Source organism: Dipodomys spectabilis, unplaced genomic scaffold (genome assembly GCF_019054845.1).
Source record: "Dipodomys spectabilis isolate Male_0828 unplaced genomic scaffold, ASM1905484v1 ptg000054l, whole genome shotgun sequence".
Taxonomy (NCBI): domain Eukaryota; kingdom Metazoa; phylum Chordata; class Mammalia; order Rodentia; family Heteromyidae; genus Dipodomys; species Dipodomys spectabilis.
In genome coordinates, this window is record NW_024870731.1 from 44,807,825 (window position 1) to 44,945,584 (window position 137,760).

Sequence of the window (137,760 nt, forward strand, 5' to 3'; positions counted from 1 at the left end):
CCTTTGGGTTATCTTCTTCACCTCTTTCCTCAAGTAGCTCAATAATTTACATGTTTTTAAAAGAACAAAGTGGCCGAGTGTTGTTCAAGAAGATGGCTGAGTGTTGTCTTGCTACTCTCAAGAATGCTTCCCTTGGGGTTCTGGGTGCTGTGGCAGCCTCTGGCTCTGAAGGACCTGTCCCCGGGCAGTCCTGTGAGCCTGTCCGCTCAGCTGCCCTGCCTCGAGCTGAAGCTGCCTTTTAGGCTGAAGCTCAGCCTCTTCTCTTAGACCAGGAGCTGCCAGAAACCTCCAACATGCACACTCGTGGCTCCATGGCTACTTCTCACCTCGTGGCCTTCTAGGCCCCGCCTCTGGGTCCTTAGATACCTGCAGACAGACTCATTTTTATTTCAGTTTAACTCCTCTCTTCCCTCAGGGAGAGTGTGGGTCTGCCTCATTGTGGCTGGAAGAAGGTTCTTGACGGTTTGCAAGGTATGGTTGGACTTGGCCAGGCAGAAGAAGCCATCTCAGACAGAGCAGATTGAGCCAAACACTGTTAGTAGCAGTAAGGGTGAATCAGAAGGACCCCCAAGCTTTTCTTGAGATTCTCAAGCTTTACCAAAGCCTGTCCAAATGGAGGCGGGCCAAGCCGAGAGCTTGCTGTGGTGAGGCAGGCTGGCAGTTTGAGACTCTAGTTTTGGAAGAAAAGTGCTGTTGAGATAGAAGTGAATATCTAAACTGTGTGTGTGTGCACCCCCTGGCCTCTGCCTCCCTGCAGCCCAGCAGGCGGCAGTGCTCCGGTTTTCTGAAGGAGGAGATGAAGACCCCAGGGAACAGCCTGCATCTATTGTATCACATCCATTTTTTATGACAGCCTTCAGTCCTCCTCCCGCGGGATTCATTCAGAGCCTGTCTTGGCTTCTCATTGTCAGGAAGCTTGTACAGTCTTCCCTGGCCCCACAAAGAGCCGGCCCTCAAAGAGGTTAGAACAATCGAGTTGAAGGAAAAGGTTATTAACTGTTTCCTGAAACTGAGTCATTGTGCTCCAAGGACTTTGATGCAGAGAGCTGTGATTAACAGAGCCCGGGCTGACTGGGAGCATGCAGGAGCTGAGCTGCCACAGTGTCTCCTGCACTCAGAAAGCTGTGCAAGCTGGGGGGTCGGGGGGGGGGAGGGAACGGCGTAAGGGAGTGCAGGGCAGGCGTAAGGGAGTAAATAGACCGTACCTCAGTGCACATCTGTTTAGTTAGCTGAAGACTGATGACCTATTAAAACAATAGTCATTCATTTGAACTCCAAATAAAATGGCATTCTAAACAGTCTTTAATCCAGATAACATTCAACACAGTCTGAATTCCAAAGATGTTACTTCCCTGTTTAGGTAACCTTAGATAACCTCCATAAAAGAAGCCACAGTGGTTTAGAAGGATCAGTCTGTTCTTTTAGAAGTTAACAAATCAAAGCCCACTTAATAAATTCGTTAACAAATCAAAGTTTAGTTAACAAGTTTGTTTGTTTGTTTGTTTTAAGTTACCAAAGGTGTCCAGGAGTAGGGGTGCCTTGCTGGATACTTGTGTAGACCTGTCTTCTTGCTACATGAAGCTTCTAGGCAGAGGCCGGGCTGTCCCTAAAGGCAGGTGTGGAAGCCTAGGAGGGTAGTTGACCTCTCAGATTCAGATTTCCTGGTCAGTGAAATGAGAGCAAGTGCAGTGCTCACTTCTGCTGGTTCTTAGGAAGAGCAGAGGCGGTGACCCGCGTTCCTCTTCAAAACACACGTCCAGAGTGGCAGGTCTGTGTGTCTGCACTCATTCTTCCCGCTTTGCTGCGGCCCTTATCTTACAAACATACAGCTCTGGGATTAAGCTGCTTGCTGGCGAGCTGGCTGGCTGACTTCCTCAATACTGTGTGTGCTTTCCTCCAGTGCCACTGTTGGCAGAGTAATGCCTCTGTTGTGTAGGGGAGAGGAAAATGCATGGAGAAAGTGGATCCAGAGTGTAGGTGGGCAGGCGGCTAGCCCCTTGCCTGAGTGGGCTTCCTACTCCTCAGCAGATGTGGAGGTGGGGCCCAGCTTTCTTGCATTCCCCTGAGCACAGCCTCTGCTGTGCTCCCCGGCACGGCACTGTATCAGCTAGTATCAGCCACCAGGACTGACATGCAACTAAGAACCATTTGCCACCCCGGGGCCAGATAAAATCTCCTGATAAAGAGTTTTCAGTTTTGAGATTTTGAGCTGGGCTTCTGATTTAAGAACAGACGCTATTGTAGAGTGTTTTCTCTGTGTATCCTGTTTTAGAATGTTCTCCCTCTTTGTTCCTACCAGGTGATGTCACTTAAATATCCAGCCTGAGCTTATTTTCTGCTTCCTGTCTGTCTTACCTAGTGCTGCATTCCCCTAGCTACCTGGTTAAGATTGTAGCCGTGATAGATGTGCACCGGGCGGCTGCCATGGTGAAGTCAGGGGTGAGGTTGACAGGCAGTTGGCTCTGTAGCCTGCAGCAGGGATCGCAGCCGCGCTGCCCATGGTGCGGCCAGGGCACATGACAGACCTCTGAGACACACTCCTGAAAGCTGCTGCAAAGGCATCAGGAGGCTTGCTAGGCCTCTAGGAAAGTGTCTGACTCATTATATAGAATAAGTACTCGGGCAGTGTTTGGTCTATCATCTGGAAGCATTTTAGTGAGAGATTGGAGTTCAGAAGCAAAGGACAGCGAGCCCAAGGCACTGACTGAATCTGGAGCTAAGGAGAGGAGGAAACCAGAGCCCAAAGGCACCCCTGTGGCTGTGCCCCAGAGGGACCCTTACTGTGTGTGAGCGGGCAGCCTCCGGCCGCGTCTGAGTGGGGAGGTAGGCCAGGGATAGCGCCGGTCCACTCTGGAATGCCAGGCAGCTGCTAAAGAGAGTGTGCTTGTGTGTGCACATGGAAAGCCCCTGCCTCACAGAGAACAGTTTAAAAAGGACCAAAGGAGACTGAAGCCCTAATAACATGCTTATTTTTTTTTTAAGGCAAGAACAAAGACTCTATGGTCATTATAGCTTATGTAACTAAAACTGAATAAGGCTATTAAAAATATCCCAAGGAAAGGTGATTTAGGCCAGGCGGAGGCATCAGGAATGACTGTGTTCCTGGCTATGTTTAGTACATGAGTGTGTGTGGTAGGAAGAGTGAATGGGCATACGTGAGTGTAAGAGGCTTGGCTTGTAGTGACTGGTGGCCGCCTTGGGGTGTCCTAGTGTCTTCATGAGCTCCTGTGGGAGTGAGGAGGTGGTGAAGTGAGTTGGAAGGAGTTAAGAGAAGCATTTTGCTGCCAGGTGTATCAAAATCCTCCATCAGGAATAAGATTGTAGCCTCACTGGAGCAGATGAAATTTGGAGTTGGCCCGTGATAGTCTATTGTTTCTTGCCATCATCAGTAGTGAAATGCTTACTTGGCCCTGGGCTATGAAGACACATGGTGGAGACTTGGAGGCTCCAGAGGGAGACTAGGTGGGTAAGGTTGGAGGCAGATATACATTGGGCAGCCTAAAAGGAGAAAGCTGACAGATCCTTTGGAAAGGAGACAGAGGGATGGCAGCAAGGCCAGACCTAGAGCCAAGACAACTCGTTAGGTCTAGCAAAGACCGTCCTGATATGTAGTGAGTGGTGATAACTACATGAAGCACCTAGCCTTCTCAACAGATGTTTAAGGAAAAAGCCACAGTGTTATATCTGTAGTCAGAGTGTGGGGTAGCTAGCCCTCTTCCCATCTGTTCATAGGCAACACAAAGCTGGCATTTTGTCTCTGCCTCCCCTGGCTGGCAGGCTGCCTGCCACCATGTCTCCAGGGAAGAGTTGCCTAGTCGTTTGCTCCTGGATGATATATGGAACCCTATCCACCAGAGACTCATTCCTGTACCGCCCCCCCTCAGTCCCTGGGCCCAGTACTCACAAAGATTGGAGTATATTTGCTTTATAATTTTAATCCTCATCATTCTCCTTAAAGGTGAGATTGAGTGATGATGCTCTATATAATGTATATATAATGGTTCAAGTGCAGACATTCTTTCCAGACACTGACTTGGTGGCAGACAGGATGTGTAGCTGGAGAGGTGAGGCATGGTTCTTCTCTCTGGGGAACAGAACCATCGGGCTGCTCTGCCTTCCATGTCCTCACCTCCCAGACAGCTGGAGTTTGGCGAGGGGCGGGTCCAAGGGCCGGGGCAGGTGGAGCAGACAGCCTTGTCTCCCTCAGATGCACCCTAGTGCCTCTCTGTGCTGTCCTGCCTGCACACATGGGTCCTACCAGGCAGGAGCTATGTCTTATTCATTCTTGTAGTCCGAGGCCCAGTATTTCAGCACTTTGTGGATATAGAAGCATGTATAATAAATGTGAGAGCCCAGCAGGACATGTGGAAACTGAGGCAGCAAGCACTGAGCTGGGCCTGAGCTGTGAGGCTGTGGGATGGGCCCAGCCTCACCATCTGTGTGAAGAGGAGCAGATGGCCGAGCACTTGGAGTCAGTGGAACAGGACTGTAGTAGTAGGCTTTCCTTGTGGGCTCACTGGGGAGGTGGGCTGAGGGCTGGCGGAGGAACAGCAGAGTGATCGAGATGAGGTTGCCCCAGATGAGAAGGGCCTTCACTGCATACGGAAGTGTTCTAGAGCTCATCCTGTAGGCAGTAGGGAGTCGTAAAAAAGCTTTTTAAGTAAGGATTGGTATGATCAGACTTGTGCTTTAGAAGGATAACTGGCAGCATTTGTGAGAATGAAGCAGTGATGGCGTTGAGAGTGGAGAAGTGGCTCCTTCAGCCTGCCAGCCAGGTGACAAGCCATCAGCAGACACGTCCCCAGTGCCTCCCATACACAGTGCTCTCAGGGCTCAGCCGTGGGCAGGACCCACACCTCCTGCTCTCAGGGTGATGATTTGCAGTGAAACAAGATGATTATGCAAAGTGCTATGAGAAAACAAAATAGGGTAGCGTGGCGAAGGGTGGCAGGGGTCTTTAAGATGAGAGCATCGAGGCTGCGCCTGACACTCAAACCCACCTGAGCAACAAGAGCGGGGCAGATGCCCCTGCGAGAGAGCAGAGGTTCTCTCACAAGTTCAGTCCCTGAGCTGGGTCTTGTGGGAAGTGGCACCCTCCGGGAAGCAGGGCCTCCTGACCAAGGCCCTGGGGCTGAGCTGAGCGAGCATGTCAGGAGGGCATTTCCCCTGTTCTCACCACTGCTGTGGGCCCTGCAAGCCCAGCCAGTGCTGTTGGGTTGCAGGGCCTGGCCTGCACAGCACTCATTCCCATATAGCTGACGCCCCACCGGCTGAGAAGCTCAGGGGAGCATTTGCCTGCTGGGCGGCCAGCCTCAGCGTGTGCTTTCTTGGTACTCAGAGATCCATGACTCAAAAAACTGGGCTTAGAGACAACAGTTGGTTAATCCCCTGCCCTGAACAAAGACAGAAATGGCATTTCATCCCTGCTCTATTAATGGGCGCACTTGGGGAATAAAGCCACTGTTCCCAGAGGCAGTGGCCGGGGCTCTTTTTCTTTGTGCCACTTCTGTTTTCTTTTGAGTGTTACATTTAGATTAGCTTCTGGGGATTAAATGTTATTACAGCTGAATCTTTCTCTCTCTTTTTTAATCAGTAGAGAAGTAACTGCTTAGCACTGTTGCTATTAGGTTTATTTTCCCAACTCCTGTCACCTCTCCTGTGCCGATTCCTAAGGGGAGGTTTTGTAGGGTTTTGTCCGTTTATTGTACCATGGGTCCAACACTGTGGTCAGAGGCAGGGCTTTCTGTCTAGCCAGACAGTGCTGAATTTCCTGCAGTCCTGGTTATAGTGGACCACACTACTCGGGGCAAGCTTGAGGCCCTGCTGAATTCCTCAAGGGCCCACCATCAGGGCCTGCCATAGTGGTAGCAGCCGGCCCCAGCCTCCTGGTTCTGGTGTCCACTTCTCCCAGGACCAGGTGACGGTCCTGTCACCCACAGGTTCTGCAGACCTCTGACTGTGCAGGCCCCCAGAGCCATGGCATCAGTTCCACCACGCTGAGGGGCTTGTTGCCAGGAACTCACCCGGGGGGAGTCCTCACCCCTCCTGTTTCAGACCCGCACGCTGTCTAATGCGGACAGCGTGCACGCTTGGTTTTCTTAGTCAAGACCGTTGCTCTGCCACTTGAGTCATAACTCCAGTTCCATGAAGGTCTCTCTTACATGTCCTCCACACCTTCTTTTTCCTTCGGCTTTATCTTTCCCTAAACCTTCCGGTAAGGGACACACCTGGCCTGAAGGCTCCTTCTCCTCTCCCTGTTAGAAATGGACGAGGCCCCCGGAGGCCAGGCAGAGTGCAGAGCTGGCATCGCCCCCTTGTCTGGAAGCTGTGCTCTGTCGGCAGCAGTGTGTCCAGGAGCTCACAGCTCTGTGTGAGCTGTACTGTACGCTGTCTAAGCCTTAGCAGGACCCCACTAACCACAGAAAGCTTTCTGTAACCTCATCTCCACTCACAGGCAGGCACAATGCAGGCACAATGCACTATGTAGGCCTTCATCCAAAGCCTACATATGCTCCTCATTCATTTTATTCAGCCTGTAGACTGTTCAGAGGTGCAGGTTCTGTTGGCCCTACCATCTCCCACTATGCCTTCCAAAAAACCTGTTGAAGAGTCCACTCTGCCCTTCAGCTGAGACACTCAGCAAACTTAAGCTGTACCAGACTATGTCTCTAAGTTGACCTCAGGCACATGGGCCAAAATTTAACTAACGGCTAGACAGCCATTGTGTGCCTTACTCTCCTTGTCAGGATCCCTGGTAAAAAGGAAGAGGATTAGTCATCTCCCCCTTTCCAAGAACTGCATACCGTGCGCTCTCCCTACGTTGGATGTAATGTCCCCTTTCAAATACCGTGCATGGAGATGCAGCTGTTTCTCACCAAGGAGTCCGCAGCAATGACAGTGGTTTAGCCTTCTAGCCTGTGTGTTCCTTCTCCTGCTGCTCTTCAGCACAGTTCAGTGTGTGGAGGAGCTGGCGGTCACGGAAAGTAGCTTGGTCCTGCCCATGAAGACCTTCCAGACTTCCTTGCTAGCATTTCTAGGAGGAGGCCAGATATAAATGGAAGCCCATGGGCTTTGAAGCAGAAAACTCTCACTTGTTGTGTGAAGCCTGGCTGGTAACTGCCTCTCAAAACCTATTTCCTCCTCTGTAGCCAGTGACTATTGGTAGCTCACAGAGCTGCTGTGATGGCTGAGTAAGGATATGTCCACCCTTAACCATGCCCATTCCACCTGTGCAGTACAAACTTCCATTACTTTAGGAAACAAGAGAAAAAGTGGTGTCTCAGTTAAGCCCACCTACAGCCTCTCTCTTCCCACCTGGTCCTTCTGTTTCCCAAGTCTCACGGCTTGGAGTATCTAGAATGAGGGCTCCCTGTCTCACTGTATCTCCTGCTATCCAGGCAGCCTTCTCTGCCTAGACTGGCTGCCTTGTTGAGAAGCGCCAGGGTGGTGGGCTGCATTCCTGCTGCCGGGGGCCGAGGATTTGACTTCTGCAGCCCCACCTGCTTCTCACCGCACAATTCCTCACTTGCCCTTCCAACACATCAGGGTCCTTTATGAGGTCACCTTGCATCTCCCAGTGGCCAGAAAGAAATGTCCTTTCCCTGTAAGCTGCTTTAGTTGGGACTCTGTGCATTAAAAAAGTAGAACTTGCTGGGCGTCAGTGGCTCACGCCTGTAATCCTAGCTACTCAGAAGGCTGAGATCTGAGGATCTCAAAGCCAGCCCGGGCAGAGAAGTCCAATAAAACACCAGAAAACTGCAAGCAGCGCTGTGGCTCAAGCAATAGAGCGCTTGCCTTGAGCTGAAGAGTTGTAGGGACAGCGTCCAAGCCCAGAGATCAAGCCCCACAACCGACAAAAAAAATATATAAATAACAAATAAAAAAAGTAGAAGTCTGGGTGTGCCTTTCACATCCATGTTGGGCCCAGCACACAGATACTTAGAACGCGCGTGTTAAGCGGGCCTAGCTCTGGAGAGCTGAGCCTGGTTGTGAGTCAGTACCGTGTCATGGTTTAGGCTGCTAGGCTGGCGTGTGGAGGCCTCCTTGCTCCTGTGACTCTGTTGAAGGACTGGCCACAAGATTCATGTTCCTCTGGCCCTCACCCTGGGCCCTGTGACAGATCTGGGACTTAGAAGCTAGTGAACTTTGTCCTCAGACTCCTGCTTCTAGTAGCATCTCAGTCTGTCCACCCTCCATCATTTCACATTAGGCGGCCTGATACTCTTTAGCGCCCTTTGACACATCCACACACAACCCCAAGTGCTATTAGAGCTCTCCAAGCCTCATTGATAGTATTGTGCTCTAAGCTGATTGCCAGGAGAAAAAGCTCTATGTCAGCTAATACACTAAAATACCAGCTTTGGGGCCCTGGTGTGATCTGCACTTGAGAAGAGAATCTAGGACAGACCACCCACAAAAAGGAGGTACAGCAGCTCAATCCTGTAATCCTAGCTACTTGAGAATCTGAGACCAGGAGGATTATGATTTGAGGCCAACCCAGGCAAAATTTTGAAACTTCAACTGGGCATCAGTGGCTCATACCTATAATCCTAGCTACTCAGAAGGCTGAGATCCGAGGGTCTCAGTTTGGAGCCAGCCCAGGAGCAGGAAAGTCTGTGAGACTCTTGTCTCTAACCAACCACCAAAAAGCAGAAATGGAGCTGTGGCTTAAGTAGTAGAATGCTGGCCATAAGCAGAAAAGCTAAGAGACACTTCCCAGGCCCCAGTATATATTCTCTGTCTCTCTCTCTCTCTCTCTCTCTCTCTCTCTCTCTCTCTCTCTCTCTCTCTCTCTCTCTCTCTCACACACACACACACACACACACACACACACACACACACACACACACACACACACACACACACACTCTGTGAGAGTTCATCTCAGCTAGTAAAAAGGCTTGGCATGGTGATGGCATAAAATAAGAGGGTCACGGTCCAGGTCCATCCTGGAGGAAAAAAGGCAAGAAACTATTAGAAAATACAAAAGCTGGGCTGGGAATGTGGCTCAGTGGTAGAGTGCTTGCATGAAGCCCTGGGTTCGATTCCTTAGTACCACATAAACAGAAAAGGCCAGAAGTAGCACTGTGGCTCAAGTGGTAGAGTGCTGGCCTTGAGCAAACGGACAGTGCCCAGGCACTGAGTTCAAGCCCCAGGCTGAAGGAAGGAAGGGAGGGAGGGAGGGAGGGAGGGAGGGAAGGAAGGAAGGAAGGAAGGAAGGAAGGAAGGGAAGAAGGGAAGCCAGGCCAAAGAAAAGGGCCGGGGGCATGGATCCTGTGCTTCCCCCTCCCTCCAGAACAATCTCACTACACCTGCCTGAGGCTGTAATACTCATGCCCCAATTTCATGATGAAATAGAATTTGCCAGCTATACGAACCCTCCGGGAGTTCTGGAAGGGGAGAGGCACGGTTCTGGGTTCCATCCTGCAGCCACCTCAAGTTAAGGATGACTTTGGTAGCTGTGTATGATGAGAGGCGTCTTGGGGGAGAGCGTTGCTGTGCCCGCTTTCTGGAGAGCCTCTCCTCTCCCCATAGTGGAAACAGCATGCTGCCGCGTCACAGAGCTGCCTGTGGCTGCCATTGGGGATGCCAGTGTGCCACATCAGGTTTGTTGCAGCCCATGGACAGCTTTCCTCAGAAATGTGGTGTGCAGAGTGCAGGGCCCCACCTGAAGCAGGGGGCCTCAGAACCTCCATTGTAAACAAGCTCCCAAGTGATTGCTATGATCAGCTGCCAAAGTGAATGTGTTCTGGCCAACAAATTAATCACTTCCCCAGAAAATCCCCCTAGGGAAAGCCACTAAATCTAGCCTGACTTGTGAATTGCCTCAAAGACCCTAGAGATTGAAGGGATCTGCTGCTTTTTTCTGCAGGGAGGCATTCTTTCCCCAGCCTGGCTCCTCCCCATAGCCAAGGCACCGAGAAAGTCATCCCGGGCCTTGAGTCTGGAGAGCCGGAGCCCGTCCATGGGGAAAATCACTGTCCTGCAACACATGTGCCCAGTGGCTAGTCTGGAGCCACAAGTGGGTGTTCTGGCAGTGTGAATGCAGGAAAGCCTTTGCAAAGCCTTTTGCCCATTCGCAGACAAGCCTCAGACAGGCAAGGAATCATGCCAGCTGTGTCGTGAGCATTGATGTAATGGCATCGTTGCCCTGGATTTCTGAGGAGTTATGTCTCACCCCTCCTGAAAGGAGCACAGGCCTTGTTTGCTGGGGCAGGCCCTCAGCTGACCCCCTCAGTCTGTGGAATGTGAGGAGAGCCTGGTGCTATCCACACCATTAGCATATGCACCAACAACCCTGAAACCTCACCTCCCGCTCTGGGCCTTGGGTCTCCATCTGTCATGATATGGTTGGACCATGAAGTCCCCAAGGCCCTAGGAGGAGGTAAACCCTGGCTCCCCAAGCCACCTGTCCCCTCCACACGGAGCCTCAGGGGCCACATGGGCCTGGATCTGTCCAGCGGGCTTTCCAAGGGTGGCTTGTGTCCCAGCCCCAGAAGCTTCCATCTCCATCAGCCAGTTGAAAACTCAGGAAGGTCTGGGCAGTGGAGGAAGTGGTACCCTCGTGGTAAGCGTGTTAAGAAAAGTTCATTCTCCAAGGTCCAACATTCATGGGAGAAGGTTTCTTTTTCCTAAATCCTAACCATTACTTTAGCCCATCACTAAAATATCTCCCAACAATAGCCATACTTATTCACAGTCTATGTTGTTTTAAATTTGTGTAATGAATGCATATAATCATCCTTAAAATCTTCACTATTTTGATATCTATGAACAGAAAGTCTAACTAAGTTTGATAGCATCATCAAAATACCCCCTTCTTATAAGCACTCGTGCACAGCCTTTCTCCCGCTCCCCCAGGAGTTTGCACATATAGCCCATCCCCCGCCGCTCCCTCCTCTGGTGGGATTGGACAGTTTTCCAAGGCTCACCTCCTAGGGGAAGGCATGGAATAGGGCCCTGTCGGTGCAGACTCGTACTTACTTGCTGCTAAAGCAGACCTACCAAGTGCTAAAGGCAGGAAGTCTCTACTAGTAGATTCCTCAAGAAATATGATGTTCACTTTTTGTTGTCAAAGATGACTAGCTGCCCAAATTCTTTCCTTGAATTTCACAGCGATAGATAAATTGCCTTCCAAACAACAGTTGCCAGGAGTGCCTGGGAGTTTTACTTAAGCTAACAAGTGATTACCCTTCCCCATTAGCTCTGCAAACAGGCCCCTAATTAGTGAGTTGGCTAATGACAGCTGCCCTGGGTCATTAGTCCTGACAGACAGTGCTGGGTGGTCGGCACTGTGTCACTGTCATAAAGCATGTTGTCATGCTCCACCAGAAGTCGGAGCTGGGGACCACTTGGATTTTCCCTCTCCTTTTCCCTTTTACATTAGCTCGTAGGACCGGTAAATTAGCCCCTACCTCAAAGAGAATGACTTTCTATCTATGGATTAGAAACTGACTGAGGAAATGGGATCATTGATTCTAGATCAGAAGACAGTTTCTCAGACCGCAGTTGTACGATCTGTGGAGGGAGCATGTCTCTTGCTCTCCATCCCTGGCTGTAGGAGAAGCTCCGCAGTACCTTTGGGGGTGGTTTCACCCTGAGCTCTGGGTTTGTAGGAAGCAGAGGGGTCAGCATGTCTCAGAAATGGGGTTCTCCTCTGGGCTGCACCTCTTTTGAGAGCCTCCTGCCCTTTGTAGCAGAAGACTTCAAGATCTAGCACACGGATTGCCCATTGGTGACCTTGAATTCTGCACAGTCCTGAGACATGCAGCCTGCAAAGACCAAACAAAATTTCACAATTTTAACGAGTTGAAGTCCCAGGCTTACCACATGGTAGACTAAGCCCCAGGCCTCAGGACAGAATTGCAGGGCAGCATACACACACACACACACACACACACACAGCGCGCGCGTGCGCGCGCACGTGCATACATGCACACCCCTAACAATTGTGACAAAAATGCTTTGCATTGAGGTTTTTACAGATTTTTGCTGCATCAGCTCAAAACCAAATACCTGGTAGTCGAAATGCCTATTTAAGCAAAGGTCAAAAGGCTGTTTTGAGGACACAAAGGGGGAGATAGGGTGTTTATTATAATACAAAGCATGTGAAGCTAGTCATGCATGTAAAAATCTATGACAACGCCCATATGATAAAAATGAATAATGAAACTGCATTTGTTTATTCAAACATAGCAGAAATACATCTTGAAGTACTAAGAAAAGCTACGAAAAGGTGATTTTACAGCAGAGCAAAACCTCTAATATGAATTACACTGAATTGCCTGGGAGATAGCATACCAGCATTAACATGGTATTGAAAGAACAATGATGGGTTGAGGTAGGAAACATTGCCATCTGCTTTTGCTTGGGATGATGTAGCAGGAAATACCCCAGGATATCCACAGAGGGAGGGCACTGGCTGCCCCCACAGTGTGCTTGTATGCACCTGATCTATGTGAAGTAGATACACAGCATACGCATGCTGGCCTCTAGGCACCTGGCTATTCTGCATGACTCCCAGACCCTGTATCAGCCTCTCCTCTCTGGGAACACAGCATTGTTTAGAAGAACCTGTGAACCAGGTGACCTCCTTGTGAACATCCTTCTTTGGTGATTGCCCAAGCTGGATCCAGGGACATACAGTCCAGCTGCTCTAAGTCTGTGTCCTCACCGGTATAGAGGAATGATAGCACTGTCCCTGTGGTTGAGGTAGGCTAGTATGAAGTTGTTGGTGCTAGCCCATGGCATTATTGGAACATATTGGAGATTTTAGTAGGTGGGGCCTATGGAAGAAACTTCAGTGTCACCTGGGACATGACCTTGAAGGAAATAGTGGGAGACAAGCCCCTTCATGTCTACCCCATGGTATGGAGAAGCCTCTTCCACCACGTACTCCCCACGGGGGTATGCTGTGCTGCCGTAGGGCCGGGTGACCTTGGACAGAAGCCTCTGAAACCATGAGCCACAGTGACTTTCCTCCCGTCACGCGAATACATGTTGTGTTCATAGAAAATCAGAGAAAACAGAGCTTTGTTCTAACAGTGTTAGTCCTGGGCCATTCAGATGCATTCACACTTGCCACACTTGGTGATCGACATGTGCTTCATCTTCATTGAGATGTTCTATAAATGCAGAATACACACTGGTTTGCAAAGTCTTAATACTAAAAAACTGCGTGATGTCTTACAAGTTTTTTATATTGCTTCCATATTGAAATGCTAATATTCCATTTTATTAAAAGAAATACATTATTAAAATAAACTTCCTGTTTTGCTTTTTTATATAGTTAGTAGAACACTCAAAATCCCACACATGGCTTACATCCTATATCTGCTGGGACTACTGTTAAGCCTTACTCCCTTCCTTTTAGCATTAACACCTCCCCCTCCCCCCATGCATGCTGCATGGAAGAGTTTGCAGCCACCCCACTGCCTCCAGGGAAGCATCTGCTCCAGGTCTTGTGGGTGATGAGCTGGGGAAAGGTAGGGTTCTTGCAGAACGCCCCTTTCTTCTTCCCTCTGAACACAAGGAAGCCTTCAGTGGCATTCAGGGCCTTTGCCAAGGCCAGAATCCAGTCTGTAGTCAAGTAGGAACCAGAACCAAAGTGCCTGGCTCTGGTCCACTGTGACTTTGACCAACCATACCATTCAGCCGCTGGGTTTTTTTTTTGGCTGGAGTACAGCAGGATCTAAGCTGGTGTTGAATATAACTGCGACACAAAATCAGAGGCTGAGCTTACAAGGACAAGACAGAAAAGCATTTGAACAGCAAACGGTAGCACCTATTTGGATAAGAGATGGAGACTGTTTACTGAGAACTAGCCAGGTGTTGTAAGGTAAGTAGTGAGGAGGGCTAGCCTTGGGGGATCATGGAGGAGGTGATGCTGTAGAGTTGTCTAGTTCTACTCTTGTAAGTTACCCGGGCCTTGGAATCTGACCGTAATCCAGGGCAAAGCACTATCTGCTTTGAATTTGGGGTCTTGTGGGCGGTCCTGTGAGAGTTAACCGTGCACGAGCTCAGGCATGCTCATGAACTCCCACCCTCACCCTGAAGGGGCAGAGTCACTGCACAGATTGGTTTGTACATCAGAGCTCCTGGTCCAGCGACTCACAGAGCTCTGTAGGTGTTGCATTCGCAGACTGACAACAGCAGGCATCTTTGGAAAGAATTTGAGCAAGTGTGAAAGGATTGCAAGTGTGCACGGGGATGTGACATTGCAGGGTTCATTCTGTCCCTGCTGGAGTTAGTAATTTCCCAGGTGACGGTCCTGTGGTCTAGAGTACTACGGGTTTCTTAGCCATGTGACAAAAATATGAAGACTTCCCACACTTAGCATGGGAGATGGGCTGAGAATTGTCTTGAGCGCTGGATCCTGAGACACAGCCCTTGTCTAGGTCTCTGAACTTCTGATTTGTGAAAAGCCAGACTAGAGTCCATTTCCATGAGGAGAGTCGGCAAGGGTCCATTAGCATGCAGCTTGTAGCGTGCGATTGTTGGCCTGGGGGTGAGGAAGTAAGAAGGGAGAAGATAGGCAGCAAAATTGCTACATCTTCTGGGCTGCCATGGTCCACACGCCAACCTGAGAGTGTCATTCTGAGCTCCAGTACCAGACCCAGTGTGTGCTAGTTCTGTGACTTGGTGAGTCCCGGCTATGACGTGTGGATAAGAGAACAGGAATGCAGAAAACACAAACATGTAGGTGCCTGCCACTGGATAAGCTCATACGTTTTCACTATTTTGTAAGTGGTAGCTGTTCTTACTTAGTATTGCTATTGACCATGAGAATCCAACAACCAGCCTGGACTGCTCGCTTTGCGATGTCTTGGCCAGAGGCAACGTCTCAGTCTCTGAGGCTCCCCCCGGGGCCGTGCCAGGAGTCACACAGGCCTGCTCATCAGGTTCCTGGGTCCCTCTCTCAGTAATGACTCGTGTACCCAGAGATCTCTCTGGAAGTCTGCCTCTGTGTCACCAGGGCACAGGAGGCCTCTGCCATCAAGCACTTGTCCCTGTGTCCCACGTCCACGTTCTCTCTGAACATCCCATCTGCCAGGCATGTTCTTGCTCGGGACTTGAAGTACTTGCTTCCTCTGCTGTTTGGCATTCTGGTCAATACTCCTGTGTCCAGGAGGGTGCTTATGTTCAGCAGGCCCTTCTTGTGGTCCTTGCAAAACACCAGGACTTTCAATGTGTTTTCTCATTTGTTCCCCCGTAGTGCAGGCAGTGAGATTGGGAGTTGGCCCAATAGTTGGGCTTCTCAAGGCCATATAGCTGAGCCAGAGCATCAGCTCTAGTCCAAGGGAGCCTTCACAGCCAGAACAGGACATGCAGTGGACTCCAAGGGAGCCTGCACAGCCAGACAGGGCATGCAGTGGGCTCCTGAGGGGCAGGTATTAGGCTTGATTTTTGTTTTCGTTTGGTTTTTGTGCTCATCCTAGAGTTTGAACTCAGGGCCAAGAGTCTCATAGACTTTCCTGCCCAGGCTGGCTTTGAGCCAGAATCTTCAGATCTCAGCTTCCTGAGTAGCTAGGATTATAGATGTGAGCCACCAGTGCCCAGCTTGGGCTTGATTTTGATGCCTTGGGAAGCTGAGAGTATCTGAGCTTTGAAATGACATGATCAGATGTGTTTTAGGAAGATAATTCCAGAAGTGATATGTTGTCTTTCAAGCTATAACTCTTCTATCCTATCTTTGTGAAACTGATTATTTTTAAGCCCAAGTTCAGGAAATTACATTTGTCTCTGCTTAATTTTATGTGTATTTCAGGCTATTGTTCCAACCTGTCTCCTTCAGTCAGGGTATGCACTCTGTGTGTGTGTGTGTGTGTGTGTGTGTAAATAGGGGGTATACTATGACAGAAGGAAATAAGAATGCCCTGACTGTGTGTGTGTGTGTGTGTGTGTGTGTGTGTAAATAGGGGGCCTACTATGACAGAAGGAAATAAGAATGCCCTGACTCTGTGTGTGTGTGTGTGTGTGTGTGTGTGTGTGTGGAAATAGGGGGGGTATACTATGACAGAAGGAAATAAGAATGCCCTGACTGTGTGTGTGTGTGTGTGTGTGTGTGTGTGTGTGTGTGTGTGTAAATAGGGGGCCTACTATGACAGAAGGAAATAAGAATGCCCTGACTGTGTGTGTGTGTGTGTGTGTGTGTGTGGAAATAGGGGGTCTACTATGACAGAAGGAAATAAGAATGCCCTGACTGTGTGTGTGTGTGTGTGTGTAAATAGGGGGCCTACTATGACAGAAGGAAATAAGAATGTCCTGAGATGGCTTCCTGCCATGAAGCCATTGGTTGTTGAAAACTGTGTCTTGTGACAAGGTAGAAAGCAGGAATTTTATCTCTCACATTCCTGAGTAGTGATGGAACCAGATGGGAGGGCCAAAGTAACATGACAGATCTTTTAGTAATATTCTAGAATTCACACTTACTCCACCAGCCCCATCTGAGTAAATTGATGTAGGACTTCAAGTCTGAATGTCAGAGACAAGTACATCCTTGCCCCTTATTGAGTTTCCTACTTATTGTCTGCAATTATGCTTTTGCCCTACATTTTGCGGTTACCTGTCGTCTATGATTAGCAGAAGATGAAATGGGCACATATATGTACAGAGTAACTGTGAGAAATGGATCTTACATTCAGTCAGGCACTATGCCTAGTACTTTATAACACATAGTCTTTTTGGTGTCTACATGTGATTTGATTGGCCATTAATAGCATCTTAAAACCATAGGTGATACAAAATGCACAAATGTACATATGTATCTTCAATGTTTTTCAAAATGAAAAATATTTTTTTCTTTTGACTAAAAATTATATATATATACATCATAGAAAACACATAAAGGAAGTTTTTGGAGGTTTTTTGGGGGGGGAGTGTCTGGTCGTGAGGCCTGAACTCTGGGCCTGGGCGCTGTCCCTCAGCTCTTCAGCTCAAGGCTAGTGCTCTACCACTTGAGCTACAGCGCCTCTTCTGGCTTTTTTCTTTTTGCTTATGTGGTGCTGGGGAATTAAACCCAGGGCCTCAGGCATGCAAGGCAAGCGCTCTACCACTGAGCCACCTTCCCAGCCCACATAAAGAAAGTTTTAAAACTAAAATCTCTCCCTGCTCCTGTGTGGTGGTATCACTCAGTTCACAGAGCAGAGCACACACCTAAAGGTGTGCCACTTGGCACACAGGTGTGCATGTGCTGCCTTCCCTTATCTACACGGGGTGGACAGGTTTCTACTAGAGTAGAAGTAAGTTTACAGCTGTATTTATCATTGCCTTATTACATTTCCATATACTTATACAAGAACTTTTGTAAGGAATCCCTTATTGATAGATCCTCATGTGTTTTCCAACTTTTTACCAATAGAAAAAACTGCTATAGTCTTACTTGTGTTTTTGTACTTACTTGCTTAAATTCGTATAGACAAAGTTGTCGTGTCAAAAGATACACCAAAAAGCTATATGCATATATATGTATATACTTATATTTTACAATTGAACCCCAGAAAGGAAAAGTGCCAGTTCCCACTTGGACATCTGTTTCCCTAAGACTTCGTAAGTATAAGGCTGGGGGAAGGGGGAAATGTGGACATGCCAGAAATGAACCCCTCTATGATGAATTGATGCTATTAAAGGGTACAAGGTACAAAACCGAACCCTTGGTTTCAAAATAAAAGATTATAGCAGTGTTTTGTAGAAGAAAAATCTGTGCCAATCTCAAAGGAGGAAGATAACCCTCACTTTTAAAAATCTCATTTCTATAGGTATTAAGTGAAATTAAAAAACTGTCTCTTATATTATTAGCCTTTTTTTCTTCTTTTATGAATTGCTTACATGTAATCTTTGTTCTGTCTTTCCTGTGACTCATTTCTAAAAGGCACTTGTATATAGTGTTGTTATTTATCTTTTTATCATGTCAGTTCTAGTTAATATTTTGTTTTTTTTTTGTTTTTGCTCTATGAAAATTGATGTGGAGGTAGGGATCAAGCATTCTTTGCTCATTTTTCTGTGTATGGTTTATGTTATGTTACAAAGACCTTTCCTCTCCTAGTAATATAATTTTGTACACCCAGATTTTTAGGACTGGGACTTCTATGATTTTATTTCATGCCGTGAAGTTGTTGCTCCAGATAAGCCCTTGGGATTTTCGTGAAAGTAAGATGTGAAGTACAGGTACGCTTTTGTTTTTTCCCAAAGAGAAAGTCCTTTGTCCCATTAGCACTGGTATAAAATTCTACCCAATCATATGCTAAATTCCTACTTCTACACTTAGGTCTATTTCTAGACTCTTTTCCGTGCAAGACCAATCCTGCGTGTTTTTAATTATGTCTAAAGCGTATTATGAAGCTACAGTTGTTTAAAATATTAAAAATCTGGCAGAACAAGTTTTTCTACCTTGACTATCTTTTTCCAACTTGTTTTTTGCGATGAATTTAGAATCACGTTGTCAAACTTCCCCAACCTCACTCCCAGCCGGAAAAAGAAAAGAAAATCTGGTAGGCTCTTTTTTGGGATCCATGCATTCTTTTGAATACATTCAGTCCTATCAGATTGCCATTCTTACTGGCTCTCTGCTTATGTGAAACACTTTCAGCCCTTGGTGAGGTTGCAAGGACGGTACAAAGACCTGCGCTCCCTGACAAGGTCTCTAATCTGCTGCTTGTTACTGTCTGTTTAATCATTCCTCCCAAGAAAAGCATTGTGTTTTCCTGACCCTAACTGTGTCTGTCTACTGTGTCCTTCCTAACATATCTTCCACGACTAACCACACAGCCTGTCAGTTAGAAAATCACTAACTCAACGTGACTACTAGTCCCAGACCACCAGCAGCCTCCTTCCCTCCTTTGTGACCCAAAATGATGTCTAAGACTTCGTTCTACCCTTAGCTGTCATGTGTCAGTTCTTTTATAGGGAGCTGTGTCTTAATCTTGCTTGTTGCTCCTGACTTTCTTAATGTTATTTTGTTGTTGTTTTGTTGGTTGTGGGGCTTGAACTCTGTCTGGATTCTGTCCCTGAGCCCTTTTGCTCAAAGCTAGTCCTCTACCACTTTGAGCCACAGCTCCACTTCCCATTTTCAAGTGGTTAATTGGAGATAAGAGTCTCATGGACTTGCCTGCCTGGGCTGGCTATGAACCAGGTCTACTTAGGTCTCCGCCAACTGAGCAGCTAGGATGACAGGCATGAGCCACTGGCGGCTGGCCTGACTTTTACAGTTTTAAAGCAAGTACTGAGCTTTCGTTCTGTGTGGCGACCCAGTCTGGTTTCGCCTTTTATCTCCTCACGGCCAAGAAGGTCCAAACACATACTATGCTCTTTGCAGGAGGCCCAGAAGGCCCCCATCCCACCCCCAGTTGTGTCGACCTAGGTAGGCCTGGTCACACCGACATCTCCCTGCTGGCTTCCCTGTGAAAGCCTCATGTCCTTGGAGATGGATTGGTATTTTGTGGGAAGATATTCTAGCCAGTATCCTGGTGTGCTACAAACCTATACATAGCCTTTGCCTCTGTCGTCAGCCACCACAATAACGGGTGCCAAATGGTGATGACTACTTCTTAAAAAGCAAACAACAAACAAAACAAAACAAAAACATCCTGTATTGAAGAGTTGATATTCTGTCAGTTGAGGGATTTTACCATCTTCCCTACTCGGTTATACATTCGTTTATTCGTTACATTAGTGAGGACTCAAGGAGTCACATTTGTGCGTTGAATTTGAATACACATTCTCATTTATTTTGCTAGTCAAATACTCTAGATTTCAGATGCCCCTCAAAAATTCCTGTTATGCATGTGGGAGGGGCTCAGGGGTGAGCTCAGGGCCTGGGCTCTGTCCCTGAGCTTTTTTGCTCAAGGCTAGTGCTCCGTCACATGAGCCACAGCTCCACCTCTGGCTTTTGGCTGGTTAATTAGGGAGAACAGTGTCAAAGACTTTCCTGTCCAGGCTGGCTTTGAACTGCAGTCCTCAGATCTCAGTCTTCTGAATAGCAAGGACTACAGTATGATCCACCAGCACTCAGTTCTTTTATATCCTTTTAACATGTGTTTTTATTTCCTGAGCATTTCTTCCCCTTCTGACACAGTAGTTCCATAGAGATGTTCTTAGTCCCAGAAGGCCTGGAACCAGCCATTTCTCTAAGGAGCACTGTTCCTTTTGTTGGAAAATGGTACTTGAAACCAAGGTCTGGGCACTGGGTATGCTTTTGTCTGGATGTGTCAGTACTTGTAGGTACTGTCAGTGGATAGAGCCATGATACACATGCATGCACGGAACACATGCATATGTGAAAATATTTTTATCTCTATATTTTTAAGCCTCACGTTTACCTTGATACTTCCAATTCCAGTACCTGAGCGTTCTTTGTGGTCTTCCCTTTCCGTGGTTGGAAATCCCTTCCAGAGAGGAAGGAAGGAACCCAGCTTTTGTCCTTTGCTTTAGAAAACTACCTGAGGTCCTTGAGTGACTAGGAACTGAAGACTGCGCCCACTTCCCCTCGGCATGGCTGCAAGTGTGAGCACAGGACGAGGCTCCTCACTGCGGGTCAGTTTGTGTCAGGGCGCTGCTGGATTGCAGCAGCCAGTGTCTGACGCCTTGATGATACTGAGGGAGATCCGTTCTGGCTCTAAGTCAGCATATCACAGTGGAGGCTGGTTTTCAGGTGCTTTCTACACCGGGAGCCCCTTTTGTCCTGGTGAAGGAGCACCTGGCATCTGAGGTGAAGAATAGGAGGCGGTCCTGCATGATGGGGGGCGGTGCTGTACCCCGCTAGAGCCAGGTGGGGAAACAGGCCCAGGGTCCGTGAGTCCTCTTGCAGAATGTGCTGGCTTCCCTGGGCTGTTCTTGCCATCTTGGTTTGCGAGTGATCAGGACAAATGGAAGGGAGAGGGGAAGAACCCATAGATGAGGAATGTAAGCAGTCCCAACCTGTTTAGATTTCTCCAACTTAGAGAACAGTGAGATTCGCTAAAATCAACTTAGAATGGATTACAGACCTAAATGTAGTGCATTAAATCATAAGACTCCTAGAAGATGAACAAGAAAATAGGCTGGGAAGGTGGCTCAGTGGTAGAGTGCTTACCTTGTATGCATGAGGACCTGGGTTCGATTCCTCAGCACCACATAAGCAGAAAAAGGGGGAAGTGGAACTGTGGCTCAAGTGGTAGAGTGCTAGCCTTGAGCTGAAGAGCTGAGGGACAGTGCCCAGGCCCAGAGTTTAGGCCCCACGAGCAACAACAACAAATTAGAAATGTTTAGCCATTACATTTTAGGTATGATACTAAAGACACGATTCATGAAAGAATTGATGTTGAACTTCATAGTGAGGAAGTGTGAAGGAAATAAGAGTCACCACTAACCCTGGGTCTGGAGGGGTCTGGTGGAGTCTGATCTAGTAGAGACAGAGTGAACAGAACTTTGAGAACAGTCGTGGTAGAAAACGTGCAGATCGATCAGAAGAAGTACCTCGGTGGGCCCAGGAGAGAAGGTGTGTGGGAGCAAGGCTGGAGAAGACTCTAGGAGTGCCCCTGAGGCCTGGGCTTATTGTCTGGCATGGAGGGGACTGACAGAGAGCCCAGGAGCAGTTGTGGAATGTAGAGGGTAAGGTACTCAGGAGATAGGCTTGTTTCACTTCACAGCAAGGCTGCAGGAGGTCAGACTTGGGAAAGACCCGCCGATGCTCTGGGGGGCACTGGCACGGAAGCCCCAGGGGAGCAGCAGGTGCAGCCATGGTTTGGACTCATGTCTAGCTATAAATCAACAGCAACTGCTCCTGTCTAGGAGCACCAAGCAGAGTCTAGTTCTTACCTCCCTCCCCTGACTCACCCAGTAGCAGACAACAGGGAACACCTGCTGCAGTGGAGGTTTCCTGAAAGCTCAGACCCTGCGGGGAGCAATGTAAGACTCCGACCTTGACAGGCTTCTGGAAGTACAGGGAAGGAAGAATGACTCACTCAGAGTTGGGGAGAGAGGGGCCAGGAGGGAGGCTAGCAACAGGAATCTAGTAGATGAGGAACAGCAGGGATGGGACAGTAGAAAATCAGCCCACCTCAGCAAAGCTCAGGTTGGCCAGTCTGATGCATAGCGAGGGCCAGGCTTGCCAGTGTTGGGGCCCAAGTCAGTCTATGTGAACATGGAGTGTGTCTGTTGGATATGTTCTCTGCTAGAAGCTGTAAGAAAGTAGTATCTCAGTGACTTAATTATTGATGCCCTGCCTGCCTCCGTATATTTATGGACACTCTGCCTCCTGTTCAGTATTCCGTGTGGACTTGTAGAAACCAAGGTCGTGCCTTCTGGGCACACCTGTCCAACAAGGAGCCAGATCCCATGTGGCCAGTGCAGTGTGTGTGCTGCCCTGATGGGGTGGTCAGTGTCAGGGTCCTTAGAGGCCAGCAGGCCACACAGAACTGCAGAGCAGAAGTGTCGTGAGTGGACGAAAGCAGAAGCAGAAGGCTTGTCTGCATACTCACCTGGGGCCACCGTGAAGGCGTGTGGCACCCGAGGGGCAGTAGGAAGGAGCCGCTCTGCCAGGACCTCTGTGGGTGCGAGTGCAGCTCGATTGCAGTGCTGTGAAGGGGGTGGGGAGGCCGGGGCAGTGTGGGGCGTGTTTAGAAGATGTCCCCTGTGCTTTCCACTGCCACTGGTTTATTTAGCACCTTCTGTATGCAACACTGGCAGGTCCTTGGAGTAAGCGAGCAACCATAAGAGTTTCAAGCCAGAGAAAGAAGGCTATGTGTATTATGGATAGCACAAGGCCAGCATGGAGGCTGGGCACTGTGTGGGCACGTAGTAGGACCTCTGTGGTATCTGCAGAACAACTGTTCCTAGCACAGTGGCACCTCAGTCTGCCTGAGGGGCTGGTCTGCAGAAGAGGGGATGGCTTGAGTGTGAAGACGGGTCTGCCAGGCTCCCGCTGGCCATGGCATGCAGGTAGACAGAGCAGCCTGAACATGGACCTGGAGGCACCCTGAGGGAGGGCACACTGGAGGCGGCGGCAGCTCCTGTTTGAGAGCAGAGACACGTGGTGGGGGTGGTGCCAGGAACCCATGCAGAGACAGATTGTGAAGGCCTTTGAATACCATATAAAGGCTCTCCATCTCACAGGCTCCACAAACCACTGAAGACTTCTAAACTGAGGACTGACTTGCAGTCCAATTATTTTTCAGTCATGCTGGTTAGCAGAGTGGTGGGTGGACCAGAGGGAATAGGAAAGCAGGGTAGAGTCTTGGGAGAAATGTGAGGGCCTGAATTTGTGCAGTGAGAATAGAGAAGAGGTTACTGAGCGATTTAAGAGCCAAAGAAAACACCCCTTCGCCCTCGGTTTTATGGGTCTCAGGACTCTGCCTGCAGCCCCATTGGTCACCTTGCCTGGGCGGCCCAGGGCCCCGTGCTGTCCGAGGTAAATGCTTTCCTCCAGTGCGCCATCTTAGTTCCCAGACTGTGTAGCTGCTTGAGTTACATCTTTCTACTCCTTTTGAAAGTCTCTCTGAAGGCAGGGACAGGGCCTGGTTTTTGCTTACCGCTGACACCCCACTACCCCACATGGCTTCTGCTCCCTGGAACCATTCACAGGTGAGTGTCTGGGTGGGTGAGTGGCAAAAATCACACAAGGGTCTGAACTTGGATGCAGATCACCCCAGGAAAGAGAATAGCCCGGAGAGCTGCTGGGTGAGGAGGGCCACGCGGGCTTGGGGAAGGGGTTTGCGGCACTTGGAGTGGAGTTGGGTGCCACTCCATGGATTCTGAGCATAAAGGTTTACTGCAAGACTCAAAGCTCAGACCTTTGAGCATAGGTGCCGGATGGGAGGGCAGGGAGCCCTGGGACCCGGAAGGCCTAACTGAGCCTCCGGTGACCAAAGCCAATGGTTCTCAAAGCCATGGGAGGAGGCTGCCAGAGTGCCCACAACTCTGAGATGCTCTCACACGGTCACATTCACTAGCCAGACAGGTGGCTTTCAGACCCTAAGGACTGCTGGGGGTCTGTCTTCAGGAAGTTGTACTCTAGGACCATACCCCTACACAGTAGGGGTCTCCTCCTCCCACTCCCCCAATTCTCTCAGGACTCCCACTAGCTAGCAGTGGCTTGGCTCAGAATTGGAGATGGCCCTGTGACCGCTGCCTGTTACCAGTTAGAGTGGCCCTTGTCGTTCCTTCCATCACACTGGGGGAGGGGGCTAGGGGAGGTGTGTCTTCATTTTGACAAGGCAGCTAAGACTTGAGTAGGACACCCAGCCAGCAGACTGTCCCTGTCCAGGGTGCTGTGAACTGGGTGTTCACACCACCTCTTTCAGTGGCTGTGTCCGCCTGCCCCTCCCAAGAACTCTTACCAACCAGTCTCGGAAGCAGAAGCATCTCCTTACAGCCCTGGCTGGCTGCACAGTATGGTCTGCACTGAGGACATAGGGGCCGCCCTGCATTGTTGTCCCAGTGCCTCTGCACAGTAGCTACCACAAGCTACTCTTGCTGGGAAGGTGAGCCCACCCCTCCAGTGCCATGTCCAGCCCAGAAACCTGTCCCTCAGGCAGCCCCCAGGCTCCTAACAAGCCAGGTCGGCCAGGTCTGAGCATCCTTGTTGAGAGAAATGTCCCCCCATGGCAGATACGTCCTCATCGCTCAGCAGTCAGGAGTGCTGCAGTATGTCCAGGAAGTAGCTGCCCAGATAGGCTAGTCTCAAGACTGCAGTATGGCAGGAGCTGGAGGCCGCACTGAGAAGCCAGGCCCTGCCTCTGGCCTCACGGGCACAGGCCGAACCCTCAGGCCATCCTGAGGCTTGGTCTTCTCCTTGTCTGCCCTCCTGGGCCCTCAGCAGGTGCTCTCTGCTGTGAGTTTGTACATGGGCCTACAATGTGGAGTTTCTTCCTGGAGAAGGTTGTGGCAGGAGGCCAGGTAGCAGGAGGCCAGGTAGCAGGCGGCCAAGCAGGACCCAGCCGCTCTGAGAAGCGTCACTGTGAGGTTGAATTGGGCCGAGCTGGCGGGACTTCTTGTTAGGATGCAGGTACTGAGGCAGAGCTGAAGGTAGCCCTCATCCTCCAGGAGTGCTTGTGTGGCCTCCTCTCTGGTTAGTGTCAACCAGGAGCTGGGTTTGTGGACTAGATCGAAAGGGAGAGATGGCAAGAGCTCGTGTGGGGATGGGGGGCACATGAGAGTGCCAGAGATCCAGTCAGTGTCCTGCAGGACAGCCTCCTGCTTTCTTAAGGACACAAGACTGCACCTGAGACCCTCCAGCAGCCAGATAGCCTCAGATCTTATCGCCACAAGGATGACAGGGATGAGTTTCTCCATGGCAGAAGCAGCACCACAAGGTTCTTCACCCACAGAGGGCTCAGGATAGCGAATTCCAAATGCTGGATCATGCTGCTGCTGCTGTTTACTTCCTCCTCCCCGACACCCAAAAGCATGAGGACCAGAGTCCACACAGCTAGAGAATGGGGGAGTCCCGGGGAGTGTGCGCACAGATGGGAAAGAAAAAGCCCTTTCCCAGAGAGTGTGTGTGTGTGTGTGTGTGTGTGTGTACACACACACGTGCATGCACACGCGTGGACAGAGGGCAGGAGATTGGGGGATAATAAGACTAGAACAAGGGAGGGCTGCGTGTGTGTGTGTAGTGTGTGTGTGTGTGTGTGTGTGTGTGTGTGTGTGTGTGTGTGTGTGTGTGGACAGAGGGCAGGAGGTTGGGGGATAATAAGACTAGAACAAGGGAGGGCTGCATGTGTGTGTATGCGCACATGTGCATGCATGTGCATGGACAGAGGGCAGGAGATTGGAGGATAATAAGACTAGAACAAGGGAGGGCTGCAGAGACTGCTGTTGCAGACATCTTGTCTCACTGAGAGACATCCAGGATGCATTTGTGTCCCCTGTCCTCTTGGGAGTAGCTTACCCTGGGCCCTCTGGCCAGGCTGGAGCTTTCCAATATGTCTTCTCCTGCCTGAGGGTAGAGCAGCAGGGAGCCCTGTCTGAGTGGCTGGCAGTGATCCCAAGTGGCATGTTGATCAATGGCAAGATCTCTGGGTTCCACTCTCCCACGCTGAAACGACACATTGTCGATAGCAGCCAGTTAACCAAGTCCTTAGTCACCAGTAGTCTCATCAGAGCCTTCGCCCTGGCCACAGGTTAAAGCAAAAACCTCTTCTGAACAGCTAGATTGGCCCTGACAAAGATGAATGTCTAATTCACTTGGAATCTCCTTACTGCTGCCTGTAATAAAAAGCTTGCTCTGCAGCATCTCCCCCTGCCGATGTTTCTCTGAAATTAAATATCAGGAGGACACATAGTAGCCCAATTCCATGCCAGGCCAATATTATCAGATTGATGTCAGTAGTGATAGCGGAAGAAGGATACGTTGATGAGATTCCATTTATTAAAGTGAAGATGCACCAAAGGTTTGGGGCACAAGGTGAGCGGGGGTGGGGTGTGCCTCAGGGTGAGTTGACTGGAGGCAGGAAGGTACCCAGCTCTGCTAGGGAACCCTCTCCCTGCCCACCAAGAGACTGGTGTAACTGTGGCAATGCTGGAAGGTGCCATTCCTGCTGTGACCCAGGCCACTGATTCCTCACTTTCCTTTCCACGTCTGTCCTTTGTTTGCTTCATGCATCCACAAATCAGGCATCTTCCTCTCTCCTGTTTCTCCCTAGGCTCCTGCCTGGGAGCCCTCCCTCCCCTCTCCTCACTTGGAGGCAGCAGCTTCTAGCAGGCTCCATGGAGGGGCCTCAAACTGCATGGTCTGCCTGTTTTGCTGCTTGCTTGTCTTCCAAAGTGAGAGACCCACATTAAGCTCAGCTCTCTTGTGGTGCAGCCTTGCATGCTCTACTTTTTCTCTATCTTTTCTCTAAAGGTAGAGGAGCTGGGGGGGGGGGGGGGGACACTGTAGGGACAAGGGCCGTGGAACCAAACACACCAGGCGTTTCTCCTGAATCCACCTTACTATGTGACCTTTGTTAAAGCACGTGAGAGTGGGGTGGTGATGCCTAGCTCACAAGGTTGTCATGGATATTCAGAGAGCATGGTGGTCTGTGGCAGGACCACAGACCTGCCATCCATCCCAGAGAACCTGAATTTCCACTGCTTACTAGGATAGAAGTGTATTTTCTCCCTTCTTATAGCCTGGTCCTCACCCCGACGTCTTCCGGCAGGCAAAGCTTCCTGCAGAGTCAAGGAAGGTACTGTGCAGACCTACTCAGGAGTCACAGCTTCTCCCCTGAGCAGGGGGCTGGGGCACTTGGTGCACATCTGAATGCAGATGGTGCCTCACCAGGTCGGAGCAGAATGTGGCACGGACCTTCGTGACAGAGCTCACTGCAGTACTACTGGTGCAAGGGCCCTGGGCACCCAGCACCAGACCTCCGAGTGTGGTCCTGAATGTGCTGGCTCCCATAGCTGCTGTCCACAGCCCTGCCAGTGTGGCCTCTGGAGGGCAGGCCAGGGCACCTTCTATATGGGGCGCTGTAACATGGCACTACCAGTTGGTGCCTCCAGATGACAGAAGTCCAGAGGCCAAGGGGTGGCAGCAGGGCGGGACCCTCGGAGAGATCCGGCATCCCTTGGCTGCTTACAGCACGACACTGTCCCCACCTCTGTCTCCCTGTGCAACTGTCCTCATCCTTCCTTTACTTTATACAAGGAGAGAAATTAGTTTTCCATTGTACTAGGAGCCCATGCTACCTTACTGTGACCTCATCTTCACCAGTCTCACCTCTAATGACCCTACTTCCAAATAAGGTCATGTTCTGAGTCCAGGAAGGATGTGGGCTCTGTAGAGAATCCATGGCTCCTGCACATGGACGCCTCTCCCCGAGCCGTGCCCTGCTCATAGCAGCTGTGGTTGTGACATAAGCCAGAGCAGAGCATGCAAGCCTGTGCCACAGGAGAGCTGGGAGTAGAACCGCGGGGAGTGGGGTCTGTCTCCTTCCGGGTTATGCACTGTGGCTGCCGGGAGCCCAGTTTCATGACCTCCCTGCAGGATTATGGTTTCCGCCCTGTACCTTTCCAGGATGGCCCCACCTGGGTCACGTGGCCCAAGCCTTACTCCCAGCCAGGTCTGAGCGGGTCTTGAGTGCTCTGAGAGCCTGGGTGGGAAGAACAGTGTGGCAGTGTCCTACGCTGTAGGCTACATGTAGGGCTGCACCTCCCCAGTGCTGCCAGACACCCACCCCCCTTCCCGCAGGCACCACCGCCCCTCCCACCGCTGCCCTGACGGCCTTTGTTCCCAACACCTGCAGCTCAGTTGCTAACAAGAGCTGCACTTCTCAACACTCACACACTTTTCAGGTCACAGCTTTGGGGCAGGTGTGTCACCATCCTTCTGTACAAAGGTGAGAGATGAGAGCTTGCCCTTGCCTTGGGGCGAGACAGGGCACCTACGCACTGCCTAGGGTGGTGGGAGCTCCCCGGTGTCACCAGATGTACACAAGGCACTAAGCTAGAGGTCCAGGAGTTACTCTGTCCCTGGAAAATTCGTGGCATGCTGTGAACACCTGAGTCTGAGCACTTGAAGAGCCACCACTCAAAGAACTCCTGTTGCAAACAGGAGTTGTTGGCATGCATTGTAAAATAAGGTGGCCCCAACCCAGACCTGAGGGGGCTGGCCTGGTTAGAGTGCATTGTACCTCCTTTCACGAACAGCTTCACCCCAGCCTTAGCCCTGCCTGCTGCAGAGAATGTATTCACTTCAGGAGTCGAGGTCTGCCTATCTTGTCCCATTTGGAGCTTTTTGTGAACAAATGGGTAGAATTTCTTCCTGTTGACATTTGCCCACCATTCTGTGTGCTCATACTGTCCCGCTGCATCCCGGAGAAGAGGCCTCTGTGGTCCCAGAGGTGCTATTGGTGTGAAAGGGATAGATTTCACCATGGCCCAGTTTCTCCTGAGCTGGGAGCCCATGGGGGCTCTCTGAGGTTTCCCCTTGACATGCCCAGGGCCCCTCACCGGACACCCGAAGACCGGTGCGGGAGGAGCGAGTGAAGCTCATGGGGAAAGGGACAAGGAATCATGCTAGCCTCTGTTCTTCTGTAATCCTGAAGAATAGGTGTCATGTCTCAGTGGTCCCTCTGTAGAGGACGAGGCTCAGAATCAGAGTTCTGGCTCTAAGATGACTCAGACTGGGCCTGGACACCTCCACTGGACCCTAACAGAGAACATTTTTCCTCCCTGGTTGGTTAGCCTCACTCCTAGTCCCAGAGCAGAACAGCATTACCTGCATTTGAGCCTGGCGCTTCCCCTAAGTGTCTGCTCAACCTTGCATCACATGATGGTGGGGGACAAGGGTCCTAAGTCATACGTTGGAGGGAGAAGAGGGCACTGCTTCAACATAGATGCTGTGTCTTTAGGGACACGGACTCTAGAGGGGCAGCATGTAAGAAAGCAGGGATGAGATCAGTGGGCTGAGCAGCAGTGCAGAGGGCAGGCAAGCGCACAGGGACATGGGGGGGGGGGGGAGGGCGGAGATGCTCAGAGCTGTGCGCAGAGAAGACATGTGCCAGTAACAACACTTCCTCCAAGGACACACCGTTTTAAAGGACCATGCTAACACCCATTGTGCCAACGATGATAAAGTCCAAAACCACAACCATTCTACAGGCACATGGGGGAGTGATAGGTGGCTTCCTGACGGTGGGCCTGGCCCTAGGTGGAAGCCCGTGGGGGAGGCCCATGGGCCATGGGGTCCCGTGCTCCCTGATGGGTTGGGAAGTGGATGTAGACACACACAAACTTCCTCTGTCAGAGCACGGCTCTTCAAGACTGGGTCTATGCAGCAAGATCCAGTATGGGCTGGAGAGGGTCATGCCAGGGGGCCAGGTGGGCAGCAAAATTCATGCCAGGGTGACCTCCCCAGCCCCACCTGGCTGCTGGGGATAGGTGTGCTCTGCTCCGCCCTCTTACCTACGTGGTGTGTCAGCCCTCCCCTCAGGAATGCTAGAATGGGGCCCTAGAGAGCCTGCCTCTCCCTGCTCAGTCCCACTCTGTTGTGATTGGGTCTGAGCAGGAAGACCGTGTTCAGGGTTGGTACAGGAAAGCAAGCAGGACCACGGGCAGTGTTGTGGGGCTGGACTGCAATGCCCAGAGTACCCCGTCTCCAGACTGCTAGAGCGAGCTGGTGAAATGCCACCTGACTCGTTAGCCTTGGAGGGTTCTGCTGCTCTCTGTTCTTTGTAGAGGAGTCTGGTTTGATTAGGTTATCGTAAACAGTAGTGGTGCTGCTCTTCTCCAGTGGCTGCTGTCAGTAGAGACCTGGCAGGAGAGCTGCAGGCCTGCAGGCCCTGTCTGCATCTGAGAGCGGTGTGTGCATAGTGCTGGGCCTGCCTTTCGCTAAGAAAGCTGAGGAAAGGCCCCGCCTCCCTCCCTCCCCCCCCCCCCCCCCGCCCTTGCCATGAGTGTACCGAACTGTGGGACACTGGCCAGGGTTACTGCGGGGCCACAGCGCCGTGACAGCACCCCCTGGGCACACCTGGTCCACACTCAGCAGCTGGGTAGAGCTGGTGTGGCCAAGCCCATGTAAATACACATGGCTGTGCTCACACTGCCTGCCCTGTGGCCTGAGCAGGAGTGTGCAGGAGGGGCGGTGAGTGGTGGCATACAGCCGCCTCCCAGCCTAGGGCCACTGGGGGGAGCGTGCGTGGGTGTGTCCCCGCTGTAGTGTGAGCCGCTAGGTGGACACGTGGTGAGTGTGGGAGTCGGGTGTGAGCGTGCCGGGCCATGAGAAGCCAGAGGGGAAGGCTGCAGGGGTGGGAAGAGGAGCCAGAAGTGGATGGCGGCCTGCGTGAGGCTGAGGCAGGGAGACTCCCGCTCCAGTATTCTCGCGCGCGTGTGTGTGCGCGTGCACGCGCGTGGGCACGTTCTTCACAATTTTGAAAAGTGAGTATATTCATTTGTTGTGGGCGCTACAACTACTCCAATGAAGGAAGGAAGAAGAAATAGTAAAGCATCTTAAGATGTTACCATGGCTATCTGTAAGAAATTTGAAACGCTTCGTTTCATTTTTGGACATTCTTAGTTCTCTAGGTTTCCTGACTTCACGCGTATTTATTTTAAAATCATAGGAAAGATTTTGCATGAGGGAATAGTGTGTATCTGGTTATAGTCCCAGGTGAACCCTGGCACAGAGAAGTCCTTGGGAGGAGGCCTAGCGAGGCTGGGCTGGGAGGGTCAGCTAGAGGTCAGGGCCTCCAGCTGAGGTCACTGCCCCCCAGCCCTTTCCTGCACCCGAGCCGCTCTTGGCTCCAGGCTGAGAGGTGGCCCAGCATGGAGCCCAGAGCCTCCACCCCCAGGGTGTGATGTTTTTGCCACCCTCAGCCCTATAGTGGATTAGATGGCTACCAGTGGCTTCTAGCCTCGTGTCTGGCCCATGGGTGTTTGTAAATGGTGTCATTTCCCTCCCAGGCCCCGCCGAGTGGAGCCCGTGTGCTCAGGGCTCCAGTACCAGATCCTCCGCTGCTATCGAGACCACCTGCACGAGGTGCTGCTCTGCTCAGACCTGGTCAAGGCATACCAGCACTGTGTCAGCTCTGCCCACAAGGTAAGGCCAGCCTGCCTCCTCCCCCCCCCCCCCCCCCCCGGGGCATCGAACCAGCCACCTGCCTCTCCTCTGGAGTCAGAATTGGGCTCTGTGCTTGCCAAGGGATGAGCTCCCCCACTACCTCTGCGTGACCTCTCTGCTTGGCTGCTCCCACGAATACCATGGAGGGTGCGGTCAGCCCTGCCTTCCAGCGGTGTATGTTTCTACCGACATATCTCACCAAGGCAGAAATACGATGATGAAGGCAGACAAATGGATGGCAGTATGTTCCAGCATGTCTCTGTCACTCCAGCGTGCCTAGAGAGGCTCTGGGACACAGCCAGACCCAGCCCCCACCCCTAGCACTACTAGAGAGTGAATTGGAGATGAGCAATTGGCCATAGCAAAAGCTAGCCTGGCCCTCCCAGCCTGTTTGGAGCATGCTCTTGTGCTCTGGACCAGTGTGTCCAGGCTCCCAGCACTCAAGAACACACATGTGGCCTCAGATAGGACAGGAGTTAGAGAAAACCTCGCCATCCCCTCTAGCCTTTGCCTCATAAGGCTCCTGGCAGCTAGGGTCCCCCAAAGGGACCCAGGTGTCAGAAAAAAGGGCCCACCTGGTGGGGAGCCTCAAGCAGCAGGCCTGAGCCCCTGGGATGGCGCAGACACCTATGGGACACCTCCAGGTGGGGAGCCTGATGCCACGTGCGGCTAAGGACTGTGAGCCCGATTAAACAGCCGTGTACTCGCTCTCCCAGGGGCTGGGAAGGTGGCTCAGTGGTAGAGCGCTTGCCTTGCATGCATGAGGCCCTGGGTTCAATTCCTCAGCACCACATAAGCAAAAAGAAAAAAGCCGGAAGTGGTGTTGTGGCTCAAGTGGTAGAGTGCTAGCCTTGAGCTGAAGAGCTGAGGGACAGCGCCCAGGCCCAGAGTTCAGGCCCCACGACCGACCAAAAAAAAAAGAAAGAAAGAAATTCTTGACTGTTAAGTTAGAGACCAAAGGGGCACCCCAGTAAGGCCGAGCAAAAGTGTGACGAGGCTTCTGTGCACCTACACTAAGCCCTAAGGTCAGGGCTCCTGCTGAGGTCACTGCCAAGTCAGCCCTTCTCTGTGTGTGGGAGGCTCAGGTCAGTCCGCTCCTGAGCCAGCTTGAGGGGTGTGGTGCGGGTGGGGTGGGGGTGGGGGGAGAGAGGGTCTGTGTCCTTCTGGACACTATTACAGAGACTCTGTCTCCAGGCACAGCAGCCATCCAGCAAGTGGTCCTGCTCCAGGGAAGTGGCCCTGTCCTGGGTGGCCGGCACGGAGCCCTGAGCAAAAGGCCTCTGGATCTGTAGTCACACAGTCATCCCCAGAGAGCCATGACTAAACTCTGACTGTTGTCTTTGCAGGGGTAAGGAGCAGCTGTCATTCCTGCCCTGCCAGTGAGCTGGAGCCCTGAAGGGGGACCGACGACTGGACCACAGACCCCAGGCCATGGCCACAGTGCTCTGCTGGCCACTCTGCGCTTGCAGCTGCTACGTGATTAGGAAAGTGTGTGCTACTGTCTGAGAACAAATAAAGCAGATGCCACTGTTTTCACCCATCCGCTCACTGGCCAACTATCACTGCTGCCCTCTCCGTGCCCAGCCCCTCCTGGACAGCGATGACAGTGCTGGGTGAGGCTCCTCAGGAGCACCCAGGAACGTGCCGTTACCTGATGGTGGCAAGTCTGCTGCCAAAGCAGGTGCTACAGAGCAACAGGAAGCCATTCTGTAGGGGAACTGTGAGGAAAGCCAGCTTCCAAAAGTAGGCTCTTCCTGTCCTCAGACACCGAAGCTGAAGGACAGAGAGGGGCAGGGCTGCAGAGTTAGCAGGGCTGGGGAGCTAAGCCTTGAGCAGAGAGCAGAGCTGTCCTTGAACCCTGTGGCTCCCCTGTTGGGGGCGGGGGTGGTTCCTAGAGTGACGCAGTGCAATAAGGCCCTGTACACCAGACCTTGGATGTCAGACCAGACCAGGGCGAAGCTGACAGGCTCTGAACCTGAGCGACCAGAGGCCCTCCAGTGGGTACTGGGACCTCCCATAGGGGACAAGATGACAGATAGGGTGCGGCTTTGTTCTCTGTGGTTGAAGTTCAGACCCTCCTTCTCCTCAGTCCCTGGGCCAAGGCGCCGTGACCCTGGTGAGGCCTGTGCTTTGTCAGAGCAGTGAGTTTGGGGAGAGCTTGGGGCCTTCCAGCCACTCTGTTGGTGACCTTGGGCTGACCAGTAGACGTTCTCTATAAACCCTCTGGAGAGGAGGCTGTCGTCTGGGAGAGTCCCAGATACCTAGGCAGGCTTGTCCAGCCTCACTACAGGAGGTCTGGGGGGAGAAGTCCTGGGAGAGCAGCATCTGGCAGCACAGCTCAGCAAGCATGCAGGGACAAGCAACCAGGTAGGCCAAAGAATTCTCTGGCCTGAGTGCTCAGGGAGGAGGGTTCCCAGGTCCCCTGGCTCACTACGTCAGAGCCATCCTTGAGCCAGACACAGCAGCCCCCTCTGACACTCCTGAGACTCCGGCAAGGGAGGCCACGGGGGGGGGGGGGGGGCGAGCGGGGGGACTTCCATCTCCTCGTCTGCAGGGCTTTGTCCAGTATCAGCGACACAGGAGCAACTTCAAAATGTCTGTGTTCATCTCTCCGGGTATCAGTTGGGGGCCTAGGAAAGGAAACAGTACCAGGAGAGCACGCGTCAGCTGGACACTGCGCATGCTGTGCCCGCCTGCCTGCTGGATCACCTGCTTCCCAGATCCCCTTCCAGAGACCTCCTGTGGACCGCCTTCCTCACCCGGCAGGGAGCGCGGAGGCCACACTCCCTCTGGGGCACGCTGCTCCCAGCATCCTGGAGGACTGGGCTATGTCCAGCAAGCCGGCAGGTGGCTTTTGTCTTTTCAGGTTGGGGTAGGGAGAAGCTGCCCAGGGACACAATGTATGTGTTCTTTTCCCAGGACTTCTACATCTGTGTGGGGCCCGCGTGCTGATGAGTGCATCTGCTATGTGTGCGTATGTGTGCCTGTGTGGGTCTGGGTGCCGCGTCCACTTCTGAAGGCACTTACAGTTACCTGTGTGTGCACATGGGGTCTTTATACATAAATGTCCTTGTCTGTGTGCATGTGTTCGTGTGTGACTGGGGTGTGTGTGCTTCTGTGTGTGCATGTACATACGGGTGCACATTTGTCCTTGTGTGTGTGGTCTGTGTGTACCTGTCCATCTGTGCATGTGGACTTGACTTTATACACAAGTGGCCAGCCATGCTCAGCACCTGCTTTCTGGACTTGGCCCCTCTCCTGTACACACCACTGGGGGTGGGGGGAGGGTAGGAAGACATATGTATGGGCACTTGTGCATGGTGTGCCCTTGTGTCTCTACACCTTTGTACCTGCATGTGACCACACATGACAGAAGATCAAGTCAGGGAGACACTGCATGGGATGGGCTATGTAGCGGGTATGTCCAGCGCTGACAGTGAGCATGCGCAGGAGCCCGCTTACTGAGGGCAGAGGAGACACTGCATGGGATGGGGTGTGTAACAGGTATGTCCAGCGCTGACAGTGAGCATGCGCAGGGGCCCCGCTTACTGAGGGCAGAGGAGACGCTGCATGGGATGGGGTGTGTAACAGGTATGTGCAGCGCTGACAGTGAGCGTGCGCAGGAGCCCGCTTACTGAGGGCAGAGGGAGGGGGTTTGCCGTGGGGCGGCTGAGGTGGTGAGGTAGCGCAGCCTGGGCTGTGGTGGGAAGGGAGTGCTCATCCCACTGGGGCTGGAGGGACGAAAGGAAGAGGCACTGGGGGCCCTGCTCAGGGGAGAGAAGGAAGAGCTGCTGCCCATGGTGGAGAAAGGAGCCAGCCTCCAGCTTCTGAGTCCTGCCCACCAGCCTCCATCAGTGTGTCTCCCTGCCCGAGGCCAGGGATGCCCGAGTGCTGCCCACTGCCCCACCCCTGCTGGAAAGGAGGGGTCTGAGAAGCCAGGCGCAGGCCTGACTGTGGCTGTCGGGATAGAGGGAGGTGTGTGTGCACAGTGTATATGCAGACATGCATGTGCATGCTCAAGAGTGAGCTTGTGTGAGCCTGTGCTGGCTGTGCACGTGGCCTGTATGTTCTGTACCTTGTCTCGCCAGATCATGGGCAGCTTGCAGAGAATAGTACTAATAATCAAGCTTAGCATTATTGGATTTTCACCACATGCCTGGTGCATTGCCTTTATCAGTGTGCACTTGTTTAATGTCTCACACAGCCTTACAGGGGTAATTACTGCCACTGCAGTCCTCAGATGGGAAGACTGGCAGCGAGAGTGTGGGTAACTTGCCCAAGGTCACACAGCATAGTAGCTGGGGTTGGCTTCCAAGTCTGAACCCCATCCAATACTTGCCAATCCTGGCTGGGTGCCAGGCAGAACTTGGGCACCTGGACAGCCAGGGCCTTCCTCTGCTCTGCCGAGGGGATCCACAGCGTTTCCCCCTCGCTGCCTCCCCAGAAGGTAAGCCCTAGCATCCGTGTCTACAGCGTATCCTCTCCACACCACTGATGCCAGAAGCGGTCCGGCAGCAGCAGACAGGCCCGAGCCAGGCTTCATGGGTGGGGCCATGAGCCCGGGATGGGCCAGACGGGACAGACCGGTCGTGCCCCCGCCACTTGGCCACCCCAGCTGCAAGTGTGGCCGTGGGCACTCAGAGCCAGCACGGACACCAGGGCACAGGGCACCCAGAGGAGGCAGGGGGGTCAGGACACCCACTGCGGCAGCAGGCATGTCACCAGGAGCGACCTCCCGGGGGGCACACTGGGGGAAACACGGAAAGCCTTTAGTGTGTAGACTCCGTGTGGTCCCACTGTGTGCTGCTTCCAGAAGGCCTACAGTGCTTGAAGCCAGTTGGCCGAATAAAGGCAGCAACTGCTGCCACATGCATAGCGGGCGTGCGCGTGAGGATGCGGGGTCTCACCCAGCTACCAGGTCCAGGGTGTGCACCCAGGACCCACTCAAACTGGACACGAGCCCTGCGGGCCACCGCAGCCAGAACCTCTGAGCCTTTCCTCAAGGGACAGCCAGAGGCCATGGCCTCGGGTTGTGGCAGTGGTTGTGGTCATGTGTGTGCCCCGGTCTCTGGTTTCCGGAGAACCTGCTGCTGGGGTGTTACTGACAGCCTACCCCCCATACCCGAGTCCTCCCTCCAGGAAGGGCCTGGCCTGCCAAGAGCCCCCAGCAAAACCAGGCCCTGTGGCTGGCACTGGGTGGGCATACAGGCTGTTTGCAGTCCCCAGCCTGGAGGGAATTGGGGGGGGGGTGGCTGGCTCACTCCGGGATCTGGAGCCTGACACTGCCACAACCCAGCTTTGCCCTCTCCCTCCCTGTCCTCCTTGAGCGGAGTTGGCAATCCCAGGGCCCTGACCAGGGTCACACAGCCTCCTCCCAGCCCCGGTGCAGGAGCCAGTGTGCTGCCGTTGTCACTGTGTCCTAGGCTATCAGGGCAAGGGTGGTACCATGTCCACCTTCTCTTGGCTTGGAGTCCAGCAGGAGAGAGGTTCTGGAGGTCTGTTTTGATGTGCCTAGGGGAGAGGGGTTGTCAGGAGCGCAGAGCCTTGGTGACACTCAGCATGGGTTGGAGGGCCTAGCCAGGCCCGCCAGGTGAGAGGGTGGCGTAGCTGGAGGACATGAATGCCAAGAGTGGACGAGCCGTCGGGACGGGGCAAGCCGAGGCATGGGTGCCAGGGGTGTCAGCGTGCGCTCTGCCTAAGGAAGGAGGCGTGAACCCCTTCTTTGGATTAAAAAATAAACTGTGAGAAAAGCCAGTCCACACTGTGCTTTTCTCCGGCAACGGGGATGGATATGTTTAGAACCAACTCTTTTTCATTGGGCCAAACTAAGCAGAACAAAGAGAAAACACACAAAACCCCGAATGGCTCTTCAATGTGAAGGGAGCTCCTGGTTTTCTCCAGCCACAGGTCAGAGCGTGGAGGGCCAGGCTTCTCCCTTTAACCCTTCTGGGCCCTGAAGTCTCTGCCACCTGACCCCTCACAGAGCCTCAGTCTCCTAAATCCAGGTGTTCACCCTGTCTGCTAAGCAGGTGAGACACGGTCGGCAGGGGCAAGGAGTGCCAGCAGCTGCTCACAGCCACTGGCATCAGAGCAGCTGGGGCCTCCCTCCTTCATGGGGCGTGCGCCCTCAGAGCCCGGAGACCATGTACTGTCACCGCCTTCCACGTGCTCTCTGGAGAAGAGCAGAAGCAGCCCTGGGAAAGCCGTGTCCTTGAGAAACCCCGACACCAAGGAAGACAGGTCAGACACCAAGAAGCGGAGGAGCAGACGGGGCACCCCAAGGAAGGGCTGCATTCTCATCTCCCTCAGGGCTACTACACCTGACATAGGCAAGCCCTGGCATCTCCCCAGGTCTGGGACCAGGGAGACCAGGTTGCTCTTAAAGAAAAGCATTCCTACCTTATACATGCTAACCTGCCTCATTAAATTTAATCGGCTGGTTATTCTTGTTAAATAAACATCAACTAATTATGAAAAACATATTTGCCAAAGTTTGACTATGGAACGGATGAGCCAATTACATGGTTACTCAGCCTCTGAACGCTCTCGGCAATGAAGCAGGGGGTGGGCCAGTCCAGGAGGGATGGGGCCTAGGACTCAGCTCCCCGGCGCCTCCTTTCCCATTTCCTTTCCCAAGCTTGGTGGCTCTCCAGAGGGCCAGTGTTGGGGAGAGTCGTGGTGTGAGCACACTCAGGGCCTAGGTCAGTCAGATCCCCAGTTGACTCAGAAGCAACAACAAAAGGGGCTGGGAAGGTGGCTCAGTGGTAGAGCACTCACCTTGCATGCGTGAGGCCCTGGGTTCGATGCTTCAGCGCCACATAAGCAGAAAAGACCAAAAGTGGTGCTGTGGCTCAAGTGGTAGAGCGCTAGCCTTGAGCTGAAGAGCTCAGAGACAGCCTCCAGGCCCAGAGTTTAGGCCCCACAATGGACAAAAAAAAAAAAAGAATTGGCTTGTTTGGTCACCCAGTTGAGAAGCTGTGCTTCTGGCACTATTGGATCTAGGAGCTGAGACACAATCACTAGGAACTGCTCTCCTGACTCTCAGCTCTGCTTTCCTCTGCATCACCATTACCGTTGGACTCCATGAGGTGTCTGTCATTCTCACATTTTAAAGACAGTTTCTGTCTCCCTACACATCCAGTTAGGGATTTAAGGACAGATGGGAGGCAGGGCGGCGGGCAGGAGGTCAGAAAACTCAAGGGAATCCAGCATGAACTGGGGGTGTAGCTCAGTGGCAGAGAGCTTGCCCACTGTGTGCAAGCTCTGGGTTCCATCCACGGTACAGCAAGAAAGATGTGAGCCATTACACAAACCACTCAGCCCTCCTGCACACGTCCGGTGGCTGGACAGGAAAGGATGGGAAGCCAGGTGCTGGCAAGACTGAGGGGAGCGGCCTGGACTGCCACACTGCCATGTGAGTTGGTGCAAGCCCCTCGGGAAGATGGTTTGCACCAATCCAGTCGCATCTGGATTGACACCCAGGAGGCTGGTCTTCATGTTAGCCAGACGCTCGGCGCACATAGAGTTCATGGCCCTGGTTTGTATACAGCAGAGCCCAGGACCCTCCACGTGGGAGGAAGTCACAGGTCCCTCGCATGGCTGTGTCTGCTTCCTATGTCTTCCTGACCAAGGACCACAGACCCGGCAGCTTGCAACTCGGTTTGGAGTCTGTACCCTGGCACAGCCCAGCTTGGTCCCCTCGGTATCACGGGCCGCACTGCGGTGGGGCTGCGTCTCCTGAAGCCTGGGTGCTCTGCCAGGCTCACCTGGCTGTTTCTGCTCAGCTTAGGCAGAAGGTGTCATTCGGACTCCGCTCAGCTCCTGGTGGCCACCAGCTGTCCTCTGCCTCAGGACGAGGCTTTCCAGGAGAGCTCACAGCTTCCAAGCCAGCCGGGGCATCTCGCGTGCGACAGGAGGCCATCAGAGAGGAGCGGCCTCCCCTCCCCCTCTGTTGCTTGGAAGCAAGTCACACACACACACTTAGGAGGCCAGGCGTGACTCACGCAGTGGCCTGTGACTGCATCACCAGGTGAGTCCGCCTTGGTAGCAAGGACTCCATTGGTAGATGATCAAAGACCCAAGACGCAAGAGCTCATCCACGGGGCAGGTGGGGGGGGGATGGGCAGGGCGGTGGGGGGGGGGATGGGCAGGGCTCCCGTCTGCAGCAGTTACCAAGTCTGTGTGTGACTGTCATAGATTGTGAAACTTATATATGAGGGAGGAAGAGGAGATGGAGGAGAAAGATTCAGGTAGCTCAATTACCCCCTAAATCTGCTCTCTTTTTTTGTTGTTGGTCATGGGGCTTGAACTCTGGGCCTGGGCGCTGTCCCTCAGCTCTTCAGCTCAACGCTAGTGTTCTACCACTTGAGCCACAGCGCCACTTCCAGTTTTCTGAGTGGTTTACTGGAGATAAGAGTCTCATGGACTTTCCTGCCACAGCTGGCTTTGAACCCGTGATCCTCAGATCTTAGCCTCCTGAGTAACTAGGATTACAGGTGTGAGGTACCTTGCCCAGCTCCAAATCTGCTCTTAAAAGGAAAAGATGAGGCCAGGCTTTGGTGGCTCATGCCTGTAATCCTAGCTGCTCAGGAGGCTGAGATCTGAGGATCAAGGTTGGAAGTCAGCTTGGGCAGGAAAGTCCGTGAGGCTCTTATCTCCAATTAACCTCCAGAAAACCAGGAGTGGTGCTGTGGCTCAGAATGATAGAGCACTAGCAAAGGAAGGTCAAGGGCAGTCCCCAGGCCCTGAGTTCAAGCCCTAGGACTAGCACAAAAAGGAAAAGAAGCCAGCATACTCAGCCAACATTGTCACTGGTTCCTGCGTTGGTGACCTAGGGGTTACCTCATTGAACATCCTTTTAGAAATGACTTGGATTTTTTTTGGGGGGGGGTCCGGTCGTGGGGCTTGAACTCGGCCTGGGGGCTGTCCCTCAGCTCTTCAGCTCAAGGCTAGCGCTCTACCACTTGAGCCACAGTGCCACTTCCGGCTTTTTTCTTTTTGCTTATGTGGTGCTGAGGAATCGAACTCAGGGCCTCATGCATGCAAGGCAAGCGCTCTACCACTGAGCCACCTTCCTAGCCCCTTATTTTTTCTTTAACGAAAAGTGTGCATCTATTATTTATAAAGATGATGAAGAGGGGTTACAGTTACGTAAGTCAGGTAATGAGTGAGCATCTCAATCATTAAAATCCCTTTTGAACTTGAGGGAAAGGGTGCCGTGTCCCCACGTGGCCCCACGCGGCCCCAGTGCACTTTAGGTTAGGGAAGGTCTTGAGTTTTCCTCCTGGCGGCTGTGGAGAAGTGTCATTCGTGACAACAAAAATGCCAGGACCTGCCAAAGGTCCCCCTGGCCAACAGATAGCAAGACCACATCTGAAAACCGCAGGGAGGAAGGTCAAGTTGAGAAGCAGAGGCCTGGTGACATTCTCGGAGCCCCTGGATGCAGACCTGCCTGAAGCCTGATGCTGTTGGGGCCTCGGGCTGGGAGGAAGCAGAACGAGGCTCAGCAGCCACACCTGTGCTGCCCTGCCCACTGTTGATGTCTCGTGCCCACTGATTGGCTCTTACGTGTTTTGAATGGCATTTTAATGTTTGTCCCTTGAGCCAAAAACGCTTTTCCAGCCGGGGCGAGGCTTTGGGCAACGGGCCCCGCGGCTCTGTTCAGGTCTGTCCCTCTTGTGGCCGGCCCTGTTGCTCCTTCCTTCCCAAAGGCTTGTGCCCGAGGGCCTGGCACCTAGCCTAGCACACGTCTGGGAAGGGTGCTGTGACCATGTCTGGCATGCCTTCCCTCCTTCTGTGTCCCCCGGCTCCACTCAGGCAGCACAAGGTGCATCCTGATGCCTCTGCTCCTGAGGCTCTGGAGTGGGGGTGGGGCCCAGGGCAGTCCTAGAAGGAGAAGAACTTGCATCAGGGCCGAAGCTGAGATCAGCAGGGTGACCTCGGGGAAGGAAGTGTCCAGACACCCTGTGCAAAGCCTGGCTGTGTCAGAGAAAGCAGCGAGGCACGGCGCTTGGGTAAGCGCGGGCCGCTGGGAGAGCGCCAGGCGCTGGGAGAGCCCCGCGTCGGCCCTGTGTCAGCCTGGCGTGGAGAGCTCCTGCCTGCCGACCCAAGGTCTGTCTCTGTGGTGGCTCCTTGTCTGAGGACTATGCTTGCCAGGCGGGGTGGTGTAGAGGGGGACCTGGGTAGTGGAAAACCCAAGGTCTCCCTTCCTCCCTACACCCACCCTGGTGCCTGGGGCAGAGCACAGGCGGCCTCGGCCAGGGAGAGGCTCTGGAGCTCCGCGGGCGGGCCTGTGCCTGCCTACCCCGGGCAGACGTGCTTTCCAGGGTCTGCCCCACCAAGGCAGGGCAGGCGGAGGGGCAGTGCTTGGTGCCCTCCCAGCACTGCGGCACAGCACCTCCCAACCTCCTGCCTTGCCCTCCTCCCCTGGCCTGCAGGAGATGGGAGCTGGCTGGCCCGAGGGCCAGCTGCCCTGAAAGCGCCGTGCTGTGGGATCCTGTGTGGAGGCCACAGAGACACAGACACAGCGTGCGCAAGGGCCCCAAGGGGCTTCCTGGGCAGACAGCCCGTGCGGTGAGCGCCGCCTTCACAGGCCCCACCAGCCGCAAAGACAGCCCGTGCGGTGAGCGCCGCCTTCACAGGCCCCGCCAGCCGCAAAGACAGCCCGTGCGGTGAGCGCCGCCTTCACAGGCCCCGCCAGCCGCAAAGACAGCCCGTGCGGTGAGCGCCGCCTTCACAGGCCCCACCAGCCGCAATCTAGGGCAACCCGGCACGTGTCCACAGGTAGCAGGTGCACCCGCAAACCCTCAGCGCTCTTCGTGTCACAAGCTGTGCCCCTGATAACAGAGATGAGGTCCTTGGCTTTGGGGAGCTTCCCTTCTGGGTGCTGAGAAAATCGCAGCTAAACAGGTAAGATGAAGATGCAGAGAATGCGCACAGTAGCGGACTCAAGTGAGGCCTGGGAGGGGCACCTCACACCAAGGATGAGGCCTCTGTGGGGAGGGGGGAGGGCGGGGGGGGGCTGGCCTGTGGGGAGCTCAGGAGAGCTCCAAGGAGAGCAGCCAAGTTGGGCTCTGTGAGTGCACAGGCATGTTGTGTTATTTTGAAATAGTTATAATTGTTCATTCACAGGAAGTAGGAGAGAGTCGAGAGAGCTCAAGGCCACCAATAGTTACAACCTATAAAACGTGAGAAACAGCACTGGTACTGGTGTGTGTGGGTGACTGTGCCTGATCTCCCATGTGCAGACTTCGGGTGCCACCATCAACAGCATGTCCCCTCTCACATCGGTCCTCTCATGCCTCGCCCCCAACCCCCCACTGCTCCCCAACTGCCCACTGCCACAGACTAGTTGAGTTATAAAGAAAAGTGGCCTAGCCAAGCACTGGTGGCTCCCAACTCCAGAAATCCTAGCTACCCAGGAGGCTGAGATCTGGAGGATTGGCAGACAAGTCTGAGAAACTCCATCTTCAAAATACCCAAGTCAGGCTGGAGCTGTGGCTGAGTGAGCAAGCCTGAAGCTCTGAGTTCGAACCCTAGTACCACCATAAAGAACAGAAAAGAGTTTTGGACCGTGTGGTGATGGTAGCTGGCTGGGGCGGCATAGAAACTCCCGGCAGGAGGCAGGGGTGTGTGTGTGTGCCCCTGCTCTCAGTCCTCCTTCTGATGGAGCGGAGTGGATTCAGCCCTGGGCTCCTCCCTGAAGACCTGCCCCACTCCCTCTCACCTCCCAGAGGCCCAGACTCCCAGTGCCAGCATGCTTCCACGAGAGGATTGTCAGCAGGCAAGCCTCCGGGGTCCACCCAGCCATAACTGAACTGCAAGACCCCTGACGTCTGTCTGTCGTCTGTCTGTCGTCTGTCTGTCACACACACACACACACACACACACACACACACACACATCTGTATCTGTAGGCTATATTGGGGCTTGAATTTGGGGCTTCATACCTGGTAAGCACTCTTGAGCCACACCTCCAGCCTTCTTGCTCTGGTTCTTGGTTCTTTTTGAGATAGTCCAGGTTAGCCTCAAACCTTAATCCTCTTGATCTCTTCCCCCCAGACAGCTGGGATGGACAGGTCTGTGCTTCTGAGCCCAGCCTCCAACTCTATAACTTTATCTTTTAAAAAATATTACGTAGGCTGGGAAGGTGGCTCAGTGGTAGAGTGCTTGCCTTGCATGCATGAGGTCCTGGGTTCGATTCCTCAGCACCACATAAGCGAAAAGAAAAAAGCCGGAAGTGGCGCTGTGGCTCAAGTGGTAGAGTGCTAGCCTTGAGCTGAAGAGCGAGGGACAGCGCCCAGGCCCAGAGTTCAGGCCCCATGACCGGACCCAAAAAAAAAAAAAATCTATTATGTAGCCGGACGCTGGTGGCTCACGCCTGTAATCCTAGCTACTCAGGAGGCTGAGATCTGAGGATCGCGTTTCAAAGCCAGCCCGGGCAGGAGAGACTGTGAGACTCCTATCTCGGACAAACCACCAGAAAACCGGAAGTGGTGCTGTAGCTCATGTGGTAGAGCGCTGGCCTTGAGCTGAAGAGCTGAGGGACAGCGCCCAGGCCCAGAGTTCAAGCCCCACGACTGACCCAAAAAAAAAAAAAATTATGTAAGTGACTGGGAAGGTGGCTCAGTGGTAGAGCGCTTGCCTTGCATGCATGAGGCCCTGGGTTCGATTTCTCAGCACCTCATAAGCAGAAAAAGCTGGAAGTGGTGCTGTGGCTTAAGTGGTAGAGCACTAGCCTGGAGCTGAAGAGCTGAGGGACAGCGCCCAGGCCCAGAGTTCAGGCCCCACGACCAACAACAACAACAACAACAAAGTTATATAAGTAGAATCATATATGACATGTTTTCTGAAATCACTGATATGTTGATCTGGTTCAAGTCCACCATTTTATCTTTTGCTTTGTTTCTGATTTACTGACTTTTCCTCTGTTTTCTTTTTACCCACCTCTCTGTGGTTACTTGAACATATTTTTATCATTCCATTTTTGTTTACACACAGTGTTTCATTCTGTCTGTGTAGATATCCAGTGCTTATTGGGAGGTGTGAGTGTGTGTGTGTGTGTGCGTGTGTGTGGGCGCGCGCGGGTGTGTGCGTGCGTGTGTGTGTGCGTGTGCGTGTGTGCGCGTGTGTGCGTGTGTGTGTGTGTGCGTGCGTGTGCGCGCGTGTGTGCGTGCGCGTGTCTGTGCGCGCGTGTGTGTGTGCGCGTGTGTGTGCGCGCGCGTGTGTGCGCATGTGTGTGCGCGCGTGTGTGCGCATGTGTGTGCGCGCGTGTGTGTGTGCGTGTGTGTGTGTGAGCGTGTGTGTGTGCGCGCGTGTGTGCGTGTGCGTGTGTGAGTGCGCGCGCGTGTGTGTGCGTGTGTGCGCGCGTGCGCGCGCGCGTGTGTGCATGTGTGTGTGTGCGTGTGTGTGCGTGCGTGTGTGCGCGTGTGTGTGCGTGTGTGTGTGTGCGTGTGTGTGCGTGTGTGCGTGCATGTGCATGTGTGCGTGTGTACGCGCGCGTGCGTGTGTGCGTGCATGTGCGTGTGTGCACGTGTGTGTGCGTGTGCGCGCGCGTGTGCATGTGTGTGTGCGTGCGTGTGTGTGCGTGTGTGCGTGTGCGTGTGTGCGTGTGTGTGTGATAAACTGCTCAACTTCACAGTCTCCTCCATTCAGTCTATCTCGAGTTTGACCAGTTAGAGTGGCACGTGGAAGTCTTCACAATGTGTTCACCGTGTCTATCTCTTCTACAAACGTCGGGTCAGTGGACAATATTAAATGTTTTGCTTCAGCTATCAAATGTAACTTAGAAAACTTCAGAGAAGATGCCCACTGTTTGCCTTGCCGGATCCTTTCCCCTGTGCTTCCTGCTCCCAGGTTTGCTCTTGTTTTTGCTTCCTTTGGTGCTGGCAGTGGGCTTGAACTTCTTGAGCTCTTACATGGCTCTTTCGCTCACAACGGATACTCCTACCACTTGTGCCAGGCCTCCTCGTCTGGCTTTTTGCTGCTTCACTGGGGATAGGAGTCTCTTGGATGTGTCTGCCTGGGCTGGTTTCCGACCACAGTCCTCAGATCCCAGCCCCTTGCGTCACTAGGGTTAAGGGCATGTCACCCCACTTTGCACAAGGCACAGGAGGAGACCTTTGCTTCTCCTTTCCCCGGCTTTGCCCTCCTTCCTGGGGACGGTTTCACTCGGTTACATCTTCAGAGCAGTTATGCGTGTAGTGATTCATGCCCAGAATCCAGGCCCTGGAAGTCTACAGCGGGAGGAATGAGCATTTGGACCAATCAGGACCCCAGAGCAAGACTGCCTCCCCAAAGTTGTGTTGGGGTGTTGAGCGCTGAGACTCTGGCTCCCATTTCAGCCTTGTGTTTCCCAGGGGCCCGCCGTGTCCGTCAGCTTCCCACCAACGCCCCTGCGTGTTTTCAGTCAGCTTCCAGCCAACCATGGCTTTCCTGCTGGCCGACTCCGGAGAGGGGCAGAGCGGCCCAGGGTGACTAGGGGCTCCTGTCCTTGGGGACAGAGTGGCCTAAGGTGGCCGGCTCCACTCTGGGGGCAGCGCATGTCTGTGGGGGTGGACAGAGCCAGGCATTCCTTGCTCACACATGGCTTCGAGGTACCGTGCAGGTACCCTCGGCTCTGTGTGGCCCGGCACTCACAGCTCCTTCCTTCCGTCGGTCTCGCTGTGCGGCTGTCAGCCCCAGGATGAGGCCCTGCGAGCCCTTCCCATGGCACTGGGGGAGGGGCAGACCCCGTGGGGAAGCAGCTGTGTTGCTGCCTTCGGTGCTGTGCACTGTTGGGAGTGGCCAGCAGCAGTGTTACAGTCCGGGCCCACCCGGGCAGACCCTGAACAGAGGCAGGAAAGCTACTAGGGTTGGATCAGGTGCTGCAATCAGGGTTTCCTGGAAAATGGAATTGGAGCTGGGAGACTCCGCTTGGAGGCTCTGAATGGGGAAGCCTGGGGTGTGATGTCTTTGGAATGAGCTGGTGCGGCCGGGCACAGGGTGTGGTGGGACGGAAGCAATGAGGGATGGAGCAAGTGCAGTCTGCTGGCATCATTGGGTCCTGAGGGCAGGTGGCTGATCCGCAGTGTGACAGAGGCTGGAGCAGCACGGGAACCGCGGAACTGCGTCTGCTCTAGAAAACAGACCAGACATGGCAGGCCTGGGGAAGTCCCCCCGCCCCCAGGGCATGTTCACGTGATGGCCGGGCCGTCACGGGCCTTCCCCACAGGGAAGTTCACAGGCAGTCTCCCACCTCCCGCTTCCTGCTCCTGCTGGACACCGGGAGGGAGGACAGCAGGGCGGAGGTGCAGGGCCTTCAGCGCGTGAGGGTGTGGCCCTGCATCCAGGCACAGTCTGCTTCTTTGATGTTTGTGTTGGTGGTGCTGGGGTTTGAACTCAGGACTTTGCACTTGATGGTCAGACACGTTACCATTTGAGCCACACCCTAGCCGTTTTTGAACGTGCCCTTGGCTTTGGCCTGGACTGCAATCCTGTTTACACTTCCTGTGTAGCCAGCATGCCTGGCATGAGCCACAGAACCCAGCTTTTCATCAGTTGAGATCACCTCTCAGTTTATTTCCCCATGCTGGCCTCCAACCTCAGTGCTCTTACTCTCAGCCTCCCATGACAGCTGTGAGCCACCACTCCTGGCTGGGCCTGTGTCTTGCTAAATGCCCTGGGTTTCTGTGGGGAAAACTCGGCCAGCTCAGCCGGGGAGAGTGGAAGCCCTGGCACTCTGTGCTGTGCAGAGATCCTGCAGGTCTGGACCACTGCTCACCTGAGCCAGGGAATGCCCTTGGAGTGGGGAAGCAGCTGAGTTAGTTTCTGCCACCTGCAGCCAACAGCGCCTGACGACATGGTGAGGGCAGAAGCCTCAGCCAGGAGGGCACTTTTGCAGTGCCAGCCCTGGGCTAGCAGAGGGCCGGGCAAAGCCCTGGGGTGTCAGGATGCTATTTGTGAGCACCTGCCTCAGGCCCCCAGCACAGAGGACCCGTCTGTGCTGCCCACCCCCGTCCCCTTTCTGCCCAGAGTGGCCCGGTGGGGTGCAGGAGTGGGTGCACCCAGCGTCCATGCCCGCCATCAGCGGCTTCTGTGGGCTGAGGAGCACAGCACAACCCCTCGGAGCCACAAGACAGTGAGACAAGATGAGAACAGAGCTCCACATGGAGAGCTCCATAGCAGGCATGTCCCCCAGACACCAGGGAGCTCCAGGGGCTGTGCCATGCCACAGGCTGCAGGCCCTGGCCCTAAAAGCAGGGAGCGTGGGGGAGCCCAGTGGTCCATCTGGCCTGGGGGGCGGGAGGGGCAAGGCTGGTGACTGCTAGGGCAGAATGGCCATAGGTATGTGGTGTGCATATGCACACAAGGGTGTTTATGTGAATGACTGTGGCCATGCATGTTTGAGTGTGTACATACGTGTGCTTTATGTGCATGTTATTTGTGCGTGTGAGTGTACACGCATGTGAACGTGTACATGTGCCCTTGCACGGCGGTATCAGAGGAAGCCCTGGAGCATCTGCTGGGGGAGGACCCCCTTTCCTTCTCACATCTTTCTGGGTCACAGGTGGAGAGTTGAGTGGCAGGCAGAGGTGGCAGCTGGTGGCCAGGAGGACCTGCACTCACCAGTCACAGGTGGAGGTGGCGAGCGAGGGACAAGGTGGCTGTGCTGGGTTCTGATGGTCCTGGTCCTGGGGAAAGGCAGGAGTTGGGGAATCAGGGTGGCCTCCAGCCATTGAGTCAGGCACCAGGGTGGGTGGGTCATGTTCCTGGGGGCTAAGGACCGGCCTGGACCCCCTGGTGGCGCTGCCTAAGGAGGGAGGAAGGCCCCCCCAACCCCACCTCTGCAGGAAGTGCTGAGTCATACAAATGTAGAAATGGCCCTGAAGCTGCTCCAGTGGCCAGGGATGGGAAAGGATGGAGAACATCCTCCTTGGCAGGAAGCCCAAGCAGAATCGGTTCCCGGTCCAGGCCTCCACCCTCTGAACTGGGCAGGGCAGGCAGAAGTGAGCCCATGGGGGAGACCCAGGGGGAAGAGCCCGCAAGCCAAGCAGCTGAGCTGACTCACTTCCCTTCCCTGTGGTGTGAGGAGAGCCGCAGCCTTGGACCCGGCTCCATCCAGCCCTGCTGAGAGGTCGCATCAGGAAAGGCAATTTCAGGGTCTAGTGCGCTCACACGAGGATGCCTGGACAAACCAGAAGGAAGTGCTGCTGGGGTCAGACTCTGGGTCCAGGAACTGGAGATGCCTCAGGCCCCGGGTCTCTCTTCTCTCTGTAGTGGGTGGTAGCCTTTTCCTGTTGACCCCTTGGAATCCTTTATATATTCTAGATACAGATCAATTGTACGTCTTGCAGGAGATCTTTCCCTAGCTTGAAGTGGTCATGAAAGCCTACTCCATTGTCTCCTACAAGTATTTCCCTTCCCTTTATTATGTGCAGACCCGTGGTCCCCTGGACATGAGGGTTCTCCAGCACTGACATGGCCCTCCGTGTCTGCGGGGTGTGTGATGAGCGGTAGGGTCCTGGGGAGGTGGGCGAGGGTTATGTAATCACGACCTCGTTCTGAAGGCTCCTGTTGCTGCCATCTACCGAGTGGAGGGACCAAGCAGGAGCAGGGAGAGCAGGCCAGGTGGGAGGACCAGACTGGGGAAGGAAGGACATTCTGGAGTTTTCTAGAAGGACCCACAAGGCTGGGTGCAGAGGGTGTCGGGAGAGGAGAGGAGCTCTCCTAGGAGTCCACAGCTTGTGAGTGGGCAACTGTGCGGAGACGGATGGAGGCTGCGGGTCAGCTGAGTCTGACGCCCCAGACGGGAGAGAAGGGGGGTGGGCGGACGGGGTCCAGCGCGGCCCAGGCGCCGAGGTGCGATCCGGTCAGCAAGTGTGCCGGCCCCTCCGCGCCGAGCGAGCTCAGGGGCGTCAGGGGTGGGCGAGGCGGCGGGCGAGCGCCCCACGCCCCGCGCCCGGCCCGCAGGGGGCAGAGCCCGGCCCGCCCGCGCCTGCGCCCTCCCGGCCGAAAGCCGCACAGCCCGGGGCCGCAGGGGCGGCCGGGCCGGGCCAGCGCGGCCTTCCTCCCACGGCGGCGCCCGGGCCTCGCTCGCGGGCAGCCGGGGAAGGGCGGAGGGCCGCACGCGGAGGGCGGCGCCGCGCCCCGCATCGGGCGCACGTGCGTGACCCCGTTTCCATCACGGCCGGAACCGAGCCGCACAAAGGCTCGCGCGGTGCGGGGCGCGTGGTGCGGGGCGGGCGGACGCCAGCCCCGGAACGCCGGGAAGGAGCCGCCTAAGGAGGCGGCGGCGGCCGGGCGCGGGGCCCGGGGCGTCTCGGGCGCGGCTCTGCGCCCCGCTGCCCGCGGAGGGAAGCGCAGCCCGGGTCCGTCACGCGCCTCCGGCTGCTCGCCCCGCAGCCCCGCACCCCGGGGCCCCAGCGGGCCGCGGCCCGCGCACCCCGGCACCCGCACCCCGGGGCCCCAGCGGGCCGCGGCCCGCGCACCCCGGCACCCGCACCCCGGGGCCCCGCGGCCCGCGCCGCCCGGCCCGCAGACGTAACCAGGAGCGCGGCCCGGCAGCACCGGGCGGCGGCCTCGTCCCGCGCAGGCCTCCCATCGGCCTCCCAGCCCCGGGTGCGGAGGCCGCCGCCCGCCTTGGGGGTCGCAGTGCCCGGCGCCCTAACCGGGCGGCGGCGTCGCCCTTTGAAGGCGCGCGGTGGACCCCGGCGCGCGCGCGGCGCGGGGCCGAGCGCCCCCTGGAGGCCGCCGCGGGCCCCGCCCCCGCCCCGCCCCCGCCCCGCCCCCCGGCCTCGGGCGGCGCATGCGCGCGGCGCGGCGCTCCGCGGGCGGCGAGAGCGAGGCCGGTCTGCAGCCGCGCGGCGCTCGGCGCCCCATTCATGCTGGGCAGCGGCAGCGCGACGGCGCAGCGGAGCCCGGGCGCGGCGGCGGCGGCGGCGGCGGCGGCGGCGGCGGCCTGCGCGGCTTCGGCGGGCCTGCGGCGGGCGGGCGGCGCGGCGGGCGGCGGGGCGCGGCGATGGCCGGCGGCGGGGCGCGCCCCGGGGCGGCGGGTGAGTCGGGGCGCAACTTTCCCCGCGGCGTCGCGCGGGTGCGGGGGGCCGGGGTCCCCGGGAGGCCGGGCCGCGCGGCCGCGAGGGGTCGGGGCGCGGACGCGGGTCCGGGGCGGGCGCGCGGGCGGGGCGGGCGGCTCGGGGCGCCGGGCGCGCGGGGGGCGTGCGCGGGGGACTGCGGCGCGCGCGTCCGCGGCCCGCGTGTCCCTGCGGCGCCGGCCGGGCGCCCGCCCGCGTCCGGGCGCGGCCGCCGCGTCCCCGCGGCCAGGTCGGACCGCGGCCCCAGGCCCGGACGCGGGCGGCCCGGCCTCCCCCTCCGCCCGGCCCGCCGCGGGGCATCGCTGCCGGGCGGCGCGACGGGGGCGGCGCTGCCCCCGCCCCGAGGCGAGAGAGAAAGTTTGCGGGGCCCCGCGGGGCGGGTCCTGCGGTGCGCGGGCCGGGCCGGGCCGCCGGGCCGCGCGGGCTCGGACCGCGGCAGCGGGCGATCGCCGCGCCGGGCAGGCCCGGGCAGGGCCGCGGGCGCCGGGCGGGGGTGGGGGCCGCGCCCCGCCGGCCCGCGGGGCCCGGGTGGAAGTGGGAGGGCTCGGTGGGGCCCGCCGCTCCGGCCCGGCGCGGGAGGGGCGCCCGGGTGGCCGGGCCGCCGCCGGGCGGGGAGGGGGCGGGGCGGTGCCCCCGCGAGGCCGCCTCGGCCTCCCCGCGCCGGGCCTCGCCGGGGTCGTTCCGCTCCCGGAGGCTTCCCTTGGTTTCCCGGACCGTCCCGGGCCTGGCGTGCGGCGGCGGGGCCGGCGGCGGCCCGCACCGCCCGGCAAGGGGGACGGTAGCTCCCGGGAGACCCTCCGCCCTCCGGACCCCAGGGCGGCCCGGGAGGGTGAGGGCCGTGCTGGGCCCGGCCGCGCGCCCGGAGCCGCCTTCGGCTTTTCGGTGGGGTGCTGGGGCCACGCCCCTTGAAAGGAAGGGGCGGCGGGGGGAGGGGGCCTGCCGCTGCCCTCGGCGGGGGTCCGGCCGCGGGGTCCCGGTGCTGACCCCCAGCTCCAGGGTGCGGGTCTCCCGTCCTGCCGGGTGGGGCTCTACCTGTGCCCCCCGCCCCCAGCACCGCCAGGCCCCCTGGCTGCCTGCTGGTTTGGAGTGTGCAGGACCAGACACGCCAAGACTACCTGGCTCTGGGCACACCCAGCCCCGGGCAGGGGTGCAGGGGTTCCTTCAGGGGTAGGCTGCCAGAGGGCAGGAGGGGCCCTGTGGGGCCCAGGAAAGGCATCTCAGACCAGGCGACAGCGCGGGAGGAGGCCTGGGGGGCACCGCAAACGGAGCGTCTGGGAGCCAGCCAGGTGCCTGTGGACAAAGCCGCGGCCCTCGGGCGGCTGCCTGCTTGTTGAAAGCCCCCGGGAAGGCCCCTGCTCAGAGGCCTGAAAGGCACAGAGCAGGCTTGTGTGTTGTTGTTCTGAGAAGCGGGACTCCAATGCCCAAGTACCCAGCACACCAGACTGGTGGCGAGGGGGCCACTTGGGACTTCCTGTGACCTCCGACCTGGGGCAGCCCTTCCCCCAACTGCTGATGGGGATCCTGGGGACAGGTGGCACTGTCATTCCTGTCTCCCTCAAGCCCCACCTGACCCCAGAGCTGGAGGGCTTTGGCAGAGGGCTCCCCCCCAGTGAGGGGGGCTTTGGAGTCTTTGTGTTTCAAAAGGAGCCATGGGGAGAAACCAGTACGCTGCAGTGTACGCTCTACTGATGACCGGTCCCGTCCTGTCCCATCTGGGGGTGGAGCCCCCGAGGCTACGGCCCCTACCTGCTGCCAGCTGGCCCAGCGCCCTGCTGTCCCTGCTGTCCATACGCAGACAGGCGCGACCCTCCTGGGTTGACTCTGACTCTGCATGCTGGGGAGTCAGCCACTATTCTCTGCCCCGTCCGCAGGTCTAGCAGGCTTGCACCCCTGTTCTGTGCTCAGAAGTGGCCCAGCTCGGCCGCTCCCCACGTTCGTTCTCCTCCATTTCAAGTGACAAGGCCCCTGAGGCGGGGGTAGCAGCGCCCGTGGCTGACGAGCGTGGCTCAGGCGGCTCTGCTCACAGCAGTGCCAGCGTGGCCCCCAGCGCCCAGCACCGCAAGGGCACTTCTTCCTGGTCAGATCCCCGGCCCTGGGGGAGCTGAGCCCTCGCTGGTCGCCAGTCTGCTTGGGGTCTCTGAGGAAACTCTGGGTTTGGCCCCTGACCTGTTGGGGCAGCTGTGTGACCTTGAGTCTGCCCGAGCCTGGAATCTGGTTTGCTTAAGGTGGAGAAAGTGGCCTAGGTTTCCGTGCTGGTCTTTGTTTGGTGGGGTGTGAGGATTCCAACTGCGGATCCCCTATCCTGGCCAGCAGCCCTGGGCCCCAGAGCCAGTCCCTTCCTGGCAGCCTCTGTTGAGAGGTAGGGGAGCGCCCAGGGCCAGGCTGGAGTTTAGATGGTGGGTTCTTCAGTCGGGCCCCTCCTGTTTAATATAAAAAGTAGGGCCCGTAATTGCATTAAGACGTGTATAATTATCCCGGAGGAGGGGAGAGCCCAGCCCCTGGTAATTGCAGGCCTGCTTTGAACTGATGAACGGTGAGTGATTCATGTTTTCTTTGGAGTTCACATGCACTGAGCTCTCAGCCAGGGCTGCTGCCTCTGTGTAGAACCTGTTCTGTCTAGTTCCCAGGTCTGGTCGGCCTTGGGCTTGGGTTGAGGGTGGGGGGAGGGGCTCTCCTGGCCGCCTGTGGGGGACCCTGCAGTGTGGGCTGGGCAGTGTGGGTGTCTGCCAACGGCAGCTGGCAGCCTGCTGGGAGGGGTCATGCTCTGCTCTGTAAACCCCACCAGTGCTCCTGGCTTCCCCGAACGTCTAGGAAGGGGGGCCACAAGGCCAGGGAGCAGGTGTTAGGCCACTCTGCCCAGAACCACCGGCCATGCTGCTTACCCATTCATTCATTCATTCATTCACAAGTGTGTTTTGGGCCCTGTGGCTCTGAGGAGCTGGGCCCAAGGGTGCTGCTCTTCTCCTCAGAGTATAGTACATCACCAGCAAATGACCAAAAGCCGTTAGCAGGGCGGACAGTGCTGGCAGCTGTCCCTTCAGTGCGCAGGCCAGAGGAGGCTCTCAGCCCGCACAGGTGAGGGGCCGGGGCACAGTGACTTGGGCTTGGCCTGTGTGGTGCCAGCTGTGAAGCGGGGCTGCCCGGCAGCACAGGGCCCTGTTTGGGAGGACGGGACAAATCGGGCAGTTTGGCCTCTGTGCTCGGCATGCCCGGGCCGGGGCTCAGTGTAGTGGGGTAGGGCCCCACCAGAGCTTTCCAGGCCTTGGCCCACCCACCCACGGGGTGGTTCTCAGGGGCCATACAAGGTTGCCGAGGCCAGGAAAGGGACCTTGAAGGCTACACAGCCACAGAGGGGCGCGCGTCTGGCGGCCCCGGCACCTGCTGCCAGCCGAGGGAGGTGGTGCTTTCCGGCGGGTGGGAGGCAGCGGGGTGTGAGGACGGTGATCCCCGTGCAGGTCAGAAGTAGCCCAAACTGCCTTGTGGAGCTGTGGCCATAGGTGGACGTGGGTCAGAAGTAGCTGAAGCTGCGTGTGGAGCGTGGGCACGGGTTGCGGGTGCCACATCTTGGGTGGAGGGGATTGGGGTGCTGCTGGTATGGGAGTGTGACTGGTGGGAGCGCCGGCCGGCGGAGGCCTGGGTGATGTGGGTGCAGGTGGAGGAGGAGTGTGCAGACCTGCTCAGATAGTGAGGCTGGGCTGTGCCTTGGGAGCATCCTTGATGTGAGGCCAGGCGCAAGGTTTGGAGGGAGGCTGTGAGGGAGCGCTGGGTCTGCTAGGGAGTGGGGGGACCGCGAGGGTACCACACTGCTGGGTGTGAAGACTTGGGTGAGAGCCACGTCTTCCTTTCTAGGAATGCAGGCCTAGAGTTGCTGTGAGATACCGGGCCAGCATGAGCCCGTGAGTGACCAAGGGCCAGTGTCCCTTGCAGCTGTGTGGCGGTGGGGTCCCGTTTGGCAGGGGGACCCCGTGTTGCGGTGGGACCCTGTGTCGCGGTGGGCTGTGGTGGGTTGCTGAGCAGTGCAGAGGGCTTGGTTAAGCCACACTGGGCTAAACTGGTAGTTGGAGTCCAGAGAGGACCCTGTTTCTGTGAGGTGTGCTCTGAGGGGACACGCAGGAGGCTGGAAAGCCGGCCTGAGCGCCAGGCGGAGGTCACTGGGCAGCTCTCGTGAGGGCAGAGTCAGCGGTTGTCGGCGGTGGCGATGGCAGCCTCGGGCAAGGAGGGGTCACCTGCCCCGGAGTGAGGGCTCCCTGGCCAAGGTGCACGAGTCGGCGGTGAAGAGCTCTGCTCGGGGCGAATCTGGGCCCCCAGTCCCCTCCCATCAGCCAGTCCCGCCAGCACCGGCAGGGCGCGGCTCTGGTGCAGCCCTGCCATTGCCACGCAGGTGTCCTGGCCGCTGCTGGTGGCGCGGCTCGGTCTCGGTGACCCTCGGCACTTGGGTCTTTTCACTGGAAGTTGTCCGCGCGGGTGGAGGTGTGCCGTGTGCGTGTGCTCGTGCTCATGCCCTCTGACCTGTTCCCCCTAGGGCTGAGGCTCCCGGCCCCGTGACCGTCGCCCCAGTGGGACCCGAGCACCGAGGGTCAGGGCCCCGGCCCACCATGCCGCTGCCGCCTGTGAGCCCACGGACGCCGCCGATGCTGCTGTTGCTCCTGGGGTGCGTGTGGGCAGCGGGGGGCTCCGCCCAGGCGGGCGGACGGCCACAGCCCGCCTTCCGCACCTTCGTGGCCAGCGACTGGGGCCTCACCCACGTGGTGGTCCACGAGCAGACGGGCGAGGTGTACGTGGGTGGGGTGAACCGCATCTACAAGCTGTCGGGGAACCTGACGCTGCTGCGGGTGCACGTGACGGGCCCCGTGGAGGACAACGAGAAGTGCTACCCGCCCCCCAGCGTGCAGTCCTGCCCGCACGGCCTGGGCAGCACCGACAACGTCAACAAGCTGCTGTTGCTGGACTACGCCGCCAACCGCCTGCTGGCCTGCGGCAGCGCCTCCCAGGGCATCTGCCAGTTCCTGCGGCTGGACGACCTCTTCAAGCTGGGAGAGCCGCATCACCGCAAGGAGCACTACCTGTCCAGCGTGCGAGAGGCCGGCAGCATGGCGGGCGTGCTCATCGCCGCCCCGCCGGGCCAGGGCCAGGCCAAGCTCTTCGTGGGCACCCCCATCGACGGCAAGTCCGAGTATTTCCCCACGCTGTCCAGCCGCCGGCTCATGGCCAACGAGGAGGACGCCGACATGTTCGGCTTCGTGTACCAGGATGAGTTCGTGTCCTCGCAGCTCAAGATCCCGTCCGACACGCTGTCCAAGTTCCCGGCCTTCGACATCTACTATGTGTACAGCTTCCGGAGCGAGCAGTTCGTGTACTACCTCACGCTGCAGCTGGACACACAGCTGACCTCGCCGGACGCCGCCGGCGAGCACTTCTTCACCTCCAAGATCGTGCGGCTCTGTGTGGACGACCCCAAGTTCTACTCCTACGTGGAGTTCCCCATCGGCTGTCAGCAGGCCGGGGTGGAGTACCGCCTGGTGCAGGACGCCTACCTGAGCCGGCCCGGCCGTGCGCTGGCCAGTTACCTGCAGCTCCCGGAGGGGGAGGACGTGCTGTTCACCGTGTTCGCGCAGGGCCAGAAGAACCGCGTGAAGCCGCCCAAGGAGTCCGTGCTGTGCCTGTTCACGCTCAGGGCCATCAAGGAGAAGATCAAGGAGCGTATTCAGTCCTGCTACCGCGGGGAGGGCAAGCTCTCGCTGCCCTGGCTGCTCAACAAGGAGCTGGGCTGCATCAACTCGGTGAGTGCCGTCCACGCGCGTCCCTGGCGGCGGCATGATGCCGGCCCGCGCCTTGGGAGGAAGGGGGCAGCACAGCTGGAGTTGATGCCACACCTGGCGCTGCTGGGACCTGGCAGCTCCGGGTCATGCAGACTGGGGTACAAGGCTCGGAGAGGTAGCTTGATGCCCCCGGGGTCTCACGGCTGGCAAGGCCGAGCTGGGGCCCAGGCGGATCCCTGGGCTGGGCCCGGCCGTCCCCCTGGCCATATCCCCGCCCTCTCCAGCCCAGCTGTGGGAACCTCCAGGATGCACGGACCGGGCTGGCACTCCGTGGCCACGGTACCCCGCCTCACCCAAAGTCTGACCAGGGCCATTCCTGGCCAGCCAGAGTCCAGGGGCCTCTTGCTTGTGCCGTTGGGGATAGAAGCTGTTGGTCCCTCCAGAATGATTTCTGGCGTCTGGGGTCAGGTCATATGAGCAGGCTGCCAGCCTCGGGCCCTGCGTTCCCACTGCCTGGGGCCTGTGTGGCCCAGGGAAGCCCATGCCTCCTCTGGCTGCAGGTCCCCCACTCCTAACTGGAGGCAACGCTGGTTCCTCTACAGGGCCGGTCTCCTCCTCCCAGGGCTGCCCCAAGAGCACACGGGGCAGGGGCAGTTGGCCCAGTCTCCTGTGTGTCCTTGAGAAATGCATTGTATTTACATATACACCTGGCTGAGTGCTGTGCCCTGTGCCCTGTGCCCCGTGCCCTGTGCCCCGTCCCCTGTGCCCCGTCCCCCGTGCCCCGTCCCCCATGCCCCATCCCCTGTGCCCCGTCCCCTGTGCCCCGTCCCCTGTGCCCCGTCCCCTGTCCCCTGTCCCCTGTCCCCCGTCCCCTGTGCCCCGTCCCCTGTGCCCTGTGCCCTGTGCCCCGTCCCGTCCCCTGTCCCCCGTGCCCCGTCCCCCGTGCCCCATCCCCCGTGCCCCGTCCCCCGTGCCCCGTCCCCCGTGCCCCGTCCCCTGTGCCCCGTCCCCTGTGCCCCGTGCCCCGTCCCCCGTGCCCCGTCCCCCGTCCCCTGTGCCCCGTCCCCTGTGCCCCGTCCCCCGTCACCTGTCCCCTGTGCCCCGTCCCCTGTGCCCCGTCCCCTGTGCCCCGTGCCCCGTCCCCCGTGCCCCGTCCCCTGTGCCCCGTCCCCTGTGCCCCGTCCCCTGTGCCCCGTCCCCTGTCCCCTGTCCCCCGTCCCCCGTGCCCCGTCCCCCGTGCCCTGTGCCCCGTCCCCCGTGCCCTGTCCCCCGTCCCCCGTGCCCCGTCCCCCGTGCCCCGTCCCGTCCCCTGTCCCGTCCCCTGTGCCCCGTCCCCTGTGCCCCGTCCCCTGTCCCCCGTCCCCTGTGCCCCGTCCCCCGTCCCCTGTGCCCTGTGCCCCATCCCCCGTCCCCTGTCGCCCGTCCCCTGTGCCCCGTCCCCCGTCCCCTGTCGCCCGTCCCCTGTGCCCCGTCCCCTGTCGCCCGTCCCCTGTGCCCCGTCCCCCGTCCCCTGTCCCCTGTGCCCCGTCCCCCGTCCCCTGTGCCCCGTCCCCCGTCCCCTGTGCCCCGTCCCCTGTGCCCTGTGCCCCATCCCCCGTCCCCTGTCCCCCGTCCCCTGTGCCCCGTCCCCCGTCCCCTGTCCCCTGTGCCCCGTCCCCTGTGCCCCGTCCCCCGTCCCCTGTCCCCTGTGCCCCCTCCCCTGTGCCCTGTGCCCCATCCCCCGTCCCCTGTGCCCTGTGCCCCGTGCCCTGTGCCCCATCCCCTGTCCCCCGTCCCCCGTCCCGTCCCCTGTGCCCCGTCCCCTGTCCCCTGTGCCCTGTCCCCCATCCCCTGTCCCCTGTGCCCCGTCCCCCGTCCCCTGTGCCCCGTCCCCCGTCCCCTGTGCCCTGTGCCCCATCCCCCGTCCCCTGTCCCCCGTCCCCTGTGCCCCGTCCCCCGTCCCCTGTCCCCTGTGCCCCGTCCCCTGTGCCCCGTCCCCTGTCCCCTGTGCCCCGTCCCCTGTGCCCTGTGCCCCATCCCCCGTCCCCTGTCGCCCGTCCCCTGTGCCCCGTCCCCCGTCCCCTGTCGCCCGTCCCCTGTGCCCCGTCCCCTGTCGCCCGTCCCCTGTGCCCCGTCCCCCGTCCCCTGTCCCCTGTGCCCCGTCCCCCGTCCCCTGTGCCCCGTCCCCCGTCCCCTGTGCCCCGTCCCCCGTCCCCTGTGCCCTGTGCCCCATCCCCCGTCCCCTGTCCCCCGTCCCCTGTGCCCCGTCCCCCGTCCCCTGTCCCCTGTGCCCCGTCCCCTGTGCCCCGTCCCCCGTCCCGTCCCCTGTGCCCCCTCCCCTGTGCCCTGTGCCCCATCCCCCGTCCCCTGTGCCCTGTGCCCCGTGCCCTGTGCCCCATCCCCTGTCCCCCGTCCCCCGTCCCGTCCCCTGTGCCCCGTCCCCTGTCCCCTGTGCCCTGTCCCCCGTCCCCTGTCCCCTGTGCCCCGTCCCCCGTCCCCTGTGCCCCGCCCCCCGTCCCCTGTGCCCTGTGCCCCATCCCCCGTCCCCTGTCCCCCGTCCCCTGTGCCCCGTCCCCCGTCCCCTGTCCCCTGTGCCCCGTCCCCTGTGCCCCGTCCCCTGTCCCCTGTGCCCCGTCCCCTGTGCCCTGTGCCCCATCCCCCGTCCCCTGTGCCCTGTGCCCCGTGCCCTGTGCCCCATCCCCTGTCCCCCGTGCCCCGTCCCCCGTCCCCTGTGCCCCGTCCCCTGTGCCCCATCCCCTGTCCCCTGTGCCCCGTCCCCTGTCCCCTGTGCCCCGTCCCCTGTCCCCTGTCCCCCGTCCCCTGTGCCCCGTCCCCCGTGCCCCGTCCCCTGTGCCCTGTGCCCCGTCCCCTGTCCCTCATCCCCCATCCCCCGTCCCCTGTGCCCCGTCCCGTCCCCCGTCCCCTGTGCCCCGTCCCCCGTGCCCCGTCCCCTGTCCCCCGTCCCCCGTGCCCCGTCCCCTGTGCCCTGTACCCTGTCCCCCATCCCCCATCGGAGACCTGCCTCTTTCTCCCTCGGGTGGCTCTCGGTGCTCCCACTCTGGCCCAGCCAGCCTAGCCCTGTGTTCCCTGCTCTGTCCACTCAGTGCCCTCTCCGGGCAGACCTCAGAGGCCGGAAGGGGCCCGGCTGGCCTCTTGGCCAACCTTACTCTGTGTGTGCACCCTCCCCGCCATGGCCTTGAGGCCGAGCAGCCCCCCACGCTGGACCCCAGCCATCTCCGGAGCCTCTATCACTTGCTTCCTGCACACACAGCAGCACCTTCCCTCGCTTTTAGGTGTGGCTGCCTGGCGCTTGGCCCTCCCAGCTGTGGCCGCCCCTCCTCTGCCCACCCCCTTGTTCTGGGGTGGGAGTGGGTGGCTCAGCTCCCCAGTCCTTCACTATCTCCTCACGTCCCCCTCGGTCGGGTCCCTCCGGGGCATGCTTGCTGGGCCCCGGCAGCTCCCAGACCTCAGTGTGTCCGGTGAGCCCAGGCGTTGCTGACCCTGAGTGGTGTTGGCGGCGTCTGGGTCGGTCTGGTGCTGGCGGCAGGGGCATCCAGCCGGTTGCTGACTCTCCTCCTGTCCCCTGCAGCCCCTGCAGATCGATGACGACTTCTGTGGACAGGACTTCAACCAGCCCCTGGGGGGCACGGTCACCATCGAGGGCCTGCCTCTGTTTGTGGACAAGGAGGATGGCTTGACGGCTGTGGCCGCCTATGACTACCGGGGCCACACAGTGGTGTTTGCTGGCACGCGGAGTGGCCGCATCCGCAAGGTCAGGCTGGGGCGCGCTCGCTGGGGGTGGCGGGGGAGGGGCCCGGGCGCGCTCCAGGGGAGGGGTGCCTATTGGCGGGGGGGGGGGCATGAAAACCTGGACTGGGGCAGGGGACAGTGTGCCTGTGATGTGGGGTGGGGGCCTGGTGACCTTGACAGCAGAGGGCTTCCCCTGGGAGGTGTCCTCTGCTTCTGGCTTGTGTCGGGGTTCAGGGTGGATGGGGTGGGTCTCAGGCCTGAGTCCGCTCTGCAGGATTCTGGGGCCGGCCCGGGAGCCCACCGGCAGGGGCAGGGCTCAGCCCCCAGGGGGCAGGCCTAGCGGCCCACTCCCCCCGGCGCTGCCCCCGCCCCAACGGCCTGGGCGGCCTGCCGTCTGCTGAAGCAGCACTCTGCTCAGCGCGTTCCTTCCTCCCCCCCCCCCCCCCCCCCCGCCTCTCTCCAGGCCAAGGGCAGGGCAAGGGCAGCCCTCCTCCTCCTCCCTGCCCTAGCTTGGTGGTGGGGAGCTGAGGGGAGTGGCTGAGCCCGCTCTGGGCTGTGGCCTCCCTGGTGTCCGTGCTGTCCTTTCTGTGGGCCGTGGTGGATGGCAAAACCTGTGGGCTGGATGTGTGCGGAGCAAGGCCTGATGAGGACAAACTCCCAGCCATACTGAAAGGGGGGGTGCCCCAAGCGGGAGCAAGGGGGCAGGCCTCAGGCTGTGCCCCGCATGGGACGTGGCCTGACGGCCCCCAGTCCGTGGCCCTGTGTGCGCAGGAAGACATCTCCCACACCACGGGAGCCTGCTCCGGCGTGCGGGGACCACCTCACTCTCCTCAGCCTCCCCAGCTGAAGCCAGGCTGGATGCCACGCTCTGGTGTCCTCTTGTGGGTGGCCACTGGGGGCCTTGGACACTCCCCTGCGAGGGCGGGGCGGAGCGCCTGCGGTGTGGTGCCCAGGGGGCTCTCTTCTCGGCAGGGAGGCAGCAGGCGTGGGAAGCCTGGGTGAGGGCCGGGTCCTCTGGGTGAGTCTGGGTTGTGCCGGTGCCTCCGTGTTGCTGTGGCTGGGAGGCTCGGGAGGCCTGCGTGGCCCTACGGGTTACCGTCCTACCCTCTCCTGGTTCAGGAGGCCGGGAGCTGGCCCGCTGGGCGTGGGGCCCTCCTCAGCTGGGAAGTGAGGCTGTGTCCCCCTGCGGTACCTTTGCCCCAGTGCCCAGCGCCCCTGCGCCTGCTGCCCAGAGCCTCGCCTTGGGCTCTGGCCCTCCTACGCCAGGTGTGGTGGCGGCACCTGGGTAGATGGTGCTCTCTGGGTGCCTGGAGTTAGCTGCTGGGGCCAGGGCCTGAGCTGTTGGGCTGTGCTTGGAGAGCAGAGCCTCATTTCGCTTGGAGTACTGCAGTGAAGCGGGTGTGTGCTTCCCACCCTCAGGTGTCCCCCTGCGAGGGTCCAGGAAGCTGCCCGCAGCTATCAGACCCACCAGTGGTCTTTCCCCAACACAGTGCAGATGGCCGAGTTAAGCCTTGTTTCGTCATGATCGGTGTGACTTCCCACCTGCCCAGCCTCTCTGGCCCTCAGTTTTTCCTACTTCCCCAGGGCCCAACAGGCTCCTACTTCCACGGAAGCGTGTGTTGAGCAGTCATTCACACTGGCCTCTCTCAGAGGCCTTTCCGCAGTTCCATTATCTGTTTGACAAATAGGGATACTGAGGCACAGCACTTCACAGCACCAGCTCAGAGTTGCTGGCTGCAGGGTTCTTGCTCTCCCCTCCCTTTCTTTGGGGCTCTTCAGGACGTGACTGGGGGCTTGCAGAGTTAGCCAGGTCCTACCTGTGACCTTCCTTCTCTTGGGGAACTTCTCCTGAATGTCCCGCTCTGGACCACTGACCTGAAGCCAGATGTCAACTGGGTGCCCATCAAGTCATGCCGGGCCCTTCCTGCGCAGGGTAGGCCTGGCTGTCCCGTCCCCTCCCACAGGCCCACGGCCCTGCCAGGGGCCCACGATGAAGGACACTTGCTCCCTGTGGGTGTGCAGGCTCCTCTTGGCTGGGCCTAGCCTTTGGGAGGCAGAATTCCCACCATCCTTGCCTCCCCCATCACCCTGGCCCAGCCTGGGTGTGGGAGTGGCTGGGCCCCTGGTCCGCCAGCACTGTGTACATGGAGGTTCCTCCCGCCCTGCGGCTGCCGCGCCAGCGCCCACTGTACTGTGGGAGCCGGGGTCCCCAGGAGCCCATTGCCTGACTCGCAGGCCAGCCGGCCAGGGTGGCCCCTCCCCCCATTCCCAGGCCTGGTCCTCGCAGGGCTTTAAAAAGCATCTCAGGAGCTCCAGGGACTTGGCTGGCCCCCAGCCAGGCCCTGCCAAACGTGTTGTTGTGTAAAATTGTAGCCGATTAATTTAAGACCTGCCAACTTCAGCTGCTCAGGGTTGGCTGCACTGCCCCTGCCTCTCCCTCCCTTCCCCAGGGCCCAGCCCTGCCGCCTGCCCCTCCCCCGCAGAGGCTGCAGCTCCTGGGTGCCCTTCCCAGCATGCATTGGGCCCCAGAGCCCAGCGCTGCGCGTGGCTGCCCTTGGCTTCTACAGACCCTGTGCTGGGATTGTTACTCCAGGGCGGCCCTGGCGTGGGTCCTGTGGGAGGGGAGCCAGAGTGAGGCCACACAGCCCTAGGGATGGGAAGGACAGGACATCTGAGCCCTGTGCCCTCACTCTGTGCACTGGGCCTGCCGAGGCACAGCCTGGCCCTCTGGCCACCTTGCCAGACGGGAGCGAGGCCATCTGCCTGGACATCCGGTCTTTCAGGTCTGGAGAGCGCGTGTTGTGTGAGATCCTTCATTGCTGTGCACTGGCTACCAGCCTGCGGGGCCTGTGACCCCAGGTGTGGTTAGGGCTCGTGCGGAGCCATGGCGCAGCTCAGGAAGGCCCTGGGCCTGGGGGCCAGTTCCGGGGCGCTGAGGGGTCCTTGCTCTTGAGGCCCCCCACACAAGGAGCCCCACCCAAAGGGAGGCCGACTGCCACTCTCCTGGGTCTGTTTCCTTCACTGAACCTGGGTATGCCCCCCTCACCCCCAGGAGCTGTTTAGCTGCCTTGTGAGAGTTATGTCCCTCCCCTGTGGCACTGCACGGCCACTCACTGGCCGCTCTGAGGGTTATGTCCCTCCCCTGTGGCACTGCACGGCCACTCACTGGCCGCTCTGAGGCATATGTCCCTCCCCTGTGGCACTGCATGGCCACTCACTGGCCGCTCTGAGGGTTATGTCCCTCCCCTGTGGCACTGCACGGCCACTCACTGGCCGCTCTGAGGGTTATGTCCCTCCCCTGTGGCACTGCACAGCCACTCACTGGCCGCTCTGAGGGTTATGTCCCTCCCCTGTGGCACTGCACGGCCACTCACTGGCCACTCTGAGGCATATGTCCCTCCCCTGTGGCACTGCACGGCCACACATGGGCTTCCTGCTGCAATCCTCTGGTATGGGAGTTTGGCTGCAGGCCCCCAGGGGCCTGCCACCTGCTCCTGCCCAAGCCTCCACACCCCAGGGCTCACAGCAGCCTGAATATATTCCTGGTATATTCCCCGGGGTGTTCTTCAGCAACTGGGGGACAGTGGCCTGTGGGGCAGGCTCAGCTCAGCTCAGCTCCCCGCAGTGCTTTTGGAGCTTTCTCTGGGCTCTGGCTGCGGCTCCTGCCCCGTCCTCCCGGGCCTGGGCGGCTTAGGACAGCAGCCCCTCCCCCTCTCCCGGCCTGGACCTTGGGGATTTCCAGCGGCCTGTACTTGCGGCCTTGCTCAGGGCTGTGCCCTGTGTAGTTGGTTGGTTGGTTGGTAGCTGGGCCCACAGGGAAGTGACAGACGCTCATAGGGTGTCGCCTGAGGATGCACTGGCACCCATCATCCCCAGAGCCCCTCCCGGCCGCCCTGGCTGACCCGGGAATGCCCCGGCTGACCTCTGGCTCTGGGCTGTCATGCTGCATCCGGAACTTCTCGCGGCTTAGTCATGCAGCATGTTTTCTTTGTCTTTGCTCAGCTTTGTTGGCAAGGTTCATCCTGCAGCCATGTGTAGCTGCACTCCTCGTGTGCTGTACGTAACATATGCACACTGGAGTGTGCGTCCCCTCTGCTCTGCATGGGGTGACACTACATCTGTGGCTCTGTTAGGCTCTGTGCAGTGCACACGTCCCGTTGGGTAGGATCTGAAGAGTGAGGCCTGGGGCCTGCTGGGCTTCTGCCCCGGAGTTAGGAGCTTGGCCTCCTGTTCACTGTCATCTTTCCTCTCTGATCCGAGGACTGGGTGGGGGCTGGGAGGTGCCGGTGGGGTCTGTTTGTCTCCATCCCACAGCTGCTTGTGGCCAGAGTGGAGAGATCAGCCGCCTGCGCCCAGTGTGTGGTGGTCCACTTACCCGCAGAACCTTTGGTTGGCTGAGGCTGTCCATGTTTCCTGGGAACATGCTCAGAGATGCCCCTGTGTACAGCTCAGGAGATTTCCCTGTGTACACAGACCCAGAGGTGTCCCGGTGTACACAGAGCTCAGGAGATTCCCCTGTGTACACAGAGCTCAGAGGTGTCCCGGTGTACACAGAGCTCAGAGATTCTCCTGTGTACACAGAGCCCAGAGGTGTCCCGGTGTACACAGAGCTCAGAGATTCCCCTGTGTACACAGAGCTCAGAGGTGTCCCTGTGTACACAGAGCTCAGAGGTGTCCCTGTATACACAGAGCCCAGAGGTGTCCCGGTGTACACAGAGCTCAGAGGTGTCCCGGTGTACACAGAGCTCAGAGGTGTCCCTGTGTACACAGAGCCCAGAGGTGTCCCGGTGTACACAGAGCTCAGAGATTCCCCTGTGTACACAGAGCTCAGAGGTGTCCCTGTGTACACAGAGCCCAGAGGTGTCCCGGTGTACACAGAGCTCAGAGATTCCCCTGTGTACACAGAGCTCAGAGGTGTCCCTGTGTACACAGAGCCCAGAGGTGTCCCGGTGTACACAGAGCTCAGAGATGCCCCTGTGTACACAGAGCTCAGAGGTGTCCCGGTGTACACAGAGCTCAGAGGTGTCCCGGTGTACACAATGCTCAGAGGTATCCCGGTGTACACAGAGCTCAGAGGTGTCCCGGTGTACACAGAGCTCAGATGTGTCCCGGTGTACACAGAGCTCAGAGGTGTCCCTGTGTATACAGAGCTCAGAGGTGTCCCGGTGTACACAGAGTTCAGAGATTCCCCTGTGTACACAGAGCTCAAAGGTGTCCCTGTGTACACAGAGCTCAAAGGTGTCCCTGTGTACACAGAGTTCAGAGGTGCCCGGTGTACACAGCGCTCAGAGGTGTCCCGGTGTACACAGAGCTCAGGAGATTCCCCTGTGTACACAGAGCTCAGAGGTGTCCTGGTGTACACAGAGCTCAGAGGTGTCCCCGTGTACACAGAGCTCAGAGGTGTCCCGGTGTACACAGCGCTCAGAGGTGTTACAGTGTATCTTGGGAACCAAACAGCATAGGGTTCTGAGCAGGGTTAGGTCCCCAGGTCTGCCATACTCAACACTGTGCTGGTCGATGTGCTGGAGCAGCTGTCCTTTGGGGCTCGGTGAGCTCTGGGAGCTGCAGAGGTCTGACCCAGCTGGGGGCCTGGGTCAAGGGGCCTCACCAGTCTCAGTTTGAGACTGAGCCCATCAAAGATGTACAGTCGGAAGCTATGTCACATGTCCTGGCTCCTGATGAGTGCTGTCTTGTGGTCGGTGTGGTGTGGCCCTCAAGCGATGGCTTTGGGCCAGTAGCTATACCCCGTTGCAAAGTCTTGGTTTGGGGTCTCGTTCTGGGTGGCTTCCAGATGCCTTCTTTGCTTTGCATTTGTGAGCTCCGGAGTTCTTTGACAACTCTGCAAGGTATTGGCAGCAGAGACCAAGGGTGCAGAAGGTGCTCTTCCAGGGCGGGCCAGGGCTGATCCTGGGCAGGTCCTGCCTCGGTCACTCCTGCTGTCTTGTGTGGGGTGGGAAAGGCCGGATTCCTGGGCCCCTGCACTCCAGGCTCCAGGCCTACTGAACAGCCATCTGGCCCTGCAGGCTGTTTTAACTTGCCAGTGCTACAGGGAGGAGGAAGCACGGACTGCCCTCCCAGCATCAGAACCCAAGGCGTGGAGCCTGCCCAGGGGGGAGGGGTTCCGACAGGTGAGGAAGGCCACAGAGGGGGGAGAGGCTTGGAGGCTCCCAGGCCTCTGCTGACATTCTGTGTTCACCTCAGCTTGGCCTCTGGTGGTTGCAGGCGTACCTCTGCCTGTCCCCAGCCCTAGAGACCAAATGCAGCTCAGCCAGTACCCCCACGAGCAGGGAGGGGTCTTGGAACCCGGCCCTGGCTGCTGGCACAGGGGGCCAGAACAGGGCACTTTCCCCTCCCAGGTCGGGGCCAAGCGAGGCAGCCCCTGCCTCTGGGCAGCGAGACGCGTGCCGGCCTTGGCACACCGCCTGGGTGGCCCAGACATCTTCCTCCACGCCCGCCTGCCCTCCACCCGGAGAATGGGCCCTTTGTTGGCTCCAGGCTGGATGGACAGCTGACCTGGCCGGGCCGTCAGCTGCCTGCTGGCCGCAGCCGTCGGGCAGGCCCCGGCGGTAGTGGAGCAGGCCGCGGCTACGCTCGCCCCGCACTTGGGGCTCGCCCACAGGCCCTGCCTGGAGGGCCTTGGACACGGGCTGAGCCTGCTGTCCGCCCTCTGGCGATGCCGTCCACGGGGAAGTCCAGAGCCGTCAGCTCAGAGTCCACCGGGGACCGAGCGGTGGCAGCCCATGTCCCCGAGCTGGGGTGGCTGGGTGTCCAGGACCACGCGCAGTCTGATTCTGAGGAGCGGGGGAGGGGGCTGGCTGTGAGGGCGCCCCCAGCACGAGGGCAGTCACCTCCAAAGAGAAGTCCACCCCAGTGTGGGCAGCGCGCACTGGAGGTGGGCGGGGCTGCGGGCTCCGGGAGGCCGGTGCAGAGCCAGGTGACGTGGCGTGGGCAGGCCCTGGGCTCTGCTCTGCTGCACCAGCAGTCCAGCTGCCGCGGCCAGGGGGCTGTGACACGGCCGCCTCCAGGTGGGTGGCCCTCTAGTTGGACAGCTGTGGTTATCGGCACATGAGCCCTGCCGTCCTGCCAGCTGTCTGGCCCTGTGCCTGCCTGCTGTCTGGGTCTCTGCGCTCCTGACTCCCTCCCACTGGGGAGAGGCCCCTGGGCTCCGGGTTCCTCTGGCAGATCTTGTGAGTCTCAGTTTACCGTCTGGTCAGTGAAGTGGCGGGGCTTTGGCAACCCTCAAGCCTAAAAGCTGTGAGTGGAATGCAGGAGCCTGCGATGGCCATTTCTAGCCTGCTCCCCATCACACTGGACGGGGGCCTGCCACACACATGAGGCTTCACCTGTGTGCACGGGGACCCTGCCACATACATGTTCGTGCAGGTGCCCCACACGTGCCACGTGTGCACACGGGGATCCTACAACACATGTACACGTGTTGTATGATGTGTGCGTGAGACCCCAACCCAGGCAGATGCATGTGAGGACCCACACATTTGCGTGACACCAGGAGCTCACACGTGTACACAGGGCCTCATCACATACGTGTCAATACAGGGCATGCGCGCACACGGGCCTCACATGGGTGTGTCCAGGGATGTCACCGCATGCGTGTTTGCAGGGCGCCATTGCACGTGCGTGTAGAGCCCCGCCACGCACATGTGTGCCCAGGGCTCCATCACACACACACAGGGGCCTCGGCACATCACACGCTCACGGGGAACCGTGTGGCCTCATCGCCTGTGGACATCGGGACTTCACCTGTGCACACAGGGACCTCGTGCGTGTGCGCTCCGTGTCTGCTGAGCCTGGACTCTGGCTTCTCAGGTTCGCCAGGCTCCACCCTGACTTGGCGGGCCACCGCCCGGAACCCTGCTTGCGCGTCTCAGAGGTGGGACCGTGGTTCTCCATGGCCTGTCCTCACAGTTGGCCTGAGCTGGGCCCTGTGTGAGGGGGGCGGGCGGCATGGCGGGGCAGGTGGACGGACAGCTGGGCACGCTTGCCCTGTTGCAGCTGTCTAGCCACCTGTCCAGCCATCTGAGTACAGGCTGCATGGGCGGGGCGGGTGTGTTGGAGCCTGTGCAGGGCCTGCCCATGCTGCCCGGCCTGACAATGAGCCCTGATGGCCCTGGAGCTGCTCTGCCTAGCCTGGTGGGGGATGGCAGGCTGGGCCAGGCTGGGGTCAGGTCCCAAGCATCACCTGGCTGCTGGGGGGTGGTGGGGTGCTGGTGCTCCTCTTGCCTGCCCTGTCTAGAGGCATCTAGGGCCCGGTGCTCTGGTGTCAGGCCTGGCTTGGGTGGCAGGAGAGGGGTGCAGACCTGATGCAGGCTGGGTGGGGTCTTGTGTTGAGGCTGGCGTCTGGAGTGTGTATCCTCTGACCTGCTCCACACCACTCCCTGGTGCCTGTCTGAGCTGGTCTGGGGGTGGCTGCCATTTCTATTTCCCAACAAGGATAGTCATTTGGGAAACAAAGCAGCGAATGCTTCAACACCACACATGGGTGTCATAGCTGGGATACATCTGGGTCAGGTTTGGACCTGGGCAGCGTGCTTCAGTCTGGCTTCTGGCCTGGGTCTCGTCTAGGCCTGGGTCTAGGCCGTGGGTTCCATCCTGTCTAGGCCTGAGTTCTGTCTAGGCCTGGGTTCTGTCTAGGCCTGGGTTCTGTCTAGGCCTGGGTTCTGTCTAGGCCTGAGTTCTGTCTAGGCCTGGGTCTTGTCTAGGCCTGGGTTCTGTCTAGGCCTGAGTTCTGTCTAGGCCTGGGTTCTGTCTAGGCCTGGGTTCTGTCTAGGCCTGGGTTCTGTCTAGGCCTGGGTCCTGTCTAGGCCTGAGTTCTGTCTAGGCCTGGGTCTTGTCTAGGCCTGAGTTCTGTCTTCGCCTGGGTCTTGTCTAGGCCTGAGTTCTGTCTAGGCCTGAGTTCTGTCTAGGCCTGGGTCCTGTCTAGGCCTGGGTCTTGTCTAGGCCTGAGTTCTGTCTAGGCCTGGGTCTTGTCTAGGCCTGAGTTCTGTCTAGGCCTGGGTCTTGTCTAGGCCTGAGTTCTGTCTAGGCCTGGGTCCTGTCTAGGCCTGAGTTCTGTCTAGGCCTGGGTCCTGTCTAGGCCTGGGTCCTGTCTAGGCCTGAGTTCTGTCTAGGCCTGGGTCTTGTCTAGGCCTGAGTTCTGTTTAGGCCTGGGTCTTGTCTAGGCCTGAGTTCTGTCTAGGCCTGGGTCTTGTCTAGGCCTGGGTCTTGTCTAGGCCTGAGTTCTGTCTAGGCCTGGGTCTTGTCTAGGCCTGAGTTCTGTCTAGGCCTGGGTCCTGTCTAGGGCTGAGTTCTGTCTAGGCCTGAGTTCTGTCTAGGCCTGGGTCCTGTCTAGGCCTGAGTTCTGTCTAGGCCTGGGTCTTGTCTAGGCCTGGGTCCCGTCTAGGGCTGAGTTCTGTCTAGGCCTGAGTTCTGTCTAGGCCTGGGTCCTGTCTAGGCCTGAGTTCTGTCTAGGCCTGGGTCTTATCTAGGCCTGGGTCCTGTCTAGGCCTTGTGTCCTGTCCAGGCCTGGGTTCTGTCTAGGCCTGAGTTCTGTCTAGGCCTGAGTCCCATCCAGGTCTGGGTCCTGTCTAGGTCTGGGTCTTGTCTAAGCCTGAGTTCTGTCTAGGCCTGGGTCTTGTCTAGGCCTGGGTCCCGTCTAGGCCTGGGTCCCGTCTAGGCCTGGGTCCCATCCAGGCCTCGATCCTGTGTACGTCTGGCTGGCTGCAGTTCACCCAGCCTCTGTGACAGGTCATGCGCCAGCCCTTGACCCAGCCAGCCTCTGTGACGGGTCATGCGCCAGCCCCTGACCCAGCCAGCCTCTGTGACGGGCCATGCGCCAGCCCCTGATCCAGCCAGCCTCTGTGACGGGTCACGCGCCAGCCCCTGACCCAGCCAGCCTCTGTGACAGGTCACGCGCCAGCCCCTGACCCAGCCAGCCTCTGGCCCTCGTTGCCCCCTCAGGCTCTTTGGGATGAGCCGCCCACCCCCACTCCAGCTGCAGGGCGGATCGGGTGGCCATGGCTGGCAGCGGGGCGGATCTGAGTGTGTCCTAGCCCCCTGTGAGGACAGGCCTCACTGCCTCTGAGCCACCTCACTCCCATGTCCCTCCTTCAGAGTCCATGAGCCAAAGTAGTTCCAGCCCCTGCAGACCGGTGTCCCAGCTGGGCCCAGCGGGGCCCTCCCCTGCCCAGCTCTTCCCAGTCTGGTTTGACTTAAGCGGGCTTGTTGGGGAGGCAGCTGAGCGGATGTGGGGGTGGCCTCCTCTCAGGAATGCAGCCTCCCCCTCCACAGCCAGCAGCCTTTTGGCTTACACACACAGCGCCCCACCCTGGCTGGCCCCAGCCCAGCCCGAGCCGGGGTGGGGCTTCTGCCTGGGCCTGGCTCCGCTGTCCTCAGGCCTGCCCTGTCCACCTTCTCGAGGCACCACGGAGGGCCCTGTGCCGAGCCCGGGTCCAGGCCCCTGACCTGGGGTGGAAGTGGAGATGGAAAGGTGGGCTGGCCACTGGGTTTAAAGGCCCGAAGGGGGTGCTAGGAGGCTGGCTGCCTGGGGGCAGGCGCCAGCTCAGGCCCTGCGCCCCTGAGACCAGCCCGGCCCAGCCAGGCGGGGCAGATGCACCCCTGAGCCCCAGCTCTAGAAGCCCCCTGGGTCCCTCTGTTAATTAAATACATTTGTTTGGTAAAAGCAACTAAAAATACTTAGGGCACTAAAGCTGCGGAGAAGAGCTGGCTAATTAGCGCCCGGCTTGTGTGGGATCTGGAATGTGTTCCCTGCCTCCAAGGCACGGCCTCTGCTGCTTCTCAGCTGGCATGTCCCTGGGGCTGGCCCTGGCCTCCTTCCCACCAGATACCTGGCCCTGGCCTCCTTCCCACCAGATACCTGGCCCTGGCCTCCTTCCCACCAGATACCTGGCCCTGGCCTCCTTCCCACAAGATACCTGGCCCTAGCCTCCCCCCCCCCAAGGAGATAACCCGGTCCCTTTTCTCTGCTGCCCTGGGCCCACTTCCCCTGCAATCCCAAGGCCACTCCCTGTCCCAAGCATGCTGCTCCCCAGCCCAGCCTGGCTCCACAGCCCCATCTGGGCTTGGGCCCGCATACTCTGCGCTCTGTGCTTGGGCACCTGGTGACGGGCGAGGAAGCAAGTGCAGGCCCCTGGGGTCCTGGGACGTGGGGGGCTGTGGGGGAGGGGCGTGGGGCTGGGGCAGAGGCCTGGGCGAGCTCCTGCAGAGGCCCCTCACCGCTGCAGAACCTGGGACGTGGGGGGCTGGAGGGGAGGGGCGTAGGGCTAGGGCAGAGGCCTGGGCGAGCTCCTGCAGAGGCCCCTCACCGCTGCAGATCCTGGGACGTGGGGGGCTCGGAGGGGAGGGGCGTAGGGCTGGGGCAGAGGCCTGGGCGAGCTCCTGCAGAGGCCCCTCACCGCTGCAGATCCTGGGACGTGGGGGGCTCGGAGGGGAGGGGCGTGGGGCTGGGGCAGAGGCCTGGGCGAGCTCCTGCAGAGGCCCCTCACCGCTGCAGATCCTGGGACGTGGGGGGCTCGGAGGGGAGGGGCGTGGGGCTGGGGCAGAGGCCTGGGCGAGCTCCTGCAGAGGCCCCTCACCGCTGCAGATCCTGGTGGACCCTGACAAGCCGGGCAGCCCGCCGGCCCTGGCCTACGAGAGCGTGGTGGCCCAGGAGGGCAGCCCCATCCTGCGTGACCTCGTCCTCAGCCCCAGCCGCCAGCACCTGTACGCCATGACAGAAAAACAGGTGGGTGGCGGGGGCTGGCCGTGGCAGGCAGGCTGGCGGGAGGCCGGTGGGGGACCTGCCGGGGAATTGGGTCACTAGGAAGCCGGGTCGGCGTCCAATGTGAGCCGAGGCTGCTCTTCCCACCAGGGCTGCCCGTTGGCTGGTGGACGTGGTTTGTCCACCAGCAGACACAGTGTGCAAGGGCCTGTTGGAACAGGTGTGGGCCAAGCGGCGGCGGGTGGGGTGAGGTCCTCCCTCCACCACTGCCGCGCCCTCCCCACATGACTTTCAGAGTCCCAGAAGCCAGTGCTTGACTGAGCAGGGTCAGACAGGGTCCGCATGGGGCCACCTGGCCAGCTTGGTCGGGGGTCTGGCCCTTCCCTTCAGAGCTGTGGGCTTTCCCTGCTGGCCTCCCCTGCTTGGAGTCTGCCTCGGCCCTTCTGTACAAACGTTGGTGCTGTGATAGATGGCGAGGGTGGCTGGGCCCGGGACCCAGATGCCCCGTTCCTCCCCAGGTGACGCGGGTGCCGGTGGAGAGCTGCGTGCAGTACTCCTCGTGTGAGCTGTGCCTGGGGTCTCGGGACCCGCACTGCGGCTGGTGTGTCCTACACAGTGTGTGAGTAGGGGTGTCCGGGGCGGGCACGCCGGCTGCTCCGGGTCTCGCTTGGCTGCTGAGCCGGATGTGGGAGGAGGGTGGAGGCTGGTGGTGAGTGCGGCCCTGCCCCGCAGCTGCTCCAGGAAGGACGCCTGTGAGCGGGCGGACGAGCCCCACCGCTTTGCCTCCAGCCTGCTGCAGTGCGTGGTGCTGACCGTGCAGCCGCGCAATGTGTCCGTCACCATGTCTCAGGTGCCGGTGAGTCTCGCTGCGGGGGTCGACGGGCGGGGGGGGGGGTCACAGGCAGCACTCACACAGGTGTGTGTGGCCCAGCTTATGCTGCAGGCCTGGAATGTGCCCGACCTCTCGGCTGGGGTCAACTGCTCCTTCGAGGACTTCACTGAGTCGGAGAGCATCGTCCAGGATGGCCACGTCTACTGCCGCTCGCCCTCCGCCCAGGAGGTGGCGCCCATCACGAGGGGCCAGGGTGAGTGGGCCTGGCCGAAGCAGACAGGCATGGGGGACAGTGCTGGCCGTCGCCCACTCAGAGCCCGCGCGGGGGTAGGCACAGGGTAGGCAGGAGGAGGGAGTTGCAGGGGCAAAAGCTTGTGTTGCAGAGCTGAGGGTCAGGGCATTGGGGTCAGAGGTCAGAGGGGAACACTGGCTGGGTGTGAAGCTGGGGGGAGTTGGAGGGCAGAGCCCCTCCCCAGCGGCCAGCCCCTAGGTCCGGCTGTGCTGTCCCCCACTTTCGGCCTCCTGGCGTCCCGAATCCAGGCCTAGCTCTGGGGTGGAGTGGGGTCCTGGGCTCTGTGGCCTGCAGCCTCATGCCCTGCCTGCTGCCTGCAGGAGACCAGCGGGTGGTGAAGCTCTACCTGAAGTCCAAGGAGACGGGGAAGAAGTTCGCGTCTGTAGACTTCGTCTTCTACAACTGCAGCGTCCACCAGGCGTGAGTGCCCTGCCACTGTCCTCCCGCCCCCCCGCGGACACCTCTGCAGGTGCCCCCCCCCCCCCGCGGACACCTCTGCAGGTGCCCCCCCCCCCGCGGACACCTCTGCAGGTGCCCCCCGTCCCCCCCCCCCCGCGGACACCTCTGCAGGTGCCCCCCGTCCCCCCCCCCCCGCGGACACCTCTGCAGGTGCCCCCCGTCCCCCGCGGACACCTCTGCAGGTGCCCCCCGCCCCGTCCCCCGCGGACACCTCTGCAGGTGCCCCCCGTCCCCCCCCCCCCGCGGACACCTCTGCAGGTGCCCCCCGTCCCCCCCCCCCCGCGGACACCTCTGCAGGTGCCCCCCCCCCCGCGGACACCTCTGCAGGTGCCCCCCGTCCCCCGCGGACACCTCTGCAGGTGCCCCCCGTCCCCCGCGGACACCTCTGCAGGTGCCCCCCGTCCCCCGCGGACACCTCTGCAGGTGCCCCCCGTCCCCCGCGGACACCTCTGCAGGTGCCCCCCGTCCCCCGCGACACCTCTGCAGGTGCCCCCCCCCCCCGCGGACACCTCTGCAGGTGCCCCCCGTCCCCCGCGGACACCTCTGCAGGTGCCCCCCGTCCCCCGCGACACCTCTGCAGGTGCCCCCCCCCCCCGCGGACACCTCTGCAGGTGCCCCCCGTCCCCCGCGGACACCTCTGCAGGTGCCACCCCCCCGCGGACACCTCTGCAGGTGCCCCCCGTCCCCCGCGGACACCTCTGCAGGTGCCCCCCCGTCCCCCGCGGACACCTCTGCAGGTGCCCCCCGTCCCCCGCGACACCTCTGCAGGTGCCCCCCGTCCCCCGCGGACACCTCTGCAGGTGCCCCCCCCCCCCCGCGGACACCTCTGCAGGTGCCCCCCGCCCCGTCCCCCGCGGACACCTCTGCAGGTGCCCCCCGCCCCGTCCCCCGCGGGCACCTCTGCAGGTGCCCCCCCGCCTCCCCCCCCCCCCCCCCCCCCGCTCCCTGGACTCCTCACACTCGGCCTCCCTCTGGGCCAGGAGGAGCAAGAGGCTGCTGGGAGAGCTGCGAGGAGCCCGTGGTGCCAGCATGGCCGCATGCTGGAGGGAGGCTGAGGCCTGGCCCCAGGGGCACGCTGGTGGGCAGCAGGCAGAGCGGTGTGGAGCCAGCTCTGCAGGGCTGCGGTCACCAGGGGTGGGTGGAGAGGTGCGACAGAGCCTAGGCAGCTGCAGGGCTGAGTGAGGGCATGGCTGAGGAGATGGACACTGGGTGATGTCACTGGGGATGGCCGGTGGTCTCTGGTACCAGAGGGCCCAGGTCCTGCAAGAGCCCTGGCCACTTGGTGCCTGCTGCCTCTGAGCCCAGCTGTTGCTGGACCACAGCACATCTGGGGGAAAGGCTTCTGAACCTCTGAGGCTCAAGTCTGCTGTACCTCAGCCCGCCGTGAGCGCCCTCAGGGTTGGGAGCCCCTGACAGAAGGCAGAGTTCTTCCTGCCTCAGAGATGGGAGGTGACGTGGCTCTGCAGCGGACAGCCTGGAAGGCTGCGATAGCCGGCCCTTTACAGAGCGCGCGCGCTCCGGCCAGGTGGGCTTGACAGGTGGGAGTGTGTGTGGCCCGAGGTGCTGGCCCGGTGCTGTGCGAGCTGCCTGCCATCTGAACTTGCACTGAGAGGAGGGCGAGCACAGCTCCTGGCCCGTGCGAGCTCCTTTTCTGTGCTCGGGCCACCACACTGGCTGGCCCTGGGGTGGACTGTTGGTGACCAGCACTACAGAGAACGAAAGCGGTGAAGAGGAGGGAAAGGCCGAGAGGAGACGGCACAAGCTCCTCCAGGCCTCTCAGTAGGCGGCGGCCCGGGGAACCCGCAGCCGGACGGCCAGTGTGGAGGCCCGGGGAACCCGCAGCTGGATGGCCAGTGTGGAGGCCCGGGGAACCCGCAGCCGGGCGGCCAGTGTGGAGACCTGGCTGGACAGCCAGTGTGGAGACCTGGCGCTGGGAAGCCCGTGTGGAGGCCTGGCCGGGCGGGCAGTGTGGAGGCCTGGCCGGGCGGCCAGTGTGGAGGCCTGGCCGGGCGGGCAGTGTGGAGGCCCGGCCGGGCGGCCAGTGTGGAGGCCTGGCACTGGGCGGCCAGTGTGGAGGCCTGGCCGGGCGGCCAGTGTGGAGGCCTGGCCGGGCGGGGAGTGTGGAGGCCCGGCCGGGCAGCCAGTGTGGAGGCCTGGCCGGGCGGCCAGTGTGGAGGCCTGGCGCTGGGCGGCCAGTGTGGAGGCCCGGCCGGGCGGCCAGTGTGGAGGCCTGGCGCTGGGCGGCCAGTGTGGAGGCCCGGCCGGGCGGGCAGTGTGGAGGCCCGGCCGGGTGGGCAGTGTGGAGGCCTGGCGCTGGGCGGCCAGTGTGGAGGCCTGGCGCTAGGCGGCCAGTGTGGAGGCCCGGCCGGGTGGGCAGTGTGGAGGCCTGGCGCTGGGCGGCCAGTGTGGAGGCCTGGCGCTAGGCGGCCAGTGTGGAGGCCTGGCCGGGTGGCCAGGCTGCATGTGTGGGGCGGGCCGAGGGATGTGGGACGCTGTCCTCAGACTCAGCCGTGCCCTCTCCTTGCAGCTGCCTGGCTTGTGTCAACGGCTCCTTCCCCTGCCACTGGTGCAAATACCGCCACGTGTGCACCAATAACGCTGCTGACTGCGCCTTTTTGGAGGGCCGTGTCAACGTTTCTGAGGTACGGCAGTGGGGCGGGGCTCAGGTTCAGAGGCCGAGGCGTCGGCAAGCGCCTGCCTGCCAGCCTGTGCTGGCCAGCTGGTCCGCCTGCCGGGATGCTGGACACCTGGCCCAGGGTCAGGGTGGGTGCAGCCCCCGGACATCTCAGCCCGAGGCCCCGCCAAGCCAGGGTGGAGTACCCAAGTTTTTAGGAGATGTCTCCACAAGGCCCTGCCCCTGGGCCTCTGTCTGGGGGTGCCTGGGGGTGACTGTCGGGGCACAGCAAAGAGGCCTGCGCGGCAGGGACCTCAGGTGTGGGGGTATGGTGTAGTGGGGTGCGTGGCAGGCTGAGTCCTGGGAGACAAGAAGGAACTGGCTGGATTCACTGGTGCAGGGCTGGTGCAGGGCTGGTGGGCTCTGGAGTCGTCTGAAGTGCTGCGTGGTAATTGCTAGTAATTAGGTGGTAATTATTTTGAAGCCTGGGCAAGGCAGACTGTGTTTATGAGCAGCAGGCTGCTCTGCCGAGAGCCTCGGTTGTCCGCGTCAGGACTGACCGGGCACCGTGTGGATGGGAAGCACAGGCGGGCTCCATGGCACCCTGTGGTGTGAAGCCTAGACTTGCAGCCAGCACCCTTCCCCTCCCTGTGGCCGCCACTCTGTTGTCCCAGAGGGGAGGGGTGGCCTGTGGGGCCTGACTGCTGGTGGGCCTCGAAGCGAGGGCGGGAAGTGGGCCTCTGGGATGCCGAGGGCCTCGCTCTCCGCCGGTGCCCTTCCCTCTAAGCCCCCCCCCACCACGGGCACTGTCCCCTTCTGTGCTTGTGAGAGCCAGGTGGCCGCAGAGGCCGGCCCGGGGCGTGGGTCTGTGACCCTGTGGAGGCCACGGGTGTCCGGGCAGGGCTGGGAGCAGGCGGGGGCTCCGGGGTTAAGGACGCCGGGTCTTCTCCCATACGGGTCTTTGCCTTTTGCCCCATCAGCCCCAGGGCAGCCGAACACACTGTCCCTTGGAGTCGCCGGGGTGTCCGCAGGTGGGGCCGCGTGGGTACCCGGGTCTGGGGAGGGCAGCGGAGCGGGCGGTTTGGAGCACGGGGCTGGGGGCTCGGGAAGGGATTCTTTTTCCTTGGCTGTAGCCTGGGCTTGTTGGTGAGGAGTGCTGTATGTCCGCAGACTTGGGTAGAGTGCATGTGGATGAGTAGCACTCTGCTTCCCATTCCTGGTTTGGGGTCCTCACACAGCAGACTGCCAGAGCCCCAGCGCTTTCCGTGCTGGAGCCTAGCTCCCAGGTAGGCAGGGCCTTCCTGTCCAGCCTCTGCTCTCAGACACGGAGGAAGGGCCTCCCAAGGCCTCCCTAGCCCCTGCCTGGGCCCTCAGACCTGCCCGAGTTTGGTGCCGGGGCCACGAGCGGGAGGTGGCAGCCGTGGTGGCACTGGGCACTGGGCTCGGGGCTTGGAGGAGCCCACCTGGGCCGGCGCTCCCAGAGGTGGGTTTTCTGGCCTTTCTGGAGAAGTGGGAAGTATGGCTGGCATTTTCCTAGAGAACTGGTCAGCTTCCTGCCCACAGGTGCCCTAGGAGACTCCAGGTTCTGGTTTGTCACACCTGCCGGGCCCTGGGACAGACGAGTCCCGGAGAGCGCAGCGGGCCTAAGGACAGTGTGGTGAGGAGAAGCCCCATGTGGGAGATCACTGCCCTACAGGCTCCGGCCTCTGCCCAGCACCAGCTTTCAAAGTCCAAAACTTTGGTTCTGTGGAGGTTCTGTCCTGGTTGGTGCTCAGGACTTGTTATTGCTGGGCAAGTGTTTTACCACCTGAGCCCTAGCTCAAATGTTCATTTTCTCAAATTAAGTACATTCACTTTTGCCTGGCCCTTCCCTCCCAGCACTGGGTTTGAACTCAGGACTTTGTGCTTCTCTGGCTTTCCTGCTTGAGGGCTCCACTGGTACTTTACCACTTGAGCCACACTGCTAAACCTGATTTAGCAGTTTCCTGCTGGTTATTTTGTAGTCTAGTGGACTTTTATTTATTACCCAGGCTGGCCTTGAACTATATACCTCTGCATCTCAGCTTCTGAGCAGCGAGGATTACAGATGTGAGCTTTTAGAACTGGCTTACCTTGCCTTTTAGGACACCATTGACTGTTTGTTTGGTTGGTAGTCAGGCTTGAATTCAGGACCTGGGTGCTGTCCTTGAGTTCTTAAGGCTAGAGCTCTACCACTTAAGCCACAGTACCACTTCCGGTTTTCTAGTGGTTTATTGGAGATGAGAGTTTCACAGACTTTCCTGCCCGGATGGCTTGAGCTGCGATCCTCAGTTCTCAGCCTCCTGAGTAGCTAGGATGACAGGTGTGAGCCACCAGCACCTGGCACTGTTTACTTTTTGAGAGGCAAATTCTTCATAAAATGACAGATTGGGACATAGCAGATGGCAGTGGTTGAGGCCCTCAGGTGACGCTGGTGCTGGCTGAGGGCTGCGCTCTGCTGTGTACTATACACACAGGAGTTCATTTTTTTAAATTTGTAGACCATAGTTAAAGCTTTGCTTAGAAATACCATGCATAAGGCAGGCCCGCTGTAGACGGGCAGCCTTCCAAATTTTGACTCTGTGTAGAGCTCTGGGTCACAGGAATGAAGTGCTAGCCTGGGTCGTGAAGGACCTCCTTCCCTCCACCATTTTCCAGCTGTGAGCCGGGACCTCACCAGCCCCGTGCAATCCTCCCCAGCTGGGAGCCGGGTCCCAGGGGCCTCAGGTCCAGCCCACGCCCTCACGCGCTCAGTGAGTGCCCTTCTCCAGCCTTCCCCAGGGCTCTGCAGCCTCTTCCTAGGTGGCTGCTGGAGACAAGGACCTGCCGCCAGGCCTTCTTCCTGTCGGATTGAAGTCATTACCATGTCCCCTCCTCAGCGCAGTCTGCAGTGCGGGTCTCCTGAGATGGGTGTCTGTGTGCCCTCTGGGTGTGGAGAGCGGATGGGGGAGGGGAGTGAGGTGTGGGGGCACCTGGGAGGCGCAGGCGTGGCTGCTAACCTGGTGTGGCGGCAGCAGGCTCGGTAGCAGGTCGGCTTAGTGCTTGGGAGGGTGGAGGGTGAGGTGTGGGAGCGGGGCAGGGTGTTGGGATAGGCGAGGGGGCCGGCGGGGTGGCCCCCGTCTGTGCTGGGATTGGGCCTGGGGCCCCAGGACCTCCCCCGTCCGTGCTGGGATTGGGCTGGGGGCCCCAGGACCTCCCCTGGTTGCCTGTGGTGTCTCCTGGCTGGCGTGATGGGAGGGGAGCCGCACAGCTTGAGCAGCTCCTCCAGGCTAAAGGGCAGGTTGGGTTTGGACCCAAGTCCATCCTCCTCTTCAGTGGGGACCTGAGGTGCTAGGGCCCGTGATGGGGCCATCATGGGACAGGCTTGGGGTGTGGCAGGGAATAGCTGGAGATAGGGCCAGGGTCTCCAGGGCTGTGGCTTGAGCATCCTTCAGTGCAGCACCTAGCGGGGCCTCTGGCCAGTGGACGAGAGAGCGTTCCTCGTGAGTGGCCAGCTCGCTTAGCCAGCCGTGTGATGGGGGTCTGCTCACCCACCGGCCCTGCAGCGTGTGGTTACCTAGGTGGCTGGGTGGTGAGTGGTCCGCTCACTTAGATGGCCTTTCCAGCCCTGTTCCCTAGGGGCCTCGAGGGCCGAGTCAGGGTCCAAGGCCCCGTGGAGCCCCACAGAACTGCCCTGGACCCACGCCCACAGGGCAGCCGCGAGCGGGCCTGGGGACTCGGGCTGCTTCCAGCCTCCCTATTTAAAGCCGCCCAGGCTCCCGCAGGCCGCTCCCCAGGGACCCGCCAGCGGTGCTGCAAGGCAGCCCGGCCAGGCTCCCGCAGGCCGCTCCCCAGGACCCGCCAGCGGTGCTGCAAGGCAGCCCGGCATTGCATCAGCTATTGGTGCGGAGCGCTGCGGGCCCAGGGGGCCCTGGCTGTTTTTCTGCCGGCTCCAGCTATTTTTACATGCTCCCCAGGTCCCCAGCTGAGAGTCGGCGGCTCCAGCACCCCGCTCTTGGCTCCTGCCTCCTGCCTCAAGGGCCTGTGCAGCTGTAGGCCAGATGGGGCCCTGCGGCCTCTGGACTGCCGGGGCCTAGGACATGGAGCCAAGGCGCACAACCCGCTGGGTGTGCAGCCTCCGCCTGCCAGAGAGCAACGCCGAGGACACGGTGCTTTTGGTCCTCAGATCACCCACGGCGGGCCCCGGCAGTGGCACGCACGAGCCTGGCTCACTCGTTGTGTTTCCCCAGGACTGCCCCCAGATCCTGCCCTCCACGCAGATCTACGTGCCAGTGGGCGTGGTGAAGCCCATCACCCTGGCTGCCCGGAACCTGCCACAGCCGCAGTCAGGCCAGCGTGGCTACGAGTGCCTTTTCCACATCCCCGGCAGCCCTGCCCGGGTGACCGCGCTGCGCTTCAACAGCTCCAGTCTGCAGTGCCAGAATTCCTCGGTGAGGCGGGGGGGGGGGGGGGGGGGGGAGGAGGCTGATGTGGCGCCCAGTCCCCTCACCGCCCAGCCTCCCGTGCCGCGCACACACTCAAGCACGATGTGACCGCCACCCTCACCCCTCAGGTGTAGGGACATTCCGGGCCTCGGGCTCCAGGGTGGGCCGTGTCCGTGGGGACGGCCAGGGCAGGGCACGGGGCCTGGGGCTGTGGCCAGCGGTGGAGACGCTCACTCAGGCAGCGCTGGCGCATGCGAGCGGTCTGGGATGCATGCTGTGACAAGGACCGCTGAAAAGGCTCCATTAGCGAGTAGCCGGGGGCATCTTAGGACGCGATCTGGGTGCTCAGGGAAGGGGAGCCTCCTCCAAGGCCCGGCTCAGGTTGCACTCTTCTCTGGCTCCAGAGTTTCTCCATTTGTTCAGTCAGGAGTGTGGTGCATCTCCAAGGCTGGCCTTGGGTCCTACTGTGTGAACAGGAGGCTCAGGCCAGGGCCTCGGCAGCCCAGGGAGGGTCTGATCACGTTGGTCTGGCCTCGCTAGCCCTTTGGCCGTCTGGGCCGTCCTTGTGGGGTGGGAGCCTGGGGGTCAGGACCGGCTTCAGGGGCGGGCGGGTTGCAGACTGCTCCTTGCATGGTGGCTGTGCTGTTTCCGCTTGCCCTGGTGCTCTGTGCCCTGAGAACCCTCCGGAGCTGCCTGTGTCTTCCACTCCCCAGGCTCCAGGCCCCCTCCTCTCCAGGTCCACGTTTAGCAGGAAGCGGGAGTGTTAGGGAATGTCTTGGAGCTAAGGTTACGTTGGGTGGTTGTGCTACCCTTGAAGATGCCAGGCTTGCTCCCTGCAGCCAGGCAGAGGGATGGAGTAGAGTCATCAATGCTGGAAAGTGGGGCAGAGCTGGACCCCCAGGCCCCGTCTCCTGGGAGGCGCTGTGGCCTTGAGCTCAGGCTACCTGGGAGGTGCTGCAGGGCATAAGCACCAGGCTTCAGGGTAGCCCTGTGCACTCAGCACTCAGATGCTGAGTTGGAAGTACCCCTGCTGCTGTTTAGAGGGCTGGCTGGGGCCCTGGTTTCCCAGAAAGGCTGGCTCTCCCAGAAGGTCCCAGGGAGGAGTGAGCTCACTCCGGAGGGGTCTGCCTGGCTGCAAGAGGGGGCGGGTCTATGTGACAGGTGGGGCAGGGGCGCCGGCCAGATGTGTGACAGTCACTGACCACCTGGGCTTGGGCTTTAAGTGGGAAGCCCAGCAGTGGCCATTCTTGGGGAGAGAGGCTCGCAGGCCCCAGCTGGCAGGCCTGATTCTGTGTGGCCTGGCTGTGGGAGCTGGCAGCCAATGGCTGACTGCTGTGTCCGTGCCCACAGTACTCCTATGAAGGCAACGACGTCAGCGACCTGCCTGTGAATCTGTCGGTGGTGTGGAATGGCAACTTCGTCATCGACAACCCCCAGAACATCCAGGGTGAGCAGCAGGCCCAGGCTGCCGGGCGGGTGGGGCGGGGCAGGGCGGGGACCGTGCTGACCAGGCCTCCCCCTCCACCCCCCCCCCCGCAGCCCACCTCTACAAGTGCCCAGCCCTGCGCCAGAGCTGCGGCCTCTGCCTCAAGGCCGACCCGCGCTTCGAGTGCGGCTGGTGTGTGGCCGAGCGCCGCTGCTCCCTGCGCCACCACTGCCCCGCTGAGGCGCCTGCTGCCTGGATGCACGCCCGGCACGGGAGCAGCCGCTGTGCAGACCCCAAGATTCTCAAGGTAGGCCGGAGGCCTGGCCTGGCCGAGCCCGGCGTGGGGGGCCCGGCCTGCTGGTGCCCCAGCCTCTGCCTTCCCACAGCTGTTTCCAGAGACAGGCCCCCGACAGGGAGGGACGAGGCTCACCATCACCGGGGAGAACCTGGGCCTTCGGTTTGAAGACGTGCGTCTGGGCGTGCGTGTGGGCAAGGTGCTGTGCAGCCCCGTGGAGAGCCAGTACATCAGTGCTGAGCAGTGAGTGCGCCCCAGGACTAGGGGTGGGGCTGCCAGGCAGGGCGCAGCCCTGTGGAGGGCGGTACGCCAGTGCTCAGGACCGGGTGGCAGGCAGGGCGCAGCCCTGTGGAGGGCGGTACACCAGTGCTCAGGACCAGGCGGCAGGCAGGGCACAGCCCTGTGCAGAGCCATACGCCAGTGCTCAGGACTGGGTGGCAGGCAGGGCGCAGCCCTGTGCAGAGACATACACCACTGCTCACAACTGGGTGGCAGGCAGGGCGCAGCCCTGTGGAGGGCGGTACGCCAGTGCTCAGGATTGGGTGGCAGGCAGGGCGCAGCCCTGTGGAGGGCGGTACGCCAGTGCTCAGGATTGGGTGGCAGGCAGGGCGCAGCCCTGTGGAGGGCGGTACGCCAGTGCTCAGGATTGGGTGGCAGGCAGGGCGCAGCCCTGTGGAGGGCGGTACGCCAGTGCTCGGGATTGGGTGGCAGGCAGGGCGCAGCCCTGTGGAGGGCGGTACGCCAGTGCTCGGGACTGGGTGGCAGGCAGGGCGCAGCCCTGTGGAGGGCGGTACGCCAGTGCTCGGGATTGGGTGGCAGGCAGGGCACAGCCCTGTGCAGAGCCGTACGGCAGTGCTCAGGACAGGGTGGCAGGCAGGGCGCAGCCCTGTGGAGGGCGGTACGCCAGTGCTCGGGATTGGGTGGCAGGCAGGGCGCAGCCCTGTGGAGGGCGGTACGGCAGTGCTCAGGACCGGGCGGCCAGGTGGGGGTGGAGAGATGGTGCAGCCAGGGCAGCTGCTGCCCCCGCCTGCAGGATTGTGTGTGAGATCGGGGACGCCAGCACAGTGCGGGCCCATGACGCCCTGGTGGAGGTGTGCGTGCGGGACTGCTCGCCCCACTACCGGGCTCTGTCACCGAAGCGCTTCACGTTTGTGGTAAGTGCCGCCCGCTGTCCCCTCTGCCTGGGAAGGTGGTCCGGGTGGGAGACCTCAGGTCTGGGTGCAGGGGCTTCGGGCCACCGCGTTGGGCTCCCCGTGCTCCCCTCCTGGCTGAGGCCAGCACCAGATGTCCTGTGCCATCTGCCCCTTTCCCTGAGCTGTCCCGCACCAGGGGCATGGGGCAGAGCCTGCGCCTGGGACTCCTGGTCTGGGGACAGAGCTGTGGGCTAGCGTCCTCATAACAAGTCTCTTCCGGCAGACTCCAACCTTCTACCGCGTGAGCCCCTCCCGCGGGCCTCTGTCGGGAGGCACCTGGATCGGCATCGAGGGCAGCCACCTGAACGCAGGCAGCGACGTGGCCGTGTCCATTGGGGGCCGGCCCTGTTCCTTCTCCTGGTACGCGGGGCAGGGGCGGCAGGGCCAGGGCATGGCCGCACACGCGCATGTGCACACGCACACGCACACATGCACACACACACTGTACCCACTGGTGGTCCTGTCAGGACTATCCCTGGCTGTGTCCCCTCCTGTTGCCTGGGAAACGGGTATGGAGAACCTGGCTGGGGTGATCACTATGGAAACTCAAGAGGCAGAGGTTACCATGGAGACGGGGACTGCCTCCATGGTAGAAATGAGGAGGGCGGGGCCTGCCGTCCAGGGGTGGGGGGTGGGGGAGGGGACGGGACTCCCTGGAGAACAAAATAAGAAATATTCTTTCTAAAAAAATTTTTTTTAGAGAAAACAGACATCTTAACAAAAGCTTTGAGGCCTGAAGTGGATAATTTTAGATTAGGGAGATAATGGAACGGCCCTTTAAATATTTTCCTGTGGTAATTACCCGTTATCAGCCTGATCATTGGTATTTGCAGCTGAGCCAGGCCCGGCAGCTCTGGGCGTCCAGGCTGTAGTTAGAGGTGGGGGGAGAGTCTGGGAGAGCAGGCCTTGGCTGCCAGCTCCCATAAAGGTGACCGCCTGGCCCTGAACCCCAGCCCAGTCCACCCTGGTGTACAAAGAGGAAGCAGTGTTGGCCTTGCTGGCCTCCCGAGCTGTGGGTGAGCCGCTGCTGGCCCTGCGGCGGGGCACAGGCCCGCTGTGGGTGAGCGGCTCGGGCCTCCGGGGCCCAGGCAGACTTAACGCCTGCCTAGTGCTGAGGAGGAGGCAGAGGTGGCGCACAGAGCCTGGCCAGGGTCTCCTGAGGAGAGAGACAAAGACCAGGCCCTTCCTACTCTAAAGTGGAGCCCATAAGGAATGCAGCCAAGGATGGAGGTCCAGTCAGGGGCCTGGGGAGAGGCCCACATGCCAGGCCAGGCCTGAGGTCCAGTCGGGGGCCTGGGATAGGCCCACATCCAGGCCAGGCCTGAGGGGGAGGCAGGGAGGTCAGCCTGGCCAAGGATAGGGCCGAAGCCTCCGGCACAGGTAGTCGCCCGCGGGCAGATGGTGCCGCGTGAGGCTGCGTGGCTCGCCGTGGAGCCACGTCCTGCGCACCCTGCTCGCCTGCCCCAGGGGCGCCGGTGCCCGGGGAGGCCCTCACATGTGCTCGGCCCCCAGGAGGAACTCTCGGGAGATCCGCTGCCTGACGCCACCAGGGCAGAGTCCGGGCAGCGCTCCCATTGTCATCAACATTAACCGTGCCCAGCTGGCCAACCCCGAGGTGAAGTACAACTACACCGAGGACCCCACCATCCTGAGGATCGACCCTGAGTGGAGCATCAACAGGTGAGGGCCACCTCCACCGCCGCGGCCGCCGTGGCGGTCTCGGGGTGCCCTGTGCCGAGCCCCAGCCCCCCCTGCCGCCTTGGGACAGTTCTGCTAGTGGGGCTGGGGTGGCTCCTGTGCCCTCCGGCCCAGCAGCCCACTGACCCCCGCTCACTCCTCTAGTGGTGGGACCCTGCTGACGGTCACGGGCACCAATCTGGCCACCGTCCGTGAACCCCGGATCCGGGCCAAGTATGGAGGTGTTGAGAGGGAGAATGTAAGTCCGTGCCCTCTGCCCCCTGCTCTGCTCAGCCCTGCTGTCTACCTGGGTCTCTGTCTCCCTACGGTGCCAGTCCTGGCCTACCCGGCAGGTCTGTTCTCCCACTGTGGGGTGGATTTCAGGGAGGTGCCCGGCCGGCGCCCGCGCAGCCATCCCCGGGGCAGGGCTCTGTCTCGCGAGCTCCGGGGGCGGGGGGGGGGGGGCGCTGCGGGGCTCTGTGAGTCCGGCCCAGCACCCTGCCGTCTGTCGCAGAGCTGCATGGTGTACAATGACACCACCATGGTGTGCCGGGCCCCATCTGTGGACAACCCCACGCGCAGCCCGCCCGAGCTGGGGGAGCGGCCGGACGAGCTGGGCTTCGTCATGGACAACGTGCGCGCCCTGCTCGTGCTCAACTCTTCCTCCTTCCTCTACTACCCCGACCCGGTGCTAGAGCCGCTCAGCCCCACCGGCCTCCTGGAGCTCAAGCCCAGCTCTCCCCTCATCCTCAAGGTGGGTCCCGGCCGGGGCAGGTGGGGAAGCAGGCCGGGCGGGGAGACCTGGACCGGCCCTCAGCTCATCTGCACCCCGTGCAGGGTCGGAACCTGCTGCCACCGGCACCTGGCAACTCCCGGCTCAACTACACGGTGCTCATTGGCTCTACCCCGTGTGTCCTCACTGTGTCGGAGACGCAGCTGCTGTGCGAGTCGCCCAACCTCACGGGACAGCACAAGGTCACGGTGCGTGCCTGGTCCACACCCACCTGGGGGCAGAGCCCAGGAGACTCCGGTGCCCTGCTCCGCTCCAGCCTGGCCTGCCCAACCACCAGCTCCTCTCCAGACCTTCAGCCCCCCGCCCCACGGCCCCTGCCCCCCCTTTCTGCCCCGTGGGTGCCCCGATGCCTACAAGCGGGCTGTACAGTGGGCTCCGGCGCCCAGTGAGTGCGGCTCCTGATGCGCTGTGCCCGCCCGGCAGGTGCGAGCAGGCGGCTTTGAGTTCTCCCCCGGGATGCTGCAGATGTACTCAGACAGCCTGCTCACGCTGCCCGCCATTGTGGGCATCGGCGGGGGCGGGGGCCTCCTGCTGCTGGTCATCGTGGCCGTCCTGATCGCCTACAAGCGCAAGTCTCGCGATGCCGACCGCACCCTCAAGCGGCTGCAGCTGCAGATGGACAACCTGGAGTCCCGAGTGGCACTCGAGTGCAAGGAAGGTGTGTGGGGTCCGGCAGGGTGCTCCGCCCCCGCCCCCTCTCCCTGCCCCTTCCCTCCCCGCCTCCGTCCCCCGCCCCCCGCGGCCCCCCCCGCTGAGGCTCAGCGCCCATGCTCCCTGAGCGCTGTCACGTGCCAGGGGTGGCGGACACCTGTTGAGGTCTGCAGAACTAGGCGAGACTCACAGCCTAGCCCGTTGTGAGATGGGATCGGTAGCTCAGTCCCTGTCTGCAGAATGGGCGGAGGCCACATTCCTGGGTGACAGGCCGTGGAGTAGGTTCCATGGTGGCTGGAGCACTCCGATGGCCGCACTGGGTCCCCTGCCTCCCCATTCTCAGGCTTGAGCTCTTGGCAGCCCCAGCCTAACGGGGGGATACCCCAAGGGCAGGTGGAGACAGGGCCCAGAGACTGGGGTGGGCTCTGGGCAGCCAAGACACAGGTGTACAGGCCGTGGACTTGAGTGCTGAGCAGTAGCGGAGAGTGGAGCCAGGAGCCAGGGCTCCCTGAGTGTGCCAGCACGCGCCGCCACCCCCAGCCGCTCAGCTCCTCAGAGGCGTCGCATGCTAGGGTTGCTAGTCCCTGCCCAAAAGCTCAGGAGTCTCCTGACTCCATTCTGTGCCCCAGGGCTGTGGATCTCCTGGACTCCAGTCCATGCCCCGGGGCTGTGGGGTACGGATGGCTGGGGTGCTGGGTAGGCAGGAGTTAGGCGGTGTAGCCAACGGGGAGGCGGGCGGCCTAGGACAGAGGCCCGGGTGGCACAGCACCCATGGGCCGTTAGGATGGGGCCGCTCCTGGATTTGTGTCAGGCTGGAGGCAGCGGACAGTCAGTGGGCGTCAGGCTGGCCCTGGGTGGTGTGGCGAGGCCTTAGGCTGGGCCTGGGTGCTGTGGGTCCACGGCTCGTGGCCTGCCCCTGCTGGGCGCCTCTCAGCCCAGCAGAGGAGGCGGTGGGAGGCAGACTGTGAGGCCTGTGAGAAGCAGATGTCCTGTAAGCTTACAGAACAGCGCCACGGCTGGCATTTACCGGGTTAACAGCCGGGGGCTTGGGGGCAGGGGCACGGGCGAGGTGCTCCCGTGGGCTGTGTGGAGTTGGGGGCTCAGGGCCTGTTGTACTTAGGATGTCCCTTAGTCCTGGTCAGACCCGAATATCTAGTGGTGATTCAGGGCCAGGTGCAGCGGTCCTGTGCACGTGACAGGTGTCTGCCTGGGGCTGGGAGCGCGGGGAGCCCCTGCGGCTGCTGGCCGGGACGTCTGCTGCCCACATCCCTTCTGGGGGTGGGGGGGCCAGCGCCTACCCCGTACGTGTTTCCCCCTCATGGCTGTGGTCAAAGCAGGAGGCACAGCCCACCATCATCTCTGCTCTGGTCTGGATGACAGCCGGGTGAGGGGCTTCATCCACATCAGGACTGAGGACACAGGGGCACCAGGCAGCAGAGTGGTTTCCACTCAAAAGACCAGGGCCAGAGGGACTAGAATTTGGTCCTGGCAGACAGTTGTGGGCAGGGACGGGCTGGGCATGAGGAGGGGTCTTGACCTTGGCCCCTGCCGGTCCACAGCCTTTGCAGAGCTGCAGACAGACATCCACGAGCTGACGAGCGACCTGGACGGGGCCGGCATCCCGTTCCTGGACTACCGCACGTACGCCATGCGGGTGCTCTTCCCCGGGATTGAGGACCACCCTGTGCTCAAGGAGATGGAGGTAGGGTGCGGGCCTCGACCTGTGGGGAGCCGGGAACGCCCAGGACCCCGGGGCTCAGCTGGTAGATGCTGGCAGCGGATCCAGGAGGAGCCATTGTGGGCGGGGCGCCCGGGGCGGGCGGGGCGGGGCGGGCTTCCTGCTTCAGCCCCACATTCTCCGAGGGCACAGGCAGGCTTACCAGCCATGTCCAGCCTGGGTTCCAAGCATTTCCTCAGTAGCTGGGCCGTGCATCCTGCCTCTTTTCTGGGCACACCCGCCGCTCACCTTTGCTGTTTTTTTCGGGACATCCCTGTGTGGCGTGGGGGAGGGGAGGCGCTCAGCTGGACTTGGGCTGTGCGTGAACAGCAGCCACGCTCAGGTTGTTGAGAGTGAGCCTAGAAGTGGGTGCACAAGGCCTCAGGGCCCCTCTGGCCCACGCAGTCAGCCCCGGCCACAGACGGCCCATGCTCGGCAGGCTGCGCCGCCTCTGCCGCCCGATGCACCCCCGCGGGTCCGCTGCGGCATGGACGCTCCCCCGCGTCTGAGGGCCTTGCTGTCACTCTGGCCTAGGCCCTGGTCTGCTTTGGGTGCTTCTCCCTGCCTTTCCATGCCCTGAACTTGATGCATGGCGGCGCGCAGCCTCTGTGTGTCATGTATGCTGTCACATGGGCTGTCTGTCTGCTCTGGGAGGAGAGTGTTGTGTTGGGAGGCACCAGTCAGAGGTCCTGACACAGAGAAGTGGCAGAGCAGGCCCTCTTCCCTCAGAGTGCTCTGCTCCTCAGCTGCAGTTGGCTTCGTGGGGCAGCGTTCTGGCTTCCAGGATTCATTTATTCTGCTGAGGACTGTGAGGCTGGGACTGGCTGCCGGGGCTGTGCAGCCGGGGTGCTGTGGCACCGTTACCTGGGCCTGCCGTCTGTCCCTGCCCTGCCCTGCTGGCCCGGCCTCGCGCTGCCCACCCCGCGGTCTGAGCACGCCCGTGTGCCCCAGGTGCAGGCCAACGTGGAGAAGTCACTGACGCTCTTCGGGCAGCTGCTGACCAAGAAGCACTTCCTGCTGACCTTCATCCGCACGCTGGAGGCCCAGCGCAGCTTCTCCATGCGTGACCGTGGGAATGTGGCCTCGCTCATCATGACCGCCCTGCAGGGCGAGATGGAGTACGCCACAGGCGTGCTCAAGCAGCTGCTGTCCGACCTCATCGAGAAGAACCTGGAGAGCAAGAACCACCCCAAGCTGCTCCTGCGCCGGTGAGCCAGCGGGGGGGGCCCAGCGGGGGGAGAGGGGGACCGGGCCTGTGGGTAGGGGGAAGGCCTAGGCCTCCCCTGCAGACAGCCATCAGTGCTGCCTGGGGGACGGGGGGGGGAGGGGGGATGGGGGGGTGGGGAGTGGGACGGGGGGGGTGGGGAGGGGGACGTGGGGGGGGTCGCTGGGCCCTGTGCGCCTCCACTTCCCCGCCACCAGCAACCGCCAGTGGTACCGTCTGGGCCCGCGCGGTTGTACTTCAGGCTTGGAGTACAGGTTGTACTCCGAGTCCTCAACGCCCCCAGAGAAGCCTGTGCCTGCTGCCCTGGGCTGCGGGGCGAGGGCCAGCTGGGCCTGCGGGGGCCCTGGTGGCAAGGACAACACCATCGCTGTGTCTGCTGCCCTGCAACTTACAGGACCGAATCCGTGGCTGAGAAGATGCTCACCAACTGGTTCACCTTCCTCCTGTACAAGTTCCTCAAGGTGGGCACTGCTGCCTGGGGGTGGGGGAGAACCGGACAGCCGTGGTCTCAGCTGAGCTGCCTGGGCCAGGCCGCCACAAGGGCCCCGACCCTCCTCCCCACCTCCCCTCCTCCCCTTCCCACCTCCTCACCTCCCTCCTCCCCCTCCTCCCCTCCTCCCCTCCTCCCCTTCTTCCCTCCTCCCTGCTTCTCCTTCCCGCCTCCCCACCTCCCCTCCTCCTCTCCTCCACTCCTCCCCTCCCCCCTCCTCCCTTCCTCCCCACCTCCCCTCCTCCCCTCCTCCCCTTCTTCCCTCCTCCCTGCTTCTCCTCCTCCCTGCTTCCCCTCCTTCCCACCTCCCCACCTCCCCTCCTCCCCGCCTCCCCTCCTCCCCGCCTCCCCTCCTCCCCGCCTCCCCTCCTCCCCGCCTCTCCTCCTCCCCTCCTCCCCTCCTCCTCTCTTCCTCATCTCCCCTGTGCAGCCCTCGGCAGACATTTCTGTCCAGACCAAGGGCCTGGCCTGGTGTCTGCCTGCAGGACTTGATCACTGCTGTGCCAGGTACCTGGGACTGGCCACCAGGCTCAGGGTAGCAGCTGGACAGGACTCCCAATGGCCCTGGCCCCTCTGGGGAGTCTCAGGGCTCCCGTGTGCTAGCCGTGAGTGGGGAGGGGGCACTGGCTTCCTCTGCCATCTCTGGAGCCCAGGTGACCGCACCAGCCACACTCAGAGCAGAGGAGGGAAGGGCCGGCAGCGCAGGTTCCTCTTGGCTGCGAGCCCGCGCTGTCCATGGTGAGCGGTGCACCGCTCAGAGCGTGGCTGGCTGGCAGGTGGTCCGTGTCCCCCCCCCCCCAGGTGAGGCCGTGCAAACGTGTGCCTAGGACATGTCCAGCAGGGTGGTGGCCACCAGCGCGACTGGTGCTGTGGCTGTAGCCCGGGACCGCCTCCCTGCTGCCGCCCTCAGCAGGCCGCTGCCGGGGGCTGGCTGGCCTCGTGGAGCACACGGGTCTGTGCACGGAGCGGGTCCCTGGCAGGGCCCCAGGACTGCTGGGAGAAGATGGGGTGGGGCTGCGGGGAGGAGGTGAAGTGGAGGCGGGCCAGGGCCAGGCCCCTGTGCCTCCTCAGAGGGGCGGATGTGGATCTGGCAGTCCCAGGCCCTCGACCGGTTGCCCAGTAAATGCCGCTGCCATTGCTCCAGACCTGCAGCAGAGAGCACAGTTGCATTCCTGTGAAATGCATGGCTCTGTGCAGACGGCCATGCACTTCCACAGGTGTTAACTGGCTCCTGTGAAATGCACGGCTCTGTGCAGACGGCCATGCACTTCCACAGGCGTTAACTGGGGCTCTGAACCCAAGGCAGCCGCGCCGCGCGGGGTTAAACGGCACCAGCAGCTGGTGTGTGCTGTCCCCGCTGACCCCCGTTCTCCACGCCCCCAGCAGCGGGATGCACTTCAGTGCATCTTGGCCAAGGGCCGGCATTGGGTCTGTGCCTGTCTTGTGCCAAGCAGCGGGAGACGGGCCTGCCTCCGAGGCCAGCAGGGCGTCTCGGGCAGCCGGGCCGTGCGGCAGGCCAGGGGTTACTTGGGGCCGGGCTGTCTCATGGGAAAGAGCTGTGTCTACGGAAGCTGAGGCTGTGAGGGGAGGGGGAGGAAGAGGAGGGAGCGACAGGGAGGAGGGCCGAGGAGCACAGTGGCTGAGCTGACCCCGTCTGCCCTCTAGGTCACCAGGGTCCCAGGAAAGAGGTGGGCTGATCGGAGCTCCAAGCGTACTCCGCCTCCGCCTCCTGTGCTGGTGCGCTGCCCGCCGTGCACGTGGAGGTGGCCACACGGGCCTCGCTTCTCTGCAGGGGACGCACTCCTGGTGGTTGATTTCCTCCCTCCCTCCCTCCCCATCTCCGTTCCCCTCCCCCGGCCAGGACCAGGCCTTGAACGGGCTCTTAAGCTAAGCGCTTGCTCATCACTCTGCCTTGTGAACCAAGTCTCTAGTTCAGTTGGGTTTCTTTGGTGCTTCATTGGAGGTAGAGTTTTGGATTTTTCTGCCCTGCTGCCAGTGCCGCCTTTAGGCCATGCAGTGTCCTTGAGAGCCGGTGAGGTTTGTGTGAGACGGCGAGCAGGCGCAGAGGCTTCTGGCTTAGGGAGGGTCTGCCCGACAGCTCTCAGCTCTCGCACGGTGCCCAGAGACGCGCGTCCACCAGGAACTGCACTGACGCTTGAGTGTGGGTCTTTCTCAGCCTGGTGAGAGCAGCGGTCCTGTCTGGAGAGGGGGCAGGGCAGAGCAGCGGGCCGTGGCTCCCGGTCAGCCATGAGGTCACGGCAGTGGGCTCGCCAGCTCGCCGAGCTGTGGTGTTCACGAGGCTTTCTACTGCAGGCGTGGCCTGTGTGCCTCAGCCTCACCGTGCAGGCACCGCCATGCAGTCCCAGATCCCGCACGGTCTAGAGCCCCGGTCTGCCCCCGCTGAGCTCCCGCACTCTCCCCAGGCCCCTGGCCTCACGCGCGTTCTGCCCGTCCCTCGTTACTCTGAGGGCTCCTGTAGGTGGAGTGAGCTAGTGTGTGTTCCTGTGACTGGTGAACAGCCACGTGTCCTTCAGCAGAGGGGATGGGCGGCGGTGGTAGTCCCCGCGCCATGCTTTGCTGTCCTGGGCTTCCGTTCAGAACGGGCATTCTCACCGGAAGTCGTACGAGTGAGCCACTCGTGTTTCAAATTGCGCATCAGGCTGAGCAGCATGTGGAGCGTTGCTCTGGTCCGGACTGACCGGTGTCTGCGCTGTACGGGCTCCTGCAGTGCCCGCCCGGGGGCAGTGGCCTGCCCAGCAGAGGCCGCGCAGGGCCCCCTTCCTCTAAAAGGAAGAGGAAAGAAGGAAGCCGAGCGCTGAGGCCAAGGCTGCCGCAAGAACAAATCTGTCTGAGATTGTGAAGAAGAAAAGGAAATCTGTTGTAGTCTTGCGGACACATAGGACTGTAAACGTTTCGGCAAAGTTGGCGGTAAAGCCAGAGTAATCTGGAAAGGGTTAGGTTTGCAGGCAGTGACACAGACTTACCGTTCTCATTGATGGAGACGGCCCACGCGGCACTGGGCTGAAAGGAGAGATGGCTCACTTGCTTACGAACGGCCTGGACGGCCAGGAAGAGGCTGTGGGCTGAGACCCCCCAGCGTGGGGCTGCTGCTGCCTCAGCCAGGAAGGAAGGAGGGAGCTCTGGCCTGGCCTGCAGCGTGGTGAGCACGGGGCCGCTGTTCTCAGCTCCATCGTCTTCTTCCCTCGAAAAGGCACCATGTCTCATCTTGGCGCACATAACCACCCCCGAGGGGAGCATGAAGAGGCGGGCCTGCCTGTCCCCAGCGGCCCGGCCGGGCCGCGCGCGCTCCGGTCTCTGAATCGCAGGCAGACATCTGTAAATAGAATTATTTTTGTTTAACAAAAGTTGTTTGAGATGAGGTCTTGCTGATTGTCCAGTCTGGTCCAGAAGTCCTGAGCAATCCTCCTGACTCGGTCTCCATGAAGTTGCTGACACTTGTAGGTGTGGACTACTGGGGTTTTGTTTCTTTGGTGTGTGTGTGTGTGTGTGCATGTGTGCATGTGTGTACGTGTGTCCTGGGGCTTGAAATCAGAGGCTGGTCACTGTTTCTTAGCTTTCTAGCTCAAGTCTAGTGTTCTACCACTTGAGCCACAGCTCTACTTAACAGCTTCTTGGTGATTAATGTAGGTAAAGTCTCGCTTTCCTGTCATCTTCAGATTCAGTCTCCTAGTGGCGAGGCTTGCAGGCGTGGGCCACTGGTGCGCTGTTGGTATTTAGAAGGAGCTCTGGTTCTGAGCCTTGGTTCTTGGTCGTGCCACGCGTGTTGCTTTGTACCTCACCCTGGGTGGAGCAGAGCCCCCCTTCGTGAAGGCACGGGAGTTGGCCCTGCTTTCGGGACGTGCATGGTGCTCTGTGTGCGGCGAGTGCTGCGGGTGGTGTCTGCTGACCCGCGCCTCCCTCGGCGCTCTGTGTGCGCTGTCTGTGCTGGTCACGTTCCTGTTGCAGTGGCTTCCCGAGGAGTGAGAACACAGAAGGGCAGCACGGGCTTATTCTGTACCGTAGGACGTCTCACCCTACAGCAAGGGCTGTAGCTCTTGGGGAGCCTCACAGGTGTGGGGGCGCTGGTCTCTGTCATGGTGGCCAATGGGCGGGCACACACTGGTCGCTTGTGGCTTGGTTGTCTTTGTAGGTTGGACATTGTCTCCTGTGTTGATTGCCCACATTTTCCTTTTTTGTGCTGGTCCTAGGGCTCGAGCTTACACTGTCCCTGAGCCTTTGTGCTCAAGGCTGGCACTCTGCCACTTAAGCCACAGCTTCACTTCTGGCCTCTTTTTTTTTTTTTTTGGTGGTTAATTGAAATTAAGAGTTCAACCCGCAACCCTCAGATCTCAGCCTCCTGAGTAGCTAGGGTTACAGGTGTGAGCCACCGGCGCCCGGCTTTTATTTTTCTTCTTTAATGCCAAACTTGGAAACAGATTTTTTTTTATCCTTTACACACACACTTTCTAGGGATATTTCTTTCCGTATAGCGCTTGTTAACACCAGCTTGTCTCTTACGGTGGTGGCGTTAACTGAGGGTGGAGTTGCTCTCCTTTGCCTCTCCTCCTCCCCTCCTCCTCTCGCCATTCGCTCAAACTCCCTGGGCAGTTCCTGCACGCTCCGCTGGACCGCCCTTCCTCCCCTCCTTCCCTAGCACGACCGGAAGCCCACCTGCATGGGGGAAGGGGTCGGTCTTTGATGGAGAGGGGAAGGGGTCGGGCTTCAGTGGAGAGGGGAAGGGGTCGGGCTTCAGTGGAGAGGGGAAGGGTTGGGCTTCAGTGGCCTTTGGTCTGGACCTCCTGGACTGTGTATGGGCTGTGGCTCTTCGTTATCTTGGGCGGTCTGGTGGAGGTCGAGGCTGGCCGGGGGGGGGGGGGGGGCAGCAGCTGGGTCGGGAGCGAGCTGTCTGAGCCCCTGGCGTGGGGCGCGGCCCAGGCAGTGCTCACTCTGGCTTTCAGAGGCTGGGGCTGCATTCCTTTGCCCCTGCCACGTCCAGGCCCAGGAGCCCTGGCAGGCAGGCTGCTATCCTGAGAAACCCCGGCAGACTCTTCCTCCTCTGGTGAGAAGGCGTTTGCAGCAAGACCCTCCGCACCCCTCCTGGCTGACTTGGCGAAGCCTGTTTGCTGGGCGTGCGCGTTGTTGTTGGGTGCTTGTGACTTGGCGAGGCCTGTTTGCCGGGCGTGCGTGTTGTTGTTAGGTGCTGTGGCCCTTCCTTAGCCGCTGTCTGTGTAATTACTGCAGACGCTAACGAGGCTCCGGGCGCCTGGGCCCCAGCAGAGCCGCTGCTGGGGCTGATGAGGCAGGGCTGCCCGACGCCCCGCCCCAGCCCAGGGCTTCCCACCTGAACGGCCTGGGACCCCGGCCCGGGCCCAGTGGGGACTCTGCGGGTACTGCCACCCTTGGAGGCCGGCAGAACCGGTCTGAGCCCAGCCAGCTGGCTCTCCTCAGCTTGCTGAAATGACATGACTCAACAGTTGCCCGGGATGGCTTTTCAAGCTTTCAATGGATCAGCAAATGTTCGGGACCCTGTCCCGGGCGGGCAGGCGTGGCGTGGGTGAGCCGGTGCTCCAGGCTCCCACCCCGGAGGAGGAGGAGGAGGAGGGGGAGGGCGGCCTGGCTGTGTGGACAGCAGTTGCGGAGGCCCGGCGGTAGCCCGGGGCTCATGGCTGCCTCGTGTGGAGCAGACGGGTGGGAAGCAGCCCTCACCCCGCGGTCCGGGCCTTGTAGCATGTGGCTGTGCGCACTGTGCCCTCAGCTGATGAGCCTGTTGGAGGGTGGCATGGAAAGTTCTGGAATCACATCCCGTTTGGCTGGCGGTAGTCACATCTAGCCCCCCACAGCCAGTGGTGGGGGCCTTCTGGGTGCTGTTCAGAGCGCCGCGGGCTGCGGCGGGTGAGGCGGGGTGCCGAGGCTGGCCACGGCGGGCACAGGTCCTGGGAGACCGCCCTCAGGACTGGGGTGCTGTGTCCGTGAGGGCTGCTGTCCCTGGCTCGCGTCCCGGGAGGACTGGGCCGCGCACGGGCCCCCGGCTTGGGAGCAGCCGCCGGCTCACGCACTGCCGCCTGCAGGAGTGTGCTGGAGAGCCGCTCTTCATGCTGTACTGCGCCATCAAGCAGCAGATGGAGAAGGGACCCATCGACGCCATCACGGGCGAGGCTCGCTACTCTCTGAGCGAGGACAAGCTCATCCGGCAGCAGATCGACTACAAGACTCTGGTGAGCGGGCTGGGCCGGCCGGCCGCCCTGTGCTGGGCACGCCCGAGGAGCAGGCTGGAGAGTGGGCAGTGGGGCTGACGTAGCCCCCTTTCCCCCGCAGACCCTGAACTGCGTGAACCCTGAGAATGAGAATGCACCCGAGGTGCCCGTGAAGGGCCTGAACTGCGACACGGTGACGCAGGTCAAGGAGAAGCTGCTGGACGCCGTGTACAAGGGGGTGCCCTACTCCCAGCGGCCCAAGGCCGGGGACATGGACCTGGGTGAGGCCCCGGGCTGACGGGAAGTGGCATTGCGGCCACGCTGCAGGCTGAGTGGCCGGCAGGCCAGTGTGTGCTGACGGGGGAGTGGGACGTGCTGGGGAGCCAGTCTCAAGCCTCCCGGGGCCCCGGCAAGGCCTGGAGAGGCCACAGTGGGGCAGAGAGGGGTCTGGGGTCCTCAGGTGCGGGGGAGGGGGCAGGTGGAAGAGCTCCAGAAAAGAGGCACACTGAGCTGCCCTGGTCGCAGGGAGGCTGGGCTGTTGGAGCCATGGGTCTCCGGCCTCGGCCAGCTAGATGAGGGCTGTAGGAGGCCCCGGAGGGGCTGTGCAGCAGAACCCTGGGGTCCTGTCTGTGGTGCAGCTGAGGGCCTGGGCCAGGGCTGTTGGTGGAGGGGTCTAGGCTGAGGGGCAGCGTCTGGAACCCAGCCCTGAGCCAGAGCAAGGCCAGGATGAACGCCAGGGGCAGGGCCTGCTGCTGAGCGAGGGGTCGGGGCCGACCCTGCGGGGCCAGCACGCAGCAGCTGTTCCCGCCGCCCTCCCCGCTTCCCGCGCTGAGCGAGAGTGGGCCCGCAGGGCTGTGTGGGGGAGCTGGGCCGGCAGTGGGGTCCGGCCCGCCTCCAGCACACTACCCCCGCAGAGTGGCGCCAGGGCCGCATGGCGCGCATCATCCTGCAGGACGAGGACGTCACCACCAAGATCGACAACGACTGGAAGAGGCTGAACACGCTCGCCCACTACCAGGTGCCCGCCCGTCCTGGCCCGGCTCCACACGGGTCCCCTGCCCTCGGGCACCACTGGGCCGGCCCAGGACGGTGCCACGCGTCTGGAGGGGAGGCCTGGGCTGCGGGCGATTTCCCCGCCCAGCCTCAGACACAGCACCTCCAGGCACAGCGCCCGGGTGTCACTTGGTCTCCAGCAGGCGATGGATCGGGCCTCTTGGTAGCATCCTGGTAGTCATGGGTCCCTGCTTCTCTGCCCATAGGTGACAGACGGGTCATCAGTGGCCCTGGTGCCCAAGCAGACGTCTGCCTACAACATCTCCAACTCCTCGACTTTCACCAAGTCCCTCAGCAGATACGGTAGGGGCCCGGAGCTCCAGGGCAGGGGCCCAATTCTGGAGGCTGTGCCTCTCCCTATAGCCTGCCCCTGAATTCTCTGTGCAGACCCCAACTGCCTCCTACCAGCCCCTTGGGGCTGTGCTATCGTCCCAGCTTCATACCAGGACAGGAGGGGCTCGGGCAAGGCGGGGGGGCAGGTCCAGGATGAGGTTCAGGTAGGCACCTGGTGGGGCCACAGCCCAGGACTGGTTCAAGCAGGGGCCCACCGGGGCCTGGCGGAGCCGCTGGCCAGGACGGCTCTGGGGCTGACAGACCCCTCCCTGCAGAGAGCATGCTGCGCACGGCCAGCAGCCCCGACAGCCTGCGCTCCCGCACGCCCATGATCACACCCGACCTGGAGAGCGGCACCAAGCTCTGGCACCTGGTGAAGAACCACGACCACCTGGACCAGCGGGAGGGCGACCGGGGCAGCAAGATGGTCTCGGAGATCTACTTGACACGGCTGCTGGCCACCAAGGTGAGTGTGGCCGGCGGGGCCGGGGGCCAGGCTGAGGGCCGGCCCGCCGCGCCCGGCTGCGTGTGCCGCGCGGCCGCTGAGCCCAGGCGCTGCCTTGCCTGCCGCTGCAGGGCACGCTGCAGAAGTTTGTGGACGACCTCTTCGAGACCATCTTCAGCACCGCACACCGGGGCTCCGCGCTGCCGCTCGCCATCAAGTACATGTTTGACTTCCTGGACGAGCAGGCGGACAAGCACCAGATCCACGACTCTGACGTGCGCCACACCTGGAAGAGCAACTGGTACGGGGGGGGGGGGCAGGGGGGCGGGGAGGGCTGGCTGCCCATCGTGTGGGGCACAGCACTGGCTCACATGTGTGGCACTTACAGTCAGGAGCCCTTGTGCCTTGGGCTTCCCTTCTGGCATGTTCCTGGGCGGCCCTGGCCACCTCTGCCTTTCCAGGACTCTGCAGTGCTGCCTGCTGGGAGGGGTGCCCGGTGCTCCTGTCCGGGCAGGGAGGGCAGAGCTGCCATGGGCAGCCCCGGCTGGTCAGGGTGGCCTGCCCAGGAGCTCTGACACATGGGTGCTCTTGATTCGTGCTGCCCAGACAGCTGTGTCACTGGCCTTACACGGCCCCTGAGTTCTTGGCACCATGTGCCTGGGCGGCCGGTCTGCTTCCAGTGCTATCTCCACGATGCTGTGTGTGGCTGGAGGCTCAGCGGTGGCCTTCTGCGGTGGGTGCAGAGGTGGGGGCTGGGCCTCTGCATGGAGCTGAGGTGGGTCCCGCTCTGGAGCAGGGTGTGGGCCACGCAGGCAGGCTGCAGGGGGCAGGGATGGGGGCTGAGCGCCTCCCGGCCTGCCGGCCACACACGCCTGCTTACCTGGATGTGCTCTGCGAGAGGCACGCCGGAGGGAGGGAGGGGAGGGGAGGGGAGGGCACCTTCCTGAGAGGCCCTACCCACTGTGGGCCTTGACTTCCCCGCTGGCCACGGTCAGGAGAGTTGTCAGGGGCAGCCTGTTCAGAAGGACACAGCCCAGTGGGCTCAGCTGACCGTGCTCCCGCCCACAGTCTACCCCTGCGCTTCTGGGTGAATGTGATCAAGAACCCGCAGTTCGTGTTCGACATCCACAAGAACAGTATCACGGACGCCTGCCTGTCGGTGGTGGCCCAGACCTTTATGGACTCCTGCTCCACCTCTGAGCACAAGCTGGGCAAGGACTCGCCCTCCAACAAGCTGCTCTACGCCAAGGACATCCCCAACTACAAGAGCTGGGTGGAGAGGTGGGCCGCTCGCTGCGGCCGGCAGAGGGGCGGGCGGGCCGGCGGAGCTGGGGTCTGACCCACACCCCGCATCTTCTCTGGCAGGTACTACGCTGACATCGCCAAGATGCCCGCCATCAGCGACCAGGACATGAGCGCGTACCTGGCAGAGCAGTCCCGGCTGCACCTGAGCCAGTTCAACAGCATGAGCGCCCTGCACGAGATCTACTCGTACATCGCCAAGTACAAGGATGAGGTGCGTCCTGGCCCAGGCCGGACACCATCCACGCCCAGCTCCTCCCCTGGCTCTCCCGGCGTCCCTGGCTGTCTTCCTGCCTCTGCCCCGGGCGCTGTAGGACCCAGTGGGGCCATGGAAGGTCCCTGCTAGCTGAGCAGAGCGGGCCGGCCGGGGTGGGAGGTCTGGAAGGATGGAGGTGTGGGCAGTGGCCGGGCGCCAGGCGCCGGGATGACCCGGGACGGGGCAGGCTGTCCCCAGCGGGCAGGCTCGGCCGGGGCCGTTTCCCTGAGCAAGTCGGCCATTGCAGTCTGAGGCGGGACTGGCGGGCCCACTTGCCGATTCGGAGCCGCTGAGGCAGGGTTGTACCCGTGCGGTTCTGGGCCCCTGAGATGAGGGTCAGAATGACCAGCCGGGAACAGAGTTAGGCCTTGAGATCAGGTTCTAGGTTTGAAAGCTGTGGAGCTGTGGGTTCTGGAAGGTTCTGGGACCAAGTTGGAAGTGAAAGTTCTCAGCCCAGGAGAAGGGCCTTGGAGCAGAGGCAGCAGGGACAGGAGGGGCAGCCTAAGCCCCGCCCAGCCCGTGCTCCCGCAGCCAGAGCTGGGCTGGGCTGGGCAGGTTGGGGGAGGGGGGGCTGGGCTGGCTGGCGGCCTCTGGGGCCGGGAGGGAGGTGGAGGCGGCGAGGACCTCTGTGCACAGAGGTCCGGGTCAGAGCCCAGGACGGGAGGTAGCGACCGCATGTGAGGCCCGGGTGTCCGGCTTGGGGAGCCCCTTTCCACAGCGTGGGGCGTGAGGACCAGGCCTCTGGGGTCTTCCCTGTTGACACATCGTGGCACGGTGTCTGGCCCACACTCGGCAGCCCTGAGCCCTGACCTCCGCCCCACAGATCCTGGTGGCCCTGGAGAAGGATGAGCAGGCACGGCGGCAGCGGCTCCGGAGCAAGCTGGAGCAGGTGGTGGACACAATGGCGCTGAGCAGCTGAGAGCCCCAGCAGCCTCCCACTGGAGGCCCGGCGTAAGGGCAGACGGCCTCCCCGCCCCGCGGAGCGCCAGGCAGGGCCCCCGTGGCCTCTCCACCCCTGTCCCAGGGCCCTGGTGCCGGCCTGGCCGCCTCCCTGCCCGGCGGCCGTGGCGGGAGAGGGTGGCGGTCTCCGCAGAGCTCAGAGGCCCGGCAGTGGCTGGCCCGTCCCTGGAGCATCGCGGCCCCTGCCTCCCCAGCTCACCCGCGGGCAGCGTGAGGGTCCAGGGCCTGGCTGGCAGCAGAGGGAGAGGTGAAATGCCCACGGCTGGGCCGGCCAGCTGCGGCCTGGGCCGCGCCCCGGCCTCCCGTCGGCACCTGTGCCAGCGCTCGGCCATCACCCTGAGATTCACCGCGTGCTCCGCGCGCCGGGGCCAGCATGCCACGTCCACCGGGGGAAAGGCTGCTCCTCCCGTGGAGGGTGCAGATGCCACTCCCCAGAGACTGGTGGGTGGACTGGGCAGCCCCTCTGTCCTCAGGGCTGTGCCTCTGGGGGCCCCCGGGTCACAGAGCGCATGTTCCCCTTATTTATTCCCTCGCCGCCTGCCCCCGATGCAGCCCTGTGCTGCCCACAGAGCTGGCCGGCTGCCTGCCCCGTCCTCTCCCCGGCCCTTCCCTTCTGTCTCTGTCCTCTCCTCTTCCTCCTCTCTGTCTCCTCCTGATCGCCACCTCTGTCCCACGTGGCTTGCTGTCTGGCTTCTCAGTGGCTTCCAGGCCCCTCCGGAACAGTGCGACTTAGGGGGTCGTTTTTGGTTAAAGGGGAACAAGAAATCCTGCTGTACTCCGGCCGAGGGGCAGGGCCTCTCGGGCACTCCCTGGATTCACGTGGACCACAAACGGCAGCCATAACCCAAGGGGCTGGAGATGGGCTGCTGACCACCCTCGCCCTCTGTGAGCAAAGAACAGATTTTTAATGAAACCCGAAACTCCTGTACATATATATATATGTGTGTGTATATATATGTGTGTATATACATGTGTGGCTCTGGCATCATCTCCAGCCCCAGTGGGGCCCTGTACAGCTACTAGAGGAGAGGACGCTGCAGCGCAGAGCAGACCAAGCGGAGGGCACGCGGGTGCGGCGGGGGAGGAGCGGCCGCCCCGCCCAGCCCCGGCTTCCGCCCTGCGCAGGGCCCGTGGATTTGCATGATCGTGCTAGAGTTTAGTCTGGGTTGATCTTTTTCAAACTGCAAGTGTTGAATACTAGAGGTGGTTAGACCCTTTTTTATGTTTTTTAAATTAATCGGTAATCACTTGTCAAAGCAAACAAGTGGCTCTTCCCCTTTTCCAGGTCACTTTTTCAATGGTACTCAATCTTCTCAATGGGCTTTGAGGGACAGCTAACTGGCCAGCCTTGGGATCTGGCCCCTGTAAGCGGTGTGGGTCCGAGGGGGCGTCCGAGGTCAGCCTAGAGCTGCTCCCGCACGGGGTTGGTGTGAGATCGGTGAACTTCGGACTCAGGGAGTTCCTGCTCTGGGCGCTGCGTGGCCTGTCCCCAGGGTCCCGCGGGCGTCCAGCGCCCGGGCTCCGCAGCCTGGGAGCGGGCTGGTCTCTGCAGCCCCTGGTGTGGCCTGGGACCCCTGTGTGCCCCCTCACGTCTCTAGGCTGGGACTGGGTAGAGCCTCCGTTTCCCCCAAAGTCTTCCCTGGATGCTGGCTTCGAGTTGAAGCCCCCGTTCTTCCAGCTCTGCCTCGGCCACGCAGCAGCCTCTGGGCTCCCGAATCACTTCAGAACCCTCCCTGCCCCCTCTCAGGCCTCCACAGAGAAGGGTGGCCTCCTTTAGCCCTGGCAGCTGCCCTGTCCGCGTGGTGATGCTGGGCAGGGGCGGTGGGTGCCCGCCCAGCCTAAGCAGCCCCACAGGGCATCTGTCTGAAGCACTTTAGCATCCTGTTTACATGTGAGTTGATCCAGCCACCGCTGCCCGGCTCCCGCTGCACCCGCCTGGGCCTGGGCTTGTGTGTCCTCACCCTGTCCTCCTGGCCCAGGTACCCTGCAGGCTGGGACAACACTGGATGGCCTCCGGCTTGTGTTTCTTGGGGGCTGGGCATGAGCGTGTTGTGCTCCAGGTGGTAAGACGCCGTGGGCCCCTAGCAGCCCCGGGGTCCCCGGCCCACCTGGCACAGCAGAGCTCTGCTGCCGCCTGCAGCCTTAGGCCCCGCCCCTTGGAGTCCCTCCTACCCGACCTGCTGTGCCCCAGCACCCAGCTCAGGCCTGGGCCTTGGTCTGGACACTCGGCCTTGAGACCTCGGGCCTACTCTGCCGCCCCACCTGCCTGGCCTGCCCTTTGGCCTGAGGAGCAGCGTGGGGAACAGAAGAGGAGCCCGGGGTGCCCAGGACACAGCCTTGAGTCCCAGGCATGGGCCAGTGCCCCCAGGCCTCTCTGGTCCCCCTGCCAAGGGTCTCCGGTGCCCCTGCCCGGATCTGACGGCTCATGTTGGTGCTACACAAGCTAGAATAGATATATTTAGAGAGAGAGGATGATATTTTTAAGACAAAGGCCACCGTTAGCTTTCCTTTAACTCTATAGAACCCCCAAAAGAAGAACGGCCCTTGGACGGTCTGAGTGGACCGAGTGTGGCCAGGTCCCGCTGGAGGCCAGAGCTGCCCGGGTCCAGCCTGCAGAGTGTACATACACGGCTATTTCATATTTTACTGTTCTTCAGATTTAGTACTTGTAAATAAACACACATTAAGGAGAGATTAAACATTTTTGCTACATGCTGGCTGTGCGTCTTGCTTGCTGGGAGGTGTGGCGGCGGCTGGGACGGCCCGCAGCTCCCGCTCAGTGGGCAGCGGTCAGCTGTGGCCCCCGTGGCACTGGACTCGTGGGTGGCTGCGGCTGTGACCATGTTGCAGCAGACCCGGGTGACAGGTCTCCGTCCTGGGCAGAGGCCCTGGTGGTGGCATGCGCAGAGCCACGCACCGCTGCGTGGGAAGGTAGAGCCGCGGCCTGAGCCTCGGTCAGGGGCGGCAGGAGCTGGCGGTGAACAAGCTTGGGTGTCCAGGCTGCGGTGCTGGGGTCCCCTGGAAGTGGGCCCTGGGCGGGGGGTGCCTGGGGGTCGGCCTCGGCCTCGCTGCCCGTGGGGCATCGCGCAGCCTCTCCTGGCTTGTGGCTTTTGCTGTGGTTCCACTGCGGCGGGTGGGCTGTGGCCCCCTGGGTCCCCGGGGTGCACGCCCCCTGGCAGGCCTGGCCAGGACGGTCCTGGGTGGCTGGCGCTGCCCCGGCAGGATGGGGTGTCCAGGCTGCACTGTCTGCACACGGCCCAGGGCCACCTGGATGTTGGGAGGGAGGCCAGGGCCCCGGGAGGGCTGCGTGTCTCCACCCGCCTGGCCTAGGTCTGACAGCAGCCCATAAATCATCGTGTTTCCTGCGGCAGCCGGGGCTGCTGTTACTAAAAAGAAGTGCGCGTAATCACCACAGAGTTGCGTGGGAAACAAGTTCAGAGAATGTGGCCCTGTTTGGGGGTGATGCGGCCTGTGCTGGGGCTCAGTGCACCCACCCCAGCTTTCCAGCATAATCAGCCCTGCCTCAATTACCCTCGTTAAGGAAGTCCTTGAAGGCTTTGGCCGCCGCCGCCTGAGCCCAGGGGCCTCGCAGAGCCGCAATCAGCTCCCCAGCACCCAGGCGATGAGACGTGATTGAGCCGGAGCCGGATCTGATTGCTGCACGCGCAGCGCGGCTCCTCGGCACCAAAACAGCCCTCCGAGCTGCCGTGAGCAGAGCAGCGGTGACAGACAGCCGCGGGGCCTCGGGGCGCCCCAGGCTGCACAAGGACAGAACCTAGGCCCGGCCCCGGCGGGCGGAGGCGGGTGCCATGGGCCTGTCCAGCAGTGGAACCCCGGGCAGCATGGGAGCCAGTGCCACGTGGGCCAGAGGGAGGGGGAGAGCTTTGTCACACTGGACTCAAGGCCTGAGGAACACAAAAGCCGGACAGCCGCTCTGAACCCCCGGGCAGCGGGCAGCCAAGCCCTCACCTGAACCCCCGGGCAGCGGGCAGCCAAGCCCTCACCTGGCCTTGGAGCCAGCCTTGCAGGGGGCCCACCAGGGTGCAGCATGTGGGGGTCAGCGTGCACCTCAGAGGACGGGCCGGTCTGAAAGCATCTTCTGGTGGTCTGAGCTCGCGCCAGCCTGAGCGTCACCACCACCTGGCACTGCGGTTTGAGAGGCCTGATATTCACATGATGGCTCGCTCAGCTGCCCCGGATCTGAACTCACACCCGGTGCCCGGTGGCGGGGCGGCTCCCCTCCCTTGCCAGCCAGCTCCCGCCGTGGAGCCCCAGCCCCACAAGCCAGGTCTGGAGGCCGGGCCAGGCCGGGCCGCTCAGCCAGGGGCTGAGCAGGCCAGTCCTCCTCCCAGACAGCCCCTCCGGCCTGGGCCTGGTGGTGGCTTTTTCTACCTCATTCCTGTCTTTACAGTTTCCTGGGGAGGTGTGTGCGTGCATGCGTGTGTGTATGCGTGTGTGCGTGTGCGTGCTGCGTGTGCGTGCGCGCATGCGTGTGCGTGTGTGCATGTGAATCTTTGTGACAGGAGACGCTGGGCACCAGGCAGCGGGCGGATGAGGCAGGGGCAGTGGAGAGGTCTGTGTCCACACCACAGGGGTTAACGGCCGCACAGCTGTCTGCCATCTCTTCCCTGGGTGCTATCCATGCTCCACTGCTGAACACCCCCATCTTCACAGGGCCCCGCAGCCTGCACCCCCCAGCCTGGCATGCACCACCCCTCCCCCGGCTCCCCCCCTCAGCCCGACCTGTACCCCCCTTCCCCCAGCCCAGCCTGCACCCCCCCTTCTTCCTGCTCCCCCTCAGCCCAGCCTGCTCCCCCCCCAGCCTGGCCTGAGCCCCCCTCCCCCCAGCCTGGCCTGCACTCCCCTCCCCCTGCTCCCCTCCAGCCTGGCCTGAGCCCCCCTCCCCCCAGCCTGGCCTGCACTCCCCTCCCCCCGCTCCTCCCAGCCTGGCCTGCAGACCCCCCCAGCCCAGCACGTGGGCTGCGGCTCAGACCACACGCGTGTGTCAGTGCATGCCATTGCTTGCAGGACCCTCCCGCCAGTCCCAGGGGCTGACTCCTCACGACATCCGGGCAGGTACCTGACCAGTTCGGAATGGCTCCTTTGTGGTCACCCTCTGAGGGGTTGGGCCTGACACGCACGGGCCCGCTGCCCTGTCAGAAAGCCCAAGTCCCGCAGCCACCTCAGCTCCCTTCCCCGCTGGGCTTTTGGGGCCCTGCTTGTGCTTGTTGCTGTCATTGTCCTTGATGGGGTGCGACCCTGCAGACTGCTTCACCCCACCAGCCTCCCTCCAAGCCGGGGTGTGGCTCCGGTGGTGGAGGCTCCGTGGCCAGGCACTGGCACCCAGGCGGCCCGACTCCAGGGGTGGGAGTGGGAGGGCACCTGCATTTTAAGGGCTAACTCTCCACCACTGTGCGCCGCCACTTCAAACCCATCCTGCCAGCCCCGCCCACTGCACACGCTGGGGGGGGACGGGGAAGGGGAGGCTGGGCACTGTGCGCCCCCACTTCAAACCCATCCTGCGAGCCCCGCCCACTGCACACACTGGGGGGGGACGGGGAAGGGGAGGCTGGGCACTGTGTGCCCCCACTTCAAACCCATCCTGCCAGCCCCGCCCACTGCACACGGTGGGGGGGCAGGGGGGGCTGGGCACTGTGCGCCCCCACTTCAAACCCATCCTGCCAGCCCCGCCCACTGCACACGGTGGGGGGGGACGGGGAGGGGGACTGGGCACTGTGCACCCCCACTTCAAACCCATCCTGCCAGCCCCGCCCACTGCACACGCTGGGGGGGCGGGGCTCCATACCTTCCCAAGGCCTCCTAGGGCTCCCAGAGATCAGAGGTTGGCCACAGCCCCAGTGCTAGGGGGCTGGAGGGGGCTGTGGGCCTGTGCCCACCGCCTGGCATCCCAGGGACCCCCAGGGGCCCCCAAGGTCCTCCTGGGGGGCAGAGCTTTTCATGCACCACTATCAGGGTCTTTTGCAAGTAAAAGCTTTTAGCTTTGGTGACAGTTGGTCTCCTAGCTGTGGGCTATGGGCATCAAGTCCAAGAGCCCTTTGTCCACCCTTCATCCTGGTGATTTTCTGCTGTTGTTTCTCCTTAGAGTTTTATAATTTGTCATTTTACTTGTAAGTCTGTGGTCCATTTTGATTGAATTTCATATCACACGAGGTTCCGTGTGAGGCTTGTTTTCTTGTAGTGATCATTTAAGAACAGCCTAGCAGAATACCTTCTAGAACAGCCTTGGGTTTGCAGGAAACTTGTGCAGAGTACAGGATCCCCATACAAACTGCCCCTCACAAACACAATTCTGTATCCTGCACTTGAGCGGTAGACCGGGACAATTAATGAATCAATATCGATACATTATGATTAAATGAAGCCTGTAGTTATACTTAGTGCGCCTGGTGCTGTGGGTTTAGGCAGACACCAGTGTGCTGTGTCCGGATGGCAGCATGGCCCAGAAACTGCCACGGTGTGCTGTGCTTGTCCAGTTCCTGCCCAGGTGGTGGGGAAGAGCAGCTCACTGTCACCCGCAGGGTCCCAAAGCCAGCAGTGAGACTTCCCGCCACCTGGATTCCTGGTCACCCGCCAGCCCAGTCCTTTCCAGCCGCGCCCCCCAGCCACACCTCACAGTCAGGAGCCTTCATACAGTCTGGGTGTTGATCTTTCTGCACTTTTATCTGTTGTAGAGAATCTCTCCATCCGTGGACTGTCATTTCACCTTTGAACAGGGCTTAGGTGAGTAAACGTCTTCCTTTTAATAATATTAGCTTTGTCTGTTTGTTTGAGGGTTCTCTTTTTAGAGTTAAGACGATTAGTGCACATTAGTTGTGCAAGGGGGGTTTCCTTGTGATATCTCCACACAAGGACACAATGCACCCCACCCACCGCACCCCTCCCCTCCCCCGGCCCCTCCCCCTCCTTGAAACAATTTCAGCAGGTTTTATTGTTCCGATGTCATACTTGCAAACAGACGACTTGGACCCCATTGCGGTCGGTCGGTCGGTCGCCTCCCGCTGGCACCCACCCCCAACTGGTCCGACTGGCCCGCGTTCCGGCATTCACCTTCAGTGCCTGCGAACGGCGCAGAGGCCTTGCCGGGTGAGGCTGCGTGCGGTCTCACTTTGCTTGCTGTGCGCCTCTAGGCACGCTCTTTCCCTGTCCCTCCGCCACTTCCGGACACCCCGCCGTCTGCTCCTTTGCCTCCTCTGGTCTCCACTCCGGGCTCCTGTCCTCAGTCACTACTGGCGTGAGAATTCCAGCCCTGGTGCCCACAGTTCCTCCTCCCTCTTTGTGGGGACCAGGTGCTGGCCCAGGGATGGGGTGGGGGTGACAGTCGTGGTGCACTCAGGGACCTCCAGAGGTCCCCCGCTAGCCACGGCGTGCGTGGGCCCGGCCACCGTCCCTGCAGGTGTCATTCCCGATGGCGGAGGGGCGGCTGCCCCCGGGGTGATGTGGCTGTCCCAAGCTCCGGCCGAGGGCCAGCAGTGGCCGGGACAGAGGCCCCCGCCGCGCACCCCACGCTGACCTACATTCCCTCACACCAACCTTGGAGCATCCCCAACTCCTTCGGCATCTTTCTCTGAAGGCCGTTGCTGGGCAACGGTTGCTAGGTAAAATTCATTGCTAATGAGGAGTCAGGGCTCTGGGTCAGAGGCCGGAGCGCTGCACACTGAGGCTCCAGCATGAGGACAAAATGGCAGCTTGGCCCGGGGGTGGCCCAGGGATGGGCCGGGGCAGGTGGGCCAGGGCAGGTGGGCTGGGGCTCTAGGTCAGGTGGTGCTGGGTCAGGGTGTGGACAGCAACGCCGAGGTCACACGGAAACCAGGTGTGGGTGGTGACCCGGGCGGGGGCAGCGGCCTGCAGTGCGGGGGGCTGGGTTCTGCCACCGTGGGCAGGGGGAGCCCCGCCCACGCGCTGCTGAGCAGCCCAGGAGGCCTCAGGGGGCCCAGAGGCCACCCGCCTTCCCAGGAGGGGAGCATGCGGCCTCACGGAAGCAGGGTGACGCGTGACCTCACAGGAAGCAGGGTGACGCGTGTCCCCACGGGAAGCAGGGTGACGCGTGACCTCACGGGAAGCAGGGTGACGCGTGTCCCCACGGGAAGCAGGGTGACGCGTGACCTCACGGGAAGCAGGGTGACGCGTGACCCCACGGGAAGCAGGGTGACGCGTGACCTCACGGGAAGCAGGGTGACGCGTGATCTCACGGGAAGCAGGGTGACGCGTGATCTCACGGGAAGCAGGGTGACGCGTGTCCCCACGGGAAGCAGGGTGACGCGTGACCTCACGGGAAGCAGGGTGACGTGTGACCTCACGGGAAGCAGGGTGACACGTGACCTCACGGGAAGCAGGGTGACGCGTGACCTCACGGGAAGCAGGGTGACGCGTGATCTCACGGGAAGCAGGGTGACGCGTGATCTCACGGGAAGCAGGGTGACGCGTGACCCCACGGGAAGCAGGGTGACGCGTGACCCCACGGGAAGCAGGGTGACGCGTGTCCCCACGGGAAGCAGGGTGACGCGTGACCCCACGGGAAGCAGGGTGACGCGTGTCCCCACGGGAAGCAGGGTGACGCGTGACCTCACGGGAAGCAGGGTGACGCGTGATCTCACGGAAGCAGGGTGACACGTGACCCCACGGGAAGCAGGGTGACGCGTGACCTCACGGGAAGCAGGGTGACGCGTGATCTCACGGGAAGCAGGGTGACGCGTGATCTCACGGGAAGCAGGGTGACGCGTGTCCTCACGGGAAGCAGGGTGACGCGTGTCCCCACGGGAAGCAGGGTGACACGTGATCTCACGGGAAGCAGGGTGACGCGTGATCTCACGGGAAGCAGGGTGACGCGTGTCCCCACGGGAAGCAGGGTGACGCGTGACCTCACGGGAAGCAGGGTGACGCGTGACCTCACGGGAAGCAGGGTGACGCGTGACCTCACGGGAAGCAGGGTGACGCGTGACCCCACGGGAAGCAGGGTGACGCGTGATCTCACGGGAAGCAGGGTGACGCGTGATCTCACGGGAAGCAGGGTGACGCGTGATCTCACGGGAAGCAGGGTGACACGTGACCCCACGGGAAGCAGGGTGACGCGTGATCTCACGGGAAGCAGGGTGACGCGTGTCCCCACGGGAAGCAGGGTGACGCGTGACCTCACGGGAAGCAGGGTGACGCGTGATCTCACGGAAGCAGGGTGACACGTGACCCCACGGGAAGCAGGGTGACGCGTGACCTCACGGGAAGCAGGGTGACGCGTGATCTCACGGGAAGCAGGGTGACACGTGATCTCACGGGAAGCAGGGTGACGCGTGATCTCACGGGAAGCAGGGTGACGCGTGACCCCACGGGAAGCAGGGTGACGCATGATCTCACGGGAAGCAGGGTGACACGTGATCTCACGGGAAGCAGGGTGACGCGTGAACTCACGGGAAGCAGGGTGACACGTGATCTCACGGGAAGCAGGGTGACGCGTGACCCCACGGGAAGCAGGGTGACGCGTGACCTCACGGGAAGCAGGGTGACGCGTGATCTCACGGGAAGCAGGGTGACACGTGATCGTGAAACGTGATCTCACGGGAAGCAGGGTGACGTGTGACCTCACGGGAAGCAGGGTGACGCGTGATCTCACGGGAAGCAGGGTGACACGTGATCGTGACACGTGATCTCACGGGAAGCAGGGTGACACGTGATCTCACGGGAAGCAGGGTGACACGTGATCGTGACACGTGATCTCACGGGAAGCAGGGTGACGCGTGACCTCACGGGAAGCAGGGTGACACGTGTCCTCACGGGAAGCAGGGTGACGCGTGACCTCACGGGAAGCAGGGTGACACGTGATCCACGGAAGCAGGGTGACATGTGATCTCACGGGAAGCAGGGTGACACGTGATCGTGACACGTGATCTCACGGGAAGATCCCTTGGTGGCCTTTAGGCCTCACAGAAAAGTGCCAAGAAGCAGGGTCCCCTGTGCGCGCCCAGGTCCGCCCCTCCTCCGAAGAGCCCCGCCTGGGACCCTCCCAATCACAGCCCATGGGGCTCAGAGCCAATGTCCCCCATGGCAGACTTGGTCAATTCTCTGGAATGGGACTCTTGACCAGAGGGTCACAAGTGTTCCATGGGAACGTTTCTCCTCAGCTAGGGTTTCCTTGGGGAAGACATTGTCTGTAGCCCCTGGCTGATCCAGGTTCATTCTCTCCCCCCCACTGTGCGGGGGGAAGGGCAGAGAGCGGGGAGCTCCTGCTGGCACGGACGGCCACTGTCAGAGACAAAGGAAGGACTTCAGCCATCTTCAGGGCACAAGCGTGAGCTTTTGGTTTAGCGAGAGGAACAATGTGGGGAAGTGGGCAGACGATGAACCATGGCCTGGCTGGTCCTGAGCTGAGGCCCAGCTCTCCCCTTGCTGGTGGGGTACACGGGGTGCTGCCGTCCTGGCTGGTGGTCTGTCCTGTGGGTCTCTGCTGTTCCTGTCCTCGGGGATGGCTTTCTCCACCCCTGCTTGTGAGCATCTTACTGTGCAGTCCTGCCACTCTTGAAGTTCAAAGAGATCACACAGGCACTATGGAGAGAACAGCTCAGAACCAAGAATGGTGGTGCTCTGAGCTTTTGAAGGAAGCTCCCCAGGGAGGTCGGGGCTGGGCCGGCGGTGGGCTGGGTCCCTGGAGCCTCAGGCCCCTTTCCTAAGGGCCATTGTACCACTCCTGGCCCTAGAGCCCCTCTGAACCACAGGACCAGGACCACCTTCACATTTTCCCTTGCTCTGGAATAGCCCAGAGCTGCCCAGAGACAGCTGGGTAAACAGAACCAGGAAGGAAAGCCACGGTGAGCTGAGGTAGGTGAGAAAGAAATCAGCCAGGAACTAAGAACAGCTGCAGTCACCGGCAAAGCCTCGACTGCCTTCTTGTTCAGGGAAATCTGAGGCTAAGTTTCTGGGAAATTCTGCCAAGTCCTTCGGTGAAGCTGGGTCCTGGGACCCATCCACCAGGTGGGCTGCAGACCAGGGGTCCCTCTCAACCCCAGCCCACGTTCCTCTTAGAGTGCAGGGCTCTGTCTTGCCTTCTGTAGCCCCCACCCAGCCTGAAAGAGGAGGCAGCCCTGGGGGCCCCTCCATGCAGATCTTGTCCATGCAAATCCTGTCCATGAAGACCTTGTCCATGCAGACCCTGTCCATGCAGATCTTGTCCATGAAGACTTTGTCTATGCAGATTTTGTCCATGAAGATCTTGTCCATGCAGACCTTGTCCATGCAGATCCTGTCCATGCAGACCTTGTCCATGCAGACCCTGTCCATGCAGACCCTGTCCATGCAGATCTTGTCCATGCAGACTTTGTCCATGCAGATTTTGTCCATGAAGATCTTGTCCGTGCAGACTTTGTCCATGCAGACCCTGTCCATGCAGATCTTGTCCATGCAGATCTTGTCCATGCAGATCTTGTCCATGCAGACCTTGTCCATGCAGACCCTGTCCATGCAGATCTTTTCCATGCAGACCTTGTCCATGCAGATCCTGTCCATGCAGACCTTGTCCGTGAAGACCTTGTCCATGCAGACCCTGTCCATGCAGATCTTGTCCATGCAGACTTTGTCCATGCAGATCTTGTCCATGCAGACCTTGTCCATGCAGACCTTGTCCATGCAGACTTTGTCCATGCAGATTTTGTCCATGAAGATCTTGTCCGTGCAGACTTTGTCCATGCAGACCCTGTCCATGCAGATCTTTTCCATGCAGACCTTGTCCATGCAGATCTTGTCCATGCAGACCTTGTCCGTGAAGACCTTGTCCATGCAGACCCTGTCCATGCAGATCTTGTCCATGCAGACTTTGTCCATGCAGATCTTGTCCATGCAGATCTTGTCCATGCAGACTTTGTCCATGCAGACTTTGTCCATGCAGACGTTGTCCATGCAGACCCTGTCCATGCAGATCCTGTCCATGCAGATCTTTCCCATGCAGACCTTGTCCATGCAGATCCTGTCCATGCAGACCTTGTCCATGAAGACCTTGTCCACGCAGACCCTGTCCATGCAGACCTTGTCCATGAAGACCTTGTCCACGCAGACCCTGTCCATGCAGACCTTGTCCGTGAAGACCCTGTCCATGCAGACTTTGTCCATGCAGACTTTGTCCATGCAGATCTTGTCCATGCAGACCCTGTCCATGCAGATCTTGTCCATGCAGATCCTGTCCATGCAGATCTTGTCCATGCAGACTTCGTTCATGCAGATCTTGTTCATGCAGATCTTGTCCATGCAGATCTTGCCCATGCAGACCTTGTCCATGCAGACTTTGTCCATGCAGACCTTGTCCATGCAGACCTTGTCCATGCAGACCCTGTCCATGCAGACTTTGTCCATGCAGACCTTGTCCATGCAGACCTTGTCCATGCAGATCTTGTCCATGCAGACCCTGTCCATGCAGATCCTGTCCATGCAGATCCTGTCCATGCAGACCCTGTCCATGCAGACTTTGTCCATGCAGACCCTGTCCGTGCAGACTTTGTCCATGCAGATCTTGTCCATGCAGATCCTGTCCTTGCAGATCTTGTCCATACAGACTTTGTCCATGCAGATCTTGTCCATGCAGACTTTGTCCATGCAGATCTTGTCCATGCAGACCCTGTCCATGCAGACTTTGTTCATGCAGATCTTGTCCATGCAGACTTTGTCCATGCAGATCCTGTCTATGCAGATCCTGTCCATGCAGACCCTGTCCATGCAGATCTTGTCCATGCAGACCTTGTCCATGCAGACCTTGTCCATGCAGACCCTGTCCATGCAGACCTTGTCTATGCAGACCCTGTCCATGCAGATCTTGTCCATGCAGACCCTGTCCATGCAGATCTTGTCCATACAGATCTTGTCCATGCAGACCCTCCATGCAGACCTCATCTTGTCTGCTCTTGAAAGATGCATAAAGTCTGGAAATTCATCCAAGTGCCATCTCCTCAGCTCTTGGTGTAGGAGCCCAGGGCTTGGTTGGCCATGAATGCTGGCTGCTGGTGTAGGACTTGTGTGAGGAGGGTGTGAAGGCGCGTTGCCCTCTGCAGGTGTGCCTGGGTGGGCAGGTGGGAGCACTGAGCAGCAGGGCCCAGAGGCTTGCCTCACCTCTTTCTCTGCCGCATCTTGGGTGCTTCTCAAAACCAGATCCTGCCCTACCATGATTTGAGCCTGGGTTGGCTACCAGCCTCACGTTGGGCCCGGAAGATGACTTGTAGGTGGGAGAGGCACTGGCTGGGCATGCCAGGCAGCTGCCCTGGCCCCTGATGGCCGTCCTCTGGCCCCGGCAGATCAGGGTGTGCATGCAACTGTGGAGGTCTAGCAAGAAAGCGCCTTGAAAACACTTGGAGCCCGGCCAATCTGATAGCAGAAAACACATTTTGAGAACTATAAAGAAGCTGGTGTTCTTTGTGCTAGCTAAGTGGCTGTCTCAGTGAGCAACTGCAGGGCAGCTTGTGCACAGAGTAGCATGAGCTTGCTGGAGCTCTGTGTGCGAGTGTGAGTGCATGCACACGCACACGTGCGTGTGTGCCCATGTGTGTGTGTCTCACTCAAAGCCTCCGCACCCCGTGGATCTGCGTGTGAGCGGAGGGAGGCCGGTGCTCCTGGCTGGAGTTAGGGACCTGAGGTCAGGCCTGCAGGCTGGGTTCTGGGCTGTGGGCCGGCTTGGGCCAGGCCTGGGGTATGGCTGCTGAGGTGGGGACTCTTATACATCCCGAGGCCTTGGGGACCAAAGGTGGGCCCTGCGGGGAGCTTGGTGACCCGGGAGCATGTGCCGGTGAGCCAGGCTGCACACGGGCACCGCTAACGCGCCTCACATGCCGCGGTGAGGAACTGGCAAGCGGGCTGCGTATGGAGCCCAGGTGCTGCTCAGGCTGCTCGTCCTGGGCTGCCCGTCCATCCCGGCTATCCGTCCGTCCTGGGCTGCCCGTCCATCCCGGGCTGCCTGTCCATCCCGGGCTGTCCATCCGTCTCGGGCTGCCTGTTGGTCCTGGGCTGTCCATCCATCCTGGGCTGCCCATCCGTCAGGGGCTGCCCATCCATCCGGGGTTGCCCGTCCATCCGGGGCTGCCTGTCCGCCCAGGGCTGTCTGTCCGTCTTGGGCTGCCCATCCGTCCCAGGCTGCCCGTCTGTCCGGGGCTGCCTGTCCGTCTGGGGCTGCCCGTCCGTCCGGGGTTGCCTGTCTGGGCTGCCCGTCTAGGCTGTGTCTAGTTGGTGTGGTTGGGCTTAGAGCGTTCCAGGCTGGGCTGTCCAGGAAGGCCTGGCTGTGAGCGCCTGGCTCTGCCCTGCAGACTCTGTTCCCAGCAGGTGGCCGGGCATGCAGCGGGAAGGCGCACCGCACGGGGTGACTTGGAGGCCAGGAATGAGTCGACCCTCATTCAGCCAGAAGCGAGGGCTGCACGGGCCCTCGGGGTGGGGGTGGGGGCTGGGGGCGGTGTCCAGCCAGCAGAAGTCAACCGTCTGCCCCAGGAGGACCACAGGCCAGGCCGTGCCCACAGCGCCGTATGGAGAACTGGAGTCCCGTGACCATGGCGCCATCTACCAAGCCGTCTGGCACGTCTGCTCAGCTCTCAGATGGAGGAGGGGCTGCTGGCCTGGTGGGGCTCCATGTGGTCAGGAGTGGACTGTGGGGACGGATATGGAGACCAGCAGAGGGGCATGCTGGGCTGTGATGGAATGTGTGCAGCAGGGCTCAGGGAGAGGCTCTTGCTGGGCTTTGAAGGGTGGTTAGGAGTTCACCAGCTGGGTAGGAAGGAGGAGGCAAGAGTGTCTCCTGCCAGTGGGTCCCTTCTCCTGGAGCGGAGGGCAGACCGTGGAGGAAGAGGGGCTCTGGCAGTCCCTGCAGCGCACCCCCCCCCCCAGGCAGCCTGGGGATTAAGCCGACTTTGTTGGGATTACTACTGCCAATCAAGTTCAAGTGCATTTTTAAGAGCTTAATTAATCCTAGGTTTGGAATAAAATCATCAAGTCCAGTCGATTAAGCTCATTAAGAGGGGTGGACTGGCTGGAGAATTAATTAGGGACCTGTTATCCTTTGTCTGGATTAGCTGAGCCGGCCCAGGGCCGGGTTCTGCTCCAAGACCAGCCTAGAATCTCTTCAGTGGGGCCAGACTCCACCGTGTGGGGGGTGGGCCTGGGCACCTCCCCTGAGGGCGAACACAGGCCAGGCGGCCACCCCAGAGGGCTCTGGAGGTCACACAGCGCCACGCAGCGCCACACAGTGCCACACAGAGCCATGCGGTGCCACACAGTGCCACATAGTGCCACGCAGTGCCACACAGTGCCACGCAGTGCCACAGTGCCACATAGTGCCACACAGTGCCGCGCAGTGCCACACAGCGCCACGCAGCGCCACGCAGCGCCATGCGGTGCCACACAGTGCCACATAGTGCCACGCAGTGCCATGCAGCGCCACGTGTGCCACACAGTGCCACGCAGCACCATGCAGTGCCACACAGCGCCACACAGTGCCATGCAGTGCCACGCGGTGCCACACAGTGCCACACAGTGCCACGCGGCGCCATGCGGTGCCACGCAGTGCCACATAGTGCCACACAGTGCCACGCAGTGCCATGCAGCGCCACGCGTGCCACACAGTGCCACGCAGCACCACGCGGTGCCACGCAGTGCCACGCAGTGCCATGTGGTGCCACACAGTGCCACGCAGTGCCATGGGGCGTCATGCGGTGCCACACAGTGCCACGCAGTGCCACACAGCGTCATGCGGTGCCACACAGTGCCACGCAGTGCCACGCAGCGCCATGCGGTGCCACACAGTGCCACGCAGTGCCACGCAGTGCCACGCGCCTCCTGGCCCTCTTCCCACGTCTCCCTGGTTTTCAGCAGCCCTCCCCCGCCCCCAGCTGGTGGGGCTCCAAGAGACCAGCTGGGAAATCAGCGACCACAGCCTGAAGCCACACCATGTGGCTGCCCCCCCCCCGCGGCTGCCGCCCCCCCCATCTGCCCCTACCCCCCCTGTGCAGCTGCCCCCCCGTGCAGCTGCCCCCCCCCGCGGCTGCCGCCCCCGCCCATCTGCCCCCTACCCCCCCCATGCAGCTGCCCCCCCGTGCGGCTGCCCCCCCCCACCTGCCCTGCCCTGCCCTGCCCGTCCCCGCGAGTCTCTCTTGACTCTCAGGGCTCTGGATCTAGCCACTCCTGAAGCTTTCTCCTGGGCTTTTCAGTGCCGGGAGCCAGGCCAGTCCTCTGTTCCTGCCAAGCCTGCTGAAACGCCATCTCTTCTGTTGGCAAGCGAGGCTTGACTCTTGACCGGTCCACTCGGAGGTGGGGCGGCAGAGGGGGTAGGGGCAGCTGGGGCCCTGCTGGGGGGCCGGGAAGTCCCTCTGTGCCGCTAGCCCTCCCCACAGCCATGGCTGCTGTACCCAGGCCCGGCTGGGTCGGCTTGGGGCTTCTTTCTCTGTCCCCAGAGGAGTGTGGTGAGACAGTGGAGGGGCCTGGGTTCGAGCCCTTCCCCAGCCAGGCGTGCGGCCTGTGCGGGCAGAGCTAGGGGAAGGCATGCCACGCACTGGAGGCTGGGGGTAGTGCTGGGGCTGGGGCCGTGTCAGGGGCGTGTCAGGAGGCGTGGCGGAGGCGTGTCAGGGGCGTGTCAGGAGGCGTGTCAAAGGCATGTCAGAGGCGTGTCAGGAGGTATGCGAGGAGGCGTGTCAGAGGCGTGTCAGGAGGTGTGTCAGGAGGCGTGTTGGAGGCGTGTCAGAGGTGTTTCAGGGGGCATGTCGGAGGCGTGTCAGGGGCGTGTCAGGAGCGTGTTGGGTGGCTTGGGCGTCCCGATGCATCAGGTGTCTGGGTCTTCTAAGCACAGTGGTGGGTTTTTTTGCTGGCCCTGGGGCTCGAACGCTGGGCCTGGGCGCTGTCCTTGAGCCTCTTTGTGCTCAAGGTGAGTGCTCTACCACTTGAATCACAGCGCCACTTCTGGAGATCAGAGTCTTATGGACTTTCCTGCCCAGGGCTGGCTTCGAACCGCCATCCTCAGATCTCAGCCTCCTGAGTCTCTGGGATGGCAGGCGTGAGCGCTGGCTCCACGGCCCTTTGGAAGCCAATGCTGACTCCGTTGGCTGAAGGCAGGAGTTGCCGGGGAGGAGACATGGCCAGCTCTGAAACATGCCGCTCCCTGGTCTACAGCCTGGGCCTGACCAACACGTTCCAGGGAGCCCTCCCTCCCCCACCCCGGCCTTCCCCCCAAAAGTGACAGATGTCCTCTGCCTCTGGGCCTTTGCCCGTGCGGTTTGCTCTGCCGCGGTTTGTGTGTGGCCGCCCCCTCCGCGCCCGGCACGGAGCGCTTGCGAGCCGTGGATGGGGTTCACTCCGCAGCAGCCGCGGGGGTGGACTCGTCTCCACGGCTCCCACCACGGCCTGCGCGGCTACATTTATCCTTACTACACCTAGCTGGGGAGTCAGTCACCCCACGGGGGAGCTGCAGGACGGCGGGGAGCTCTCTAGCGCCCTCTGTTGTGTCCAGTCTGAAATCTGGTTCCTAGTTTACACTTGCCGCCCACATCCCCTCAGAAGCTAAATTCTCATCGGAAATCACTCGATCCGCATTTAGATTTGATAAAATTTACCACAGAAGGAGATTTACATTCCCAAGTAGTTCCAAAATATCTGAACGATTCGAGCAGCCGCTTTTAACTTGGAATGACGACAACGTGGTGCAGTGCGGCCTTCAGCCCGCGTCTGCCCAGCGCTGCGTGGCGCCCGGTGCGGGCGGCTCCGGCCTCCGCGGGCCAGGCGGCTCTACGACATTGCCTGAGCTGCAGCGCTAAGGGCAAGGGTGGCCAGCACGGGGCCGCCAGGAGCTGAGCGCCGGCCCGAGCCGAGTGCCCGCCCCGAGGCAGCGCCCGCCCTGAGCCGAGTGCCCACCCCGAGCTGAGCGCGCTCCACCCTGACGCTGGGCAGCGTGGGGCAGCGCCCTCTGGCCCTCGGCCGGGCCCCTCACGCCATCCCTGCGTCCTTTCCTCTTGGCTGCCATGGACTCAGCCTGGACATCCTCACCCCATCCCGGGGCCCGCCGGGGCGGCCCGGCTCCCGGCGTGGGCTGGTGCGCAGGTGGCTGGCGGTCTGAGGGCATGGCCCACGCACCTCCTCTTGGGGAGAGGGCGTGGAGACGCCCCCAGGCCCTCCCACGGACGGACACACCGGCATCCACGCCGGCCGGGCTCGCGCCGTGGGGTTCGGTGGACGGCTTCCACCTTGGTCAGCCGTGGCTCGGGCTCCACGTTTGCTCTGCCCAGGAACGGGCGCGGATCCCCATCCGTGGCCGCGGGCGGCTGGCCTCCTGCTGCTGACCGGCCTGGGGTGGACGCGTCCCCAGGGTGCGTGGTGGGCGAGCTCCCGGCCGCTGCTCGTGGAAGCTGGGCGGGTCTCACGGAAATCGCTGGCAGGGGAGCTCGGCCCCGGGTGCCAGGAGCGGGAGAGAAGAGTGGCTGCCCGGGCGGGCTGCGGGGCTCAGACAGGGCAGGGCAGGGGCGGTGAGGCGCCTGTGCCTGGCCCCGCCGGGCCCGGGGCTGGGGGGCAGCCACGGGAGGGACCCCGAGAGCTGGGCTGGTGGCCAGCACTGGCTGGGCAAGGCCTGGGGCCTCAGCATGCAGCTTCTCATGTGACCTGGGCCTCCATGTGGATGCTGGGGGGGACGGGGGGGAGGGGCGCAGGGGGGACGCTGCCCTGGACATGGAGTCCTTGTGGTGGGTTTTGCTCTTGGCTCCACACAGGCGATGGTGTCTGTCGCTCTGCTGGTATTGCGAATCCAATCTGCTACACCGTCCCCTCCCTCCAGGGTCTTGGAGAATAGTTCATTAATCACACGCTCCTCCTACGGAATGTAACTCCCATGGGACACGCGGGAGCTTTGGACAAGTCTTACTGGCCAGAGTGCTGGGAGAAACAACCCGGGTGCGCTGCTTCTCAGCCTTGGGCAGGTGCAGCCAGGGAAGGCTGCCTGGAAGAGGGGTCATCTCAGCAGAGGCCTGGGGCAGAGCATCTGCGGAGCGCACCAGGCGGAGGACACAGCACGCGCCAAGGCCCTGAGGCTTGTGGGGTGTGTGTGCCTGTAAGCAGGTGTAGAACGAACAGAAATAGACATCTCTGCCCAAGGTCGCTTTTCTCAGGATTAAAAGAACAGAGCCAGTGCCGGTGGCTCACGCCTGTCATCCTAGCTACTCAGGAGGCTGAGGTCTGAGGATCAACGGCCCACGAGACTCATCTCCTCAGAATTACTCAGAAAAAGCTGGAAGTGGTGCTGTGGCTCGAGTGGTGGAGCGCTGGCCTTGAGTACAGAGAGGGAAGGGTGGAGCCGGGCAGGCCCCTGGGGTCCCCTGCAGCTCTGCCCCGGCCCAGAGGGTGCATGTGTGGTGCATGTGTTGTACGTATGCATAAATGCATGTGCCATGTGCATGTGTGCATGTGTGGTGTGTGTGTGGCGTGTATGTGCTGTATGACATGTGTGCACGTGTGTGTTATGTGTACGTGCTGTATGGTGTGTGTGCACGTGTGTGTGCCGTGTATCTTTGTTATGTGTACGTGCTGTATGACATGTGTGCACGTGTGTGTTATGTGTACGTGCTGTATGATATGTGTGGTGTGTGGCGTGTATCCTTATGTGTTATGTGTACGTGCTGTGTGACATGTGTGCACGTGTGTGTGGCGTGTATCTTTGTGTTATGTGTACGTGCTGTGTGACATGTGTGCACGTGTGTGTTATGTGTATGTGCTGTATGGTGTGTGTGCACATGTGTGTGGCATGTATCTTTGTGTTATGTGTACGTGCTGTATGGTGTGTGTGCACGTGTGTGTGGTGTGTATCTTTGTGTTATGTGTACGTGCTGTGTGACGTGTGCACGTGTGTGTGGCATGTATCTTTGTGTTATGTGTACGTGCTGTGTGACGTGTGCACGTGTGTGTGGCGTGTATCTTTGTGTTATGTGTACGTGCTGTGTGACGTGTGCACGTGTGTGTGGCGTGTATCTTTGTGTTATGTGTACGTGCTGTGTGACATGTGTGCACGTGTGTGTGGCGTGTATCTTTGTGTTATGTGTACTTGCTGTGTGGCATGTGTGCACGTGTGTGTGGCGTGTATCTTTGTGTTATGTGTACTTGCTGTGTGGCATGTGTGCACGTGTGTGTGGCGTGTATCTTTGTGTTATGTGTACGTGCTGTATGGTGTGTGCACGTGTGTGTCCTGGTGCAGTCTCCATGCCTTGGGGTGGAGGGACCACCCTGGAGCCCCGACTTGCGGCGGGGCCTGCTCTGCTCTGTGTCTTGGCAGCCAGTCCTGGCCTGCCCAGCGGGCCCGGCCCGGCCCGGGCAGCCTCCTGCTGAACCAGAGCACGGGCCACGCCCCGGAGCTTGCCTGAGCACGGTCGTGGACACTGCTCCATGGCCATGCGCCCTGCCTTGGGGTTCGCACTCTGAACACTTTCCTGGACGCTCAGACATCTCCTGCGTTCCACCGCGGGGGCGTCTGGCACAAACCGCTCCACGAGGTCCGGCCACGCGATGTGAGGTCTGCCAGGCACAGCTCCCGGGCTCCTTCTTCCCACAGGGAGAGCGCCCGACTCGGCTTCTCCCGACTCGGCTTCTCCCGACTCAGCTTCTCCCAACTCAACTCGGCTTCTCCCGACTCGGCTTCTCCCGACTCGGCTTCTCCCCACTCCGGCTTCCCCTGTCTCTGCTCACTGCTCCCCGGGCTTGTGCACTGGGCCTCTGTCCTTGGTACTGTGTGCACGTGTGTGTGCACGTGTACTGGTACCAGGGCTTGAACTCAGGGCCAGGGAGCAGCGCCTAAGCTTTCTCCTCTCAAGGCTGGTACTCTACTGTTTGAGCGATACCTCCACTTCTGGGCTTTTGCTGGTTAATTGGCAATAAGAGGCTTGAGGATTTGTCTGCTTGAGGCTGGCTTTGAACTGCAATCCTCAGACCTCAGCCTCCCGACTTGCTAGGATTACAGGGTAAGCCCAGTGCCTCTGATTTCCACAGCGCCTCCTCTTGGCCCCAAGTCAGCCGGGGCTGGGCAGAGCTGGGGGGGGGCAGCTCAGCAAAGGCGTTGAGCCCAGCCTGGCACACAGACCAGGGCAGCTGTGGATCAGCATGGGAAGGCTGAGCACAGGCCTCCGGGCCGTGGCCTCCAGCTCACAAAGGGAGGCCGGGCAGAGTGGGTTCACTGATGAGGGTCCCAGCAGCAGGGACCCCGCCCGCCCCGGCCTCGGCCCTGGCAATGACTGAGACCCCTCCCCCCAGGCCCAGCCAGGCTGGGAGGAGTGAGGATGCTCTGTCTCCAGCAGGACTCACAGACAACCCGAGGTCCGTCAGTCCTCCTGCGTATCATGTTTACCTCCACTACACGAGGGGCGATGCTGTTTTCAGTAGCTAAAATAGAAGAAGTAAGTTCACCTGTGCTGTAAGCGTTCAAAAATCATGGCGGCCGGGCTGTTGAAAGTCAGGCCTGGGCCGAGGGGTCGGCCGCGGGCGGGCGCGGGAGGACCGAGTCCAGGCTGAGACCCAACCCAGAAATACCTGCGGCGGGCTGGGGAGGCTGCCCAGTGGGAGAGCGCTTGCCTAGCCTGTGAGGCCCTGGGTTCGATTCCTCAGTACATATACACGGAAAAAGCCAGAAGTGGAGCTGTGGCTCAAGTGGTAGAGCGTTTGCCTTGAGCAAAAGAAGCTCAGCACTGTGTCCGTGCCCTGAGTTCAAGCCCCAGGACTGGAAAAAAAGGAAAAGATAAACTTGCAGCTCAGGTGTGAGTGGGAAGCATGTGCCTGGCAAGCCGAGGCCTGAGTGCCACCGCTCCTCCTAGAAGAATGTTCTGGTCAGATGGATGACAGGCCTGGGCCTAGGTATGGGGGTGGGGTGGAGGCCTGGGCCTCAGTGTGGGGGTGGGCTGGAGGCCTGGGCCCGGTGTGGGGGTGGGCTGGAGGCCTGGGCCTCAGTGTGGGGGTGGGGTGGAGGCCTGGGCCTCGGTGTGGGGGTGGGGTGGAGGCCTGGGCCCGGTGTGGGGGTGGGGTGGAGGCCCTGGCCTGGGTGTGGGGGTGGGCTGGAGGCCTGGCGGCCCGGACGCAGAGCAGAGCTCTGAGAAGGTAGGACCCCCGGCACCAAGACACGAGTTCCTCTCCACCGGGGTCCAAGCCAGGGAGGGTGCTGGGCTGGCTGGACCCAGCCTCCAGAATGGAGCTAACAGGTCTCTACAGCGTCCTTTCTCCACAAGTGGCTTCGTTGGCTGTAGTAATGGGAAATGGACCAGCTAGACGGGAGGACTCAGGGCCAGCCCCGCCCTTCCTGAGCTGCGCAGCTTTCCATGTGCCCATGATAATTCGGGGCCTCCACGGCCTCCAGCTGGGCTTGAACACAGCCTCCTCTGTCTGGTTTGGTTTGTAGGCTTTTGTTGTTGTTGTTTTTCAGTAGGTCAGGGCTTGGGCGCTGTCCCTGAGTGCTCTACCACTTTGAGCCACAGGTCCACTTCTGGTTTTCTGGTGGTGAACTGGAGATAAGAGTCTCACAGAGTTTCCTGCCTAGGCTGGCTTTGAACCATGATCCTCAGATCTCAGCACCTGGCTTCTGTCTGTTTTTAAATACAGTCTATGTGAATGTCTTGAAAAGCTTACTCTGCGTATTTTGTAGTTTGAAGTGTTTTTCTTCAAATAGGACTTTATTGTAAGCTTCACAATGAAATTTCATGACACTCTATAATTATTCACTCAATTCTATTTAACAATTACTTATTTTCTAATTTCTAGTTTACTTTTCTTATTGCCTGGACTAAAATATGCAGGGAGATTTCAGATAATGTTGGCAATGTCAGACACCCTCATCTTGTTTCTGTGGACATAGCTCTAGTGCATTATGCTAAACATGAATTGAATTTGGTACATTTATCATATTCTGGAATACTGTTTTCTATCTTTAGCTTGTAACAGTTTTATTAAGAATGAATTTTTAATTTTACGAATACCTTTTATACACCAAGCTTGAGGGTTGACAGATTCATCCAGGTGTGGCCTGTTTTCATGGGCTATGACTCTTCTTCTAGACAGTTATTAATAAAACAAAACAAAATCCCACACTAAAGGTGGTTTATAAGCCTGAGACTTTTATCATCTGGACTCTACAGAATGATTTTTTTCCCCCTTTGATCTAGATAATCCTGAGTATGAGGGTTTAGGCTCTTTGAATGAATAATAATATCGAACCATCCTTGAATTCCTGGGAAAACTAATTGTTGATCAAAATCGGACCCACGGCCCTATAAAGAAGAGCAAAGCAGAGCTGGCACGTGGGGGTGGGGCTGCCATGCCAGGCAATCGCCCACCCCTCAGCCAGAACTCTCACACCCCCAGTGTCAGGGAGCAGAACCATCTGGCAGCACAGGAGAATGGTACAGGGTGGGGTGGTGCATTTGGCTCCAATTCTGGGCTTAGAGAAGGGGTTGTGGCTGTTCCCAAGCTTTACTGGCACTGGTGACACTGGGATGCCTTCCCCGAGGCCCCACATTGGCCTCCTGGGAATGCATGCCCATTGGAGAGCTGGCATCCGCTTGGCCAGCTGCAGAATGTCTGGTTCGTCCGGTTGTGGAACCACCCTGTGGTTGGCCCTCATGGCATACGTGGGTCCCAGCCTCTGGGTCAGGAAGCTGCCCAATTGTGCTACAGTGGATGGACAAACTGTTCACGTCTGAGCCAGGGTGGATGGGAGTGCGATGGTCCTCCTTGTCTCCCTTAGAACCAGATTCCCTGTCCATAAGTAGAAGCTGCGTGGCCATGGCAGAGACTGCCTCCCTCCAGTGCCTCAAAGTCAGCCAGGTGCACAGCCCAACGGGCTCATTGGCACCTACAGAATTCTCCCTTTGGCTAGCTGAAGCACGGGCAGAGATGTCCTAAACTCCTGGAGCCAATGTGACCCCCAGCCTTTGCCGAGGACTCTGTCCTCAGCGTGCAGCCTGGCAGTTCCCAGCTCCATCTTTTCTTCCTTGCCTGCCCTGCAGCTGCTCAGAGCCAGCCAGAGGTGAGTGCCAGGGCCTCCTCAGGTCCCTCCTGGGCAGCACAGCCCCAAACCCACACCAACCTCACGGCACACCCTCTTCCCGAGCTCAGGACTGTGTTGGCTCAGCTCACCCCCAGCGTGTCCCTGATTGGTGGTGGCCTGTGGTGCCTCCATCCCTGGAGGGCGGGGTGGAGGACAGAGCCCCAGCCCCTCTTCCTCCGCAGCCCTTCCTTTGTGAAATTCTGGATTGCTGCAAGCCCTCTGTTGGCTTCCCGTCTTGAAACGCTGGCTCTCACCATTTTGCCAGGGTTTCAGGCTTGCAGGTGGACAGAGGCTTTGGAGGCCCTGCTTCATTGCATCTGCTCATGCACTCTGGAGCTGCACGGAGCTCTTAGGCTGGCCATGGCCAGAGCGATCTGTGGTGTGCGGCCCGTGGGAGAGGACAAAGGACGGGAAGGGGCCTGTGACTTCTCCCCACAGCTGCTGGCCCTCCTCCCTGCTTCCTTCAGGCCACAGACTTCCAGAATCAGGACAGAGCCAAGCGGGTGGAGCGAGGCAGGCAGGGGAAAGGCTGCTCCCCGCCGGTCTGTCTGCTCTCCAGGGTGCCGTGCAGCCGCCCCCTACCTGGCCCTGCTCTGTGTGCAGGTGGAGCGGCTGAGGCGGGACAACTCTCTGCTCAGTTTCCTGTCCCCGCACTGGTGGTGTCGGCTCCCTCCTCCCTGTTACCCCCCCACCCCCATGCAGTGGGTGGCAGAATGACGACTTTAGTAGGTGCTCCCCCTGCGAGATGCTTCCCCTGAAAGGTGCTCCCCCTGCAAGGTGCTCCCCCTCCAACGTGCTCCCCCTGCAAGGTGCTCCCCCATGCAAGGTGCTCCCCCTCCAAGGTGCTCCCCTGCAAGGTGCTCCCCCTCCAAGGTGCTCCCCCGCAAGGTGCTCCCCCTCCAAGGTGCTCCCCCATGCAAGGTGCTCCCCCTGAAAGGTGCTCCCCCTGCAAGGTGCTCCCCCTGCAAGGTGCTCCCCCTCCAAGGTGCTCCCCCTGTAAGGTGCTCCCCTGCAAGGTGCTCCCCCTCCAAGGTGCTCCCCCTCCAAGGTGCTCCCCCTCCAAGGTGCTCCCCCTCCAAGGTGCTCCCCCTGCAAGGTGCTCCCCCTCCAAGGTGCTCCCCCCTCCAACGTGCTCCCCCCTCCAACGTGCTCCCCCTGCAAGGTGCTCCCCTGCTCTCTCTCTCTGGCTGGGTTGCTTGCTATTTATCGTTCTAATTCGTGGCAGCTCGCACGTATTCCTTGCAATAATCTCTTGTCAGTTCCTGGAGAACAGACGTTTTCTGCATCTGCAGCCCGGGTTTCTATTTTGACGGTGTGTCTTTTGTCTCATGGAAGGTTTACATTTTAATGTGCTCAGCCTTCCCCATGTTTTCTTTTACATTTGTGAGTTTCTGTCCTAGGAGGTTTTCTACAGCTTCCTTGTTTTTCTGTGAGTCTCCTTGTGTGTTTTCTTCACTGTTTGGCTCGGCGATGCACTTGGGAGCGTGCGTATCGCGGGGCGGTGTTTCTCTGGGAGTGTGGGTGACGGAGCCCCGCAGCCTGGCCTGCAGGGCCAGCCTCTCAGCTCGGCGGCGGCTGTCTGGCCGCCAGTCCCTTGCGTTTACTCTTCCCGCTGGTAGTCAGAAGGTTGAGTTGATCTTTCTTTTGCTGGTCACAGCATCCTCTCCCGTCTTTTATCATCCACATAAAGTTTACGATTAGTCGTGTTCTTTAAAATCTCCATCGGGGTTTAGTTGAGATTAAGTTAATTCATACATCAGTTAGAGAGAATTGTCATTTTTACTACACCAAGTCTTCTTGCTCGTGAGCGTGGTGCATCTGGCTAATTTACTTCAGTCTTCTTTTACGTTTTTTTCGATGAGGGCTGGTGATTTTCTGTGCAAGATGGTACGCATCTTTGGTGAGGTTTAGCCCTAAAAACGTAATCTGTAATAGGATTACTGGCACGCAGTGCTGGGAATGGGAACTGGGCTGCCACGCTGGGGGTGCCACACAGGCTCCTCAGAAAACAAAGCGTTCCCGGGCCTCCTGCCCCTCCCCCGAACGCCATCCACGGAGGCCCACTCAGCATGCCAGAAGAAACCTGTACACCTGTGTTCACACTGCACGTCCACAGGAGTCAGCGGCAGCACCAGTACCCCGGGCGTGGAGAAGAAGACCTCGTACCTGTAGATGATGGGTGTTTCTCAGCCAAAGAGAAAAATAAAACTAGGTCATTTGCAAGAAAGTGGTTGGAGCTGTAGTTCACTGTGTTGAGACAAGTTAAAAAAGAAACAAGTGAATTCCATGTGTTTTCACTTATTAGTAGAATCTAGATTGTGTGTGTGTGTGTGTGTGTGTGCGTGCATGCACTAATCCCGGGCTTGGACTCAGGGCCTAGGCACTGCCCTGAGCTGCTGTTGTACAGCTTAGTACTCTACCACATGATCCAGGCCTCTACTCCCTCCTTGGTAGTTATTTGGAGTTAAAAGTCTCACAGACTTTCCTGCCTGGGCTGGCTTTGAACCGTGATCCTCAGGTCTGAGCCTCCTGAGGAGCTGGGATGAAGGGTGTGAGCCACCAGTGTCTGGCAGAGTCTAGATTTTAAAGACACACATCTACATGTACACACACAGTGAGTGTGCCTGTAGGACTGGGATGGGAGATGGTGAGCACGTGGGGTGAATCATAGGGAGACACCCGATCTGAGTGCGAAGCTGGGGTAAGAGCCTCACCAAAGGCTGTTGGCCAGTGTGGCCTGGGAGGGCCACGAGAGGACTGTTCTGATTGCCGTGTGGTGTCAGCGCGTGGAAACCCCACGTGACACCCCTGGTACCATGACCGTACACTAGACGGTGGAAGCCAGGAGAGGGAGGCAGGAAGTCAGGCTCTGCTGGGAGTGGGCGCCACAGGAGGGGGGCACTGAGAGAGGGGGAGGGAGGGACACAGAGGGAGGACACAGAGGGGGGAGGGAGGGACACAGAGGGAGGACACAGAGGGGGGGAGGGAGGGAGGGCACAGAGGGAGGGCACTGAGGGGGGAGGGAGGGACACAGAGGGAGGGAGGGAGGGAGGGAGGGAGGGCACAGAGGGAAGGCACTGGGGGGGGGAGGGAGGGCACTGAGAGGGGGGAGGGAGGGCACAGAGGGAGGACACAGAGGGAGGGAGGGAGGGAGGGCACAGAGGGAGGGCACTGAGGGGGGAGGGAGGGACACAGAGGGAGGGAGGGAGGGAGGGCACAGAGGGGGGGCACAGAGGGGGGGCACTGAGAGAGGGGGGAGGGAGGGAGGGCACAGGGAGGGCGGGCACTGCTGGAGGGAGGGACGGAGGGAGGGTGGGCCACGGGTGGGGGAAGGCGGATGATTGTGGCCATGTAGTTTACTTCCCTGCAGGAAACAGCCGTGGTGCCTGTGGGGCTGTTTTGGGGAGGGGGAGGGGAGCGGGAGGGGCTGGGGCTCTGCAGGTGTGGGGGGAATGTCGCGCTGCGTGCGGCTAATGTGTGCCAAAGGCAAAGTTCAACAATGAACAGTTCCGGTTGCTTGTGTTGTGTTCTGTGTGCTGGTTTGTGTGTCGCTCCTGTGTCCGGCGACCCTGCTCCTGAGTCACGAACTGCCTGGCGAGGCCCGGGCTCCCACCACAGCGTCCCAGCATTTGTGATTCATGAGTGGCTGGGTGTCTTCTTTTCTGGTCCTTATGCATTAAATTCCCTTTTCTTGTCTCATTGCGCCAGCCATGTGGGGCCAGCGTGTGTGCGGCCTGCTCTGCCAGGCCCTGGGCTCCGTGTCACCACCGACGGTCCCCTCCCCTGAGCCACATCCCCCGTGTCACCGCCGACGGTCCCCTCCCCTGAGCCCCGTCCCATGTCACCACCGACGGTTCCCTCCCCTGAGCCACATCCCCCGTGTCACCGCCGACAGTTCCCTCCCCTGAGCCACATCCCCCGTGTCACCACCGACGGTCCCCTCCCCTGAGCCCCGTCCCGTGTCACCGCCGACAGTTCCCTCCCCTGAGCCACATCCCCCGTGTCACCACCGACGGTCCCCTCCCCTGAGCCCCGTCCCGTGTCACCACCGACAGTTCCCTCCCCTGAGCCACATCCCCCGTGTCACCGCCGACAGTTCCCTCCCCTGAGCCACGTCCCCTGTGTCACCGCCGACGGTCCCCTCCCCTGAGCCACATCCCCCGTGTCACCGCCGACGGTCCCCTCCCCTGAGCCACGTCCTTTCCTCTCTTGCTCGGGAGCTGCTGGGTGCCGTGGGTTCGAGCCCCGGCTGGCCTGTGGAGAGCACGTGGCCTGTGGGGCAGGCTGCACCCCAGGCTCACCGTGAGCCCCACACCCCTCAGCTCACTGGAGGAGATGACGTGGGCGCAGCTGCCTGGACCCGAAGCCTCCCAGTGCTGGGATGTGGCCGGGGCTGCCCGGAGGCCCTGGCCCATCTGCCCGCGGATCTGCCGCGTCCTACCTTGCACCTGGCATGGCGCTGTGCCTCCCGACCCATGCTGGGCTGGGACCCCGGGGTGGCTGAGGTAGCACCGGGGCCTGGGGCACTGCCGTGTGTGTGGATCTGAGTGCAGGCAGCAGGCACCGCGGCCTGCAGTGGCCAGGACTGGGGCAGGGCTGGGGCCTGCACGCGGGAGCCAGGCTGAGACATGCTAGAGAAGGTGTGCAGCCGGCCCACGGGCCTGCCCACTGTGGCCTGCTCTCCTGTGATCTGCCCTCCCACGGTCTGCCCTCTGTGGCCTGCCCTCCCACGGTCTGCCCTCCCGTGGCCCAAACTCCCGTGGCCTGCCCTCCTGTGGCCTGCCCTCCGGTGGCCCACACTCCCATGGCCTGCCCACCGTGGCCTGCCCTCCTGTGATCTGCCCTCCCACAGGCCTGCCCACCGTGCCCCACACGCCTGTGGCCTGCCTTCCCATGGCCCGCCCTCCCATGGCCTGCCCTCTATGGCCTGCCCTCACACGGTCTGCCCTCCCGTGGCCTGCCCACCGTGGCCTGACCTCCCGTGGCCTGCCCTCTGGTGGCCTGCCCTCCGGTGGCCCACACTCCCGTGGCCTGCCCACCGTGGCCTGCCCTCCTGTGTTCTGCCCTCCCACAGGCCTGCCCACCATGGCCCACACTCCTGTGGCCTGCCTTCCCATGGCCCGCCCTCCCGTGGCCTGTCCTCTATGGCCTGCCCTCCGTGGCCTGCCCTGGGAGGGCTCTCCCCAGCCTAGCCCCTCCCGGCTCCACGCATCACCTGAGGCCACGCCAAGTAAAAGCCACGTCTTTGTCATGGTTTCAGCAAGCGCAGGAAGCCACGGGCAGCGGCGCATTGGCAGAGGGGCCCCGGGCTCAGGTCACGGAGGGCTCTGCGGTTGGGGGAGACTGAGGCAGAAAGCCAGCAGAGATGCAGGAGAAATCCCAAGAACCCAGCCCGCCGGCTGCGTCACGCGGCTTTGTATTTGAAAACCAGGCCTGGCTCTCGGCTCACTGTGCCGACAAAGCCTGGCCACGCTTCAGACAAAGCCCGCGGCGTCCGGCTCATCCCCTCCCGAGTAACGGTCCTCTACTCTTAAAAGATCTCTGTGTTTTCCCTGACCTTTTAAAAATGCACATAATATACATATATAATTGTATTTACGAACTAAATGGGATTGTGTTACTCTGTTATTCTAGCTGATTTCTTTGTTGATGAGGTATTCCTCAGTGTCAGTGTGTTTACCGTGGGCTTGTCTCCTCCCACAGATGCCTAAAGGACAATTAAGTTGTGCCAATTCTCTCTCTCTCTTTTCTTCTTATTTTGTGCTGGTCTGGGGCTTGAACTCAGGGCCTGGGTGCTGTTTTCCTTAGCTTTTTGCTCAAGGTGAGCACTCTACCACAGTTCCACTTCTGACTTTTTTGATGGTGAATTAGAGGTAAGAGTCTCGTGGACTTTCTTGCCCAGGCTGGCTTTAAACAGCCGTCTTTAGAACTCAACCTCCTGAGTAGTTAGGACTATAGGAGTGAGCCATGGTGCCTGGCAATTCCTTCTTTTTGTTTTTTGTTTTTTTTTTGGGTCCGGTCGTGGGGCCTGAACTCTGGGCCTGGGTGCTGTCCCTCAGCTCTTCAGCTCAAGGCTAGCGCTCTACCACTTGAGCCACAGCACCACTTCTGGCTTTTTTCTTTTTGCTTATGTGGTGCTGAGGAATCGAACCCAGGGCCTCGAGCATGCAAGGCAAGCGCTCTACCACTGAGCCACCTTCCCAGCCCCAATTCCTTCTTTTTTAGTGATAGACACTTGTTTCTGTGTGTGTGCATGTATGTGCACATCTGTGTGTGTGTTGTGCGCTCATCAGATACATGGGAGGTGTGTGTGTGCTCAACACCTCTTCTCTTTCTTGTAACAGGTTCTTATTGGTGTGTGTTGGGATGCCTATCTGTACACATGCATGGGTCAGATGTACATGTGTGTGTCTGGGAATATGTATGCATGTATAGCTGTGTGTGCTGTGTATGTGTGTGCACGTGTGTCCTGTATGCACTGTGCATATGTGTCGTGTGTGTGCTGTGTGTACACGTGTGTTGTGTGTGTTCTCTGTGTGTATGAGTGTGTTGCGTGTGTTCTCTGTGTGTATGAGTGTGTGTATGCACATGTTGAGTGTGTTCTCTGTGTGTATGAGTGTGTGTATGCGTGTGTTGCATGTGTTCTCTGTATGAGTGTGTGTACGTGCGTGTTGCGTGTTCTCTGTGTGTATGAGTGTGTGTACGCGCGTGTTGAGTGTGTTCTCTGTATGTATGAGTGTGTGTACGCACCTGTTGAGTGTGTTCTCTGTGTGTATGAGTGTGTGTATGTGTGTGTTGAGTGTGTTCTCTGTGTGTATGTGTGTACACGTGTGTTGAGTGTGTTCTCTGTGTGTATGAGTGTGTGTACATGCGTGTTGAGTGTGTTCTCTGTATGTATGAGTGTATGTATGTGTGTGTTGAGTGTGTTCTCTGTGTGTATGAGTGTGTGTCGCACGTGTTGAGTGTGTTCTCTGTGTGTATGTGTGTACGCGCATGTTGAGTGTGTTCTCTGTATGTATGAGTGTATGCGTGTGTTGAGTGTGTTCTCTGTATGAGTGTGTGTACGCACGTGTTGACTGTGTTCTCTGTGTGTATGAGTGTGTGTACACGTGTGTTGAGTGTGTTCTCTGTATGTATGAGTGTGTGTATGTGTGTGTTGAGTGTGTTCTCTGTGTGTATGAGTGTGTGTCGCATGTGTTGAGTGTGTTCTCTGTATGTATGAGTGTGTGTACACGCGTGTTGAGTGTGTTCTCTGTATGTATGAGTGTGTGTATGCGTGTGTTGAGTGTGTTCTCTGTATGAGTGTGTGTCGCACATGTTGAGTGTGTTCTCTGTGTGTGTGTGTGTACGCGCGTGTTGAGTGTGTTCTCTGTATGTATGAGTGTGTGTATGTGTGTGTTGTGTGTGTTCTCTGCGTGTATGAGTGTGTGTATGCGTGTGTTGTGTGTGTTCTCTGTGTGTATGAGTGTGTGTACACGCGTGTTGAGTGTGTTCTCTGTGTGTATGTGTGTATGCACGTGTTGAGTTTGTTCTCTGTGTGTATGAGTGTGTGTATGCATGTGTTGTGTGTGTTCTCTGTGTGTATGCGTGTGTTGTGTGTGTTCTCTGTATGTATGAGTGTGTGTATGTGTGTTGTGTGTGTTCTCTGTGTGTATGAGTGTGTGTACGCACGTGTTGAGTGTGTTCTCTGTGTGTATGAGTGTGTGTACGTGCGTGTTGAGTGTGTTCTCTGTGTGTATGTGTGTACGCACGTGTTGAGTGTGTTCTCTGTGTGTATGAGTGTGTACGTGCGTGTTGAGTGTGTTCTCTGTATGAGTGTGTGTATGTGTGTGTTGAGTGTGTTCTCTGTGTGTATGAGTGTGTGTATGTGCGTGTTGAGTGTGTTCTCTGTGTGTATGAGTGTGTATGCGCGTGTTGAGTGTGTTCTCTGTATGAGTGTGTGTATGTGTGTGTTGAGTGTGTTCTCTGTGTGTATGAGTGTGTGTACGTGCGTGTTGAGTGTGTTCTCTGTGTGTATGAGTGTGTGTACGCGCGTGTTGAGTGTGTTCTCTGTGTGTATGATTGTGTGTACGCGTGTGTGCACACTTGGCTGGGCTCCAGACTCAGAGGTGACCGGAAGGCCTGGGATTCAGACACAGCCCCTCCCCCGCCGGCCTGGCGCTCTGGGAGGTCCTGAGGCCCCGCTGGCCTATGGCCCCTCGGACGCTCCTGCGCTGCCGGAGGCTCAGTGGGGATGAAGGGATGGCGCTGCTCTGGCCTGTGTTCCCGGCCGGCTCAGTCATGTGGGTCCGTGTTCAGGGGCGGCTCGGTCACGCGGGTCCATGTTCAGGACTGGCTTGGTCACATGGGTCCGTGTTCAGGGCCGGCTCGGTCACGCGGGTCCATGTTCAGGGCCGGCTTGGTCACGTGGGTCCATGTTCAGGGCCGGCTCAGTCATATGGGTCCGTGTTCCGGGCCGGCTCGGTCACACGGCCGGCTCAGTCATATGGGTCCGTGTTCCGGGCCGGCTCGGTCACACAGGTCCTGCCCTCTCTTTCCCCCTAGGCCAGGTCAGGAGCCTGCACCCCTGTGGTGTGGGGTGTGGAGACTTCACGGCTGCCGTGACTGGCCATCCCCGGAGATGACCACAGGAATCCTGCCGGCCACCACTGCGTCTGACCGCACACGGAGAGAAAGCAATAAAACCCGGCTGGCAAATCTCTCCATAAGACACGGCCAGGGAGTTGAGGGGCCTCAGCTGCTTCCCCAAGCCATGGCTTTCCCTTTGTAGCCGCAGGCTGAGCCGGCTGGAAATCAGACTCCAAATGTGATCATGGGGTTGCAGACTGACACCATAAATTGAATTTGCGGCCGTGACCGATCTGTTCTATAAACGCGGGGACGCTGATGAGGAAGGAGAGGAGCGTGGGGTGGAGCGCGGGCGGGACGGCGTCGAACGGGGTGCGGCTCAGCGCGGCTTCGTCCTCCTGTCTGCGGTCAGGAGTCTCCCTCTCAGAAAGCCCATTGGGAGCTCCCAGGGCTGCCCACGGGCACCAGGGAACGCTGCCTTCCTCCTCCTCCTGCGGCCGCGGACTCACGCCTGTGCCCCAGGAGCAAGCCTCCCCTGTGGCCCGGGAGACTGCATATGCCTGGGGTTCCCCGCACCTGCTGGTGGAGCAGGGAAACGTGCAGCCGGGCCAAGGGTCGGCTGGAGAGAGGTGGGGCGGGAGCCTGGCTGTGCGCGCGTGGGCTGGGACTCGAGAGGAGGCGGTGGGGAGGAGGCCGTGGGGAGGAGGCGGTGGGGGACAGGCCCGCAGCCCGGGCGGCCGGCCCCGTGACCCGGCCTGCAGAGCCAGCTCTTCCTTGCGGGGCCACACATCCGGAAGCCAGCCCGGCCAGACCCCGGCGTCCAGCCCGGCGCTGAGCTGCCCTGGGCTGAGCGAGCGCGCAGCGGAGACGCTGGGCAGGTGCGGCTCTGGACCCGTCCTCCTTTCCCGTGGAGGCCTGTGCCCGAGCATCGCTGCCCATGGAGGGCTGGTGCCCTGGGAGCCAGCTCACCCTGGGTGCCGGGCGCCGGGTGCCCCGTGGTCGCACTGGCTGTGGGCCGGCCCAGCCCGCTGCCGCCCAGGGCAGCGCCTGCCCAGCTCTGGACGTGGATGGGACTTCCTTCCACCACGAGACAGGCTCAAGGCCAGGGCTTCAGTGGCCTGGGGAGACTGAGGGGACCCGGGGACCGGGGGACATCGGCCTCGGGTCAGAACCACGACCCCTCCAGTCCCGCGGCCAGCGCCAGTAGCTGATGTAAAAGAAAGAGACTGAATTTGACTCAGACAACAGGGGCAGCACGTCTCCTTCCCTCCCTCCTCCCTCCCTCCCTCCATCCCTCTTTTCCCTTCCTCCTTCCCTCCCTCCCTCCCTTCCTCCCTCCCTCCCTCCCTCCCTTCCTCCCTTCCTCCCTTCCTCCCTTCCTCCCTCCCTCCCTCCCTCCATTCCTTCCTCCCTCCCTCCCTCCCTTCCTCCTCCCTCCCTCCCTCCCTCCCTTCCCCCCTCCCTCCCTTCCTCCTTCCTCCCTCCCTCCCTCCCTCCTTTCTCTTCCTCCCTCCCTCCCTCCCTTCCCCCCTCCCTCCCTCCCTCCCTTTTCTTCCTCCCTCCCTCCCTCCCTTCCCCCCTCCCTCCCTCCCTCCCTTCCTCCCTCCCTCCCTCAACCCCCTCCCTCCCCTCCCCCCTCCCCCTCTTCCCTCCTCCTCCTCCCTCCCTCCCCCCACCTCCCCACCTCCCTCCCTCCCACCCTCCCTCCCTCCCTCCCTCCCTCCCTCCCCCTCCCTCCCTCCTCCACCCTCCATCCCTCCCCCCTCCCTCCCCCCCTTCCCTCCATCCCTCCCCACCCTCCCTCCCTCCCTCCTCCCTTCCTCCCTCCCATCCCTCCCTCCCTCCCTCCCTCCCTTCCGTCCCCCACCCTCCCTCCCTCCTCCTCCTCCCCATCCTCCTCCCTCCCCCCCTCCCTCCTCCCCTCCCTCCCTCCTCCTCCCTCCCTTCCTCCCTTCCTCCCTCCCTCCCTATCCCTCTCCTTCCTCCCTCCCTTCCTCCCTCCCTCCCTCCCTCCCTCCTCCCTCCCTCCTCCCTCCCTCCCACCCTCCCTCCTCCCTTCCTCCCTTCCTTCCTTCCTTCCTTCCTTCCTTCCTTCCTTCCTTCTTTCCTCCCTCCCTCCCTCCTCCCTCCTCCTCCCTCCCTCCCTCCTCCCTCCCTCCCTCCCTTCCTTCCTTCCTCCCTCCCTCCCTTCCTTCTCCCTCCCTTCCTTCCTCCTTCCCCTCCCTTCCTCCCTCCTTTCTCTTCCTCCCTTCCTCCCTCCCTCCCCCCTCCCTCCCTCCCTTCCTCCCTCCCTTCCTCCCTTCCTTCCTTCCTCCCTCCCTCCCTTCCTTCTCCCTCCCTTCCTTCCTCCTTCCCCTCCCTCCCTCCCTCCCTCCCTTCCTTCTCTCCCTCCATCCCTTCCTTATCCCTCCCTCCCTCCCTTCCTTATCCCTTCCTTCTTCCCTCCCTCCCTCCCTCCCTCCTCCCTCCCTCCCTCCTCCCTTCCTCCCTTCCTTCCTCCCTTCCTTCCTTCCTTCCTTCCTTCCTTCTTTCCTCCCTCCCTCCCTCCTCCCTCCCTCCCTCCTCCCTTCCTCCCTTCCTTCCTCCCTTCCTTCCTTCCTTCCTTCCTTCCTTCTTTCCTCCCTCCCTCCCTCCTCCCTCCCTCCCTCCCTCCCTTCCTTCCTCCCTTCCTTCCTTCCTTCCTTCCTTCCTTCCTTCTTTCCTCCCTCCCTCCCTCCTCCCTCCTCCTCCCTCCCTCCCTCCTCCCTCCCTCCCTCCCTTCCTTCCTCCCTTCCTCCCTTCCTTCCTTCCTTCTTCCCTTTACTTCTTTTTCCTTCCTTCCATCCATCCATTACCTCTATCCATCCTTACTCCGTCCTTCATCCATACGCCATTCCTCCACACGTTTGCCTGTCCTTGCACACATCTGCTTGTTCTTTTACCTACATCCTCCTCTACCCACCCATCAATCCTTCCTTTAAGCCGTCTACCCATTTATTCCTTCATCCATCCATTCTCACACACCCACTCAGCAAGCCCGTCTGTTTGCCTGTCTGCGTCCAGCTGTAGCACTAGGCGACAGGGACGTGAGCCCTGGACTTGGCCATCTCCCCACACACACCTATGGGGCCGAGTCTCCAGGCCGCGGCCAGCCTCCGTGGTGCTGGGCGGGGGAGGGAGCGGCTGGACCGGCTGAGGCCGGTGGCGGCTCCTCTGCGCTGGCCGCAGCCCGGCTGCCATGGCGGCAGGAGCTGTGGTCACCTCCTGCCCTTGTTTCCTCTCCAGCTGTTCCCAGAGAACACAGCTCCTTCCTCCCTCTCCTCCTCTGCACCACTCACCAAAAGTGAATGTTTGTGCTTATCACCCAACATACACACACTTACACACAGCACACATACACACGTACACACATATACATGTGCACACATCACACATACATACGCACATCATACATAAGCACTTACACATCACACACATACATCACACACATTACACACAGCACACACACACGTACACACATATACATGTGCACACACATCACACATACATACGCACATCATACATAAGCACTTACACATCACACACATACATCACACACATTACACACAGCACACATACACACGTACACACATATACATGTGCACACATCACACATACATACGCACATCATACATAAGCACTTACACATCACACACATACATCACACACATTACACACAACACACATACACACGTACACACATATACATGTGCACACACATCACACATACATACGCACATCATACATAAGCACTTACACATCACACACATACATCACACACATTACACACAGCACACATACACACGTACGCACATATACATGTGCACACACATCACACATACATACGCACATCATACATAAGCACTTACACATCACACACATACATCACACACATTACACACAGCACACATACACACGTACACACATATACATGTGCACACATCACACATACATACGCACATCATACATAAGCACTTACACATACATCACACACATTACACACAGCACACATACACACGTACACACATATACATGTGCACACACATCACACATACATACGCACATCATACACAAGCACTTACACATCACACACATACATCACACACATTACACACAGCACACATACACGCGTACACACATATACATGTGCACACACATCACACATCACACATACATACGCACATCATACATAAGCACTTACACATCACACACATACATCACACACATTACACACAGCACACATACACACGTACACACATATACATGTGCACACACATCACACATACATACGCACATCATACATACGCACTTACACATCACACACATACATCACACACATTACACACAGCACACATACACACGTACACACATATACATGTGCACACACATCACACATACATACACACATCATACATAAGCACTTACACATCACACACATACATCACACACATTACACACAGCACACATACACACACATATACATGTGCACACACATCACGCATACACAATACACACATCACCCATACATATGCACCATACATAACCACTAACACACATCACATACACACATCACACACAATACACACAGCACACATACACATTTACACCACATGCATGCTCTTACATCACACATACATTTACATGCATTACACATATGCACTTACACACATCACATACATGCCTTACATCACGTATGCACATATCACAATACACATA

At 60.2% G+C, this 137,760-nt stretch overlaps 3 protein-coding genes across 3 annotated transcripts in view; 2 read left to right on the forward strand and 1 right to left on the reverse strand.

Annotated features, from left to right (window-relative positions):
• Window positions 1–33,059, forward strand: part of Chchd6 (coiled-coil-helix-coiled-coil-helix domain containing 6) — a 226,180-nt gene extending 193,121 nt beyond the window's left edge. The window contains exons 7-8 of the mRNA XM_042679920.1: window positions 31,360–31,495; window positions 32,863–33,059. Of these exons, the coding sequence (XP_042535854.1) occupies window positions 31,360–31,495; window positions 32,863–32,868 (142 nt within the window). The 3' untranslated portion in view covers window positions 32,869–33,059. The remainder of the gene's footprint in view (window positions 1–31,359; window positions 31,496–32,862) is intronic.
• Window positions 33,060–42,248: 9,189 nt separating this feature from the next.
• LOC122108117 (basic proline-rich protein-like) lies at window positions 42,249–52,375 on the reverse strand. The gene is made up of 6 exons (XM_042680087.1): window positions 52,333–52,375; window positions 50,289–51,490; window positions 49,491–50,158; window positions 48,122–48,186; window positions 46,154–46,287; window positions 42,249–42,416 (listed from the first exon to the last, which is right to left on the reverse strand). Exons 1-6 carry the CDS (start codon window positions 52,373–52,375, stop codon window positions 42,249–42,251), a joined length of 2,280 nt encoding a protein of 759 aa, XP_042536021.1.
• Window positions 52,376–55,170: 2,795 nt separating this feature from the next.
• Window positions 55,171–103,149, forward strand: Plxna1 (plexin A1). Its single transcript, XM_042680020.1, has 31 exons — window positions 55,171–56,366; window positions 59,914–60,096; window positions 71,674–71,814; window positions 72,309–72,409; window positions 72,523–72,646; window positions 72,722–72,875; window positions 73,235–73,334; window positions 75,901–76,015; window positions 80,235–80,435; window positions 81,780–81,876; window positions 81,969–82,162; window positions 82,242–82,393; window positions 83,184–83,304; window positions 83,567–83,703; window positions 84,856–85,023; window positions 85,186–85,279; window positions 85,535–85,774; window positions 85,858–86,001; window positions 86,237–86,471; window positions 88,024–88,166; window positions 89,133–89,389; window positions 89,801–89,867; window positions 95,965–96,111; window positions 96,212–96,371; window positions 97,005–97,108; window positions 97,350–97,446; window positions 97,752–97,942; window positions 98,053–98,222; window positions 98,990–99,202; window positions 99,287–99,437; window positions 100,303–103,149. The coding sequence occupies exons 1-31, from the start codon at window positions 55,182–55,184 to the stop codon at window positions 100,396–100,398; spliced, it is 5,682 nt and encodes a 1,893-aa protein (XP_042535954.1). The 5' UTR covers window positions 55,171–55,181; the 3' UTR covers window positions 100,399–103,149.
• Window positions 103,150–137,760: the final 34,611 nt, after the last annotated feature.

Excerpts from the sequence above, each read along its gene's own strand:
- LOC122108117 (XM_042680087.1), bottom strand. The coding sequence starts at position 52,375 with ATGGACAGCAGGGACAGCAGGGCGCTGGGCCAGCTGGCAGCAG. Across the intron at positions 51,491-52,332 it reads GCTGGGCCAGCTGGCAGCAG|GGGCGTGGCCCCAGCACCCC; the intron begins GTAGGGGCCGTA and ends CTTCCTTTCAAG. Across the intron at positions 48,187-49,490 it reads TTTCGGCCGGGAGGGCGCAG|GACCAGGACCATCAGAACCC; the intron begins GCGCGGGCGGGC and ends GCCTTTCCCCAG.
- Plxna1 (XM_042680020.1), top strand. The coding sequence starts at position 55,182 with ATGCCGCTGCCGCCTGTGAGCCCACGGACGCCGCCGATGCTGCTGTTG. Across the intron at positions 72,410-72,522 it reads TGGTGTGTCCTACACAGTGT|CTGCTCCAGGAAGGACGCCT; the intron begins GTGAGTAGGGGT and ends CCTGCCCCGCAG. Across the intron at positions 89,390-89,800 it reads CCCAAGCTGCTCCTGCGCCG|GACCGAATCCGTGGCTGAGA; the intron begins GTGAGCCAGCGG and ends TGCAACTTACAG.